The sequence below is a fragment of the Pinus tabuliformis genome, chromosome Q (genome assembly GCF_031772625.1).
Source record: "Pinus tabuliformis cultivar Carrire ecotype Pingquan chromosome Q, CPIR1, whole genome shotgun sequence".
Lineage (NCBI taxonomy): Eukaryota > Viridiplantae > Streptophyta > Pinopsida > Pinales > Pinaceae > Pinus > Pinus tabuliformis.
In genome coordinates this window covers 743,477,343-743,621,521 of record NC_142296.1, presented here as the reverse complement: position 1 = coordinate 743,621,521, position 144,179 = coordinate 743,477,343, and the positions used below count along the sequence as shown (strand labels likewise).

The 144,179-nt window shown below is 39.3% G+C and overlaps 1 protein-coding gene across 1 annotated transcript; it reads right to left on the bottom strand.

Annotated features, from left to right (window-relative positions):
• Positions 1-28,967: 28,967 nt before the first annotated feature.
• LOC149221680 (uncharacterized) lies at positions 28,968-141,931 on the bottom strand. Its single transcript, XM_089385185.1, has 5 exons — positions 141,662-141,931; positions 74,988-75,239; positions 30,483-30,626; positions 29,642-30,331; positions 28,968-29,461 (listed from the first exon to the last, which is right to left on the bottom strand). Exons 1-5 carry the CDS (start codon positions 141,764-141,766, stop codon positions 29,204-29,206), a joined length of 1,449 nt encoding a protein of 482 aa, XP_089241311.1. The 5' UTR covers positions 141,767-141,931; the 3' UTR covers positions 28,968-29,203.
• Positions 141,932-144,179: the final 2,248 nt, after the last annotated feature.

Genomic DNA, 144,179 nt, shown 5'->3' with positions numbered 1-144,179 from the left:
CACAGTAAAAAAACCACAGAAAAACTCAGCCTCCAAATTCAATCAAAAGATCTGTCAAACAGCAGCAAGAATACCCAAGTCAACATTGGTCAACAGAAGTCAAATATTCAAGTCAACACATAAGTCAAATTCTCCTTCTTTCTCCTCACACATGTGAACAAATCTTCTTATGTTGGTCGAATGAGTGAGATGGATGGATGCCAAATGAGGTCAATCAAATGTCAATATATATGTGAGTCAAGAGGTGGGTTTTGAGAATAGGGTTAAACCCCTTCAAGTGGTGGGTTTGACTTGTGCAAATGAGGCCGACTTGGAAAATTGGAAAATACATCATTTCTCCTTTGTTTTTGCTAATGAAAGTACCGACCGAAGCTAAAAAAAATTCAACACAAGGAACTTGGAAATTTCCTTTTTATTTAAAAATCAAGGATTCTTATTTGGTGGATAAGTGTTTCATCCCGAGCGAAGTTGAAACTCCAAATATTAGTATAGGTGGCCAAGTCACTTCTATAGAACAGGCTAAAATTTGGGAAGTCGAGTTGATGAGGAAACCAATAGAATCAGATTGAGGGTGAAAGGTAAGTGGCCAATCTTGCATTCTCAGGATGTTGAAATTGAATCTTCTACAGTATATATTTTTATGAAATTTATGTTTAGTAAAAGAAATAAAAATAATAATAATAATAATTTTAGTAATAATGAAATAAGGGGAAAAGGGTTGTTATTCTTGTATCACAATTGTTGTTCCTTACGTCACAGTTTTTGTTCCTTTGGTCACAGTTGTTGTTCCTTCACTGTTGTTCCCTTATTCACAATAGTCTGAGCCATGACTAAGGACCAAGAAAATACCAAGGAGGAAACAAGCTAAGTGTAGTAATTAAAGCCAAATTCCTTGCTAAAAGAGACTATATAAGGGGTAAAAAAGGTTACAATAGTAAATTGCATGCTATTTTATTGTAGCAATATTGGAAGGAAGATTGCAGTTATCCCCGTGGATGACAGATGGAAACAGGTCTTATAAGGAATCACAAATGCCACAAATAACTTGGTGACAAGGCAGCATCCGTTTAGCAGTACATCAATTGATTCTTTAGACGGCGATGTTCTTATGGAGAAAAGAACAATAAAAAATAGCAAACCCTTCTACAAAGGAGTCCATATTACTCTTCAGCACAAATGGTCGAGGAATTTACAAAAATAAAAGGAAGTGGGGAAATGGCTCTTTATACCTAGATCATATTTGAAGTTTATGAAGATAAGGGATGTCCTCTCTAAATTGGAGGAGTTAGACACATGCTTGTCCAAAGTAGCCCAATCTAATTGGTTGATATTAAGTTGGGAAATGAAGCCATTAATGCTTGCCTTGATCCAGCACGGGTTTATGGAACATACTTGTAAGGAGGTAAGACTTGCAATTTCTTCTTGTCTCTGTGAGATCATAAGGATAATTTCTCCTATCCCCCCTACAATGATGATATTCTAACTTGAAGAGAGTTACAGTTGATTATGGAAATTTTCCAAGGATTGTATGGCATTGAGGACCTTACCTTTGGTAAGAAACTCAATAATATTGTATATGGTCATCAAAACTAGAATGTGTTTCATTATGTTCAATCTATATTGTAGTGGTTTTATTTTTCAAATATCCTGTTGTTTCTTCATCAACGTCATAGAATATCATTCATGGATTGTAAAAACTAGCAGGAAAAATATTTTTTCTTTAATTTTTGGTGATGATGATGCAATTTGCAAGAAGCTGCAATCAAAGGTGTTGGCTATTTGGAGGAAAGGGTAGGTTGGTTCACCTATCACTCATGAATTCTCAGAAAGATTAGTTGAGCTTAACCTTAAATGGTTCAAAAGTCAGTTGATTGAAAGAGAATTAAATTCAATGGGGTTGCAAGGCACACAATATGCCAACAAAAGTAAGAACCAAAAAGGAAGGAAGCAAAATGGCTCATCACAGAAGAAAAGGAGGAAAATTGATCATTGGGGTGGAATTGGAAAAATAAAATATTTCTTGTAGTCAAATGGTGCTAAAAATAAAGGAGCGGGTGGAACCATCGAGCGTGGAGTCAATGCCATACCTCAAGAAGAAGATATGTCTTGTGATGAGGAACTAGTAGAAGAAGAAAGAGTTGGTGAAACACATTCTTCATCATCTACAACTGCCATGGCATAGGAGGATGACATTAGCATTGACACTCAAGATTTGACGGGTAAGTTGAATAGGAATGAAGAATCAATGTATTTGCAAGGGCTTGAGGAGTGATATAGTTTGCATCAGAAAGATCATTAATCATCTCTTCCGGAGAAATCCTTTTTGGAATTATAATTGCACTGAGAGGGGGGTGAATCGGTGTGATGGCCAATTTAATCAACTAAAATAATTTCATAATTCATCATAATTGAAAGCATAATAGTGCATCAATAAAATCAATCATCACATCAATACACATGAACATCAGATGTACATGGAAACCCTTGCAGGAGAAAACCACAAATATTTTTATCTTCTTCAATCTTTGATTACATCAATTTCCAGGCACCAACCCACAAAGGTATGGAGGCTCCATCTTATTGTAGAATTTAACCTAATTTAGGCTTCAACATGATGAGGCACCAACCTTTGTTATGTATTGAGAAGTGTAGCAAGAAAGGCTTAATTTGAGTTAGGCTTGGTGAAATTGAGTAAATTCAGAATTTCCACATTAGCAGACAACTTGGAGGTAGTTAACTTAGGTGACATGGCTCTTGTCACTCAGTTAGATCAATTTGAGTTAGAGGGATTAAATTTTAGATATGCATGTGTGATTGTTAATTTGTAGCAATCTAATTCAGTTATTTCCAGTTGTATTCAGTTAAACTAGTTCTAACTGTAGAACTAGTTGGAGGTCAGTTGTGTAGTGGGATATCAATCTAACTCAAAGATCATCTAGTTAACTAATCAATCAACCCAAAATATTTCATGCATGCAAGGAATTTGAATTTCCTAGTTGTGGTGGAGATTCTAAGGCAGTGTAACATCAGTTGTAGACTAGTTTTGAGTCAATTTGGAGGAAATTCCTAAAAATTGGGAGCCAATTTCCTCAGGATTTGTGTAAGGAAATAGGAGCTCGGGTGGAACAAGAAATTGACTAAGCCTGGGTCAGAGCTTTTCATTGAGTAGAGAGAATAGTTATTCACTTGCAAGTTGATCTTATAACGAGCAAGAAATTGTAATACATTATCTATTCATATTATTAATGCAAGCATGGTAAAAGGGATTTTTACCAGTTGGTTTCCCCTAGATAAATCTATGTACTTGTGTATGTGATTAATGCAATTTTGCAAATGTTGTTCTAAATTGTGAATTTATTTTTGCAGAGCAGTAGAGTAAAATTGTGTCTCTTGATTTAGATTAAATTTCTTGAGTAGTTGCAATTATATCACCATATTTCTACATGGTACCAGAGCAGTATTCACATTAGAACAAGAATTTCAAATTTGTTCCTCAGGAGGTTCAAATTTGTAGCTTTAGTGTAGCAGGATTTATTCAGAGTTGGGAGAGTGGCCTTCAATGGACTAATATTAGAGTATGCATTGGAAGGTAGCTCAAATTTCATTGCCTAGAAGGATCGCATGGAGGTAGTGCTTGATGACAATGGATTGTTGTAATATGTCAAGACAAACATTCCAAAAGTAGGATCAATTGATGCCCAGAACCTAGCCCAATGGAAGAAAGATGTAGCCAAGGCAAGGAGAATAATCCTGAAGGGAGTGAGAGGCCACATTGTCTCAAATATCCATGGAAAAGAAACTCCTTTCACAATTTGGAAGGCATTGACTGAGCTATTTGAGAATAACAATGATCATAGAAAACTAGCCCTCAAAGAAAAACTTTGAAACAGTAAGATGCAGAAGAATGATATTATTTCGTAGTATCTCACCAGATTTACACAAATTTGGGATGAGCTTGGAGGGGTTGGTGTGAATGTTGCAGAAGATGACCTGAAGAGCCTAGCTCTTCTACGCCTTCCCAAAAGTTGGCATAGCCACTAGGACTCGGTGACCAACAGGGATAAATTACCAAATTGGGAACGCTTATGGTTTGATTTGGTACAAAGGCGAAATAACAGAGATGGAATTTCATCAAAGGGAGAGGATGAAGAAAATTTTGCATTGATTGGAAAGGGAAAGAAGGGAGAAGGGAATAAATCTCAAAACAAACCAGAATCTAGCCAAGGGCTCAAGAAGAAAGACTTATCCAAAATAAAATGCTTCATTTGTCATGAATTCAAGCACTATGCTACAAAGTTTACACATAAAAATTCTAGCAAGAAGAACTCAAGAGGAGCAGTAGGTGAAGCATTGGCTTCACAGTTAAAGCTAGACTTCACCCTAATTGTATGCATGGCCAGCAATATGATGGGGAATCTATGGTACTTGGACTTAGGTGCCTCATTCCACATGACAGGGCATAGAGATTTTTTCAGTGACCTAGAGGAGAAATATCTCCATATGCATATTGATCTTGGGGATCACAGAAGATACAATGTTATCGCGATTGGTATAGTAACCTTTAAGAGGGAGTCAGGATCCCCTATTTGCCTCAAAGATGTCATGTTTGTACCAGGCCTGAAGAAGAACCTCATCTCTGTAGCAATTTTGGAAGATCATGGTTATGATGTGATCTCCAGTAAAGGGAAATCCTTTTTGAGACACATAGTTACTAGGAAGGTGAAGCAGATCGGGCTTCATGTGAAGAACATGTATAAACTTGATGTGGAGGATTGTGGTGCATTAAGCAGTAAGGTAGAGAAATTGCAAAGTCGCAATGTCTGTGAACTCTCGCATAGGATATTGGGCCATTTAAATCATGGTGCCTTAAAAAATATGCAGTAAATAACCATCGGCCTCCCTAAAGGATCACTTGAGCAGCAGGATGTCTGCAAGGGTTGTACCTTGCGGAAGTATGTAAAATCCACATTCCATGATTGAGATAGTAAATCAAATGAAGTCTTGGAGTGAGTCCACTCTGATGTTTGTGGACCCTTCTCAAAAGCCTCCACTGCCAGAGATAAGTACTATGTTATTTTTATTGATAATTTCTCAAGAAAGTGTTGGATCTTATTCATGTGGAAGAAGGATGAGACATTCTCAAAAATTGTAGAATTCAAGGCACTAGTTTTGAATTACTTCAAGGATTTCTATGCAAAAGAAGGCATTTGAAGAGAGTTGGCAGCACCCCATAACCCACCGCAAAATGGGGTAACTGAGAGAAAGACTTGGAGCATTATGGAAGTTGCGAGAGCTATGCTACATGAACAAGGTCTGCCTTTACATTTGTGGGAAGAGACACAATAGTCTACTTGCAGAACCAGATTCATCATCACATTCTTGGTATTATTACAGTCGAGGAGGATTTATCGAGGATAAATTCAGATGTGTCTCATTTCATAATTTTGGAGCCTCTGTTTACTTCCATATCTCCAAAGATTCGAGGAAGAAACTTGAGCCGACAAAAGAGTTGTGAGTTTTTGGGGGTTACATCGAAACTCCACACAACTACCGGGTGTACTTACCTTTCCTCAGAATGATAGTTGTGTGAAGGGATGTAAATTTTGATGAGGAAAAAGCAATGAGATTCTCTCTTGAGAGGGAGCTTCAAATCCCACCAGAAGAGGAACTTTTAGCTCTAAAGGAGGATCCTCAGCAAGATGTGGAGCAGCCACAAATGGAGAAGAGAGGAGGAAGAGTGGAGACATCCACTCAAACAAAACCATCTAGAGAAGGTAGAAAAAGAATCATGGATTCTGATAGATTGGTGCAGAATGTGAGGGAGAATTTGGGAGCTCCTTCAAATTTGCGTGGGAAAAGGAGGTCACCTGAGAGGTACACTAGCTGCATGGATCTAATGACTGAGCTTGTAGAGACTGAGCCATCCTCTTTTGAGGAAGCAGTTAAGAAACCAGTTTGGGTTGATGCAATTATGGAAGAATATGAATCCATCATGAAGAACAATGGTTGGGAAGTGGTCCCAATATAGGAAAAAAAATCAGTTGTGGGTTCGATATGGATCTTCAAGGTTAAGTATGCAGTAGACGGAAGCATAGAGAAGTATAAGGCTAGATTTGTGGCCAAATAATTCTCTAAATTTGAGGGAATTGACTATGAGGAAACCTTTACTCTCATAGCAAGGTATTCATCCATTAGATCAATTCTTGCACTAGCTACTCATATGGGGTGGAACATCCATTAGATGGATGTAAAAATAGCATTTCTCAATGGTGTTATTGAGGGGGAAGTGTACATAGAGAAACCAGAAGGTTTGATACATTTGATCAGGAGTCTCATGTGTGAAAAAACAGGCGAGCATTGTACAGTCCCAAACAGACACCCTGAGCTTGGTACACTCGGATTGATAGTTATCTCACTAGATTGGGCTACAACAAAAGTGAAGTGGAGGTGAACCTCTATCATATTTTGGTAGAAGGTAAATTGATTATCATTGTCTTATATATTGATGATTTAATATTGACAGATGATGAGCAGTTGATCACCTCTTGCAAAGAGGACCTTGCAAGTTAATTTGAGATGAAATACATGGGTATCATGCACTACTTCCTTGAGCTAGAAGTATGGTAAGGCGATGGGAATTGTTTATGTCTCAAGGAAATAATGCCACCAAGATACTACAAATATTTTGCATGGAGAGTTGCAAGGCCATGGAGACACCTCTAGCGACTAACTAGAGGAAGGAGAATGCCACTTCAGGTGAATAGGTTGATGCTAACTTTTACCGGTAACTAGTGGTTTCAATGATGTATCTTGTGAACACACGACCAGATATGTGTTATGTAGTCAACCAACTAAGCCAAGTTATGTTTAGGCCAACCAAATTGTATTGGAAGGAATCTAAGCATGTTTTACGACACCTTAGGGGCACTACCCATTATGGATTATGGTACATATGGACAGAGGGAGTGAAGTGTGTGGCTTCATAGATGTAGATTGTGTAGGGATTCCATCTAACTTAAAGAGTACATCAGGTGGAATTTTTAGTGTTGGGTCCACAAAAATTTCTTGGTACAAAAGGAAGCATATGTTTGTGGTGCTCAACTCGAGAAAAGCTAAATACATGGCTACAAGTCAAGCAGCATGTGAGGTGATCTAGATGAGAAAGATACATGTGGGACTGTTTGGTCAAGAGATGGATCCAACTATGATATATTGTGATAATCAGAGTTGCATTAAGCTCTCTGAGAATATAGTATTTCACAATCAATCCAATCATATAGATATCCGGTATCATCATTTATAGTACTGTGTGCAGAGGAGGATAATGTTGATACAGTACATTCAGACAGATGAACAAGATGCTGACATCTTGAAAAAATATTTGTCAAGAGGTAAGTTTGAATTCCATAGGTGCACGATAGGGGTGGTTGAAAATCCATTTCTTGCTAAGAGGGAGTGTTGAGAAGTATAGCAAGAAAGGCTCAATTTGACTTGGCCTTGGTCAAATTGAGTAAATTCAAAATTTCCACATTAGCAGACAACTTGGAGGCAATTAACTGAGGTGATATGGCTCTTGTCATTCAGTTAGCTCAACAAATTTGAGTTAGAGGGATTGGAGTTCTATTACGCATGTGTGATTGCTAATTTGTAGCAATTTAGTTCAATTATTTCCAGTTGTATTTAGTTAAGCTCATTCTAACTATTGATAGAACTAGTTGGAGGTCAGTTGTGCAATGGGATAGTATTCTAACTCAAATATCATCCAGTTAACTAATCCATCAACCAAAAATAGCTCATGCATGTAAGGAATTTGAATTGCTCAATTGTGGTGGATATTCCAAGGCAATGTAACATCATTTTTATTCTAGTTTTGAGTTTACATGTGTTGAATGCAATTGGTGATCAATTCTTGGGAATTGCACAATCAATTTGGAAGAAATTCCTAAAAAACAGGGGTCAATTTCCTCAGGATTTGCACAAGGAAATAGGAGCTCGGGTGGAGGCAGAAATTGTCTAAGTTTGGGTTAGAGATTTTCATTGAGTAGAGATAACATTCATTCACTTGCAGGTTGATCTCAGAGTGAGAAAGCAATTGTAATACATTCTATATTCATCTGATTAAAGCAAACAAGATTAAGGGGTTTTTACTAGTTGGTTTCCCCTAGAAAAAACTGTGTACTTTTGTATGTGATCGATGCATGTTTGTGAATGTTGTTCTAAATTGTGAATTACTTTCCGCAAAGCAGTAGAGTAGAATTGTTCCTCTTAATTTAGATTAAATTTCTTGAGCGGTTGTAATTCTATCACCATATTTCAATATTCTAGGCTCCAACCTGATGAGGCACCAACCTATATTGTAAGCTTCAACTTGATGAGACACCAACCTATGTCATAGGCTTCAACCTAATGAGGCACCAACCTCCTTCACCAAATCATAGTGTATCTCTTTTCACAATCTTCTAAATTGCATCCATAAGATAAAAACATAATAAATGCCCCTTACAAATCTGATCATATCAATGCAACCTCAACTTGTTCTTCAATCATCAATAATAGAATCTTCTTCATATCTCGTGAATCTAATCACCAAGACTAAACATGTTGATAAGCCCTGAATCATTCTACAACAACAAAAGAAATATAGCCTCTTGCCCTTAAAATTTATTCTTCATGACTTTTCATGTCCTCTTTCAAATCACAACAAAAGTATTTCCATCTGCCCCTTTTCAAAAATTAATTTGGGGCTCAAAATTACCCACAAAACATTATAAAAATTAACAGTTTGATAAAATGATCCTAATGGGTTGACAAACTATACATTTTTTTATCTGTGGTAAACAGAATGCACTTCTCAATGTGTCCTCAATAGAATGCACCCCACCAATTTGATAGAATTCATTTCTAGGTGTGATATTTCCACACCTCAAAAATTCTAGCTTTGGCGAGCCCAACAGGATTCAAACGCATGACCACTTGCAACACAGGTCAAACTAACACCAACTCAACTATCGTGTTCTTTGTTTATGCCTTGCATCTAAAAATTGTTTTAATATGAATCACACCATAGGACAAAACTAATTACCAAAGATAAGCCACAACTTGTGACTTCAAAGCTGAAAACCTTCACACTTAACCATTGTGCCACAATTTTCATAATGTCTCAGACAGAATGCATATTCTTTCCATTCCATTGCACCCACATATATGCTTGTGTGTGTGTGTGGATGTCACCCAACCATCATTGATTCAAATTGAGGTTGACGTTCAAACCTCCATATGATCGTTTTTAGCGCTTAGGTCGTGACCAAGGTAGCCGCTTAGGCTTTCTCTTTTCCTCCATATGATTGTTCCATGTGACTTGGTCCTTATGGATCCATACTCAACCATATGTTGGCATCAGTGTGATTTAATCGTGTCATGTGAAACCCTTTGATTGGTGCCATGTGTCACTCAAATTTTTCTAATTGGCCACCCAAAAATGTTGACTTGGCATGCCACATGGCACCCTGTCATAATACCATGTCATCCACCATACTAACACATCATCAGATGTCGCCTCCTATGCACCAATCCTATGTTGCCACCTGGAATATATCATCTATGTGGACACCAATCCTGCTACTATGTGTCAAGATGTGTATTGTGGAGTCTTGTCCTACCACATCAACAATCACCACATTAAGAGTGTATCAGACTCACCCCATCAAGCTTATAATATACCACATCGAACCCACCAATTTTTCCATGTGTATGGTGAACAATGTGGTATGGGGGGTCATGCCCCTCACAGTTCCAATGTGGAACCAAACATAAACCACACACAACTCTCATTTAAAGTTCATGCAACTTCAAACTCCCACCGTCTTTGATCACCCAAACTAGGCCTAAACCACCTAATCTGCCTACAAAGATGCAAACTCTTTAGTGAATTTGGGGTTTTACCCCTTTTTCTCCATTATTAACTTGCTTGACTTCTCACCAATGTTTCTCCTTATTCCTTCGGAGTTTGACCAAGTGTCATATATCGACGGACAACTCTCCGAGAGAACTATCTAACCAAACCATTTGCAAACATGTTTGATCAATACAACTTCAACAAATGCTCAATAATGTTCAGGGTACCATACCTCCTTTGACATCACTGATGTGTCAAAAAATTCTCAATGATCTCCAAGGCATCATACCTCCTTTGACATCAATGAAATGACAATATTTTTCATAAATGAAAACATGTCGTCCTACAATCTCCCCCTTTTTCATTGATGGCAATACCACCAAACATTGATGTTCATTGATGAAAATGGACGAAACTCCCTTATCATACTACTAAAAAATATATCATCATGATATTGTCAATGTATGTTATCTCTCCCCCTTTGGCATCAATATAAAAGGGACCTGTTTATCATGGTTACTCATCCAATGACCAATGATGCATAATCACACTTTTGAAGTTACAGCTTCTATTTATGGACTTTCTCTTGCTATGAATGGGCTCTCCCTATGGATGTTGTGGTCAAATGTTCTTGCATGTCCAATTTATTTATGCATTGTTTGTGAGGATGGCTCCCCCTATGCCTTGGATTCCTTTAATCGTGTTTTTATCTGCATATTTATTCAAATCCCAACTTCTTGTTTATGTTTTCCACACTATTTCCATTACCTATTTCAAAGTACTCAATACTACAAACCCCTGCTTCAAGTTTCATCTTGTATTAAACTTTCATATAATTGAAGAAACCTTCACCAACATATTACATTTGAGTCTTCAAATCTATATTTGTCTCTTCATGTTTCATTCTCCATACCTTAGTGATCTTCCTTATATCAATAGAGAACTCTTATTCCTTTGATTGTTTAGAAAAATGTCTCATGTCAATTCTGCAGTCACGAGTTATATGTCCAACATTGTGACATTTGTAGCATCATGTGTTGAACTTGAATAATGGAAAAAATGGTTCGTATTGTCTGTTGTTATAAATTCTGATTTGATTGCCCATATATTTTTTCCTGGAATTTTTTTATTAGCCTATATTTCTAATATAATCATTCATGGCATAGGTGTTGCAATCCCTTGATTTATGTCCAAATCTTGTACGTGAGAAACAATGACCAAAAATATATATTTTGATACCTAGCTTAGTGGAGTTATCTTGATAAAGCATTGCTTCTTAATTTTTTCCATTGTGAAAGAGATTCATCTCTTTTTCAATCCTTGACTCCTATTCCATTATTGCTTGTATATCCCTTGAGAAGATTACAATGGCTTCCTGAGGTAGTACCATTTTCAAACTCATCATGTTTTCTTTCTTTTCTCGGGCTGATTTTATGAGCATCTTGTTGATTATTTTTCTTCTTGATTGTCTCTTGTGTTGTTGAAATGAACATGTTTATGTTTATCCTTTTATTGATTGGTATATTCAATTGTATTGTTGTTGGATCCTATGAATGTATTGGCATAGCTCTTGAGTTATTCTCCATTTGGTGTCCTTGAGCATGATTAATATTTGGATGTCTCGCGATATTCCTTATAATTAAGGATTTTTTTAATGAGGGGATATCTCTGCTTACTGAAAATTGTGTCTATAATTTCAATTCCTTTAACTAACTTCAAATTCCAATTTTCTTCCTCTAATTGCTTCTTTGTGGAGAAAACTTCCTCTTCTAGTTTTCCATATTCCTGCAACTTTTCTTTAATTTGATTCACCAAAGCATCCTCAATTCTCTTATATTCTTCTAGTTGTGTTTTTATAATAGCAACATCACGATCCCTATTTTCAACCTATTCTAGGAGTGATTCCACGGTCTTCTTATCATTTTCCAATTTAATTTTTAGAATATTTGAAGATTCTTCAAACTCATGCTCTTTCTTTTCATACTCCATTAGCTTATTATTAGAGTTTTCTAACTCATATTTTAAAGAAATAATCTCAGCTTCTAGAGCCTCACAATGACCTTCTCTTTATTTTAGCTGGCTCTACCTCACTTCTTCCATCATTCTTGCTTCTTCTAGTTGGGCCTCAAGAGTATCATTTTGTTGGTCCTGATTTTCATATTTCTTCAAAATCTCCTTCTGTTTTTTGTCTTCTTTTGAAAGCTTCTTTATGAGTTCATATTTACCTTCATAATTTTGGAGCTATTCCTCCAATTGACTAACTCTTTTCCTTGAACTTTTAATTCCTCTAAGGCACTTATGATTTCTCCTTCAAAATCTACCTCTCCTTCTACTTTTTATCTTTAGTAGTTAAACTCAATCATATCGGGAACATCACCTTCATCATTGGTGGCTAGATATGGACATATCATAGTATAGTGACCTTCATTACCAAAATTGAAACAATGTAGACTACTTGATCCCTCTTTCTAGTCGTTTTATGCATCCATGACCATGAAGAAAATTTATTCTTTGACATCTATATTGCTTGCATAATCACAACCCTTTATATGATTTGCCTTCTTCTGTGATGACTTCTTCTTACTATTCCCTTTATTGGCCATAATTCCTTGGATCTACCTTCTAGCTATTAGACTACACCTGAAGGAACCTTGCTCTAATACCAAATGTTGGAATTATGATCACACTATGTGAGGGGGGTTGTAATAGTGTAATGACCAATTTAATCGATTTAAACAATTTCACAATTCAGCATAATTTAAAGCATAATAGTGCATCAATAAAATCAATCGTCACACCAATACACATGAACACCATATGTACATGGAAAAGCTTGCAGGAGAAAACCATAAATATTCATATCTTCTTTAATCTTTGATTAAATCAATTTGCTGGGAGGGACTTGCTAGAGGAACCAACCCCGAAATATATGAAAGCTCCAATTTTTTGTAGGCTCCTACCTTATTTAAGCTTCAACTTGATGAGGCGCCAACCAGTGTTGTAGGCTCCAATTTGATTAGGCTTCAATCTGATGAGGCACCAACATCTATTGTAGGATCAGACCTGATGAGGCACTAACGTAATCACACATCATATCCTATGCACCAATCATTGTGTCGCCCCTGGCATATATCATCCATGTGGGCACCAATCATGTGTCGCCATGTGTCAAGTGGTGTATTGTGGAGTGTTGTCATGCCTTGTCAACAATGGCCACATCATAAATATGTCATGCCAAGGGTGTATTGGACTTTCCACATCAATCTTATAATATGCCACATCGGACTCGCCATTTCTTCCATGTATATGGTGAACAATGTGGGATGGGGGCCCATGCCCCTCATGGTTCCAAAGTGGAACCAAACACAAACCACACACAACTCTTGTTTAATGTTTGTGCAACTTCAGACTTCCACTATCATTGATTACCAAAACTAGGCCCAAACCACCTGATCCACTAGCAAAGATGCACAATGTTTAATGAATTTGGGGTTTGACCCCTTTTTCTCTATTATGAACTTTCTTGAATTCAAATCAGTGTTTCTCCTTATTCCTTGTGAGTCTTACCAAGTGTCATATATCAACGGAAATATATCAGAGAGAATTATCCAACCAAATAATTTGCAAACTTGTGTGATCGACATAACTTCAACAAATTATCATGAATATTCAAGTTATCATACCGCCTTTGACATTATTAATGTGGCAACAAATGCTTAATGATCTCCAAGGCATCATACCTCCTTTGACATCAATGACATGATATTGGTTGTCATCAATGACAACACACTGTCCAACACTCGTCAAAGGCTCCTACGGAATAATTGTGCTAGATTTTTGGGCATTCACAATATGGACCATCCATCAACGAAATGCAAGAAGAAATAGTGTTTATAGGCCTTCCAGTTGATAGTCACCAAGATTGCATTCAAGGATATATTAATAATATTGTAGAAGACCTCTTGCTAATGAAGGAGAAACTCAATAGGCTAAAGGGCACAATATTAAAGTAGTGAGCTTGAAGAATGAAGGATCAGGAATGGAAGGACAGTTGTCAAGCTTAGTATTAAGGAGTTGTTAAAACTAATGATAAGGAAACAATAGAAACATGCTCTTGAGTTTATTTTAGCAAGAGGAAGAGGTGAGATGTAAAGTAGCCCTCTTCATAAATACATAGACAAGGCTTGCAGTAACTTGAGCCCACAATTGCATATGAGCAGGTACACAATTAATAAGAAACCTTGCACATTATTGTTCAGCCTTACACATAGAAAGAATGTTATGGAACTGTTGAAGCCCCGAAAATCGGGTCGACAACAAGGGGGATACCCACCCGGTCCAGACCTTGGTTGGCAGCTCCTTATCCGTTTGGTATAGCGGGTCCGGCTGGGGATAATGGGACCAGTTTCCCAATATAAGGGTGTGTGTGTGTGTGCAGAGTTGGATGTTGCTGATCTAAGAATACTTAAAGCTAATCTAATTCAAACTTTTAAACTAAATCTATGCTATTGTAATCTAATGAAAAACAACACATCTAATCTATGCTAACCCGGGGTGTATTTCTTCTATTATGCGATCTAAAAAGATTTCAGACAATAACTGGTAATAAAGATCATTCAGCTATCATAAGAATAGAAATCAATTAAGATGAACTACTTTACATAAAAAGTTAGGCAAAAAAGTTGTGAACAGCATATCGCATAATAAGTTATTCATATATCAAACATAAATAAATGACTCCACCGTACAAAAGTGCCAAATGGTAACTCAAACATTCATGCAACAACATATAAACAACTAAAATTGTATATCACTTTCAGAATATAAGTAGAAATGGCCAAGAGATAAAAGTACCATTTATGACTGATCCTACTCATAAGCTTCAAGCAAAAATGATTTATCTCTACTTGTTCTAACATCTACTAAGAGTACAAAAGTGCAATATCAGTAGCATACATCAAATGCAAACATTAATAAACCTCGATCCATCCATTCATCAAAACCTCCTCTGAGGGTGCAGAAGTGCATGTTCTGAGGACAAGTTTTTGACAAATTTCTGGACCCTTCTCCAAATGCAATGAGAAGGGTTAAAATACTACTTCCTAATTCTAATAATAGTTTGTTTTCAAAATTGAGGATGCAGTTTTCAAATGACCGTCCTTTTTCTAATCTAATTTTAAAGAAAAAAACAACATTCTAAATAAGGCTATTTCTGAATCTGATCTTTAAAGCTGCAAGTGTTCATCATGGGCTTGAGGAGAGTCGGCTGGCTGACTTCTGCTCTGAGCTGGGCTGCGAAAACGGAATCTATGAGAGCTGGCACTACTTTTTCGGCCGCGTTTATGATGCATTTCACAGTCATCCATTGACTATGCGGCTTGACCAAGTATGCCCAGTAACACTCCCAATTTAACCTGTTTAATGCTTGGATCGCTTTTCCCTTTTCCTGTGCCTTCTGCTTCCATTCTGCTTTATGTTGGGGACTATAGAATACATCCAGTGGGGGAATTTCTTCTACATTAAGTAGAAGCTCAGAAGGTGGAGCGATAGGAATGTGCTTCGTTTCTGTGATACTGCTGACTATGGTCGAAACCACTTCTTGTGCTACCTGTGTATTGCTCACAGGCGTTCTTGGGGCTTGCCCTTCAAGATTGATCAGCTTGTTGAAGGTTTCTCATTCTTTGTCTAATTTTGTCATGACAGGTGGCGTTTTAATGACGAGAGGGGGGACATCTCTTGGCGGGGAGGCAATAACCTGCTGTTGCGACATTTCACTTGACTGAGCCGTGTCTTTAGCTGCCTCTTCGTTCTTTCCTTAGTCGCTTCCAGACCCTTTAGAATGTTCAGGTACTCCTTGCGCAGTGTTATATTTAGATATGGACGTGCTTGAGTTCCCACTGAGGCTAACGCTTGGAGTTGGTTCTCTAGCAGGCAGTCGCAGCTTTTCTAAAGGAACACTGGCCAGTCTTCTTTCCCTATATACCATGAATTTTTGGAGGTCATCTGGAGACAATTTTGACTGAGCTTCCCGCAAAATTTCTTGGAGTGAGCATTTATTCTGAAATAAATCATCAAATAAATCCTTCTTTCCAACGAATACCTTTATTTTGACATTCGTTGTGAAATCTTGAGCAACTTCATTAGGGTCGAATAGCCTTGCCGGGAATTTAAATAATTGTAGACACATCACATTCTCCACTTCGGTGAACGCGTGACCTACATCGAACAATGAAAAGGCCCCACAAGCTACAGGAAACTGAGGCCATATGGCCTTCTTTTTGTCTTTTAGGTCTTTAGTTAGGCCGCCTTCTGAACAGGTTTAATAAGCAATTTCTCGAGCCAACAGTTTGTCAGGAATATACAAGGGTAGGACATGAGGAGGGACGGTGCTTCCAAATACTCTAATTTAGGTGAGCCATTCTTCCCCGAACCATCTTGCGATGGGGATGATATCTATCTGTGCCTTGGGTGAGCACCTCGGGGGGTCCTCATCATACATCATTCTATACAAGGGTAAGATAAGCCCGTGACAAATCTGGTAGAAATGTGGGATGAACTGAGAATCCCACAGTACCTTATGATAAACATGGATAGGTAATGGGTCCTGGGTAGTCCATTTCCAACCCATAATGGGAAATTTAGACACATAACAAATAGAATCCATAACATATGCGGATAGATAAAAAGGAGGATAGATCCTTTGAGACAAGGATCTTTTAGACCGGTAATTGATAATAGCCGTGTATAGATTATCAGAAAATATCTTGGCCCAATCCATAATATCGGCATTTGTGGCAGCATCTATTAATGGTAACCATTCAGACGAAAACTTATTGATATCTGGCATCCCAAATAATCTAAAAAGCATGGCCGCAGCAAAACAATACGGAGAGGTGAGGGAACCAGTGTTGTACATACCGTTTTTGTCTTTCTTGAGCGGTTCCTCTTTTCTGGACCAATCTTTGGTGGTCTCTGATAGGTCTGAATTCTCCGCCACAAATTTCTTAACGAATTGTGCATTGTAAGTCGCCTGTGGTTCAGGAAGATGATACATAAGCTTTAAATCTTGTGCAGTGAATGATCCGATGATCCCTTGTCCTTGAATCTTGAATTGTCTGTTGTCCATGTCTGCATTGTCAAGTATCCACTTGATCATATCCGTATATGGCAGAATTTTGGGCCTTGCTGCTATCCGATGAAGAAATGAGCATGCTAGCTCTTCTAAGGACACTTCGGAAGAGCGTTGTGAGCCCGCAACAGCAGTAACCTTCATTATTCTGGGATTCTCTTCTTCAAGCAGTCTGTACATGCTTTCCCACGTCGATATCCCTGCGTCTTTGTTACAGGCTGTGTCTGTATACAAAGGCGCCATTTCCTTCGTCTTTTCCTTCGCCTAAGAGCCCTGAGCTCTTTTTTTCTTTCCCATTTCTTCCTGCGTATGGCTGTGTATCGTCTTTCGCTCTCCGTTCCTACAGCTCACAAGTGAAATGGAAATGACTGATCAAGAAAGGTGATGGGAGAGTTTTAAATGCAGCAGATATATCAAATATGCCACCTTACGTGAAGTAATTCTTTACAAAAGCACGCGTCTATATTTCATTTAATAGCTGACAACTAATCCCTTTACTATCATTAAAAGCGCATGATCTTGAGTCAGATTATGGTAAGTGGCTTTTCTTGAATAGCGTGCCCGAAGGATTCGTGATGAAGTGATTTTATGATTTGCTTACGTAACATCGCAGATCGCGCCATCGCAAATCGCACCATCGCAGATCGCACAAACACACGAATATAACATCGTAGCGATCGCAACATCGCAGATCGCAGAAGTTTTATGCTTGCCAAATCTTGTCAGCTCATTTTCTGCGATATGCGATCTTGCAATCGGTGTTATCGCAGATCGGTAAATCTTGAATTTTTTCCATTATGAGTATTACTTTATTGTGATGCGATATATTGCTTAACATGAGGGTCTTGTTCATACCGGGATTATACTCAAATGGAAGCACTTCCTATCTTTTTTGCAACGCGGCTTTAAAGATTTTTTCCTTATCATAGACTTAGGTTTTAAAATATTCAAAAAACCTTCCTAAGCTTACGATGATAACCTTATTTTGAAGAAAGGAAACTCTTGCTTTTCCTAAATTTTAACTAAGGGTCCCCATTCATTTAGTATTTTGGGCAACACTTAAATGAAAAAGGGGGGGGTTGTTGCTGGCCACAACAGGAACATAAGTTTGGGATGGATGGATGGTGCAAGGAAATAGGAATCCAATCTTGCGGGTTTTTGGAGCAGGATAGCAAGTATATCGAGATTCAAAAACAAGAGTCATAGCTATGGAGTAGTATCATCTCAGTTATAATTAGAGTAGTGCAGCGTCAACATGGTGGCTTGTTTCAGGGATTGCTAATGATTGGTGGTAGAGACAATCTTTAGGAAGTCATGGACTCCAAAGGTGTTATGGTGACAGTTGACATATACTATGACAAAGTTCCCTAGTAGTTAGACTAGAGGGATATTATGATTCGATACCCTATCAAATGGGAAATTTATGGTAAATTACTTCTAGCCAAGGGTACAATGCAGTTGGAGTGTCAGGCATTGGGGATGATAGATTCCCTATTTGGAAATGGAATCGAGGTGGATTGTCCCCTCATATGGAAAGGCTTGACCAAGTAGGAGAGCACAGCTATAAGGTAAGAGGTACAAGAGTTGATAATATCTTATTGATGTAACAAGATTTTAGCGAAGCCTTCTTCATATTCATTTGGGATTTAGGTATTGGTCCTAGCATATGGATTATGGGTTCCATTTTAGTGATGCAACAAGGATTCTTCATATCCAATTGGGATCCTAGTATCGAGGATAAAATTTGTTGGGGTCAAGTAATTTCAGGAAGGGAGGATTGTAATGTCCATTTTTTCAAGCATTGGGAACAGAGACTAACTCAATAGCCTAGACATTCCCATAGGAAACAGATTAAAAAGCAATGATGTAATATCTGGGAATTAATTAATTAAAAAGTGACAAAGGAAAAATAATATTATAAGTCACTTTAACAAAAGAAGAAAAAGACCCATGGTATTCTAATAGTCCATGACTATTAACTGAAATGAGAGCTCACTCCTTAGGGATGCATATTTGGATTATTGTTTTGTTATTGAGTTGAGCTCTTGAAGCTTGCTTACGTGAGAGCTTGTATGAAAGAGGGTTAGTTTAGGTGGTAACTAATCCACCATAGTTGATCTAGTCAAGGGGGATTTGGTATTAATATCATATACCCTAGCCACTCAAAGAGGAGGGATCAATCAAATCCACTCATTGGAGCTTAACATGGATACCAGAAGGAGAGGTAAATTAGATCTCTCATGGGAGCATAATGTTTGGAGAGGAAGAATTTAGGAGGCTAAGTTCCAAGTTGTTGCATTCATATTTGAGGCCACAACATTAGTTAATTATCCAGCCAAGCATGCCATGTAGCAAGGGCAATTGATAGATCTATTCCAAAAACTTAAATCAAAGCATCAACATGTAATCCCATATTTAAATTTAGTAAAATAAGGCTAAATTTGTGTTGCTATTTCTCAAGTTTATTTTGAGTTCTAGCATCTCTCTCTATTTTTTGGGCTTTTTACGTTTGCAATTTTTATTTGTGTTGGTAATTCTATTGTGCGAAATTTTTCAATTTTATGACTTTGGAAAATAAATTTATGGTGTATTTTTCTTAAGCAAATTTCTATAAATTTTAGTCAACTCATTTTATAGGATATTATAGTTAGGGTTTTGAATATTTTAGATGAAGTTGGGATCTAGGAGCGTGTCAAGAAAAGATTTTTACACCTACCAATTTGATAACATGTTAAGGAGGCCAGGGAAAAGGGAATCATTCCTAATTTGGTGAAGGATAACCTCATACCTTACATTGAAAAAAAAAGTCAACTAGAAAGATCTATGAGACTTTAGTTTGTTTATTTTAGATTTCTTATGTCTCTAGATAGATAGTCTTGCAAAACAATTTTTGAAAAATCTACATGAGCGACAAATATATATTGGTGAGTTATTAATCCAAGATCACGGACTTGAGAGATCAATCGATTTCCATAAGGATAGTAGTCAAGGATAAAGAATTGGTTTCAATTATCTTAAATGGACTTACTCCATCTTTGAAGCCTTTTGGACAAGATGTGTGTGCTTGCAAGAAGTTACTTGATTCTGTGAGATTTTAGGATAACCTTACAGGGGAAGGGTTTAAGTTGAATCCTTCTTGAACGAAACAAGCAGTAGAATACTTGGTCCTCAATTAGCAAACAAGGAAGGGAAGAAAGAAAGGATTAAAGAAATGTAAGATGGAAGATTCAATTCCAACAAAGAAATTTTACAATTGGGGGCATTATGCTAGCTAGTGCCCAAAGTAGAAGAAGGGGAAGGCCAAGCAGTAGCAGGTTGAAAATAGTGCAAGAATTATAGAAGAAGTGGATGATCGATCATCCCTATTTGAGACTACCTTCTCTATGGTCTCTATTTTATCTTCTAACATTGTGTCAAATGTCAAATGGTATGTGGACAATGGGATATTAAGACATTACTTATGACAAGCACTCTTTTGCAGGTTTCAGGAACAAGAGGAAACTATGAGTGGATTTGCATGATGTTTCCTCTTATCACGTGAAAGGATTGGACTCCATTTCCTTCTTATGTAATCAAGTGATGTTCTTGACCTAAATGATGTTTTATTTGTTCCTAGTTTGAAGAAATATATTCTTCCAATTTCTTATATTTTAGAGCTTCAATATAGAGTTGTGTTTTAGGGACAGTTGTGCATTATTCATGATGGTAGTATAGCAAGTCTAAGGACTTTTTGTAGAGGTGGGTGAGATAGTGACTTTTTCTAGAGGTGGGTGAGATAGTGACTTGTATATTCCAATGGGAAGCCAGATGAACCTCCTAGAATTGAGAAGCCATATGTAGAGCATGTATGGTAGGATGTTGTGGAGATAGGTTCATAAACTATTTTGAAATCAATAATTGATTTCAAAAAAGTGTTGTAGAGTATAAGGATAAATTTGTTTGATTCTCTTTCTCTTATGGAAAGAGTTGGTCTTGGTGTTACTCTTTCCTCAGGGTTCTCTTAAACAAACAAAGGAAACTTTGTTGAGGTTGATGCTTCAATGGCTAGAGGTTTTGAGGTGTATAAGTGAGATGCCCGTAATTACAAATTATTAATAGTTTTGTCCCATGAATCTAACTTGTGGGGTGATGGAGTTAGCTATGGAGTTACGATCCAAGGTTATGTTCCTTCATATTCGCAAGTGATTAGTGTTCCTTAAATGTTTAGGATGTTATGATAGCATCTTGTGTTGTTGGATATAATAAGACTTCTATAATCTACAGGATCAATATCCAACATAATTGGAGATTGTGGTGAGTCAAGATGTGAAACTTGATAAGGATGTGTGATCCTCTAACTCACGGCTATCTCCTTCAGGAATTGAAGGGAGTGTGGGAGTAGTAGTTCCACATTCAAAGGTTAGAGATTAGTCAAATTTAGGGATGGGTGAAGTGAGATGGTTGGTTGAGATACCCTTATCATCTACTTTTATAGGAAAGAAGACCAGATTGCTTAACTAGACATTATAGGATGCAAAAGAGCATGTAGAAGCACCCAAATATTCGATGAGGGTGAGTATAGATCCTAGGAGATATACTAACCATATTGCATTGGATTCTTCTACTTGCCAAGCATTCCAGTTATTTTGAGGAGGTCAGGTGTGATGCAATGATGGAGGGGTGTGATGATGGGGTGACATTTCCTTTACAAGAGCTAGTGGTTGAATCCAAGATTACAAGAATTTCAAATTTTCATATGGTGGGTTTTGTTGAGTTGTAATGGAAGCACACTAGTGTTGGTGAAAACACTTCCCTTGTGAAGAGGAAGTTGTAACTTTTGGGGTTACTTTGAAATTGTTTATACCATGCTACAAGGCGCTTCATGTGATGCAAAGTGCATGGTGTATGGACGACCCTTGCTATACCACAATGGGCATAGACATTTGAGTTGCCTTGTTCATCAATTGTTAGGCCTTCTCTTGATGCTTCAAAGGCATTCTTCTTTGTAGCTTTGTAGATTTATGGAGCTTGGTGACTTCTTCATGTCACCAACATGTGGTGGACGGGTGATTTCTTAAGAGGACAACTTACCTTGAAGGTTTATTTGGCATCTTGCAGGAGGTATTTGAGCCATAGATAGAATAGGGACAATTGGTTGCTTGCATGGATGCTTGTGTGTCATATAGGTGGGAAGGACTCTAAAGTACGCAGGTCTTAGGAGGTGTGATGGACCTTTAGAGGCCTTTGGAGGAGCGTTGGAACTTGGTTGATGAGAATTTAAACTTAGAGCCTTACTTGTTGGATTTGCATGCCTCAAAGCTTGACTTATGTCACCTAGAGTCAAAGTATTCCACATGTGGACCTGTCTTGTGTAGAGTTAGGTTTCTTGTAGTGGACTAGGTCCACTTTGTCTTGTTGGCATCCCTCACTTATCTAAATAGAGGGAGGAGAGAGTCATTTGAACATACTTGTACTTGTTAACTCTTGTACTCACATGCTTGAATTAGACATATGAGACTAGGAAAAACTTGTCTTCTTGTATTCTTATTCAAGTGTATTTATTTGTCTCAAGTGTTAGGGATCCTTGGAGGAATTCTAAGGGAAGACTAGGGTTATGGTTTCACTCTAAGTAGCCAAAGAATATTAGGGCTTGTGATAAACTCTTGAGGAATAAAGGTAACATTTTATCTTGTAGCTCTTGCGAATGAAGAATACTAGAGTTGTTTTCCATTTGGAAACCTTGATCTACTTGTTATGCTAGTTGTAGAGGAGAAGAGAAGCAAACATCTTATACACTTGTGGGATGCAAGTGTATGTGCCAAGGAGGATTTTTGTATAATGATGCTAGCTTGTTGAGGAACTTTGCTGGAGTAAGCATTTTGGTTGGGAGTGCGACTTCTAGCTAAGGGATAGTGCCTAAGATTTTCTTATGGTTTCCCTAGCCAAAGTTTGGAGCTTGACGTGTACCAACCCTATGATAAAATTGTGGTATTTACTTCTACTTCATCTTAGGAAATTTAAATCTACATGTACACATTATTTGAAAAGATGGAAACTTTACATATATGACAGCTAGAAATTTAACTTTCAAATTGATGTTATCTATTCCAACTCCTTTTCATGTTGATTTGACATGAGATATCAATAAATTGATTTGTTGATTTAACACATCTTGAAGATAAAGGATCAAATCTACTATTATTACAATTTTAAAATAAAAAGTTGGATCTATTACATGCTTGAAAGAGTGCATACTAAGGATTGTAGGATTATGGTATTGAAGTAGACTCGTTAATATTTATCCTTTTGGGCTACAATGTGAGATTGTGTATTGAAGTAAACTTATAAAATATTTATTTTCTTGCATTGGGATGTGAGATTGGGTTTAAGTAAAGTGAAATATTACTTTTATAATTTAATATTTCATATCAACCTAAGGCTAAAATTCCACTTGGAATAGATCTACGAAACCTCAAGATTAAGGATAAATTTTTTGAAAGTGTTATTTCATGAAATTTTCACTAATCTCCCAAAAATTTCAAGGTACCGTCAAACCATCCCCAAAAATCCATCTCCTTGTGCCTATAACACTCCCTCCCACACCCCATGTATTATCTCAAGCTATGGGAGATGTTACTTTTCGTTTAACCCAACCTCCAAAGTCTATTCTAAAGGTGGGGTTACAAAATTCCCTTATTTTGAAGTCCTCAAATCTTAAAACAAATGTCACTTTTGCGTTCAGCTCATTGATATCTTTCCAGTGACATAAATTTTCTCTCTATCTGACTCCTAGATTGAATTTATGCCCATTCGAGGTTTAACCAATTACATTATGCCACATCAGCAAGGGACTTCCACATGTGATCCACGTGGCTCTTCCACATCACACCGAATAGTCCCACATTATTTGTGAACCATATGTGGCACCGCGTGGCCATTACTAGGCCTTTGTGTTGCTTGCCACCTCAACCCAAACTTGTAGGTCCCACTAGGCTCGAATTGTTTATGTTTTGCGACCATTTCTCGTTATATATGGTTCCAAGGAAATATGGTTTGTCAAACATTATCCATTGTTGACACACCCCGAGTCCCCTAAACCTATGGATTATTTAGTTATGTCATGGAAAATCTGGCTCCATGGACGTTTGGGGCTCCACAAGGGTGTGCACCACTTACCACCATGAATCATAAATTCTCTTAGTCATATGCAATTTCTATGGAAACTACAGTCTTGGTCCTATCTGATAATTTTCATATGTGTACAACTCAACCACCATCGAATACTCTGAATTCTAGATGCAACATCCACTTACGGAAAAATCTGGCCTCGCGCAAGTGTTCCACCCAAGCAGGGCCCACCTTGGATCTCTGATCATAAACTATGTTTCTCACATAAATCCAATCTGACTATACTCGGTTCATTTCAAATGTGCACATTCCCTAACTAGCCAAGTGGTTATATTACTAAATGCATCTACAAGTCAACTAGATATCTGCCCCCTCGAGTATCCAAATGGAAACCACTATTGGGAGATGAAAAAGGTATCTAGCCTGAATATAAATTCCACCAAGAGACCATCCGGTCTTGGATAAGATTTGGATTTCTACCAAAACTAGCAAGGAGGGAATTTCGAGGAATTTTATCAGAATTTCTTAAGGCAGGGCATTCGCCCAGAACACCAAATTCTAGGGATAAGAATCAAGTCCTGAAAATTGACCTTCAAAAGTATTATGCCATGACCATTGAATAGTTAATGATACCATTAGGCCTAACTTACATCAGATCCTGAGCAAAGGGAGAAATGGCTCCATAGGCCAAATTTCACGGGAAAACCACAGACCATGCTTACTCAATGAAGCTCAAAATAATACAACATTATATAGGTTTTCATAACCATACAATTCTCATATTGCTCTTAAACCAAGTAACCATTACCAATAGTTGGATCCTCGCTTATCTTACAGCACATAGTTACCTTCTTATCATTTGAGATAGGGTTCCTTCATTCATCAGTAGGAAGACATGCAAGTTTATATGATTACTTAAGAGGACTCCAGGCCATGTCTATAACAACATGATTCTCATGCCATTAAGCTAATTACAATTCTTAGTTACAACAATATATATAAGTATGCATAAACTCATAGAATTTATCACAACATTCATAAACTAAGTGACCATCAGCTCTAACCAGATATTCATCCAACACACAACACATAAATTGAACTCATAAGATAACCCACAATCATGGTTAATTCCCTGCCCAAACTCACAAACATATAAGATAACTGAGAAATTATGAGATAACTAGTTAGTCCTGAATGATTTTCAAGCCACTAGTCATAAGCATATCAAACAACATATAATTCACTAAGAAGGAAGTAACCACATGACTCAAGCAGCTCATTATCACCACAGATCCACAAGATTGTGGATCAATCATGATTTGATAATGAATCAAGCATTCTTGCATGGATGATATAGGATTAATCATTAATCATAAGCACAATACGAGATATCATAGCCTATAGTCTAACATGCACAACCAAGTATACTTATATGTGTGTTAATTTGACCAACAACTAAAGGAGAGACTTCCACTCTCCATCCAATCATAGGCCAACTACACTACAACCTTTCTCGCAGCTACCCAGCCTCGAGCTGAATCTAAAGTCTGAGGAAATGCTTGCACAGGGGAAGTTTACACCAATGGTTTGGTCATTCACTGCGCTTCATACAAACCACACGGGCTTAGTCAAGAAGCTCCATGGTCTCAAACACAGTGTCAAGGATTGACACTTACGGTCACGGAGCAACAGCGCTAAATTCCAAGCTCGATAATCAACCCAGCGCTACCCAATCAGCTATACCATGCCCCACAACTACACATCGCCCAAAATCAATCTTCAACCCCTTCTCATAGAAATAAAGCCAGTGTGAGCTAGCGAAATAGGGAGCCTGAGCAAGTGAGATAGACAACTAAATCTAGTCCCAAAAAAAAATCTCCCATTTTCTCCTCTGCTATGTCTGTATACATATCTTTCTTTGTATTTGTTCAGGCAACTGGGAGAGCCCAACTTGGCTCTTCAATGTGTTGTCTCCTTGATCTATGAGAGGGATAAGGGAATGGGAACGACCTGCCTTTCCACCGCCCCAATCCAATATCGTAAATGTCACATTAAATCAGTCAGACAATGGCTTCTCTCGATTGCAAGCAATTGTGGCATTTAATTCATCTGGTGTTGGTCATGGCTTTGAGCAAAACAGACGAACAAACAAGCTTCCCTCATACCAAGGATCTGTAAGCCTATCCCTTCCTCAATTTTGTTAATTAATTATTTAGTTTGAAATAATACTTATCAAGCGTATAATAAGAGGTTTAGCCAGTGGTAGTTTCTCCACGTCGGTATTGCATTCACAATTATTACTACAAAGAGCGGGGTTAGAACAGGGGGATGTTACAGTGCCCACTCCCCTACTTCTCTAAACTTAAGTGCAACAAAAGATATTCCTTTGGAGGTAACAATATGTTAAATGGCTAAAGATGCTCCTAAAAATGCACATTTATATATGTCATCACAAACACATGGATAACCTTCAATGGAGATGATCATGCTTTTAACAGAATCAGCACATCAACAAGGTCATTAGATACTTATGGTTTCTAACGAACTTTCTAATATGGTTCACCTTTTTCGAGACAAAGGGATAACAATGTGAGCCAAACTCAAAAGAATTTTAGGAAAAAGTAATGATACATTATGCATTTAATTGTTATTCAACTTTCATAAATCATTTTTTGGAAAACATTCTGAAAGAATATAAACATTATACCAACATGACATTTCACCCAAAATCATTAACCAAAGAAAGAGGGTGCGTTGATATTTTGAGAAGTTTGATAGTAGGCAATCCTCAGCGAGGGATTTTGTGTTGCCTCAAGTAGAGCTTGGTTAAGCTTTTTAAACTTTGTTCAATAGATCTCAAAGTACAATTTGGCCCTATGGAATTGCCCATGAATGCTTCTATATATGACAATGAAAAGGTTTATATAAGAAAAATTAATGGTGTTTCATTTAGAGGTACCAAGAGCAATGCATTCATTTAATCTAAAAGGTTAAAAAGCTCCCAAGTGAGTGACAACATGAGACAATGTTTATTGAAAGGCAAGTTTTCAATGTAAATATAGTGTTGTGACATGAGAAAATTACACATTATTTTATTATGTAAAAATGGAATAACAATCTATATGAATTTAATTTGTCAAACTGCTACTATGTTATTTAACATTGTTGACATGTGTGATTCACTTATAAAAAGAATAGCTGTTGAGAAAAGGTGATGGTTGATTGACATGATTACCAAAAATAGAGAAGTTGGATGAGAAGGTTATGACCATGGTCTACATGGCATGGTTGTGATAGTTGCAAGAATGTGTTTGTATAGATGAAAATTTTCAATTGTGGCACAATGACTTTGGAAGAAAAAATTTCATTAACAATACCTAAGTAGTTAAAACCCGAGTTCAAAGGCAAAAGTAACACTAAACATATGATGTTAATTTAAGATACAAGGTTTGAACATGGGCTTGTAATTTTCTTTCTTCTTCACGAAAGGATTCCAAAACAAAACTATTCACACAATTGTTAGAAAGGGAATAACAAGTTTAAAATTTAAAGGAAAATGTGTTTCCAACTGCAAATTCTACATATAAAGTGGAACTAAAGGATAGAATTCCATGTCTAACTTGGCAAATTTTACATTTCAGCTCCTTGATACCAGCATACCTTATACAATCCAAATTTCTCCAAAAGGAAACTTTTCGAAGTACTTTGCATCAAACATTGTGCATGGGAAGATATAGAATTCAGTATCGAATTTTTTCTAGCTGTATTTGTCCTTCATCAAGCTAATTCTGATATTTGCATTTTCCCGGGAGGAATAACTAACAACATCTAATTCTTTTGAGGATTTTTTCAATGTAGATTGTGATTGTGTAGTACCATTTATTGCAAGATGAAGTACTCTTTTGTTTCTAAAATAAAGGCCAATATAAATTTGTAGATAATGCTATACTAACATTAATAATTAAAAAAATGTTTCACTCATGCACAAAATCTAAATAGTAATGAGCCTAGAAATTGATAAACCTAAAAAATAGAAAGAGTATATTACCCCAACGCACAAAATCCAAACTTTAACAAGCTTAATTATCCAGTGAATTTAATAAGACTGGACCTCAAGAAACTGATAATTTGACAAGTTTTCCATTCACACACGAGCTCATCTACCAATCAAAATTACCATTTATATTTATTACCACTCAACCATGTAACCAAAATCTATTCAAACATCTTTAAGGTCGTAGCCAACTCTCCAACTATAAATCACTTTGGGCTACTAGCTAACTCTCCAATCATAAAAGCTCTCCAACTTTAAATGACTTCAAGCCACTGGCTAACTCTCCAACCATAAAAATTAAACAACTTTAGGCAACTAGCTAACTCTCCAATCATAAAAGCTCCCCAACTATAAATGACTTTAACCTACTAGCTAACTCTCCAACCATAAAAATCAAACAACTCAGAGAATATTACTACTTAAGTACATATATCACAACTCCTCAACCATGTGTGATACCTCTTCAACTCTTCAACCATATGTTATACCTCATTATCGACGGTTGATAAGCACTTACTATCAGCAACTTATAAAATTGAAACCAATTAATAAAAATGTCTGCCATACACGGGGAGTTGTGGCATCATCATATGTACAATAGATTTTAAACCCTGATACTAAGAAATACTATATAGTTTGGTTTAATCCTTGATATTGAGCGAATTCCTATGACTTGATTTCTTTTAATTACCCTTCCTAAAACACAATGCAAAGTTTTATATGAATCCATTTTGTATATTAATTTCTTGACATTCCATTTATTATACGGCACAAGCTTCAAATTTACATAAAATTTTCTCATATTTGATTTTTACATGATATAGATTGGATAGCATTTTGGTACTCTTAGTAAAATACTATCATTTATCAATCCTCTGTGTCATATTTTTGCACAAATTCACATTGCAAATATGTCACTTATGTCATCTTAAAAACTAACAGTAAACAATCAGAGGCTTCTGAATGAAAATTTACATTAGCTGATTACCAGATTTGCACCCATAAAAGTAAAGAGACTTCAACTTATGATACAATCTCGAGGGTTCATGTGATCACCATCATCAGATGAATCGTCACCATCTGTTGTGAAGTCCATTGCATAGCCATCCATATCATCGTCTTCATCGTCTTCACCTTCAAAATCTTCTCTTGAAATCCTTCTCTCTCCATCTCGGTCAGAGACTCGCCTCTGTAATCTTAATACATGCATAATCACATCAGGTGTGAAAGAGATATGTGCCTGCTGCTCTCTCTTACGCTTGTTGGATTCCATCAACTGCCAAGAATGAAAATGGTAAGAAAGTCTACAAGTAAATGTCCTTGTAGTAATGGTTTCTGAAATTATGCATTGAAACAAAATTAGTTACTGAAATCACTGGCCAACATCCCTGTACAAGCTGATCAATAAGTTTGAACAATACAACAAACTGCTAAAACAAAATATGCTAATATGTACCTCTTCAACGTTATCAGGAAGTGCAAACAGATCAGGTGCTGTAGGTGACCATACTTTGATGTTTTTTTCAATGCCACTAGTGGCAAGAATAGTTGCATAGGGATGTGGCTCCAGACAGTTAACCACACACTTGTCCCCTTTCATTAGACGCACTAGCTGCCCCCCTTTTTTCTTCCAAATAAATATTCGTCCACAATCAGATCCACTCACAACATACTCAGTGTTAGCACCAAAAAAATTCACACCCTTCACAGTCCGGGCATTTCGATGTCCTTCATAAACCTGAGGCGCTTCCAATTCCTCTGACATCTCAGATGAAGCGGAATTTGGGTTGGGACCCAAACCCATTTCCTTTTGAAACAAGTAAATGAGCTCATCATTATATGAAGCAAGTAATTCACTTTGGTTAGAATAAGCCAGACCTGTTATGTTAACCCGGTCATTGCCAATCAGGTGACGAGGCGAGAATGAATCTACTGGCCGATCTTCATTGGTTGATGCATCCCAGTGATAATTCCGAATGTCATAAACACGAGCATATTCATCAGAACCACCAATAGCAAAACAGTTTGGATTCCGAGGATCTATCACAATTGCATTAAGCCGCACAATAGCAGAATGGCTTGACTTGTTTGCACCAAAAGCATGGCAGGTAAATACTTTGGTTGGACTTTGGGTTCTCAAATCAAACTGAAGAAAATATGGCAGAATATCCATTATTAGAAGTTTGATTGAATGGATAAAACACATTTTCCTTTACTTTTACAATATAATATAACTATTCTTACATTATACATAACAGGAACGCTAAAATTCAGTGGCATCAAAAACAAGGACTCACGCGTAGGACAACTCCATCTTCACCACAGCTGAAGAATATGTGAGGACTTCCAGGCTCTATAGCAAGTTTATGAGCACGGTCCCGGTGCTTTCCTATCCTTCTTGTGTCAACGCGGCCTCCCTCCTGCAGTTGACTAAGCCTTACCTGCAACAGATTAAAAGGAATTGAAAAACATATTTTCACCAATATAGTTTTCTTTGAAAAAGTATGCTTTTGATCAACCAAAATGTTTCTGAATCAATTCTATTGGGAATCATGCCCCATCTGCTGCTGCTGCTAATTTTATGCATGTCTGAACAGCATTATAGCAAAGTGGCAACTGCAACTAATACGAGCTCCAAAACAAATCTAGACTTTTCAGTGCATCCTATTGGGCAAAAAGGTATTACTCACGCTTCCTTTGAGCAGTTAAATTACATGCTTTGTACAACTAACCATCTAATGCTGATATTGAAGTCATATATTTAGTATAAGCAACATCCCCTAGCTTGCAATTTTCTTATTTTAAACATTTGTGGAAAAGAAGAACCATGACATCGACAACCCATAGAAGGCAATTGCTTGTTAATTTCTAGACTCTAAAGATGTAGTCTCCACCAGCAAATAAAAAGCCAGCCTTTAGTTATACATGGCATGCTTTTCTAACTTATGACAATCGACATGTGCTAAAAATGGCTTGTATGACTTTGTTGATGGTGTCAGGCGAAGTTGGTTACTTCATCATATTTTATTTGGTAGTCGATTTGCCCTTTATGGCATGTAGTTGATGGAAGTCTTATTGTGAAAGTTCTATTATTATCCTTACGTGATGGTGTACTTTGTTACTTTATAATGTGGGTGATGAGTTATGCTGTGGCGTGATTCCAAAAGTTAAGGAGACTTAATTCATTGCGTGAATGGTTCAGCCTCAACAATTGATCATTTGTGTATAAAGAGACCCCCTTTTCTACATTTGAATTATCATCACAAACGGAGGAATTTATATTACATATTGTGTATCAAATCCATGTCGATTGTGTGCCAGTCTGTAAAGAAACTACAAGTTGATTAAAGAGCTTCACAATAATTTATTTACTCTATGAATGATAGTTGCGATCATGTCTTCCATTTATCTTACTTATTTTTGCACCCATTTCTTGATGGACTTTGTCTCAATATTTTGCACCATTGACACATTTGGGATTTGACAATGGGGAATCCAAATAGGTGCAATGACCATGTTTGTTGGTATGGGTTAGGACAATCTGTACATGGCAGTGGATCCTTTGTAATCAGCCCCTCTTTGTTGAGAAAGTTGTTATTGAAAAGGTTGCTGTAAATGGTAATGAAGAGCCAGATTCTGTAAAAGTTATTCTCCAAACTACAATTCAACACATGCATGAAAGAAGAGAGCACTGACTAGGTGATCTCACCCGAGGAGATTGGCAGAGGGGGAGCATATATCGAAAGGGATAAAGCTCAATTAGCAAGATCAAGTGGTGAGTACCCTTGGCCTAGAAGAGAAAGGGAGGAAAAAGTTTACCACTTTCAACAGTGTTGGTAGTGAAGACGTTACAAGGCATTGTAATTTGTAACATATATGTGACAATCTAGATTGTCAATATGCAAGAAGATAAGGCATACTGTGCAAAGGCTTTCTGTAATACTGAAAGACATCACACATAACAGGAACAAAGAATTTTCCCACAAACTACTTTGAGTTTTGCAAACATTAGGAAATGAATTTGAAGGAGAGTTCAGGTTGTTATTTGGTCACAAGTTGTGGATGAGATATACAACTTGACACAAGAAGAGGTACACAACATCCACTTGTATAGTTTGAAACTATAGGCTTTGATAAAAAGAAAATGGCCACAAAGGTTACACATTTTGCTGAGATGATTGTTTATGGAGGTATTATTGACCAAGCACAAAATTAAGAGGAAGGTTGTACCTCCAATGTTAATTTGGAATCTCAGGGATAAATTCCCTCCTTTGGACAGCCTTCTTCATTAAGAAAGACCCCTCCTAGCCCTTGGAAGAATTTAATTTGGTTAAAGAAAAATGTATTTGTAAAGTGAAAATCCACATGTGCACAAAAGTATAGGTTGGCTTTAAAGAAAAAAATTGAGCACCCCTTGGAAACATATAAATACAAAAAAAGTCAACCTCATTTGATCATCATCATCAAACATCTTCTTCTCTCTCTTCTTCGGACTGGTTCGTACAGGTATGAAATTGCAAGGTCCAAGCTCACACGTGCAAAGAGAAGAAATTAAGCTAGAGCCACAAGGTTTGATCGAAGAAATCTCGGCTACAGACACTACATTGATTTGGTGCTCCCTGCAGCTGGAGGGCTACAGCCGCACTGTCTGTCACTAGGTCCCAGTGGCTGTGACCTAAAATTCTGTTGACCGTTGACCACAGACTTTGATTGGTTTTGGAGACTTTGACTTTGATCAGATTTGTCTATTGGGCTCATCTCTTGGATATTGTTTGGTTGGTTTTGTTGGATAGTCAAAGGATTGACTTTGACTCTTGATTGGTGAATTGGAACATTGTACTCTCTCTACTGAACATTTTATGACAATCTAATAAGAAGAAGAATTTGAAAGGGTTTTCCCCCTTGTGGGGTTTTTCCCTGGTCTTTGACCAATCTTGGTGTCTCTTGTTATTGCTCTTGATTGTCTTCTATTGTATATTGCATTTATTGTTCTATCTATAATTGCCATTGATCATTGGAAGATTGAATTGATTGCCAATTGTAGTTAAGAATTGGGCTAAAATAATTGTTACAGCATAGAACAGTGGACAATTAACAGGGAATCAGAGCCAAGGTGAATATAACCCCAAGGAAACAAGAAAAAAGAGCAATTATCTTTGACATAAGTTGAAGGAGCCTACTTGACTTGGACGAGATGACTACCTCTTTCTTCAAGGATAATGAGAAGTTGGGTGACTCATCTAACTTTGCTGCTTGGAAGATCAAGTTGGAAGTTATACTGGATGACAACGATGTTTTGGAATATGTGCAAGGAAAGGTACCTGAGCCTCTGGCGAGTGCTTTTGCTGCTATCAAATACAAGAACCAAAGAGGTGAGAAAAGCCAAGAAAGTTCTCATTGATGGTTTGCAAGATCATTTGATTTTGATGTTGGTAGCTTGAAGAAGTCTAAGGATATTTATGACAAGTTGGTCGGGATGTATGAGGTCAACAACTTGAATCACATCCTCCCTAAAAAATCAACTCAAAGAAATGAAGATGAACATGGGGGAATCTGTGCAATCCTATATCATGAGAGTATCCCACACTGCCCAAAGAAGAGATGATCCAAGTTCCAATTACAACAACAATCGTGGCTTCAACAACAACAGGTTCAACAATAGAAGAAGAGGTGATGATCGAAGTGTTGAAAAATGTGTAACTAGGTTCGGTCTTCATATAGATGAAATGTACTTTCGATTCTTGTAAAGTGTAAAATGAAAGAAAAATTATGATTATTATTATTTTTGGAGCATGGGTTTCATGATCAAGGTCTTTTATTTTATAGGTCAAGCACCCATTGAGTGCTTCTAGGGTTTGTCCTAGGTCAAGAAGTCAAAAGAATCATTGTCATAAATTGAAGACCCCATCGGGCACATTGTAACTTGTAAAGAAAATCATTTGTCTTAAAAGGTGTCTAGATACCCTCCAAGACCAAGTCAGTCTGGCAGCTGGTAAGTTGGCCTAAAGAAAGAGCCACGTCCACCCTTGAAGAGCCTATAAATAGAAGAGAACTCATCCTACTTGAAGCACATTCACTCACCACTTATTCTAGCAAAGGAAGAGGAAGAAGGAAGCGAAGGAGGACAAAGGAGATTTGTGTTTGGGTTAATTTTCTCTCACATGTGTTAAGGAGGACTAGGGTTTTTGCAGCAAGACCTAGGGTTTCTATCTTCAAGTTCGATCTTGGAGAAAAGGAAACAAGTATGTCAAGCGAAGGTCACCAAGGGTAATCCTCATGCTCCTGAAGTGAGGGAAAGTCAAGTGAAGGTCAAAGGAGGCTCAGAAGGCAGATCAAAGCTCACACGTGTGGTAGCAGCTACAGTTGGGAGGCCGAAATTTCTGCAGCTGGAGGTCAAAGAAGTCCTACTGGAAGAGATTTGACTAGGTTTGACAAGATTAGGGTTAGCACATCATCCGAAGAGGTTGGTCTTGGCCTTGGAGGGTTCTGAAGTCAGTCTTAAGGTCTTGGAATTCGTCTTTTGAAGAATCTATAAGGAAGAGAAGAGATTTGTGGTTTTCCTCTCAAGTGGAGAGGTTTTGGCCCTGGCTTGCAACCTATATTATGTGTTCTTTTTCTTGTTTTGGTAGTTGTTTGATTATTCACACATAATAATAATCAAACATATAATAAGTAACAAAGCTAATAAGTAAAAGGACATCACAAGCAATTATCAAGTAAAGAGAAATCAATATAATCATTGCCCTTTTGATTTCTCAACATGGTATCAGAGCTAAGGTTGACTAAGGGCATTATGAAGATCTCCACTACATTGAAGAAGCTCATCAAAAAGTGTTCAAAGGTAGCAAGCTATATCAAGAAAATCTTCAAGGAAGCATGGAATCTCCTATTCAATACAAAGGAGGAAGCAATCAAGGCAAAATATGAAGGTCTCTTCTCGACACTCACTGGCACATTCCAAGACGAGAGCATTTGGGTAATTGATAGTGGTGCATCTAGGCACATGACTGGTCATCATAAACAATTGAAGACATTATCAAAGGGAAAATCTTCTTACTCAGTGGAACTTGGAGATAATAAGAGCTATCCCGTAAGAGGAATTGGATCAACCTCCATAGAGCTGGAAAATGGAAGCAACATTCACCTCAACAACATCCTATTTGTTCCAGGTTTGCATAAGAACTTACTTTCCATTTCAAGTCTAGAAGATAAGGGTGATAGAGTAGCTTTCATTGATGGAAAGGTTGTAGTATGGAGTAAAAACTCAAGCATAGAGAATGCTAGAGTAATTGGTATCCGAGAAGGAAGACTCTACAGGTTGATATCTCCTCTAGCACAAGCTTTGGTTCACATTGAAATCAACCCGTGTGAATTATGGCATAGAAGATTTGGTCATCTTCATTTCAAAATCCTTCCAACTCTAAGCTCCATAGTAGATGGAATCCCTGAATTGAAAGAAGATCACGAAGGAGTATGTAAGGGATGTGCATTGGGTAAGAATACCAAGAGACCATTTGGAAGTAGTGCTTCACGGTCAAAAGAAATCTTGGATCTCATTCACTCCGATGTATGTGGCCCTATGACTCCTAAATCACTTGGAGGTCATCTATATTATGTCACATTTATAGATGATCATTCAAGAAAGCCCTGGGTTTACTTAATGAAAACCAAGGACGAAGTATTTACAAAATTTCAAGAATCCAAAGCTAAAGTAGATAACCTTATAGAAAGAAGAATCAAGACACTAAGATTTGCTAATGGAGGAGAGTATATATCCAAGGAAATTATAGCCTTTTGTAAGGAATCTGGGATTAAGAGGGAGTTGATAGTCCCATATAATCCCGAACAAAATGGAGTTGCAGAATGAAAGAACCAATCCATTGAAGAAAATGTAAAGGCAATGTTACATGATCAAGATCTACCAAAATTCCTGTGAGGTGAAGCAGTATATATTCAAAATCGAAGTCCCCAGAGGTCACTGGACAATAGGACTCCCAAAGAAGTATTCACTAGGAAGAAACCAACTGTAGAACATCTTTGTATCTTTGGGTGTCCCGTATATATTCATATACCAAAGGACAAAAAGAAAGAAGCTAGATTCATCAGGAATGAGAGGAACATTTGTTGGCTACAGCAACTCCCCTACGGCTTATAGGATCTACATAAAGGAAAGACATCATATAGAAGTAAGTCGAGATGTCATATTTGACGAGAGTATTGCATTCAAGAAATCTAACGAACTTCCCATGGAGTCCAATGACGAAGAACTTCCAATATTTGAAAAAGAAGTTAACAAGGAAGAAGAAGAATCTCATCATGAAGATGAGGATCCCAGTGAACCCATTCAACCTGTGGTCCTCACCGAATCAAGAAAGAGACCTAACTGGTTGAAATCTACACTACTTGATGTAGAAGGTCATGGGGCAGCGAAAGGCTCATTTAGAGAAAGCAAGAAACCCAAGAGATATTCTGGGTATGTTGCATACATGAAAAAACTAATAGAAGCAGAGCCATCCACTTTTGAAGAGGTTGTCAATCATCAAGAATGGAAGGATGCCATGAATGAAGAATATCAATCTATAATGAAAAATGGAGTTTGGGAAATCGTACCTAGTCTCGAAGACAAATTTGTGGTAACTTCCAAGTGGATATATAAGATCAAACATGCGGCAAATGGAAGTATAGATAAGTATAAGGAAAGATTTGTGGCTAGGGGCTTCTCTCAACAAGAAGGCATCGACTACGAAGAGACATTTTCTCCAACAGCAAGATATACAACGATTCGTTCATTGGTCTCTCTGGCAACATCGATGGGATGGAACATCCACCAAATGGATGTCAAGACTACATTTCTGAATGGCACAATAGATGAGGAAGTCTATATAGAGCAACCCTTGGGATTTGAAGTTAAAGACAAGAAGGCATATGTTTGCATATTGAAGAAAGCATTATATGGCCTCAAGCAAGCACCAAGGGCATGGTATGCTAGAATGAATGCATACCTACAAAGAATAGGCTTCACAAAAAGTTTTGTTGATCTGAACCTTTATACCAAGGTTATAAATGGAGAACCTGTAATCAGTCTTCTATATGTAGATGATCTTCTCTTAACAGGTGTAGAAGGTCAAATTGAAGAATGTAAGAAGCAAATAGCAGCAGAATTTGACATGAAGGATCTAGGGTTGATGCATTACTATTTGGGACTAGAAGTTTGGCAAGGACCTGATGAAATTTATTTGGGTCAAGGAAAGTACATGATCAAGATGTTGAAGAGGTTTGACATGATGGACTGCAAACCTATGACCACTCTGATGATCACAAACTTGAAGAGACTAAGGAGTTCTGAATCGAGCCCTATGGATCCTTCCAAATATAGACAACTGATTGGCTCACTGATGTACTTGGTGAACACTCAACCAGACATATGTTTTGCAGTAAACATTCTCAGTCAATTCCAAGTGGAGCCAAAGCATGATCATTGGATAGCAGCAAAACATATACTAAGATATCTGCGAGGAATTATCCACTATTGCCTGAAATATGATAGGAGGAATGATGTCCACCTGATTGGATATACAGATTCTGACTGGGGAGGCAACGAGCAGGATGGAAGAAGCACTACGGGAGGATGTTTCAGTTTGGGATCCTCTATGATCTCATGGATGAGAAAAAAGCAAGACACCGTTGCTTTGAGTAGTGCTGAGGCTGAGGATGTTGCAGCATGTGATGTAAGCAAAGAAGCAGTCTAGTTAAGGAAGTGTTGATGGTGTTGGACCCACCAACATGTCAGGGGATCTCCCCGGTAAGAAGTCCCAACTAGACCTCAAACCGTTTGGAGTAGGAGTCCCAGCAATGGGTAGTACATTAGTGCCTTGACTGCGGTAGCACGCAAAGGTAAGTATGATAACTTTGTCGGAAGCAAGTGTGTGACCTTGCAACGAGTCAAGTGAGATGCATGGGGGTTCTAACACACAGAGGGGAAAAGGAAGTGTGTCCCTTAGAAGCCTGTAATAGTACGCAGCCTAAAAGGAACACACGAGTTGAATGACATCACAGGCTGGAAGCGGAATAGTCCACAATCCAAAGTGACAGGTTAACACAACAACACGTCTTCAACAAGATTCATACAATCACATACAAAATAGTTCATACACAAATGCGTAAGTTAAATAACATACATTGCTAAAGTAACCAGAATAGTCGAACTACAATAACAACATATGCATGAAAACGTGTTGGCTCAGTTATATTATAAAGTGAAAGTTTCATCCATACATACACCATTGACAGCCACTAGCCCCAATAGTGGAACATTACAGTCAACACTGCCTGCTCCTCCAAAGAGATGTACTCGCTCTACGTTGTGGAGAAGCCAAGGCTCGTCACAATACTCTCTAAGCCTTCTCTAAGCAATGCCTAGCCAAAAGCTTGGCTCCCAAAAGCATGTACTATGAGTTATGAGGTTCTATATATAGCAAAGGGTGGGGTGACCCTTGACATTCCCCTCCCCTCATGACTCTTCACATTACATAGTGATTGTTCACATTCCACTAGTGACACTTGGAATCTCACTTACAACATATTTACAATAATACAATTTCCAAATATACCCATGTGGGACAAAAATAGGCTTGAGTCAGCCTAACAAGAAAATAACATCACTCGGGTTCTTGGGGAAAGACCAACTTGGTAACCTCCTAATGGTGGTCTTCGATGACGAACTGATACCAAGCTTGGTACTACGCTATCGTGTCCCCGTACTGTTTGGTGATGTCTTTATCGAAGCGGACTCTTGCCTCCATGGCTTTCGGGTATATGGTTCTGAAACCTCTGTCCAGCTCATCCTGAAGCATGCGCAGCACTGTCCTGAGTGTGGCTAGACCATCGATGTACTTCTACGCATCAACTGCTCTATGTACCCATCAACCTCCAGCATGAATTGGTTCTTCCTCATGGCTTGAGTGAGGGTTCCAATGGAAGGGATCCTGTGTGTCCTCACTATGACATCTAGACTCTTGTACAACCGTGCATAGGAAGCCTCAATGCTGGTGATGAGCGGAGGGAGTTGCTCATAGTTCCGGATCAACATCTGAATTTGTGCTTTGTCTAGCTCTGCCTACAGCTTCATCATCTTGTGCAAGTAAAGCGGGCCCCCTTGTACCTCATTGTCCATTCTTGTACATGCGCAATAGCAGCATGGATGTCCTTGAGAGTTTGGGTTGTCTTCGCGCACTACTGTTGAAAACCATATAGATGGACAACTGCTTTGTGCATGGTGACAAATATTCTATACAACGTCCACATGGTGGTCTCCAAAGTTGATATCTCCGCAAGTATTGCTTTCTTCATTTCTGCCATAGCAGATCCTGCGAACTGCTCTGTTCTCTGCCTGGCCTCTTGCAAGTCCTTCGCCATCCGATCATTCTCTGCTATCAAGAACTTGACCATCGAACTCGTGGCTTCTGCATAAGCCTGAGAAGCCTCAGCCATGGCAGCTGGATGTCTTCTAACATCTGATACAATCACCCTTTCCTCTATGTGCACAAGTGATGTGTGATCATTCGGGAGCTGCTTTCTACGTGCCTGTACAATCCTGTGTTGTGACTTGTCGAATGACAAATTGTACACATCCATCTCTGGATCATCATTAAGGAGAACAACCTCTCCTTGCTTGCTCGGGACCGGTTGTGATTCTGGAGGTGGCAGAGACTATGGTGTGACCTCGAATACTCTCGGCATGAGATCGGTGTCTTGGTCTTGTGGCTCCTGTTCCGTCTCCATGTTCGTTGCCTCAACCATCTGCTCAACCTGCTGAGCGAGTTCCCGAACCTGCACCTGCTCACCCTCTTCTTCATCTGTTGGTTGCTCTACTGTCTCAACCTATATAGGCGCAGTTTGCTCTGTCAGTGTGCCTTGCCTTTCCTCCTGTTCCTGTTTCTTCTTTTCTTCCCTTTCTCTCCTCCTGAGCTCTTGCTCTGCTTTTAGCTTCTTTTTTGTTTCCTACAACTTCCTCTCTGCATCTTCCAACCTTTGCTTATCTCTCTTCCTCCATTCTACTCTCCTTTTGCATTGTCACCTCTTTGCCTCTATCTCCAAAGCTATTTTCTCAACAAGAGGATCTACTCTAAACTTGTAGCTTTTATCAGCCTCTGCACTCTTGGCAATCTTCCTCTTGCCTTTGTCTTGTGCCAGTTTGCTACTCAATGTTGTTGTTGGTGTTGTCGTTGTTGCTTCCTGTGGTGTTGTTGCCTGCAGTGTTGCTTTCCATTCTACAGCCATGTTGACCGGTTCATTGAGCCTAGAGGAGTTGTAGCAATACCTCCAAGGATCTTCCTCTAGCCAATGACATGCCCCGTGGATCCATGGGTAATACACCTTTGCACAGTGGTTCTTACATATGCACTGGGGATCGTATGGATTGAAACTCTTGGTGTCGAACCCAAACTTCTTCAAGTCCTCGGCCTCGGCATCCGCATCCTTCAAGGTACAGATCTTGTACAACCCAATCCACAAAGGAAGAGTAGGCCATGGTGCCTTCTTCCTCCTGTGTAGTCTTGCTGATAACCCTGTGGAGATGTGGTATGCAACCTCTTGCATGACCAGCTTGTCCGTGGCAAACCTCGATAGCTCATGCGGAGGCTTCTCCATGCCAAACATCCTAATGAAGGTGCCACCGAGTGAGGCATACCAATCTGCAATGTTAAGCAATGCCTGCATCGCTTCCTGGGACATGCAAGGTGGATCCTGTTCAAATATCATCCTGTACAGCGGGGTGATGAAGTGGTCAGACAACCTCGCCATGACTCCTCGGTAGCTGCACTCAGAGAGCAACTTGCAATAGATGTTCACAACATCCTCTGATGGTGTCCATGTCCAACCCATGCTAGGGAACTGTTGTTGGGCACAGATTGCATCAAGCAGGTACGCAAACATAAAGAATATTGCTTGCTCATCCTTAGGTGGACTCTGGGCATTAGACACATGCACTTTTAGCTGAAGAGCCAACATGTCAGACTAGTTGAATGGCCTTCCTTCATTTGCCAACTGCTCCAACATAACCACCCAACTCTACGGGAAGGTCTTCGTGCTCTCTTGGCCATACAAGCGACATGCAAAGATGACCAAGAGTTGGTAAGCCTTCCTGAGTGACTTCGTCTTGTAGACCTGGTTGGGTGTCGCTCTGAACTTTGATGGCTCTTTTACCCAATGCTTCATGATGTCTCTAGTGTTCACATTGTTGTTGGGAGTGTAGAATAGTGCATCCATGTAGTTCACTGGTTGCGGCAAGTGATACATCTAATGGTAGTTTTCTGTCTTGAAGGTGGCAAGTTGTGTTCCACTGGTACTGCTCAGTGTCATCGTCTTGGGATGAATATGTGAGACAATCCAGTGAATGATATCTATGCACGGGAAGGCAGGGTACCTGCATGCAACCCTATACAAGCCTGACTTGTGGATGTTGACATAGATTTGTCGATCTTCTAGATCTTCCTTGAAGTTGCCTGCAAATATGTCCTTTATTTCTTGCCATGTAATCTTCATGTCCTTCTCTACAAAAAGTTGTGTGTCTGCATAGATAGGAAAGTTCATTGGCACTTGTTCAACCACATCTCCAGTGCTGCTCTCTACAATATCCTTTGATCTAGCTCTCTTGGAAACCATGATGCCTGTACTACTGAGAAGCTGCTCAACAACTGATGTACCTGGAGACAGAGCGGACACTCACGGCAAGCAAATGTCAGCTTAAAAACACAAAGCACTTCAAGGATCGATCATGCAACAAACTGGGCAACTGCTAGGCAAGATTGCGCAATTGTGACTCTCAGAGGTGAGGGATTGTCAGCTGGATTTGCGCATTGCACAATCCCAGCTGCCAGTGAGAGGTACTGATGACTGGAACTGCACAGAGCGCAGTCCAGTGTGGCTTGTTGTGGACTGGAACTGCGCAATGCACAGTCTGGCTGGATATTGGCTAGGACTGCGCATTGCACAATCCCAGTGGACAAGACTAGGGACTGTCTCTTGGAACTACGCAGAGCGCAACAGGAGCCAGTCACTCGCAGCCTCTGCGGAATACCTGGAGCAAAGGCAGAGCCTTGAGTTCCAGAAATGCGCAATGCATGCCGGGAGAAGTTGGATCTGAGCCAACGCAGCCCAAATCTGCCCAAGGGCAACTTGAAAATGAGTAGATTTAAATGCATAAGAAAAGGGTGGTGCAGATCTGAGTGAATAGTCATGCATGCAATCAAAGCAAGTGCATAAATCAGTCAAACAAACGAACGATGACGTTGGTGGGGAGAGTCACCACAACAGCGACCGTTAGTGCAAAAAAGGAGTTATGCATGCGACGCTTAAGAAAGGCAATGCAAAACTTGAAACAACACTTCTACAAGTTAAAACAAACTAAAACGCCAGTGGTCGTTCAATAAAACATGCAAAACATCACTCACACAAGCCAAGGAAACAAAAGTGACAAAAAAAGCAGCAAAAGACTTGAAAAGCAAAACGTTCCCGGAAAAATTATGTCGATCATGCCGAAGGTTCCTAGATGCCTCGGAAATGCCAGACCTCCAAGATTGAATGTGCAAATGAGCTCTGGCGACGTTCATTAAATAGATTTGATCGATTTAGGTTTTATGACGTGCATGCCAAAAATCTAGGAAAAAGTGACAAGTGGCAGCAATTTCTAAAATTGGCTCAAGCGTAATTCCCATTGCTAAAAATAGATCCCTATTTTTAGGGATGATTTTGCTTTTTGCTTTTTTGCTTTTTTGGGAAAGGCTGCCATGCATGCATGGAGAAAAAGCGTAGCTCCAGGGGGAACCGGGCAACCTGCCGGCACATGCGTTGGACAACAGTTGAGGGAATGCTTCTACGCAATTCCTGGGCTGAGTGGCTCTGGCTGCCTCTCATGCTTTGCGCAATTCCCCAGCTGAAGGCAAGCTGTCAACTGGGTCAGTGCATTTTTGGAGCTGAAGCTCGCCGTCGAGCTGATCTGCGCAATTCTTGAGAGCAAGGCTCACTGTTGGGCTGCTCTGCGCAATTCCTGAGAGCAAGGTTGGCTTCCCTCTAGGACTGCATAGTTTTCCAAGGCAATGCAAGAACTGGATCAACCAAGTCACGGGGGTCAACTTGTGGTTAGACAGCGAAGCAAGTAAGCGAACACACGCTGTAAAGCGAAAGACGAATTATAAAGAAAGCACAAGAACCTGAGCAGTGCAAGACAAGCTGCTAAGATTTAAGGAGGGAGGCTCCAAAACGAAACGAAGGCAAAATTTTGGAGGGTGGTTGTAGCCGCTACAACAGGAAATTGCTATCCGACCTATTCGAAGGACAAATGGACCCTACATTGATACATTGTGACAACACAAGTTGTATACGATTGTTTGAAGACCCAAAATTTCATGGAAAGATAGAGCATATAAACAACAAATATCGCTATATACGGGAGCTAGTACAAAATGGTGTGTTGCAACTACAGTGTATCTCCACCAATGAGCAGGTAGCTGACATATTAACAAAATATCCTCCTAACAAGAAGCTTGTATACTTGAGAGACAAGCTTGACTTGGTTGATATATCCTCCCTAGTTGAGAGGGAGAGATAGGCACATAATTCTTGTCTTCACTTGGGAAGACAGAATGGAGGATTGGGTAAACATCTAGCATTCGATACTCTTTGAGGATGAGGTAGGGCATCCAAGATAAGCGCAGTCGTGGACCGATATTCTTTGAGGACTAGCTATCGAAGCCAAGAATAGTCCAAAGAAGGTCATACTCGTTGAACACCTAGGTGGAGTATGCACCTTGAGTGGCAATGATAATGATGTCTATAAATCATTGGTCTCGCCAACGTTGTGCTCTGATCTTGTGGAGAGATAGAGTTGTTAGACAAGGCCTTGTTGTTGATAGGTGGTTGTCATTGATGTCAACCCAAGCAGCACCAGGAGCTACCCCGATCTTCCATGGCAAATTTGACATGGCAATTCATGGAATCTTGTGTCAAGATCCTTCTAGATAGATTCTCCTCGACGAGATGTTTCCGTTGATATATGGTACGCCTTGTGGTTCCTTCTAGTTTGAGAGAAAATTGAGGTTGAAGTTGAAGACCCAATTTTGTGGGCTAAAACCCCAGGGGTAGAGACATGACACCTTATTCACCAACAGTTGTCAATATATGACAGGGATTTTCACCATAATCTCACCACGTATAAGTTGAATAACTTGAAAATCCAAAGATAGTAAACCAATCATTGACTTCACACTCGGGTAGGATCATATGCACTAAGCCAATCATTGGTTTGCTTGCAATTAACATCAAATTTATTACAAATTATTAAAGGTAATTAATTAAGTTTACTAAAAGCATCATCTTAAGAAGCATAGTAAATTAGTTTTGTCTCATAAAAAGTATCCCTCCTACCTTAACAACTACTATCTCCTCTCCATAAGACCAACGGCATCCTTACTTAAGGTTTGATGTATCAATTTAATAGTGTTTTATTAGGTAATTGTGTTCCAATTTTTAAGGTCTCCAACGTTTATTATTGGAGCCCCTTCTATGTTCTTCAACGGTCATCCTAGGTCTATAAAAAGGGGACCCTACCTCACCTATTTTGGTATGTATTTCAACGAATGATTAAGTAAAAAAAAGCTCTGAATTTTCGTCCACACCTGAGGAGCTGTAACGCAAGTATCAACAGAGGTGTAAGGTGTGCTTTTGGTCTCTTGGGGGTTCAGTCTAATTGCAGGGTGCCTTGCAAAAGGAGAGCAAAGAACTTCTTGATAATATTTTCTGAAATTTCACAGGATTAACAAGAAGGATAAAGTTTGTCTTAAGCTTGCTCTTGATGATTATTGGGACTGTTCAGAGTACAGGACTCGTGCTCCAGGAGAACGAGGCACTGGATAGGATAGTTGTTTTGTCTTGTGGTTCGGTTAGATTGCAGATCCATTGGAGCAAAGCTACAGCTACACTATTACAATTCAGATCTGTGGTTTAGGCTTGAAATCCTCCCTCAGAACATCAACAATCATTAACTAGTAAAGGAGAGTAAGTTCAGGCTAGCGTCTGAAGACGTCACTTGAAATTATTTTAAAAACCATCCTGTTGCAGATCACTGTGTAGAGAAAAAAATGAAGGTCTGATTGTAATTAAACAAGACTCTTATTTCGTTGAGACACTGTAAAATTCTGTCAAGGCTAGTTCTTTGTTGTCGGACTGTAGCTAGGGCACACATGCTGCTACAGGTACGCAAAACTATCAAGACCAGTCCTAGTCAAGTCTCGGTCTTACCTTGAAGTAGCATATTTAATCATCCTGCATCAATATTTGAATCAAGTTATTTCTTTTAACTTAGGACTGAATAAAGGTGTCTAACCATGTTTGTTTCTAGGAGCATGTCTTGTAGTCTTTTAGAGCAAAAGTATTAGTCTAAGGTCATCACGTTGTAGAGGTAGCAAAGACTTCAGGATTGTTTAAGTCTATTGAAATCTGTGATAAGTTCTGAAGCTCTCGGTGGCATCTAGCAAGGTCCAGGTGGAAGACCAGGTTAAGTATCTCAGGTATGTTCATGTTTGTTGTTGCAATATTATTATTATTACAATCATTCTAGAATTGTTGCACTAACTCTCAATTGCAGGCCTAAGGTAAGTGCTTTGGTTAAGGGATTAAATGTTTTATTCTCCTTTGGGTATTGGGTTTCGCTTGGCACTATCTTTCCTTGCAGGTACAAATTAGCTCAAGACCCCCAAAGTTAAAAGCAGATCCTTAGCGGGGGCAGCATAAGAAACATCACACAAGATACAAGCATATGCATTATGGCAAAAGAACAAATTGAAGGCAGAAGCAGTGACAGCAATACAAGAACAAACCAGAGCAGCAACAAGATTCTCCATCAGCTCAGTTGGTAAAACAGTCTTGTATACAAATTGTAAAGAGTTTGTCCAAGAGTCCCATTTATCAATTGAAGTCAAGCATTGCACATTTTGTAATTGGGCCATTGTCCCAGATTTGGGAACCCAGACTTTGTAAAGAGTTTGTGTCATTGCCTCGAGTTGAAGAAGGCAAGTTTGTTTTGGGAAAAGGACCTTGGTTGTTGGGACAAGGGTTTAGGTTCTAGTATCTCAGTTAGTCAAAAAAAAATTATTGTAATATCATTGTAACATGGATCATTGTCCTTGGTACGGGAGTCCACACTTTTATTTTATTTTTCTCTATAGGGTAGTAGGGTGGTGCTAGGCGAGTGAATGAAGTCACCCACAGGTTGGGACCTGTAAACACTTCAAGGTGGTAGGGTGGTGCTAGGGCGAGTTCTGGCTCGCTAGGGTGTTGAGGCATCCATTCAGTTGATAGCTGATGAAACCAGGGCGTTGGGGCATCCTTCTAGTGGGAGCTAGAGAAGGATGCTTTTCTAGAGTTCTAGGAAGTCGTAGCTTTCTTTTCGATTGGCACTAAAGATTAAAGAACTTATTAGAAAAGCGCTCGGTGGTTTTTGACCCGGAGGGGGTTTTCGACATAAAATCTTGTGCCTATTGTCTCTATTTTTGCATGGTTGTTTACTTCTTTTACTGAACCATAATAATAATAGTTGAAGATTAACTAATGCTCTGAAAAGATTAATAAAGTGCTAATTGCTAAGAAATACTGATTCACCCCCCCCCCCAGTTTTTCCAACACTTGCTATGTGACAATGTTGGTTGATAAGATGCTATACAAATGGGTTACCAATCTGACTCTTCTTATGAGATCTCTTCAAATTGAGAATGTCCATGTACCATGAATGAATACCTCCCTAGTTAACAGGGAGCATTGAAAAATGTGTAACTAGGTTTGATCTTCATATAGATGAAATGTACTTTTGATTCTTGTAAAGTGTAAAACGAAAGAAAAATTATTATTATTATTTTTGGAGCATGGATTTCATGCTCAAGGTCTTTTATTTTATAGGTCAAGCACCCTTTGAGTGCTTCTAGGGTTTGTCCTAGGTCAAGAAGTCAAAAGAGTCATTGTCATAAATTGAAGACCCCATCAGGCACATTGTAACTTGTAAAGAAAATTATTTTTGTCTTAAAAGGTGTCCAGATACCCTCCAAGACCAAATTGGCCTGGCAGCTGGCAAGTCGGCCTAAAGGAAGAGCCACATCCACCCTTAAAGAGCCTATAAATAGAAGAGGACTCGTCCTACTTGAAGCACATTCACTCGCCATTCATTCTAGCAAAGGAAGAGGAAGGAGGCAGCGAAGAAGGAAGAAAAAGGAGATATGTGTTTGGGCTAATTTTCTCTCACACGTGCTAAGGAGAACTAGGGTTTCTACAGCAAGACCTAGGGTTTCTATATTCAAGTTTGATCTTGGAGAAAAGGGGACAAGTAGGTCAAGCGAAGGTCAGCAAGGGTAATCCTCATGCACCTGAAGTGAGGGAAAGTCAAGCAAAGGTCAAAGGAGGGCTCAAAAGGTAGATTGAAGCTCACACATATGGCAGCAGCAACTATTGGGGGGGAAGAAATTTCAGATCTGCGGTGGAGGCCGAAATTTCTGCAGCTGGAGTCGAAGAAGTGCTACTGGAAGAGATTTGACTGGGTTTGACGGGATCAGGGTTAGCACATCATCCAGAGAGGTTGGTCTTGATCTTGGAGGGTTATGAAATCAGTCTTAAGGTCTTGGAATTCGTCAATTGAAGAATCTATAAGGAAGAGAAGAGATTTGCAGGTTTTCCTCTCAAGTGGAGAGATTTTGGCCCTAGCTTGCAGCTTATATTCTGTGTTCCTGTTCTTCTTGTTTTGGTAGTTGTTTGATGATTCACACATATAATAATAAGTAACAAAGCTGATAAGTAAAAGGACATCACAAGCAGTTATCAAGTAAAGAGAAATCTATATAATCATTGCCCCTTTGATTTCTCAACAAGAAGAAGAGGAGATTATAGAAGAAGAAGGGATGATAGAAGAAGAGATACTCCAGATCACAAAGAAGGCTATCATCCTCAAAAGAGGTCAAGGAACTCTAGGTATGAAAATAATGCAGTTGCTAGTCAATTTGAATATATCCTTATTTCCGCTCTCTCTAGTTCTTCCCCTCCGGATTCATATCATAGTTGGTTGGTAGATAGTAGGGCTTCTAGACACTTCTCTAGATATCGGGAAGTCCTCTCTAACATGGTTGAGAGGGAGACAAATTTGAAAATCATCCTTGGAGACAACACTACTCATCTTGTGAAGGGTTTTGGTTTCGTCAAATTTCAATTGGACTTTGGTGAATCCGTTTTTCTTCATGATGTGATGTACGTTCCGATATTAAAGAAGAACTTGGTATCTATTTCTTCCTTGGAAGACAAGGGTATGAGAGTAGCTTTCATAAGAGGAAAAGTCCTCACCTAACCTATGGAATCTCGCATGAGGGATGCTTTTACCTCGAGATATAGAATTGAAGGACTCTATAGAACCAATGGAAGACCTCTGCTAGCAATGGTCCACGACACTAATCATCAAAGTGAGCTATGGCACCGAAGGTGGCACATCTACATTATGAAGCCCTACCAAAATTGAAAAATTTAGTCTCTGGGATGCCTGATGTTCAAGCTAGTCATGATGGAGTATGTTTAAGATGTGCTAGTGGAAAGAAGACAAGCATACCATTCCCTTCCAGCAAGAACAAGACCAATGATATTCTTCAACCCATTCATTCTGACTTATGCAGACCCATGCCTGTGCACTCTATTGGTCGACATCTCTACTACATAATCTTCATTGATCATTTCTCCAAGAAGACATGGATATACTACTTGAAGCATAAGGATGAGGCTTTTGATATGTTCAAGTTCGTCAAGGTGCTAATAGAAAATCAAACAAGGAAGAAAATCAAGGACTTCAAGTCTGACAATGGAGGAGAATATACATCAAATGAGTTCGTTGATTTTTGCAAGCAGGTTGGAATCAAGAAGGAAACTATTGTACCTTATAATCCCAAGAAGAATGGTGTGGATGAAAGAAACAGCAGATTCATTGTGGAAGCTACCCGAGCTATGCTACATCATCAAAAGTTGTCAAATTTCCTTTAGGGAGAAGAAACAAATACAGCGGTTTATGTTCAAAACAAGGTTCCTCATCAAGCCTTGGACAACAAGACTTCTGAGCAAGTTTTCACAAGAGTAAAGCCCGACATTGGACATCTCAGGATATTTGGTTGCCCCGTATATTTCCATGTGCCGAAGGACAAAAGGAACAAGTTGGAAGCCACAAGAAAGAAAGGTACATTTGTTGGATATTGTGAACTAAAGAATTTAGAATATATATATATTTGATCAAAGGAAAATAGAGTTTAGCAAGGATGTAACCTTCGATGAAGATGCTACCCTTGGAAAAGCAAGGGACCTTCCTCTTCCTGAGAAGAAAGACGATGACATGGACTTACTAGAAGGTCCTTTTGTGTCGAAATCTAAGGACATAGTTGATGATTCCATGGAGCCTATGGACCCCTTGGACCCTCCTCCAAGTGAACCCCCTGCCAAGAAAAGACTATTGTGGCTTCGAGATACATTACAGGATGTTGAGAGACATGTTCTTGCCAAAGGGACCTGAATGAAAGAAGCCATGTCGGTATCAAGGATACGTTGTAGCCATGAGCACTATCATTCAGGCAAAGCCTCCCACCTTTGAAGTTGTGAAAGAACAAGTTTGGAAGGTTTCCATGACCGAAGAATATGAATCAATTATGAAGAATGATGTATGGGATGTCGTTCCGAGACCAAAAGGAAACTTGTTGTGACTTTGAAATGAATATAAAAAATCAAGCATGGAGTTGATGATAGCAGTGAGAAGTATAAACCAAGGTTCGTGGCCTAAAGTTTCTCCCAAAAAGAGGGAGAAGACTATGATGATATATTTTCTCCCGTCACCCACTACACTACCATTAGATCGATTGTTGCCTTGTTGCTAGTTAAGGATGGACTCTTCACCAGATGGATGTAAAGACAACATTTCTTCATGGCATACTACAAGAAGAAGTATATGTTGAGCAACTTCGGGGATTTGAAGTGAAGGACAAGAAGACTCACGTTTGCATGTAAAAGAAAGCACTATATGGTTTAAAGCAAGCCCATAGAGCCTGGTATGACTGCATTGACAGTTACCTGGTGAAGCTTGGATTCACGAGAAGCAGTGCTAACCCAAACATCTACTTCAAAGTGGTTCAAGATATGCCTTTGATTTTGGTTTTATATGTTGACGATGTATTCTTGACAGATAGTGAGCCTCTTATGCTTGAGTGTAAGAAGGAGTTGGCCTCCAAGTTCGAGATGAAGGATCTTGGTATGATGCATTACTTCCTGGGATTAGAGGTTTGGCAGAGACCCAGAGAGATTTTCCTTTCTCAAGGAAAATATGTCGTGAAGCTATTAGAAAGATTTGGTATAACTAAATGCAAGTCCCTGACCACACCAATGGAGATGAACTTCAAGACGTTATGCGGAGGCACTGCTGGACCTGACTTGGCAAACCCCTCTGAGTACCAACAATTGATTGGGGCATCGATGTTCCTTGTCAACACCTCTTATGGATATATGCTTTGCAATGAATGCTTTGAGTCAATTCATGATAGCCCCTTCACGCACATTGGGCTACTGCTAAACACATACTGAGATATTTGCATGGGACGATTAACCTCGATCTGAGATATACTAAAGGAGACATACGTCTTCATGGTTACATTGATGTTGATTGGGCTGGAAATGTTAATGACAAGAAGAGCACATCAGAGAGTTGCTTTAGCTTGGAGTCTGCTATGAAATCTTGGATGAAAAGGAAACAAAGTTTGTAGTTTTAAGCACGGCTAAGGTAGAGTACATTGCTACTAGCACGGTGAGTTGTGAGGCACTCTGGTTGAGGAACCTCTTTAGAGAGCTATTTGAGCAGGTTCTGGATATGACAGTCATATATTGCGATAGCAAGAGTGGGATCTGATTGGTAGAGAATCTTGTATTTAATAAGAAGTCCAAGCATATTAAGATCATGTATTACTACATTTGAGAAATGGTGCAGAGAGAAGCCATGAGACTCCATCACATTTCGACCAACGAGCATATAGCGGATATACTCACTAAGGCTTTGCCGAAAGGAAGTTCTTGGTCTTCAGAGAGACACTTGGACTAATGGATGTGACCCTCCCAAGTAAGGGTCCCAATTGATCAAGAATACTGAGTTATGCTCTTCCCCCTGTCTGAGATCCCAAAGTGAGGAACTGAGCCTTAGAGCTCATGGGGTTGAGGGAACTCTGTAGAATAGGATACTTTGTGATCCTTACCTCTTGGTAAGTCATATCCTGCATATTGTCGAGAAATAGGATAGTTTGTGATCCTTACCTCTCGGTAAGTCGTATCTTGCCTATTGTCTCTCTTTGGTGTTGACGGAGTTACCCCGGTTGGCATCCTACCCACAAGTTACGCTTCTTGGGATTGTTTTCCCACCCATCTAGCTAATGGGTGTTGGCTACTTGAGTTAGGCGTAATCCTTACCATTTATGGTAAGTAGTACCTTGCTCAAGTTATCAGATGCAGGTGTTCTACCACTGACTCTTGAGGGTCAAGTTGGGAAGATCAATAGACAATAGGATAGTTTGTGATCCTTACTTCACGGTAAGTAGTATCCTAAGTATTGTCACAGGTCAATAGGAAAGAGTGCGATCCTTACCTCACGGTAAGTAGTATCCTACCTATTGTCCTTGGATAGAGGGTGGTAGCTTGAGCTCCCCTATGATGTCAAATTCTTCTTCTTTTAGATTCGAGAGTGTTCAGTAGATAAGCAGAGATGAGCAGTGACGACATTTGACTTGATGATGACGAGATATTTGAGATGGGACATATGTTGCAGTTGGTAATTTCTCCCTAGCTGAGAGGGAGTGTTAATTTGGCAGCTCAGGAGCAAATTCCCTCCTTTGGAAAGCCTTCTTCATTAAGAAAGACCCCTCCTAGCCCTTGGAAGAATTTAATTTGGTTAAAGAAAAATGTATTTTCACAATGAAAACCCACATGTGCACAAAAGTATAGATCAACTTTAAAGAAAAAAATGAGCACCCCTTGGAAGCATATAAATACAAGTCAACCTCATTTGATCATCATTATCAAGCATCTACTTCTCTCTCTTCTTCTGATTGATTCGTACAAGTCTGAAATTGCAAGGTCCGAGCTCACATGTGCGAAGAGAAGAAATTAAGCTAGAGCCACAGGGTTTGATCGAAGAAATCTCGGCTGCAGTTGCTACATTGATAGGGTGTTCCCTGCAGCTGAAGGCTACAACTGCATTGTCTGTCACTAGGTCCCAGTGATCGTGACCTAAAATTTTGTTGACATTTCACTGCAGACTTTGACCAGTTTTGGCGACTTTGACTTTGATCATATTTGTCTGTTGGGCTCATCTCTTGGATATTGTTTGGTTGGTTTTGTTGGATAGTCAAAGGATTGACTTTGACTCTTGATTGGTGAATTGGAACACTGTACTCTCTTTACTAAATATTTTATCACAATCTAATAAGAAGAAGAATTTGAAAGGGTTTTCCCCGTTGTGGGGTTTTTCCCTAGTCTTTGACCAATCCTATTGTCTCTTTTTATTACTCTTGATTGTCTTCTACTGTATATTGCATTTATTATTCTATCTACAATTGTTATAGATCATTGGAAGATTGAATTGATTGCTAATTGAAGTTAAGAATTGGGCTAAAGTAATTGTTACAGCATAGAACAGTGAAAAATTAACATGCAATATCATACAGACATTGAGAGAAGAAGAACAAAGCATTGAACCTAGAAAACAAAGATCCAAATAGATTCAATGTTCCACCAAGCTTTCGGGACATGGGGAAGAAAGAATAAGGAGACGCGCAGGGGGAACATGTGGGAGCACCCCCAAATTTTAGGCAAATTCAAAGGGTAAGGTGAGGCGCGAGGGTTTATATACTTTAGTATTATGTTGTATGAATCAATGTATTTATATATAAACATGATTCAAATTCAAATTCAATAACGAAATACATTGATTCATACATCATATATGATTCAATATTCGATACTAAAGTCTAAAGACTGGAATGGTAAATTGAAATTACTCAAACTCAAAAAAAGTAAAAAGTGACGAGTCCTCAATCTAAAGTCATCAATGTCTGAAGTCAACACTCAAAAGTTAAAACTAAAAATGAACAATGGGCAATAAACCAATGTTGTGGACCCAAAACTGGAAACCGGAGAAAAACTAGACCAAAACGTATATAAATATTCAAATTTTGAAAAAAAAAAATGTGAATATTCATGTGCATCTATATGAAATCAAACCATTATACACAAATATGTAAAGTTTCTAATGTATATAGCAAGGGTGCGTATAACCAAACTAACACTAAGTTTGATCCTCTTTGACCCAAAAATACATCAGTAAAGAGGCTCTAAATGGCCTCTATAGTCCAAAAAAATCGTGCTACAACAAATACCTACATATCATCAAAATAATTTCCTATATTAGGATCCTAACCATCAACACCCCCTTAGCATTAAAATAAGATAGAAAAAGCTTAACATGTCAAATCAAGACTTCGTTTCAATGATATGTACAATTTTACTACCATCATGAGAGAGGAAGTTCAAGAATCAATGCCACCTCTTGGACACCTAATCCTTAAGGGTTGGTGTGGAGGAATTCCAACAGCCACGAAAGTGCAAGAGACCTCTTGGAATATGAAGCCAAGGGTCAGGGAAATGTATTAATATGTACATCTTTTGAATAGAAATGAATTGCATGAGTTATCCTAATTTTTCCTATTAATTTTGTGTTTGTTTAACATGGTATCAGAGCAAGTTGGTCGAACTTGCCCCTTTGCCACTCAAATCTACCATTTTGAACCTTTGTCCGCCAAATTTGCGCTAGGTTCTCTATGTTGATTTCTGGTAGCATCAGATGTGCTCTAAGCCTCAAAATTTGCAGGGAGGCTTGGACACATGTATTCCACAATACCCATAAATCGTTTTGGGAAATTCCACAGGTAGACAGTTTTATTAAAATAATTAATTATTTTTAATGGGTGCCTAAGTCTAAACATAGGAAATTAAAATAACATATAAACAATAACAAATGAATCTATAAAAGGGTGCAGTGCATCATTCATTAATCTCATAAATGTAGTTGGTGCATTACATAGGCCAAATGGAGTGACTAACCACTCATACAAACCTTGCCTAGTTTTGAAGGTGGTCTTCCAGGCATCTTCTTCTTTGACCCAAACCTAGAGATATCCAAACTTCAAGTCTAGTTTGGTGAAGTACTTTTATTGATGCAACTGATCCAACAGATCATCTATCCTAGGTAGGGGGTATCTGTTCTTGAGCATCATTTTTCTCAACGCCCTGTAATCTATACACACCCGTCAAGTCCCATCCTTCTTTGGAACAATGATGATGGGTGACCTACATGGTGATGTACTCGGTCGAATCACACCCTGTTCCAGCAGCTGTTGCAACTATTTCTTCACCTCACTTGCTTCTATAACAAACTACCTGTACAGCCCAATATTTGGAAATGGGGAGTCCGGCAATAGCTGGATCTCGTGCTCCACTTCTCTCTTAGGTGCTCTTGGAACACATCCTTGTATGCCTGTAACAACTCCTCCAATTGTTGTTTTTGTTTCTTACTACACCCCTCCAGGGATGCCTTGCCTCTTATTGACTCCTCTACAGATTGACTCTCTTAAAAACAATAAAACATACTTCTTGCTCAAACTAATCAATTTCTTGGCTTGTTTGGCACTTACCAATGAAATTTTTGACTTGCCTTTGTGCGTGTTGATGATGAATGATTTTCCATCCTTGACAAGTCAGTACTAGTTGGCTCTCCTCATGAATATTGCATCACGAATGTACATGTATGGACTCCCGGACACAACTACACATACATCAAGGGGAACCACATCTAGATCTACTTCATCAATAAAATCAGCACTGATAGCAAATCTAATTTTACATTGTTTTGTTACCTTCATCTATGCATCCTTATTTACCCATCCCAGTGGATATGGGTTTGGATGATCACAAATTTCCAGCCCCAACTTCTTGACCATCTCTGCTACAATGAGATTCGCCTATGAACCTGAGTCAAACAGAGCATCAATCTTTGTTTTCTTGACCTATATCTTTATATGGAAGAGTTTGGTCATTTCTTTCTCTCCCTGTGTTGAAGGCTACTCAGATTCACCTCCTTCTATGCTGACGTACATACGATCTTCTCATCCACATCTGAGTTGCTTTCAACTTGGTTGCTCGAATCCGCGGACATGACATTCTTCTTCTTGTTATCTTTCTTCTTGTTCTTCGGGTTTAGCTCTAGATGCAACTTCTAGCACTTCTCCTCTGTATGGCCATCAATGTTGCAGTGGTTGCAGTTGTTGCTCGAATCTTTACACTAGTGCGCAGTCGCTGTCGTTTTTTTATCGTTTCCCCCTTTTTGTTTCTTCTTCCCCTCTCTAGAAGCATCTTGTTGCTCCTCCTGCTTCGGTCCACTTTATTGCGCTCTCTTCAGCCCTATGTTCTCCAGGTATTGTGCCTGTACACAAGCCTCATCCACTGATTTTGGCTTGAATAGCATCACTTGCTCATGTAGATGACGGTGCAGACCCCCCAAATACTTGAATACATTTGGGTTCTTTGGAGAGATACCCAACATTGTAGCCATCTTCCTTAATTTCATAGTGTACTCCTGCACGCTTTGTCGCGGCTTTTGCCTGAAGTAATGCCACCGGATCCACTAGTCCTCCACTTACCCAATGGGATAAAACTGTGACTTAATGAGGGTTTTGAAATCTTCCACTTAGTCAATGGAGGTTCTCCCTCCAACCTTAGGGTTTTCGTGTCGCTTTCCCACCAAGTCAGTGCATGGCCCTCTACTTTCAGCTGCGAATGAGAACTTTTGTCCTTCCTCAATCTGATAGACGCTGAAATAAACTTCCAATTGTTGCAACTAGTGATTCAGCTTCAAAGCGTCGATCTTGTCGTGGTACGGCTTGATATCGACTTTTACTTCCATTTTAAACAGAGATCGATTCACGGCACTCGAACTGGGTTGATGTTTTTCGGGTTCTTTCTTCAACTGGTTCTTTTCTTCTCCCCGGTCTTCTTATCCCCATTCTGATTTGTCTTCTGCATTCGAACCCCCATCTTCTCCAAATATCCCCATCTTATTATTCAAGGCCGCCATGAGGAGGTTTACATTGCAGTTGATATCTGTGACTTATTCCAACTGCGTAAACCTCACCTCTACAAGATCACGAGGCTCATTTACAAATTTGTCAGCCATGATTAGGGTTTTATGATTTTTGACCCTACCAATATAGATCCCTCCAATCTCCACAAAATACCCAAAGAAACCTGCTCTGATACGAAATGATCCGTAAACTGTTGTGGATATTCCACTGGACAGTTCGTCACAACAAATCTGACAATAATATATTAAAATTATGAATTACTACACTTACAGTTTTATTAAAACTCTAGATCTATAAATTTAACTGTAATTAGTGCATGCATGCGAATGGAAATTATACATAAAAGTAGAGAGCGACAAAATAAGCTCACACACGCACACATAAGACACAAGATATGCTCTAGGAAACCATTTCGGAAGAAAACCCAACTAGAAGGTGAGGTCGCTTCGCTCTCTTTCTTTGTCTAGAAAATAAGGTTGCAAGTACAACGAAGTAATGTATGAGGCCCATAGGCTGCTACAGTGCAAAAATCCTCTCTGTGTGCTCTACCTCCTATCTCTCCAAGCTATCTTTGCTCAACTATGAAAAAAAATGCTCTCGAAAGAATGGAATGTATCTTCCTCCTAGTGGCTCGGTTATAACACAACCTGATAGCCTAATAGTAGTTAAGTTTGACTACATCAACACTTAACTAGAGTTACAATATAGACTCTTCTAGAGTCTTACATCACAAACATGTGGCTAGCCCCTTTTCAATGAATAATGGGGGTTGTCGCAGCATCTTCTCAAACCATGGTGGTGAAATCCGGAAGGTCAACTTCTAAGTGGCATAACTTTTGCATATGGACTTCAATTGACGCGCTTCTTGCATCGTTGGAAAGATCTTTAGGTGTAGAACAGCATGAAAAGACGCAACGCTAAAGCGACAAAATTTTACCCGCAAAAAAATTCGTTTGATGCCTCAAAACGCTCCCTGTTTTGCCAAACTAGGTCTCACCCATAAAAACATTCCCATGAGTTGATTCATCCACTTTTTCCACTTTGAATGCATCGAGATGGATGACAAACAATATAATGGTACAATCCAGATCATCCCTCCCAAATGGGAGCGAATAGGGAGTGCGCTCCCAGTGTCGATCCCCTAGCGCTTCCGAGACTAGCACACTTCAGGAGTGAATTCAAGGAGGGGGGTCGCTCCCCTGCAACCCTAGTCCACATGAGCACCTTTGATGAGGGAGGGCTTATGCATTGAATTATCCCCTTCTCAGCATTGTTTCTTACTGCCCCTTTACTGGTCTTTTTATTGTTTTTTCTATGTTCTCTTTTTCTAATTTCATTTAATTGGGTCCCATTTTTTATGCATATGCATTTCATCCCAAGGGACTTTACGAAATTTCATTTAGTCCTCTTTTTAGGTATGCATTTCATTACATAGAGGTAGGGGTAACAACCTCATAGTGAAGGGGCATTGCTCAAGCTTTGCTTTAGCTTTTGACATTTCCTTTATATATCTTTTTTTTGTTTCGTATTTTGACCTTTACATCTTGCTCTTTGCTTCTTTTTTAACTCAACAACTTTAAACTCTAGCTTATAGCCCTTCTTTCTCATGGGACTATGAAGCATGAACCTTTTTGTGACATATGACAACCAATCATGAGCAAGACAATGGAAATTAGGAAAGATGGAAAGCATTACATATGGATTGGGATATGGATATGTTACACCTTTGAAATCCCCCCAGTAGTGAAACAAAGAAAAAGGCTCAAATTTAGAGCATTGTGATCTATTATATTGACTCAACCAATGATCACCACTTTTATGAAAAAGTAAAACAAGCATTAACGCTCAATATGAAGCAAGGATATAATATAACTCAAGTATGTCAACCACCATAATCGTCAATATTAGCAAGATGAGCAAGAGGGGGGAAGCATCATTAGTCAATTGTATATAGAGAACCATGGATCTCATTTGTAGAACTATTGCATGTGACAAAAATCACAAGAGAAAAATCTCCTCCTATTACCCCTAGATGTCAAGGGGTAACAAGCCCTATTAATAACTTGGCCTTGTGATCAGAAGAATCGAGGGCACATCTTGGGTACCATCCTTGAAATGAGAGGGAGTTCCTCAAGATATGTTACCTGGAAAAAAAATGTTACCTCAAATATAACACGGTGCATCCATTAGGCCACCTCAATTAAAATTCACACTGGAGTAGATTAAGTGCATGAACTCATGTGACCTACTCACCTAGGGATCTATGTGCTCTAAAGATAACAAAGCCCCACATGCATTATGCCATCCTACATCGAGATGTGCCTGCATGCACCCTATATCACTAGATGCATATGAAGTTTGAACTAATGTTGTGTTGAAAAATGTGTAACTAGGTTCGGTCTTCATAAGTATGAAATGTATTCTTGTAAATATAAAATGGAAAAGAAATTATTATTATTATTGGAGCATGGGTTTCATGCTCAAGTTCTTTTATTTTATAGGTCAAGCACCCATTGAGTGCTTCTAGGGTTTGTCCTAGGTATAAGAGTCATTGTCATATATTGAAGACCCTATGGGCACATTGTAAATTGTAAAGAAAAAATTATTTTGTCTTTAAAGTGTCAAAATACCTCCAAGATCAAGTCGGCCTACATGAAGAGCCACGTCCACCCTTGAAGAAGCCTATATATAAGAGGAACTCGTCCTCCATTTGGATCACTCACTCTCTCATCTCTTATGCGAAGAAGTAGAAGAAGGAGAAGTCGAAGAAGGAAGTGTGAAGAAGAAGTCGAAGAAGTCGAAGTGTTTCTGGGCCTTATCTATTCTTTTGGGAAGATCGAAGTTAGGGTTTCTACGCTAGATCTTCTGGGGTTTGATTTTGGAAGCAGAAGAGAAGGGAAGGCAAATGAAGGTCTCTTAGGGCATCTTATTATCCCTAGAACTCAAGTCAAGGCAAGCAAAGTCAAGAAAAAGGCTATTAGAGGGAGATCGAAGTCTCCTAGATAAGCAGCAGCAGTTGCTAGGGAGCAGAATTTCGGATCTACTGGAAGGTTGAAGATTTTTAGGAAGTCGTGGCATACTTGATCTTGGAGGGTATTTGTTTGAGTCTAGGTCATGGTATTCGTCAATTGAAAGATTTGAAAGATAAAGAAGAGATTTATGGGTTTTCCCCTCAAGAGGAGGGGTTTCGGCCTTGGCTTGTAGCCTATATATTGTCATTGTTCTTACTGTTTTGGTGGTTGTTTGATGTATTGCACATTGGAATAATAAAGAACAAAGCTAATAAGTAAAAGGTAACACAAACAGTTATCAAGTTAAGAGAATTAACATATTTATTTCCCTGTTGAATTCTCAACATGGTATTAGAGCTTTGGTTCTCTAAGGGCATCATGAAGATCTCCTCAACAATGAAGAAGTTCATTAAGAAAATTGCAAGTCATCTCAAGAAAGGTATCAAGGAAGCATGGAGTTTCTTATTCTCTTCAAAGAAGGCATCAATCAATGAAAGGGATGAAGGTCTCTTCTCGGCTCTCTCTGGTACATTCCAAGACGAAGACATCTGGGTAATTGATAGTGGTGCATCAAGGCACATGACTGGTCACTCCAACCAATTGAAGACCTTATCAAAAGGAAAATTTGCTTACTCTGTGGAACTTGGAGACAACAAAAGCTATCTGGTGAAGGGCATTGGATCAACTTCCATAAAACTCAAGGATGGAAGCAACATCCACCTCAACAACATTTTATTTGTTCCAGGTTTGCACAAAAATTTACTTTCTATTTCAAGTTTAGAAGACAAAGGAGATAGAGTAGCCTTCATTTATGGAAAAGTAGTTGTTTGGGGAAAAGACTCAAGCATAGATCAAGCTAAAGTTATTGGTATCCGAGAAGGAAGGCTTTACATTTCAAAATACTTCCGACTTTAAGTTCCATAGTAGATGGAATACCAAATTTGAAGGAGGATCATGAAGGTTTCTGCAAGGGATGTGCAATAGGAAAAAATACCAAGAGACCATTTGGAAGCAGTGCTTCGTGGTTGAAAGAAATCTTGGATCTCATTCACTCTGATGTGTGTGGCCCTATGACTCCAAAATCACTTGGAGGCCATCTATACTATATCACATTCATAGATGATCATTCAAGAAAGACCTGGGTTTACTTAATGAAAACCAAGGATGAAGTATTTACAAAATTTCAAGAATTCAACGTTGAAGTGGAGAACCTTACAGAAAGAAGAATCAAGATACTGAGATCTGATAATGGAGGAGAATATACATCCAAAGAGATTATAGCATTCTGTAAGGAGTCTGGGATTAAGAGGGAGCTGATAGTCCCATACAATCCCGAACAAAATGGAGTCACAAAAAGAAAGAACATATCCATTGAAGAAAGTGTAAAAGCAATGTTACACGATCAAGATCTACCTAAATTTTTGTGGGGAGAGGCAACAAAGACAACAATCTACATTCAAAATCAATGTCCTCACAGATCTCTAGATAACAAGACTCCGAAAGAAGTGTTCACTGGGAAGAAGCCATCTGTAGATCATCTTTGAATCTTTGGGTGTCCTGTGTATATTCATATACCAAAGGACAAAAGAAAGAAGTTGGATCCTTCCGATATGAAGGGAATATTTGTTGGGTATAGTAACTCATCAAAGGCCTATAGAATCTATATGAAAGATGGACATCACATTGAAGTTAGTCGTGATGTCATATTTGATGAGAGTATAGCATTCAAGAAGTCAAAATAACTTTCCATAGATTCTGATGACAAAGAACTTCTGATATTTGAGGAGGAAGTTGACAAGGAAGGAGAAGGATCACACCATGAAGAAGAAGGGCCAAGTGAACCTGTTCAACCCGTGGTCATTCCAGAAACAAGGAAAAGACCTAATTGGTTGAAATCCACACTACTTGATGTAGAAGGTCGTGGGACAGCGCAAGGATCATTTAGAGAAAGTAATAGACCCAAGAAATATTCTGGGTATGCTACATACATAACAAAATTAATAGAAGCAGAACCATCCACCTTTGAAGAGGTTGTAGAACATCGAGAATGGAAGGATGCCATGAATGAAGAATATCAATCTATAATGAAGAATGGAGTCTGGGAGATCGTACCTAGGCCTGAAGACAAATTTGTGGTTACTTCCAAGTGGATCTATAAGATCAAGCATGTAGTTGATGGAAGTATAGATAAGTATAAAGCAAGATTTGTGGCTAGAGGGTTCTCTCAACTTGAAGGCATCGACTATGAAGAAGCATTTGCTCCAAATGGATGTCAATACTGTGTTTCTGAATGGAACTATAAATGAAGAAGTCTATATAGAACAACGTTGGGATTTGAAGTCAAAGATAGGAAGACATATGTTTGCAGATTGAAGAAAGCATTATATGGCCTCAAGCAAGGACCAAGGGCATGGTATGCTAGAATGGATGCATACCTATAGAGAATAGGCTTCACAAAAAGTTATGCTGACTTGAACCTTTATATTAAGGTTGTAAAAAATGAACCTGTTATTATTCTTCTGTATGTAGATGATCTTCTCTTGACAGGGGTAGAAGGTCGAATTGAAGAATGTAAGAAGCAATTGGCAACAAAATTTGACATGAAGGATCATAGGCTGATGCATTACTATTTGGGACTAGAAGTCCGACAAAGACCGAATGAAATCTATTTGGGTCAAGGAAAGTATGAGATCAAGATTCTAAAGAAGTTTGACATGATGGACTGTAAACCTATGACCACTCCGATGATCACAAACTTGAAGAGACTGAGGAGTTCTGAATCAAGCCCTGTAGATCCTTCCAGGTGCAGACAACTTGTTGGCTCATTGATGTACTTGGTGAATACTCGACCAAACATATGTTCTGCAGTAAATGTACTCAGTCAATTCTAACTGGAGCCGAAGCATGATCATTGGATAGCAGCAAAGCATATTCTGAGATATCTGCGAAGAACCATCAACTTCTGTCTGAAATGTGATAAAAGGAATAATGTCCAATTGATTAGATATACAGATTCTGACTGAAGAGGCAGTGAACAAGATGGAAGAAGCACTATGGGAGGATATTTCAGTTTAGGATCCTCCATGGTCTCATGGATGAGAAAAAAGCAAGACACTGTAAGCAGAGGTTGAATATGTTGCACCATGTGAAGTAAGCAGAGAAGCAGTGTGGTTAAGGAAGCTGATATCCGACCTGTTTGAAGAACTGATGAACCCTACAGTGATACTTTGTGATAACACCAATTGCATTCGTTTGTCCGAGGATCCAGTGTTTCATGGAAAGACAAAGCACATAAACAACAAGTATCACTATATTCGAGAGCTAGTACAAAATGGTTTGTTGCAGCGACGGTATATCTCCAATGATGATCGGTAGTTGACATATTGATGAAATCACTTCCGAACAAGAAGCTTGTATACTTAAGGGACAAGCTTGGATTGGTCGATTTGTCCTCCCTAATTGAGAGGGAGAGATAGACACTACATTCTTGTCTTCACTTGGGAAGAAAGAATAAAGGATTGGCTAACCATCTAGCATTCGATACTCCTTGAGAATGTAGTAGGGAATTCAAGACAAGAGTAGTCGTGGACCGATATTCTTTGATGATTAGCTACCCAAGATAAGAATAGTCCAATGGGAGGTCATCCTCTGTGAACACCCAGGTGGGTATGTACTAGTGATGCGAAAATCGTGATTTTATCGCGATATTATCGGATTATTGCGATTTTTATAATTCAACGATATTATCGCCCGATTTTTAAAGGCATTTTTTTTCACAATTTTTTTCAGAAAAATCGCGATAATTTAAAAAAATTGATGGCGTTGTTATCGCTGGGTCAACGGACAGTGGGTTTATAGCACCAAAAAACGAAAAAATAAAAATAAATAAATTATTCATTTGGACAGACAGCGGCAGTGGTGGATTGGGAGTGACCTAGGAGAAAAACCTTGGTCGATTGGGAGCTGATTGGAGGAGAAAAATGACTCAAAAACCCTGGTGGATTGAGAGCTGAGGAGGAGAGGATCAATTTTCTCTGGCAAACCAGTATGGGCACCAAATTTATGTGTTTTGTTTTGGTTTTTTTTTTGTTTTTGGTTGGGTTTGGATAACCCATTGTTTATCAAATATTTTTGAGTTGATTTGATGGGGTTTTTGTTTGTTAAATTGTCAAAAATTCAATGTGTTTTGTCATGTTACTCATGTATGTAATTTTTTTTAAATTTTTGTAACTTGCAATCTTTATTTTGCCATAGGTTCACCATTCAACTTCAAAGTTCAAAGTTCAAACTTCATCTTACAAATTTAAAACTCAAGAGTCAAGAGTTCAACCAAGTTACAAACATGCCAAGGAAATTGGACCCTCTGTGGGAATTTGGTGAACCTGATGGAGGGTTTGATAGAATAAACTTGAGTTGCAAGTTGTGTGGGCATCATATGTCAAGGGGGGCTTATAGATTGAAGTATCACCTTGCACAAATCCCTGGATTTGATGTAGGGCTTTGCACAAATACAAATCCGGAAATCATCCGAAAAGCCATGAGATCATTGGAAGAATTAAAGCACGAGAGAGAGGCCAAAGCAGAAATGAAGAAGCAACTAGCAAAGAGGGTGTTAGGCTCAGGTGAACAAGGAAGTGGCATTGGTTCTACTTCAGCATCAATATCTACAACCAACCCGGTCGCTGCCTCATCATTTTTTGTTCCTAAAACCACGCCTGGATCACAACCATCTATCACTTCAATGCTTAAAAAACTGAAAAAGAACAAGCTCACAAGTTATTGGCCAAATTTCTCCTTTGGAGTGATATTCATTTCAGCGTTGCAAGGAATAATCCATTTTTCCAGCGTATTGTTGATGCTATTGCAACTGTTGGCCCAGGGTACAAAATCCCTTCTTATGATGACTTTAGAGGCCGGATTCTTCAAAATGAAAAGGTTGACTGCACCAAAAGATTGGAGGAGTTTAGGGCATCATGGGCACAAACAGGATGCACTGTGATGTCAGATGGTTGGACCGACCAAAAGGGGAGAACCCTTATAAACTTCTTGGTTAGTTGTCCCAAGGGGACAATGTTTATGAAATCTATTGGTGCGTCTTCACATATCAAAGATGAAAAAACTTTATGTGATTTGTTGGATGTGTTTATTTTGGAGGTGGGTGCAGAACATGTTGTCCAAGTCATAATGAACAATGTTGCAAATTATGTTGTTGCTGGCAGGATGCTTATGGAGAGGCATCCTACTTTATTTTGGACACCTTGTGCTGCACATTGTATTGATTTGATGTTGGAGGACATAGGAAAATTTTCCTTTGTCAAAGATATTGTTGACTAACACTGTATAGTGATGCATCTATGCTATTCATTCTCTCAGATCGATTGATTTCTCACCTTGTCCTGAGGATGAACCACATTAGTTGGTTCGAAAAATCGACCCAATCCTTGCGATGTGATTAATCCAAAAGACTATTCTCTATATTGTTGACTCATCAAAAAGTATTACAAAATTTATATATAATCATACATTTGTGCTTAGCTTGATGAGAAAATTCACCAACAACAAGGAGTTGGTGTGCCCCGCCATTACACAGTTTGCCACCAGTTTCATATCTCTTCAATCCCTCTTGAATTCTATGTGGGATGTGAAGAGAATGTTTCTTTCAGAAGAGTGACATGCTTTGACAATGAGCCGCAAACCAGAGGAAGAGGCCATATGCAGATTAGTTTCATACCAGGAAGACTTCTGGGCAGGAGTGCAGGAGGTGTGCACCGTTATTGAACCTTTGGTAAAGGTTCTTCCATTAGTTGATGGTGAAAAGCCCGCAATGGGCTATTTGTAGGAGGCCATGGACAGGGCCAAAGAATCCATTCAGGGCTACTATGATGATAAGGGAAATGAGGGGTTTCGGAAACAACTCCTCCTATGGGAAGTGACTGATGAACAATAAAACAACACACTCCATGGTCCCATTCATGCTGCAGGGATCTACCTGAACCCTGCATTTTCTTACCCATGTGGGTTCGTATTTGATGCTGAGATCATGGATGGATTCTTAACCTATGTTCAGAGGATGGTGCGATCTCCAGCAGAACGTACAGAAATCTCCAAAGAAATTGAGACATACAGGATGGCACGTGGCACATTTGGCTTTGAGATGGTTGGGACTAATAGGACGACTAAAATGCCAGGTATTTTTTAGTTTGTTTCAAATTTAATTGTCTCTTCAAGTTCATAACTTCATACTTTGCTTCAACTTTCAAATTTTATTTTTTTCTTATGTTTATTTAAAATTTTATTTGTAACTTTGTTGTAGATGCATGGTGGAGAATGTATGGAGCAAGGGTACCCCTTCTGCAAAAGCTTGCCATTCGAATCCTCAGCCAAACATGTAGCTCCTCGAGATGCGAGCGCAACTGAAGTGTATTTGAAAAAATACACAACAAGAAGCGCAATAGGTTAAACTTAAAACTTAAAATATTGCAAATTTCCAAATAATTTTTTGAATTGATTAAACAATATTTTTTTTTATAATTATTATTTCATGATCTTTGTACAGGTTGGAGTCTCAGCGACTTAATGACATGGTCTTTTTCTACTACAATCTTCGATTGTGGGTGAGGCAACTTGAGAGGATACCTGATATGGAGGCCATCTCATTGGATGGGATTGACACCATTGTTGCATGGAGGGTTGAGGCCGAGAGGCCTCTCATGGAGTATACCAATGATTGGTTAGAGCAGGAGGTAGTGGAAGGCATAGAGGGGGAGAGGGAGGAGGAGAAGGATGAGAAGCAACAGGAGGAGGAGGTGACACCACCTACCCGAGCTACCCCTGCCACCAGTAGAGGACATGGTCTACCTCCTATAGCTCCTAGTTCTTCAGCTTCTAGAGCACAGCAGAGTCCATTGCCAACTCTACCGGCGTCTACATCTAGAGGGAAAGGGAAAGCTATTGCATTTGCTCGCAAGAGGGGCAGAGGAAATCAGTAGTATTAGTTTATTAGACTTTAGTTATTTGGTTCATTTCATTGTATATGACATTATGACTCATGATATGAGATACATTATTATATTTTTTGTTGATATTTTGAAGCTGTGTTGGGACTCAAGAGGCAGGGCTCACTATTCAGGACATGATTCACTGTTATGTGTGATGTAGCACTAGAAATGATATTACACATCTTATATATTAGTTCTTTTATCAATTTTATGTGTCAATGTATTTATTTTATGTTGTAGATGCTTTAGATATTAAAAAAATTGAAAAAAAATGAATATTTTTGTATTTTACGATTTTTTCCCGATTTTTACGATTTTTTCCCTTGCTGATAATATCCCGATAACGATAACTACAACATTGGTATGTACCTTGGGAAACAATGATGATGGTGTCTATACATCATTGGTCTCGTCAGCATTATGCTCTGATCTTATGGAGAGATAGAGTTGTTAGTCAAGGCCTTGCTATGTAATAATGTTGGTTAATATGATGCTAGACAGATGGGTTACCAATCCAACTCTTCTTATGAGATCTCTTCAGATTGAGAATGACCATATACCTCTTATGAATACCTTCCTAGTTAAGAGGGAGTGTTGAAAAATGTGTAACTAGGTTCAGCCTTCATAAGTATGAAATGTATTCTTGTAAGTATAAAATGAAAAGAAATTATTATTATTATTGAAGCATGGGTTTCATGCTCAAGTTCTTTTATTCTATAGGTCAAGCACCCATTGAGTGCTTCTAGGGTTTGTCCTAGGTATGAGAGTCATTGTCATATATTGAAGACCCTATGGGCACATTGTAAATTGTAAAGAAAAAATTATTTTGTCTTTAAGGTGTCAAAATACCTCCAAGATCAAGTCAGCTTAATGAATTGTCAAGTCGGCCTACATGAAGAGCCACGTCCACCTTTGAAGAAGCCTATATATAAGAGGAACTCGTCCTCCATTTGGATCACTCACTCTCTCATCTCTTATGCGAAGAAGTAGGAGATGGAGAAGTCGAAGAAGGAAGTGTGAAGAAGAAGAAGTCAGAAAAGTCAAAGTGTTTTTGGGCCTTATCTATTCTTCTGGGAAGATCGAAGTTAGGGTTTATGCACTGGATCTTCTAGGGTTTGATTTTGGAAGCAGAAGAGAAGGGAAGGCAAGCGAAAGTCTCTTAGGGCATCTTACTAGCCCTAGGACTCAAATCAAGGCAAGCGAAGTCAAGAAGAAGGCTATAGAGGGAGATCAAAATCTCCTAAAGAAGAAGCAGCAGTTGTAGTAGTTGCTGGGGAGTAGAATTTCAGATCTACGGGGAGGTCGAAGATATTGTAGCAGGAAGTCATGGTAGACTTGATCTTGGAGGTTATTTATCTAAGTCTAGGTCATGGTACTCGTCAATTGAAAGATCTGAAAGATAAGGATGAGATTTACGAGTTTTCCCCTCAAGAGGAGGTGTTTTGGCCCTGGCTTGCAGCCTATATACTATGTCATTATTCTTACTATTTTGGTAGTTGTTTGATGTATTGCACATTGGAATAATAAAAAACAAAGCTAATAAGTAAAAGGTAACACAAACATTTATCAAGTTAAGAGATTTAACATATTTATTGCCCTATTGAATTCTCAACATGTTGCACCCATGTAAGCTTGCAGCTCCAAGCAACAATGAGATAGAAAATGCAAAGCTCAAATGAAATTGTAACAAACTTTAACTTGAAAATGAAACGTGATAGTGAGGTTGTGTTAATTCCCAGTTAAAGCATGCATGTAAGTGAATGAAGTGTGAAAGTTTCCTCCAAATGCCCAGGCTTAGAGAGGAAAATGGGCAGCCGTCTAGTGAACTCGACTTTGGCCAAAATAAACCTCAAAAGGGCTCATGGCATCCTTGGAAATCAAACCCCCAATACTTGGCAAAGGTCCTGCAAACACTTGTTAGATGTTGCTGGAGGTTGCTCTTCAAAATTTGCCACACGAGTTAGCAAACAATCCAAACAATGGCTGCAAAATAAGTTAAGTATTAATGGAAAAATCGGAAAGATAAAATGTATATGTACAATTATAATTCACAAAAGGCTAACCTAAAGAGTGAGAGTAAACTCTCGTCTTTGCTTAGCCATCTTCAAGCTCTTAGATAGCAAATGAAAGAAATGAATTACAATGTTTTTTAAAAGAGATTTAAATTTAGAAATACTTGGCTTGTGGACAAGATATGTTCCAAAAACCCCTGCAAAACCACTTTGTAAGATAAGACTATGAAGGCTCAAAGAACAAATGAGAGCTCCTTTAAGAATGTATCAAGAGTGGGTTGGTCTCTCCAAAGACTTCCCCTCACGCTTGATTTTGTGATCCCAACAAGATGTTCCCTCTACAAAACTTCAATTAATAATTAGTTCCATATAGATTTAGCAGTAAACAATGATAAGAAACTCTAGAGATTTATTTAAACCCAACTAGAGCATTCTATACCTATAGCATACTTCTAAATCAAATGTCAATGCAAGATAAATCTACATTAACAAATATACAAGAGCATATGAAAACAAATTAGATCAAAGCATGAGTAAAAGGAATTATACCAATGATCAACAATTCATCACACTCGAAAAGGAGGAACACCTCATGAATGAAACCCCAAAGTCTTTATTGATATTTCTGAAAGTGTACAAGGCAGCAGCGTTTCCGCAAGCACAATAGCTAGTAACAATATGATACAAATGAGAACTCAAGGCTCTATTATATAGAACTATGGGAGCCAATCCCAATGTAGAAGTGATTAAACAAGTGGCATGAGGTGACAATCCCAAAGAGAAATTCGAATTTGTTGAATGGAGCTCCAATGTCAATTGTAAAAATTGAATTCTGGCAAGTGGACATCATTTTCTTCTTCCCTTATGTGCCAAATTCGAATTTTATGATGGTATGACAAGTGTATATGTGTGGTAACCCATGTGAGGACAATTTCCCACAAAAATCTCCACCAAATATTCTCCCAAATCCTCTCCAATGTGCATTAACTTCACAAATTCGAATTTCCAAGTAAGCAGTTTTCTCATTTAATGCCAGAAATTCGATTTTATTTGAGCACGTTTCTTTCCTTGATTTTAGGAGTCCACATCACCTTGGGACTTCACTTTAACTCCCCCATAATGTTCCACCTCATTTCCATAAGATTTAGCATGTGTGGATATTTATTTTTCTCCATTTATTTAATTTTTGGCTTAATTAATTGCCAAATTTCCCACTAAACTTAGGAAAAGTGGGTTTTGAGGGTTAAAACACATTTTTAACCCCTCAAAGTGTGTCATAGTAGAAATTTGAAGGTGAGAGGTGCAAATTCCATTACTCATACCCCATACAACTTCTCTAGACATCACTTATTACATTACAAGTACAATTTTTATTGCAATTTTCGCAGTGCAAAAAATTTAAAAATTTTAAAAATGACTACCTAGACCTAACCAAATTCCACGAATTTTTTTGTGTGATCTAGTATGGTAATATATATCGACTCTAGACACTAAGATGTGTTAGGGGCTTTACCTTCAAACCGTCACCTCGGCTTTGGGGTAAAAGATGAGTGAAAAAACCCAGAAAATTATCTGCCTTTGAAAAAGAAGGGATAATTAGCTAGATAAAAAAAACACTCCAAGGTGTACTTGTTTGCTAATCGAATCCCAACATCCTAGGTCTATTACAGACTCAAAAATCATCATTACTAGTATCACTTATTACAATTCCCCACAGGGTGTGCAATCTGGGTACAAGAAAGATGATGAAAAAATAGTAGAGTTTAAAAGCTCTGTTGACTGATGATATCTGATGGTACAAGTGTCCATTTGTACATCCTTCGGCATGGAGTCTTCATATAATCATCAAGTGCCACTCCAGTGGTCAACAAAGTGCCTGCAACCATGAACAGAAAGCGAGATGGAAAACAAAACTTACCAAGGCACCCCTAGAAAAACATTCCTTCAATAAAGAGTTAGATTTTCAATACCAAATAATTTTAATCAAGAGCCATCCATATGTTGAAAAATGTGTAACTAGGTTCGGTTTTCATAAATATGAAATGTACTTTTGATTCTTGTAATTTGTAAAATAAAAGAAAAATTATCAGTGTTATTTTTGGAGCATGGGTTTCATGCTCAAGGTCTTTTATTTTAGAGGTAAAGCACCCACTGAGTGCTTCTAGGGTTTGTCCTAGGTCAAGAAGTTAAAAGAGTCATTGTCATAGGTTGAAGACCCCATCGAGCACATTGTAACTTGTAGAGAAAATTATTTTTGTATTTAAAAGAGTCAAAATACCCTTCAAGACCAAGTCGGCCTGACAATTGAGTAGTCGGCCTAATTTTAGGAGCCACGTCCACCTTGAGAAGCCTATATGAAGGAGGGAACTCGACCTCCTTTGGACATATTCACTTCTCATCTCATTCAAGCAAAGGAGAAGCACAAGAAGGCTAGCGAAGGAGGAGGACGAAGAAAAGAAGTTTCTAGGCTAATTCTCTCCCACATGTGCAAAGAAGGAAAATCATCCTAACTATTGCCCTATAGATTACTCAACACCATATCCCAACAAACTCAAAGGTTATATGTCAGGTGAACCGCTCCCAAAAAGTGACCGCTGGTAGCTCATAAGAACACTCCCAAATTATAGCTGAAAATCCTAAAGAATTTTGCACTACACTTTTGGATTACAAGACTCTTTAAGCAGGAACTGGTCATGCTTGTAAAAGTCAAACTTAGTATCTTCTATAGAGATATTGAATCTCTTCCTATTAGGGAGCAAGGAATTTTTAGCCATTTTGGGTCAGGAATTTCCTGTTTCTCTTGTTCATTTGAGGTGACTCTTTGTTCTATGGTGTAATTATTTGTTTTGCATAGTAATATATGAAGCACAGCCCAATGGGCTAGCTCTCAGCGTCATGCAGTAGGTATCAGGATCAATTCCCCAAACTGACTACCTCTGCTGGGTGCCTCACTCAATGTCCCTGTCAGGTAAAGCATCGCAATCAGCACCAACGGTGTTTGCACTTGGTACTATCCACGAATGCGGGGATGTGCCCAAGAGTTTTCCCATGAGGTTTTCCTTGGGAAAATAAATGAAACAATTTTCAAAATGAAAAAGGATAAAATCACATTCACTCTTAAACTAGGGAATCTGTTATGTAAAAAATTAGTTAATTTTAGGTTTATTATTTAATTTTAGGTTTAATTAGACGAAAGGGCACGATCATAAGATCATGCCCTTTCCCAAAGGGTGCCCATGGCGGTATATAATACAGGAACCCCATTGTAAACAATCATCATCTGTCAATTCATTTATTAATAAAATATATATATATATATATATATATATATATCTTCTGTATATCGAGAAGTTTTTCGCTTCATTAAAAATAAAAAATAAACAAAAAAAAAAAAAAACTTATGTCATGTAATTAAATTAATTAATTTAATTTAATTATTTATTAAAATATATATATATATATATATATATATATATATATATTTAAGCTGGCAGATAAATACATGCCCCCGCAAACCCGCTCAATGTCGACAATGACAATGGCGGATTTCCAAAAAAAATTGTTGGACTCGGAGCATAAGATAAATAACAACCACGACGAGGTCAGTAAAATATTAAATGAATTCCAGATCAAGCTTGAGGAGCAGGCTGACAATATCAAAAAACAGGCGGACCAAATAAAAAATCTTCAGGATACGACAAATCGAATAGAAATAAAAATGGAAAATCAACATGTCCAAACAGAAGCAGACATTAGAGAGGTCTTAACAATGCTGAAAATTCTATGTAAAAAGGCGAATTGTACACCCAAACAACTACTAAAAGAAAATGAAGAGAATCAAGAACACAACTCATCAGATTCAACAAAGTCAACAAACTCTCATGAAAAAGTTGAATCCCCAAGAAAATCAGTGACACCCCACCAAGAAGTGAGTAACGCAACCCTTACAAACAAGCAACTCTAGGATACCTTTACTAATCAACACCCCTTTTTCGCTCAACCATTAGCAACATACCAGCGAAGGGCAAAAGTCGAAATGCCTAAATTCGATGGAAACGAAAAAGACAATGTTGCATGGATAAATAAAGCAGAAAAATACTTTGAAATATATGACATCAATGATGATGACAAAAAGCTTAGGCACGCATCCATGAAAATGGAAGGGGAAGCATATAATTGGTATATGTGGTGGAAAAAGACAACACACGTCATTAGCTGGAGAAAATTTAAGGATGCATTCTTTAAAAGATTCCAAGGTGTAAAGGAAGAAGATTTCTTTTCAAAACTCATCAAATTACGACAAAAAGGAAGTGTGGACGAATACACTCAAGAATGGGAGACCTTAGTAACACGAGTACCTGGGTTATCAAAATCTTGTCTAATTCAATCATACGTCTCGGGACTCAAAACCCATTTACAAGCAGAACTTGAGATGCATGACATTACATCAATAGAAGTAGCAAGACGAAAAGCAAAAACAGCCGAAAAGAAATTCGAACCAATATTTTGGTCAAAAGCGGAAAAAACATATGCAAGACGAAGGATACCCCAATATGTGGACTCAAATAATACAAGATATGTTCCACCACATCGTCGTGAAGATGAAAAATCTAATGTGGAAATGCAAAGGATAAAAGAGGGTAAATGTAAACGCTGTGGTGAGAAGTGGGACCCCAAACATAGATGTGCTAAAGGAAAAGAACCAAAGAACCTATATAATTGTGAAGCAACCAATGATTCAAACAGTGAAGATTATGACATAGAAGAAATAGAAGATGCCCCAAAATTCTCACCATAATTAGATGATGGAAGTATTATGCAAGTGTCATTATCAGCTATGACAGGTATATCACAACCTCAGACCTTAAAGTTAAAAGGACACATAAAGAAGAACAAAGTAATGGTTCTCATCGACTCTGGTAGCACACACAATTTTTTAGATGCAACCGTGGCAAAGAGACTCAATATTTTTTCATTTCCCTTACCAAACATGAAAGTGATGGTAGTTAACAGTAAGAAGATTGAAAAGGTGGGGAAATGCCATAAGGTCAATTTGCAGATTCAAAACTTTAATCTAGAGTCTTCGTTCTTCACGGTACCGTTAGGAAGAGTAGATGTAGTCTTAGGTATCCAATGGCTACGAACTTTAGGTACTTATACCACCAACCATCAAGTACAATTTATAAAATTCAAATGGGGAGGTCAGAAGTACAAACTACACGGATTCCAAGCACCAGAAAATCAAGTTGTATCATCATCTCAGATGATGAAGCTAAGTCGAAAAGGAGCACCTGCTTATGTAGTACAACGTCACCAATTAGAAATGTTATCTGCAAATATAACCAGTGAAGAGTCACCAGAGATACAAGATTTAATTCAGAAGCATGAAAAAGTATTTCAAGACCTACCTATGGAGATGCCACCTAATAGGGAAATTAAGCATACAATAGAAGTCAAGGCAAGGTCAGACCCTGTCAACATCAAGCCATACCGATATCCACATCACCAAAAAACGGAACTTGAGAGATTAATCCAAGACCTTTTAAAGTGTGAGACCTTGATCATCTTGGAATATCTGATCAAGTGGAAGGACTTACCCGAAGAAGACGCTTTCTGGGAGAATGAATCATTCTTCAACAACATCCGTCATTACTTATGCTTTGAGGACAAAGCATTCTTTCAAGAAAAAGGCAATGTTATGTAAAAAAATTAGTTAATTTTAAGTTTATTATTTAATTTTAGGTTTAATTAGACGAAAGGGCACGATCATAAAATCATGCCCTTTCCCAAAGGGTGCCCATGGCGGTATATAAGCCAGGAACCCCATTGTAAACAATCATCATCTGTCAATTCATTTATTAATAAAATATATATATATATATCTTCTGTATATCGAGAAGTTTTTCGCTTCAGAATCCTAAAACTATAAGTGGAGTTACTACAGCTTTCCAAATGTCTCTCAATGTTATGGCAGTATATTTTATAATTATGAGCATAGTCGTATACATCAGAAGGTCAGAGAAAGCAAGATTCATACAGATTAGTACTTCTGCAGTTGAAGTACATTACATTAAGATCATAAAATAAGCAAACTTGTGCCAATTCTTTTAGCATCAACTGAAAACCATGCAAATAGTCTTCATGTACAATTTTCTGTTATATTTAATGAAGCTCCATGCATAGGAAGAATGACTTTGATACACTTATATTATATGAATTCAGGATTTTTTATTTACCCTCCTTGTACATTTTTCTTTCAGTTCTGCTCTCCATTCTTAGGGTCCAGACTACAGCATTTTTAGTTAAGATCAGTGCTTTACATTCTGCATATTTTATTATATAAGAGCCATTTGCTTCCACATTGTATTGGCATTATTGTACTCAGCAGTCCCACTGACGTACTTTTGTGGTCATTTGTTGGATAATTGATCAAATTATCTAATCTAAATTTTATCTTCATTTTCTGCCTAAAAAATGAAATAACTGCTGATGCAGTATTTGTACTTTAACATTACAGACTAATTTTTAAACTTGAGTGTTAGAATGTACCTGTCCATCTGCAGCACAGCTTACAATAGAACAATCATCTGTGAAAGGCATAATTCTGGCCTGAAAAACATTGTTTGTATGACCAGAATGAAAAGATAGTTTCTTAATATTAGCAGCCCAATCCCAAATTATAATTTCCTTGTCATCAGAACCTGACACAAGCAGGTCACCAGTCGGATTAAAATGCACAGTATTTACACATCCCTTGTGTTTTCCCAGCTTGACAGAGAGCTCAAGCCGCTGAATAAGATCCTGCAGAAAACAGAAAAATCAAAAGAGCAAAAACCAGTTGTCATCAAGCACCTGAACTTTAAATCCGTATAATATTCAAAAAGCAACAGGGTGTGTAATATAAGAACTCTTCTGTAGCATCATATGTCCTTCATCACAAAGTAATACTCAAAAAATTGACAAGAAGAAAAGAACTCCTGGAATTCCCCACGGTATTCCAAAAATAAGTTTCATACAACAAGTTATATGATGTATAATTCCCAACCATGCTTAAATGCTCCTTGACAAGTATATTGCTACAGCTATATGGTATATTGTTTCAGTCTGAAAACTGAGAAGGTGATTTATAAGACTGCAAACAAAGAAAGTGATTTTGTTCCTAGACTTTTGTAAGCCTACATAAACAGCTAAACTGAAAGTCTGTACATAAAATTGTTTTTTATGCAATTCTTTAATTGACTTAATGGTGAAACTTCAAACATCTTGACCTTTTTAATAAATTATGAAAGTGGTGCTTTTATCTCAATCTAGAGCCACCTCACAGATGGGATAGACATTTTGGGCTGCCCTAATCTTCGTTTTCATCTTATTTTAACCCAGATATGTAGAACATCTAGAAGTTGACTAGTAGACCCCACATGCCATGGCTTTCAGGAGCACACTTCTGAAGCAAACTCCTCTTGCTGTAATGATATATTTTAGCCAGCTCCTCTCTCTCCTCTATTCTCTCGTATTGCTTGCTTTATGGCTATACTTGGATATAAGATACATCCAGCACTTTCTCACTGAGATTAGCAATTTGAAGTAGCTAGAACATGTAGTTTTCAATTACATTCAAAGCTGATAAAATTCTTGTCAGTCAAAAGTTCTTGAAAAATGGAGCTTGTCCCTAGCTAAAATATGTAACTTTTCATACATTGGTTACCTTCAAGGGGGATAGAAATCTTGTTTGTCGGCAGTTTTTAAATCATGGAATTGGTCCCCATGCCTGTCTTACTGCTAAGCCTTAATGATGTCATATGTTCAATCTTTGGTCCATCTTGGACTTTTCACATCATCTGTCCAGTTTACAATCAGGCAATGCAAAACACCTAGGAAATTATAGATTCATAGAAACATCATGATAGTCACAACGTTTTAAAAACCAGAACTGGACATGAAACCGGATGAGGGTGCAACCAGACTGGGAGAAGAAACCGGATGAGAGTCCATCCTTGCTATTGGAGAAATGAAGAGGAAAACCATCGATAGTCAAAGCACAGATGCCTTATCTGTAGGAACATATTCCTTAGATAGAAACTAAAATATAAGTCCTAAAGTGGGAGATCCAAATCTAGAGGTAGATCTAACTCTTCAATAAAATCCTTACGAAAATGCCAAAAATGTGGTAAAGTTGGGCATTACAAGAAGAGTTGTAAATTTAAAAGTGTGATAAAAAGGGGTCGACAATGTTCCTTCCACATAAGAGAAGACCTCTTCAAAAGGAGAGGATAAGCACTTGGATTATTCAAGCACACATGCAAATCATGATGAAAAATTGATCGACTCAAGTGCTCCTTTTTATATGACTCCCCAAAAGGAGTGGTTTGAGTATATGAAAGGTATGATGGAAGTGACGTTTTCCTAGGAGATAACATGACAACCACAATTACAGGACAAGGAGGTATCAAGTTGTTGCTCAGGAATGGAAGAATTATATCACTCCTTGGAGTTCCACACATTCCAAAGCTAGCTAGAAACTTCATATTTGTAGGTAAGATGAGTGATGCAGGTGTACATACTATATTTGAAAGAAAAACACACAAAATAGTTTGAGGGGAAATGATGTTGATGGAAGGAGTTGAAAATGGAACTCTGTACAAGATGTTATGAAGCACTATCACTAATGGGTCTATGGAGAAAGGACAATGTTGTGGAACCAGAGGCTGGGACATGTCAGAGAGAAGGGCCTTCGAGTATTACATGGTAAAGGTATGGTTGAAAGAATGTCTAACTGCACACTTGAATTCGATCTCTATGGACATTGCACATATGATAAACAGAATCAAGTAAGATTTCCATCTAGCACTACAAGAGCAAAGGGAATCTTAGAGTTAGTAACTTAGTACACAATGATGTGTTTGGGCCTACCTATGTCTTTGGTAAAGTTAAAGAGTTTAAAGCTCTTGTGGAGAACCAAACAAAGAAGAAAATAAAGGTGTTGCGTATAAATAATGTTGGAGAGTTTTGCAAGAATGAATAAAGAATTATGTAAGAAGTGCAGTATAGAAAATCCGAAGACTAATCCATATACACCTCAAAAAAATGGGGTTGCAAAAAAGGATAAATAGGACGTTGATGGAAAAATCAAGAAGCATGCTCAGTGGTGTTGGTTTAAGGTGGGAATCCTGGGCAAAGGCAATGGGCATTCCTTGTTACTCGATAAATCGATCACCCTCAATAGCGTTGGTTGACAAAACTTGCCATAAGGAATGTGTTGATTTTTCGAAGTATCTTCTAAATTGATAATTACTTCTTATGATTTCTTCTTAAGTTAATTCTCTCATGCATTCTCAAACACCATAAAGAAATTAAATAAAGGATATCAACAGTGGAACAAAAATACCAGTAGGATCATAAAGAGATAGCCTGTTGAATTCTGATGTTCTACATTGTAACAATTACTTATTACAAAACTTCTTTCTGTTGCAATATCATTTAAGCAATTGTAAATAAAACATAAACCAAATGCACAATAGAAGACAACCAAGAACAAAATGAGACAGAGAATTTGGATCAAATGACCAGGGAAAAAACCCACAAGGGGAAAACCCAACCAGATTCTTCTTCTATAAGATATGAATCGTTCAGCAGAGATGCAAAGTACAATGAGAGATCATGAGAATGAGTAAGTTCACCCAAATTTGAACAAGTTGGAGCATAAAGATCACTAGTAGCAGCAGCAAATGCAAACATAGAACCAACCTTCCCTTCAACTGAATCAACACTGAAACACTGAATCAACCTTGGCTCGTCGAGTCCTACTCTTACTCTCCAAGTCTCTCTCTCTCACAATCTTCTTCAAGTCCCTCCAACTTTCTCTCTCAAGTTCGAATTCTTCTTTCACAAAGCACAAGTAGTAAGGAGAGATGTTATGAGACACATATATATAGGAGGTGCAACAAATTCATGCCATAAAGGACATACAACTCTCATGCCATGAGGTAGGTGCAACGCATACCTTTTTGCGAAGAGTAACTTATGCCATTATGGAGAGGCAATGAATGCCTTAGAGTAATGTAACTTATGCCATATTAAAGAGAGTCATCATTTTAGGAGAGAAATGTATGACTTAAATCAAGAGAGTGTAACATATGCATTAATGAGAGTGTAAGAGGAATCTTGCATGACATGCCTTTAATGAGTGTGTAAGAGAGAGTGTAACGTAGTGCTATGTGAGTCATCAAGGAGAGAGGTGTAAAGTGATTGAGTGTCATGAAGGAAAGGGGACTTGAAGTTCCTTTTGATAATATCATAGTATCATAAAGAATAATACTAATAATAATAATATTGATGATTAAGTCGAAATTGAACTATTAGGATTGATTAATGACAAGCGATTTTCCATCAAATATACTTGATTACCAATTGATTAAAGGTGATTTACTATTTTTGGAAAGTCATACTTGAGATGCTAGACATGAGTTTCTAATTTTAGAAAGTCACTCTAGAATTGTCAAAAATGAGTTTTTATTTAAGGAAATTCACCCCTGAGCTGCCATCTTTCAACACTCCCTCTTAGCTAGGGAGGAATCTCTTTCTACAACAAAGATCTCTACTTTCTCTACTCATCTTCGTTCATCTCTGCTTTGGAACAATGATGTCTCGATCTAATGAAGAAGAATCATCATAAGGGAGATTCATTTATCACCCTATATTCACAGATCTTTCCACCTTGACATAGACTTGGGGGGATTATCACTTGTCAACACATGACAAGGATCGCACACAACCAAGTCTCACCTCAAGAGTCAAGTGATAGAACACCTGCATCCATAGCCTTTGTCAACACATGACAATAACCAAGTCTCATCTCTACTTGGTCGAATTACCACTTGTCAATGGATGACAAGGATGGCGCACAACCAAGCTTCACCATACCCATTGGCCAGATGGGTGGCAATCCCAACAAGCCCAGCATGTGGGTAGGATGGATACTGGGGTATACTCTTGGCAAATCCCATACTTGATGGTAGGGGGATTACCACTTGTCAACACATGACAAGGATCGCACACAACCTACAGTCAAGAGTTCCCTCAACCCCAGGAGTTCTCCTGGCTCCATTCCCAACCTGTGAGCTCAAAAAAAGGGAAGGGCATAGCTCGGTGCTCTTGATCATCCATGACCGCCCCTCCAGGAAGGGTCAGTCCAAGTTGCTCTCTAAATACCAACAACTTTCCTTTCGGCAAAGGCTTGGTAAGTATGTCAACTATCCAATCATCAGTTGCAATATGATGGAGTCTCATTGCTCCTCTCTGCACCATATCCCAGATATAGTGATATCTAATCTCAATGTGTTTGGACTTGTCATAGAACACGAGATTTTCTGCAAGTTGAATCCCATTCTTATTGTCAAAGTATATTATTGTCGTATCTGGTACATGCCCAAATAGCTCTCCAAAGAGCTTCCTCAGCCATACTGCCTCGCAACTAGCCATGCTAGCGGCAATGTACTCATCTTCAGGCATGGTAAGGGCTACAGACTTATGTTTTCTACTCATCTAAGATATCATGGCAGATCCCAAACTAAAGCAACATCCAGATGTGCTCTTTCTGTCAGCAGAGTTACCAACCAAATCAGCATCAGAGTATCCATGTAGTCTCACATCTCCAGCAGTATATCTCAATCAAAGATTGATGGTCCCATGCAGGTATCTCAACACATGCTTTGCACCAATCCAGTGTGCATGTGATGGCTCAATCACATATTGGCTTAGAGTATTGACCGAAAAACATAAGTCCAGACGAGTGTTCACTAAGAACACCAATGCCCCAATCAGTTGTCAATACTTAGAAGGATTTTCCAAAGCAGGGCCCGCAGCTTCACCACATAACTTCTTGAAGTTCATTTCCACTGGTGTATTCATGGACTTACATTATGTCATATCAATTTTTTCTAGTAGCTTGACAACATATTTCCTTGAAAAGGGAAAATCTCACCGAGTCTTTGCCATACCTCTAGGCCCAGAAAGTAGTGCATCAAATGAAGAGCCTTCATTTCAAACTCAAAAGCTAACTTCCTCTTATAATGGAGGATAAGAGGTTCTCCATCTGTCAAGAGTAAGTCATCAACATATAATACCAAAATCAAACACATACCTTGACCGTTTTGAAGTAGAGATTTGGATCAACATTATTGCTGGTAAAACCAAGCTTCATCAAAAAGCTACCAATGCGAGCATACCAAGCTCTTAGGGCTTGCTTCAATCCATATAGAGCTTTCTTCAATCTACACACATGAGTTTTCATGTCATGTTCTTCAAAGCCTTATGGTTGCTCCACAAATACTTCTTCCTTGAGGAAGCCAGGTAGAAAAACCGTTTTCGCATCGATTTGATGAAGTGTCCATCCCTGGCTAGCGGCTAGAGCTACAATAAATCGGATGGTAGTATATCGGGCGATAGGTGCCAAAATCTCATCATAGTCTATTCCCTCTTTCTGAGAGAAACCTCTAGCCACAAATGTAGCTTTATATTTTTCAATACTTCCATTTGTACCATGTTTAATTTTGTACAACCATTTAGAAGTCACAATAGACTTCCCTTTGGGTCTTGGAACTACTTCCCATACATCATTATGTATGATGGACTCATATTCTTCGGCCATAGCATCTTTCGATAATTGATCTTTCACTACTTCTTCATAAGTGCATGGTTCAGCCTGTATAATGTTGCTCATGGCTACAACGTATCCCTAGAACCGGCATGGTTTCTTGCTTTCTCTGAAGGTTCCTCCGGGGCAGCATGTCTCTCAGCATCCTGTAAAGTGTCACAAAGCCATAATGGTTTTTTTCTAGTATGAGGATCACATGGAGGAGGATCCAAGGGGTCCATGGGATTCATGGGTTCATCAACAAGATCAAGCTAAGGCTCAAGATCTTCTTTTGTATCCAAGGCATCATCTTGTCTCTCAACATTAGCAGGAGTGGGAATGTCTCTAGCTTTTCCGAGAGTTGCATCTTCATCAAATGTTACATCCCTGCTAAACTCTATAGTTCTTTGATTAGGTACGTATATTTTGTAACCTTTAGAATTTTCATAATAACCAACAAACGTACCTTTCTTACCTAAAGCTTCCAGCTTGGTCCTCTTTTCCTTTGGCACATGAAAGTAGACAAGGCAGCCAAAGATCCTTAAGTGCCCAACCTCAGGCTTTTCACCAGTGAAGACTTCTTCAGGAGTCTTGTTGTTTAAGGCTCGATGTGGAGATCTATTTTGGACATAGACAGTAGTGTTAGCAACTTCTCCCCATAGAAACTTTGGTAGCTTTTGATCATGCAACATAGCTTTGACTGCTTCCATGATAGTTTTGTTCTTTCTTTCAGCCACACCATTTTCTTCTGAGTTATATGGTACGGTGGTCTCTATCTTGATTCCGGCTTCTTTGCAGAAGTCATTGAAATCATTTGAAGTGAACTCTTCTCCATTGTCAGATTTGAAGATTTGATTTGCTTTCCAGTTTGCTTTGAAGTCTTTGAACATGCCAAAATGCTTGACCTTTGTTTTTCAAAAAGAAAATCAATGTCTTGCAAGAAAAATCATCCACAAGGATTATATAATACAAATAGCCACCAAGAGAAGTTACAGGCATAGGTCCACATAAATCAGAGTGTATAAAGTGAAGTACCTGACTAGTTTTGCTTTTGCTTGAAGGGAATAGTCCCTTTACATGCTTTCCACTTGCACACCCTTGGCAAACTCCATCATGATCCACTCTAATCTCAGGCATTCTGGAAACCATCTTCTCACATTAGGCAAAGCTTTATAGTGTAGATGAGCGAACCTTCAGTGCCACAATTCACATTGATGATTATTATCATGAATCAACTCATGGATTGGTTTTCCATTGATTTTATAAAGACCTTCAAATCTCGATCCCAGAGTGAAGGCATCTCTCATGCTAGATTGTATTGGCCAAGTGAGAACTTTTCCACATATGAAAGCAACTTTCATTCCTTTGTCTTCTAAGGCAAATATAGATACAATATTCTTTTTCAAACCAAGTACATACAAAACTTCTTGAAGAGATATAGTTTTACCTTGATCCAAATGAAAAGAAACAAAACTAGATCCCTTTATAGGATGTGTAGAATTATCTCCAAGCTAAGTCACCTGACACGGGGATTCGGGACACGTAGGATTCGGGATTCGTGGTGTCGGATTCGGGACACGCTGACCCCCGGAACAGGACACGTTAGGACACGTTATATATTATTTTATTAAAAATATATATATATATATATATATATATATTTTAAAAAAAAATTATATATATAATATATATATATATATATATATATATATATATTAAAAATTAGTTATTAGCATATTTCTTACACAAATTTTAATTAATGATACAAATTTATTGATTTCAAACATAGATCTTCATCTATAGCTATTAGCATGCACAGTACATACAAAATTCAAATAAATGTCAGTGGTACTGGTCACATAAATGATAAATCTATTAAAAATTTAAATCATGATTCATAATTCATAACTGAAAGACAACTTACAACAACAAGATAGTAAGATAAACACACTGACAACTCTAGTTTTCTCATTAAGTCATCAAATCAAAATCTGTTACATAGGTAGTGTTGGTGCAATGCCAATGGCAAATAGAAATAGAAAATATAAAACAACTATAGGTATACAAGCCTCAAGGCATCAATCAGCATCAGAATCAGCATCACTGTCCCCATCATCATGGTCCCCACTGCTCTCCTCTGCATCCTCCTCCTCCCCTGTATCCATAGTCGCCTCTGCATCTGCTGGTATGGAGGTTGACCCCTCTAAGTCATCAAAACTAATAGGGTCTAGCACTGGATCACCGAGATCCATGTTGGCCAATGCCAACTCAACAGGGGTGTCCAGACCCATATCTTCAGGAAAGACATCCCACATCTTTGTCTTTCCCCTCAACCACTCTTCCCTCTGCCTGTAAATAAGACGAAGGTTGGTGTGCACATACACCATTGTCTCTACCCTGGACTGCTCAAGCCTGTTCTTCTTCACAGTATGCAAATTCCCATATGTGCTCCAATTCCTCTCGCAACAAGAGGATGAAGTCACCTGAGAGAGGAGCCTCATGGCTAACTGCTGAAGAGGAGGGCTTGTTGCCCCATGATTTGCCCACCAAGAGTAGGGCTTCTTAAGCCCCCTGTCTCTAATCACATCATAACCTCCAAATCGACCAGTGCCAGTGGAAAACTCTACAAAGGCATCCTCCACCTCAGCAAGCAATGCACTATCCTGATAAATCCGCTTCAATGCCTCTTTCCTCCCCTGTGAGATTTCACCATCCATGTGAGGAGGGAATCTGCGGGAAGGTCCACCATTCAGCCACTCATGGCTGTAGTATTTGGGGTTCAATGAGTGAGCCAAACAATGTAAAGGTGTACAATTCTTGTCCCATCTGCGGACAAGAATATCATGTATGGTATCGCAGAAGGCCTCTGGTGATGTCTCATATTGGGGGCACTCACTCTGTAGAATAATGCTCCTCACAGACTCAATCATGGAATCCCATCCCTCATAAACCTCTCCTAGGATGGGTTTGTCTGTATCTGCAACTCGAAGCAAAGAGATGATAGGGTCCATGATCCGAATAATTAGATCTACCCTCTCCCACCAAGCATCATCTAGTACCGTGTCCTTCACTCTTTTAGAGGCTGCCTGATCTGTCTTTCTCCAAAAAGACCAAAACTCAGAAATAACCATGGACCCAAGAGCAGTCTTGACCTCCCTCAACCTCTTCAACATCATGAATGAAGATGCAAACCGTGTATCAGCAATCTTCAACAATGATAGATTGCTGTACTCCTTGTAGATAGTGAGGGCATTTGTACGATTTTGCACAAAGTTACGGATATGTCTTGCATCCTCAATAATGCTTCCAATCCAAAGCACATCAGAAGCAATGGATTTCAGTGCTAAGTTCAATGAATGGACAATGCAAGGTGTCCAAAACACTTGTGGATATTTAGCTTCCACAATCATGCCAGTCGCCTTGCAAACAGGTGCATTATCTGTAATGATTTGCACACAAGAATCAACACCTACCTCTTCAACAACTCTAATAAATAACTCACCCATAAATTGTGCATCCTTGTATTCGCCAAGTGTATCCACTGCTTTCAGGAAAACTGGACCATTCAAGGAAGACACCATGAAGTTGATGATTGGGTGTCGTGCTGGATCTGTCCATCCATCAGAAACAATGCTAACCCCAGATGTTGGCCATGATGCCTTAATAGGCTCGAGCATTTTTTGCCTTCGTCAACAATGTGGTTCTCAGCTTCTCTGACCCAGGAGGCACATACCCTGCTGGAGCCCCTTGAGTTAGAGCTCGGCACATCTCAACAAATAAAGGTGAACGTGCAACATTAAATGATATGAAGTTTTGATAGAAGAAGAAGGAAATGGTGAGATCAAGCTCTTCCCGTCTCTCTTTTTGGAAAATCCTGTCCATTGGACCAAGTGATCTTCTTTTTAATGCTTGTCCCCCAGTAGAAGTAGAACTCTCAAATGGAAATTTGGTGGTGGCTTTCCTCAAAAATGGAAGGGGGTCTTCATTCTTGCCCTTGGGTGCTTTTGATTTTGAAGCCAGTGCCACATGTTCCATACCAACATTGGCCTCCTTTTCCAATTCTTTTCTCTCTTGTGAAGTAATAACTTTACAAGATCCAATCCCACAACCAGGTATAGCCAACAAATGTGACTTCACACGGTAATATGTGCTTTTGAAAGAAATGTTACAAAAGTTGCATTTCCATTGCACATTGCCTCCTCCCTTTCCCTTGTTGTTTGGCCCATCCTCTCTTGTGACATATTTCCACAATGGATATTTTTCATTGTCTTTAAGTCCTCTTCCCTCAACATTACTTGCAGCAGACTCTGATGATATTGGGGGAGGAAGAGCATCTCTACCCATGACATTCTTGCCCTTCCTTGCTGCCTTTGATTGAGCCATGTTACCTCAACCTGTAAAAAAAATGAACAAACAGTCAAACTGCTGTAAAAATTTAAAAATGCAAACAGCAAAAGAAATGAACAAGAATCAAGTTCATTTTATAGTATATATCAGTGGCTCACTGGCTGTATTCTATGTTGCTGTATAAAAATCAGATTATCCATCCACCGTTGTAGAGATTCATGATTCAGTTGATGTGGCTGATGATTCAGTTGAAGTTCTTGAGTGTCATCAGAACGAGGAGGATGCAGCAGAAGTTGAAACACAAGTTTTTATTAGGGACTGTACAGGTGAGAAGGGACATTACAGGTGGGACTGAAATGATAAAATAATTGAGGAATGGAAGCAATCCAGTTGTATTGCAAACGCTTGGATATTATAGACTTCTTGTTAAAGAAAGTAATAGAAGATTCAACAGACAAAACCGTATAAAAGTAAGATTTTAACTCAGTGATATTGATCACATATACTGTTTATCTATACTTCTCTGCAAAAATTGACAATTTATCAACCCAGAAATTAATCTCTCCAGTCCACAGTGATAAGCTCGGGCTAAAACGAATCCCGCAAAGCAGAGAAAAGTGGCTCAATGAGGCAGATCTGGGCTGGAAGGAAAGGAAGGTTGCAGCAAAGGCTTTAACAGTGAAGATTTGTCTGTGAGCTGCCAAAAACCTATCAACCGAAATCTAACCAGCCCTCGTTACAAACTAAAAAATGAGCTTCTTAAACAAAAAAATAACTACTTTATTACTCTCGGCACCTGCACTCTAGACCGGCAATAACAATTTTTTTGTTCTCAACGCAAGACAGACCTGGCGGTAGCCCTGTTTTTCTTAATTGAATACAGAAATCAATATAACATTGACACTGAGCTGCTATTATATAGATTGCCAACTCAATGCTTATGCGATATCTTCTGCACAGGTTTGTTCTCTCAAAAGTTAAGGGTCCCTTCTTCTACCTTTAGATATCGGATTGGAGGACTAATTGGATAGAATATGAATATAGAATCAGTCCCTTCTACCTTTAGATATTGGAGTTACTGCAGGACTTATGGGATTCAATATTAATATAGAATGGCAGATTGTAAGTTTAAAGGATAGCGTTAGGCAAATAGGTGAGGGTCGTGAGGCCATAAGGAGGGTGCTGCGTTAAGCCTCAAGGGCTGCTACAGGCAGCAAGAGCCAGCCAAACAATGGCTGCATTAAGCCTTAAACTGTTAAACAGCAGCGTGAGGGTAAAGAGGAGGATGTCCGCGGCAGCGTGAAAGGAGAACAACGAAGACAAGTCACTGCCAAAACTAACCTGCAAGATTGCTGAACAGTGAATCGCTGATTGAATGCGAATATAAACCTAAATGCGGTCCGCTCCTCGCTGCAACTGGTGAATGAATCCTTTGCGGCTTTGCCAAATCGCTGTTTTACGACCCGACTCCTTTGCAATTGCCGTCAAATGGGAGAGACAGCGCATTTAAACCTAGCAGCAGACCCGAAAAACGAATCCGAAACCAGGACTCGATCTGAAAATCGTGACACGTTTTCCATTTTTTGAACACGCCCCTGGACACGACGTGCCACAAGAGGACACGACGAGTCCTTCCAGAATGACACGTGTCAGGACAGAATCGTGTCCGATTCGTCCGATTCGGGATTCGTCCAGGGTTTTGGACGAATCCAGTTTCATAGTCTCCAAGTATAATTTTTAGATCCGTCTCCCTCTCAACCAAATTTAAGAGAACTTTATAACCAATAAAGTGTCTTGAAGCACCACTATCAACCAACCAACTATCACAAGAATCTGTAGGAGAGGAACTAGAAAAAGCAGAAACGAGAAATACTATGATTGTGTTTCAGCTGCATTATTATCATATCTTGAGTTCCTTGAAATCCTGTAAGAACGGTAGCTTTCTTTATGAACAGCAAGAGCTTCTGAAGTTGTTGCTATGACTGTTGTGGTTGGATCTTGGTGCACTTCTATTTTCTGGACAATCACAGGCATAGTGGCCATGCTTATGGCAATTGTAGCATTGAACTTTTGATAAGTCCTTGTTCCATTTATAGGAACTATTGGATCTAGGAGCAGGCTTTCTTGAAAAGTGATGACCTCTTTTTCCTTTCTGCTTCTTGTCTTGGACAGCAAAGGCAGTAGGTTCTCCCTCTTCATGTTTGGGAATTCTTCCTCTGGCAATCATTCTGGCCTCTTCTTGATTGCACTTTCCCAAGAGCTCATCAAATGTGGGACACTTATCATTGTTGTTGATGGTAGTAATAAAATTTTCCCAAGTTGGAGAAAGACCTCCAAGCGTAATCAGCACTAGCTCTTTATCAGATACAATTTCACCAATAGTTGATAGTTAATCCTTTATTTTAGATATCCTCATGAAGTATGCTCGAATGGTCTCTCCTTTGTTCATCTTAATGTCCTTGAGTTGATTCTTCAAATCAAGGATTTGACTCAAGTTGTTTACTTGATACATTCCAAGAATCCAATCATCTTGTCATACATTTCCTTAGATTTCTTCAACTTGGAGACGTAGGTGATGAGATGGTCTCCATGAGAATCAAAGATAATCTTCTTAGCCTTCACTTCTCCCTTGTTGTATCTGGACTTGACAGCAACATTTGAATTTTTTGGTGGTTCTGGTACCTCACCTTCCACATATTCTAGTACATCATGTTTTTCAAGAGTAATGTCCAATCTTGCCTTCCATGGACCAAAATTCGAAGCATCATTCAACTTCTCTTCATTCTTGAAGTAAAAAGAAGACATCTTGATCAAGTCAAATAAATCTCAGTAGCAAGTAAGATCTCTTCAAAGGAGTGACAGCTCTTATCGTCTTGGGCCTGTCTTCACCAAAGCTTTGATACCATATTGAAACTTTGATGTTCTATGCTATAACAATTACTTACTACAAAACTTCGTTTTAGTGCAATATCATTTAAGAAATTGTAGATAGAACATAAACCAAATGCACAATAGAAGACAGCCAAGAACAAAATGAGACACAGAGAATTTAGATCCAATGATCAAGGCAAAACCCCACAAGGGGAAAACCCAACCAGATTCTTCTGCTATTAGATATCAATTGTTCAGCAGAGATAAAGAGTACAAAGAGAGATCAAGGGAATGAGTAAGTTCATCCAAATCTGAACAAGCTGAAGCATAAAGATCACTGGTAGCAGCAGCAGATGCAAACACTAAATCAGCATTCCCTTCAATTGAATCAACCTTGGCTCATCAAGTCTGCTCTTACTCTCCAAGTCTCTCTCTCGCACAATCTTCTTCAAGTCTCTCCAACTCTCTCTCAAGTTCGAATTCTTCTTTCACAACGCACAAGTAGTAAGGAGAGATGATATGAGACACACATATATAGGAGGTGCAACGAATTCATGCCATAAAGGAGGTACAACTCACATGCCATGAGGTAGGTGCAACGCATGCCTTTTTGGGAAGAGTAACTTATGCCATTATGGAGAGGCAACGCATGCCTTAGAGAAGTGTAACTTATGCCATTAAGGAGAGTCATCATTTTAGGAGAGAAACATATGACTTAAATGAGGAGAGTGTAACATATGCATTAATGAGAGTGTAAGAGGAATCTTTCATGACATGCCTTTAATGAGTGTGTAAGAGAGAGTTTAACATAGTGCTATGTGAGTCATCAAGGAAAGAGATTCTATGGGATTGAGTGTCATTAAAGAAAGGGGACTTGAAATTCCTTGTGATAATTATTAATATCATAGTATCATAAAAGATAATACTAATAATATTTAATAATATTGATGATTAAGTTGAAATTGAACCATTAGGATTGATTAATGATAAGTTAAGTGATTTTCCATCAACTATACTTGATTACCAATTGATACAAGGTTATTTACTATTTTTGGAAAGTCATACTTGAGATGCTAAACATGACTTTCTAATTTTAGAAAGTCACTTTAGAATTGTCATAAATGAGTTTTTATTTAAAGAAATTCATCCATGAGCTGCCAATTTCCAACACAGTGACACAAGAACACAAATATTACCCTGGGCAAACCCACATGGGGGAAAAGCCTCGCATCCTTTTTCTTAGAGAAATTATTCAAGTCAACAGAGAACATCATAAAGTCAAACTAACAGCTCTAGCCACATCCGGTCAAACTGCCCACAAGACAAGTCAAACTATTGTTCATCAAATTCAGTCTCGTCTGCTCTGAACTTCGACCTTCTTCTTCATGAAAAGACTCGATTCTACTCCTTAGAAATTTGCTTGTCTTCGATTCTACTCCTCACAATTTCGCTTGTCTCAGATAGACTTTTTGCTAGCCTTAGAGAGATCTCCTCACTGACCTCAAATAGACCTCTTCGCCAGCTTTAAACAGAGCTTCTTACTGGCCTCAGATTCGTCCTCTATACTAGCCTCAGACTTGGCCTCTTTTGTTGCCTCACACTCGATCTCTTTTCTTGCCTCAGACTCCTTCACTAACTTTATAGATACATCGAATTGCTTGCCATGGAGGACAAAATGGTGTCTATATAGGCTGAATAGGTGCCTCTAGAAGCGAGGCCAACATGTAAGAGGGCCTGCAAGGTCAATTTTGGAGCCAAAGAAATCAAATTTAAATTTCACAATTTTTCTCCTTTAGAAACAACATGAAAGACATGTCATAAATTTTATCTTTTGACAATAGCATGAAGAACATGCTTTATATTTCTCACTACCAATACATCAAGAAAAAAATATAAATTATGAAGACCGACCAGAGCTACAAAATTCAACAACATGGACTAGTTAAAAAACCCTCTCTTAAACATCTCAAAGATTTTGGTTGTGATGTTATATAGAGTTCCAATGGAGCATAGAAGTAAGCTGGATAATAAAATTGAAAAGTGTATCTTTATTGGCTATAAAGATGGTATAAAAGGTTATAAACTTTTGTTAATTTTAGATAACAATGGTATGTTTTATGCTTAAGCACAATTTACTTCAATGCTTCTTATCAACCCAATGATAACTTCCAATTATATCCAGTAGCAATCACATTAACTTAAACCCATTGATAGTGAATGCAGATAGAACATAAAAACATGTGCAGAAGACAAGCCAAGGCAAGAGGACACAGGATCTGGCGGATGCCAGGGAAAAACCCCAATATGGGGAAACCCTTTAATCGAATCTTCTTATTATTCTTCAATAGTTCAGCAAAGAGAGAGAGTACAAATATCAAATTAACTTGCCCAAAACAGTGTTGTTAAATCAGCAACCAACAGCAATCAGGTGCAGCGCTAACCAAAAAGTCAGCGGTGGTCAAAGTAGCTCCAAAATGTCCTCCAAGCAGCTCGGTCAATAGCAGATAAATTTGACCTTCCAAGAGGGTCAAAGTCAACCCAAAACAGATCGGTCAAACCAGTCAAAGGAGAGAGAAAACGCTGCTGTAAATTTTGAAATCGAATATGAAGTCAACACTGAAGTCAACTTAGTCAACCTATCCCAATCACCTCAAAAACTGTGCCAATCAATGCGGCCTCCAAAAATTGAAATTATGCCCACTAGAACAAAGTCAACGCTAGTCAAAAACACCCAAGTAAATGCTAGTCAATGTTGTCATGTTTTCTGAAATTTTTCGGCCAGCACACTAACCCAAAAATTCATCCTCCTTTCACACGTGCAAAGTAGAGAAGGCTGCCTCCAACTTGTACAAGCCAATCAAGAGAGGAGAGAGATATGTGGTATATCCAGCAACTGGTGCAAATATCTCATCATAGTCTACTCCTTCCTTTTGGGAGAAGCCTCGAGCCACAAATCTAGCCTTGAACTGCTCAGCACTCCCATCAGCTCCATGTTTGATCTTGTAGAGCCATTTTGAAGTGACCACTGACTTATCCTTGGCTTTAGGAACCACATCCCAGACATCATTCTTCATGATCAACTCATACTCCTCGTTGATCACATCTTTCCAAAGTTGGTGTTTCGCGGTTTCTTCGAATGTGCAAGGCTCATATTGTACAATGGTACTCATGGCAGCTAAGTACCCTTGGTACCTATTCGGCTTATTACTTTCACGAAATGTCCCCCTCAGTGCAATATGTTTCTCAGCATCTTCAAGAGTATCTTTGAGCCACAAAGGTCTTTTTCTTGAAGTAGTGGGCTCACTAGGAGGTGGATTAATGGGATCCATCGGACCTTCAACATCGGGCATTGGTTCATCAGATGGAGGTTCATCCTGCTTTTCTGTATCAGCGTCATCATTGTTTAGATAGATGTCTTTTGGATTAATCACATAATCATCATTGTCCTTCCTAGGGATAGGAAGATCTCAGATCTTTCTAAGAGCAGAATCTTCATTGAAAGTGACATCATGACTTAATTCCACTTCCCTTTAACCAGGCACCTAGATTCGATATGCCTTTGAAGTTTCACTGTAGCCAACAAACGTTCCTTTCTTCCCAGACGCATCTAGTTTGTTTATTTTCTCTTTCGACACATGAAAATATATGGGACAACCAAAAATTCTAATGAGAAACATCAGGTTTCTTACCAATGAAAACTTCTTCGGGTGTCTTGAAGTCCAAAGCTTGATGTGGGCATTTGTTTTGGACATACACAGCGATGTTGACAGCTTCTCCCCATAAGAACTTCAGAAGACCTTGATCATGAAGCATAGCACGGGTGGCTTCTATGATAGTACGATTCTTCCTTTCGGCAACACCATTTTGTTCAAGAGTATATACAGTAGTGGTCTCCCTCTTAATGCGAGCTTCTCTACAATAGTCTTTGAATTGAATTGACTCATATTCGGTCCCATTATCGGTCCTCAATAATTGATCTTCTTCCCTGTTTGATTCTCGACCAAGGCTTTGAAAGAGTGGAACCATTTGAATACTTCATCCTTCTTCTTTAAGAAATAGATCCATGTTTTGCGAGAGAAGTCATCCACAAAAATAGCATAGTACAAATATCCACCCAAAGATGTCACAGGCAACATACCTGATAGATCAGAATGGACCAATTGAAGAATATCAATGGTTTGAGTTTCACTTGAGGGGAATGGTCCCCTTGTATGTTTTCCAGCTTCACATCCTTGACAAACACCTTCATGATTTAAGTTGAATTCGAGCATACCTGTGACCATCTTCCTTACATCAGGTAAGGCTTTGAAATGAAGGTGAGCAAATCTCCAGTGCCATAATTCGGATTGAAGAGAAGTATCACAAGTCATTGCTCCCAACAGACTTCCTCCAACCTGATAGAGACCTTCAACCCTGAATCCAAGAGTGAATGCATCTCTTGGGTTCCATTGTCAAACACGAACCTTCCCATCAATGAATGACACTTTGAAACCTTTATCTTCCATCGCAAAAATAGAGACCAAGTTCTTTTTCAAATCAAGTACATATAGTACTTCTTGTAAATGAAGAGTTTGACCTTGATTTAAGTGGAGAGTAATAGTCCCAATTCCTTTTATGGGAAAAGTAGCAATATCCCCAAGTATAATCTCCATATTCGTCTTCTTTTCAATCAAGTTAGAGAGAGCTTCTTTGTACCCAGTGAAGTGCCTTGAGGCACCACTATCAATCAACCAATGATCCAATGTATTCGAAGGAGAGGCAGTGGTGAGGGAAGAAATAAGATAAAATTATTTTTGCTTTACAACATTAACTTCTTCATACCTGGAGTTTCTCAACTTCTTGGGAGGATGACCATTTCCACTTCAGGCAGCAGGAGCATTCCTCTTTCCTTTGTTGTTGAACCTATTGTTCCTTTGATTGCCATTGCCCATGAAGTTGTTGTTATGGTTGTCATCATCTCTTGGAGTATCCTTCTTGTGAAGACACTCTCTAGCAATGTGGCCAAACCTGTTACAATTGAAGCATCTTCCCTTTCTTCCTTCTTTGAATCTCGGCTTGAACCCTTGTCCTTGATTCCTTGGACCATCATTGTTCCTCCTTTTAGAATGAGCAGAGAAGGCGGTAGAATTGTTTCCATTTGAAGGCTTGTCCCTTTCCATCATCCTTATTTCTTCTTGAGTGCATCTAGCCAATAATTCATCAAATCCTAGAATCCTATCATTTTTTAGGATGGTAGTGTTGAACACATCCCATTCTCTTGTAAGGCCTCCAAGTGCGATAAGAGTAAGCTCCCTGTCACCAATGACTTCTCCAATAGATAGGAGATCATTCTTGATCTCAGTAATCCTCATGAAGTAGGATTGGATGGATTCTCTTTTATCCATCTTGATGTCTTTCAGCTTGTTCTTGAGAAAGAGAACTTGATTCGCATTATTTACTTTGAACATCCCAACCAACTTGCCATACATCTCCTTAGATGTTTCCAAATCAGAAATATAGGCAACCAAAGGTTTGTGAATAGAATCAACAATAATTTTCTTAGCTTTAACCTCACCTTTCTTGTATTTTGTTTGTGCAGCTGCGGATGCATTTGAAGGAGGCTTCACTATTCTTCCTTTGACATAGTCCATGGCATGATTTTCTTCCAATGTCAAATCTATAGTCGTTTTCCATGCATGATAGTCAGATTTTTCCTTAAGCTTGTCCTCAGATTTGAAGAAAGATGTAGTCGTCATTAGGACTAGTTCCAACTCCTTGTCCAACTGCGTCCCTTAGTGATTGTTTTTCCTCAATCTTGCTTGGGCTTTGTCTTCACCTGAGCTTTGAAACGATGTTAATTTTAGATAACAATGGTATGTTCTATGCTTAAGCACAATTTACTTCAATGTTTCTTATCAACCCAATGACAATTTCCAATTATATCCAATAGCAATCACATTAACTTAAACACATTGCTAGTAAATGTAGAGAGAACATAAAAACATGTGCAAAAGACAAGCCAAGACAAGAGGACACAAGATGTGGCAGATGCCAGGAAAAAACCCTAATGTGGGGAAACCCTTTGATCAAATCTTCTTATTATTCTTCAATAGGTTAGCACAGAGAGAGAATACAAATATCAAATTAACTTGCCCAAAACAATCCTGTCAAATCAGCAGTCAACAACAGCGCAAACCAAAAAGTCAACGGTAGTCAAAGCAACTCCAAAATGTCCTCCAAGCAACGCGGTCAATAGAAAATAAATTCAGCCTTCTAAGAGGGTCAAAGTCAACCCAAAACCCTGCTGTAAATTCTGCAGTCAACACTGAAGTCAACTCAATCAACCTGTCCCAATCACCTCGAAAACTATGCCAATCAATGTGGCCTCCAAAAATCGAAATTCGGCCCACTAGAACGAAGTCAACACCGGTCAACATTGTCATGTTTTCTGAAATTTTTCGGCCAACAAACTAACCCAGAAATTCGTCCTCCTTTCACATGTGCGAAGTAGAGAAGGCTGCGTCCAAGCTATACGAACCAATCAAGAGAGTAGAGAGAGAGATATGTGATGAGATGAGTGATGTCCAAATGAGGAGAGAGGTCACTCCTATTTATACACTTCGTTGAGGGTAAGGAGACACATCTATTGGGCTTATGAACCTACATTTGACTGAGGCCGACCTTGAAAATTTGTGAATGGGAGAGAATAAATTCAAAATTCCATTTCCGCTTGTCAGAATGAGATGATCTTTATATCAAAATTGGACCTTTCAAAAAGAGGAATCCAATGCAATAATCATCTTCATCATATGAGTTGTCCTAAGGTGGAATTTGGCCCTAGTTGCCAATTTTAACAACTTTGGAACCCAATAAGTAAAACATCATTTACAGTGAGGACGGTGTCTTTAGAGAGATTACAAATGTTCTCAAACAGGAAGTCCTACCAAAGGAAAACGGACCAAAGTTAATAGATTTGACTTGGCGAACGAATATTATGAATCAATATAAGAACATGACTCAAAAGGAGAAGAACCTCATAGATCAGTTCGGGAATGAAGGCAAACAGAAAGGTATACTCCACATGTTTTTTGTTCTAGTTTTGCTTTATCTAATACTAATGATGATCCTAGAATTATTAGGGAGGCACTAAATTCAAAAGATCTGTAAGAATGCCATGATTGAAGAAATGGCGACCTTGGATAAGAATGAGGCTTGGAATCTAGTTAAGTTGTCATCTAGAAGACAAGTTTGTTTGTAGCAAGTGGGTGTTTAAGAAGAAGTTGAATGCAAAAGGTAAAGTGGAGAAGAATTAAGCTCACCTTGTAGTAAAGAAATATTCTCAGGTAGAGGGAATTGATTTTGGTGACATTTTCTCTTGTTACTAAAATTAACTTCTATTAGATTTCTTTTTCCTGATGCTACTGCTTTTGATCTTGAAGTACAGCAGATGAATGTAAAGACAACATTCCTACATGGGGATCTTGAAAAAGAAAGCTACATGACACAACCAAAAGGTTTTGCGGTGAAAGGAAAGAAGGAGAGCTGGTTTGCAAGCTAAAAAAGCCCGTATATGGGATTAACAATCTACAAAGATGTGGTATCAATAGTTCGATACTTATATATGGGGACTTGGTTTATCAAGGGGCAAAGTTAATCACTATGTGCATTTTAAATTAGTCTGTGATCATTTTATTTATGTGGTCTTGTACGTTGACGATATATTGTTAATTGCAAACAAGAAGGAAATCATCAAAGATGTTGAAACTCAATTGTCCTCTAAATTTGACATAAAAGATCTTGGTACCACAAAATTTATTTTGGTCATGAAAATTAAAGGAGATTAAGAAAATAGGAAACTTTGGTTGAATCAAAGGACATACGTTGAGACAGTATTGCCAAGGTTTAATAAGCAAAATTGTAAATCAATCAAGGTCCCTAATTGTTGAAAATGTAGCAATGGAAGGTCTTTTGGCTTGTGCCTTAGCCAGTGAAGACCTCAAAATAGTCTTTCTCTAGCATTGTTGGGTTGTGTTATATTCTTTCCACGTAGTTAACAGGGGGTTTGAGGTGTACCCGTAACCCCACTTTATGGGATCCGGGGCAGCGCCCCGGAAAATTTTGGTTTTGGACCCTATGTTAAGTTGGGCGGACCCACCTATGGTTTTGTGCATGATTTTCGCACATGTTTTTGGACGCGATGGTTTTCGGTCCATGGTTTTGGACACGATGGTTTTCGGTCCATGGTATTGGATGCTTCGACGTGTATAAATCAATGTTACCAGACACGGAATCGGCAATAAATCGGCGAGGCAAAAGAGCGAAAGTTTTAATCGGATCGGGAAAAAATCGGGAAAAATTTGGCAAATTCATTAAATAAACATTATTACACAATTTTTTTCTTGAGAACTTTCTATTAAACAATGATAAATACATTATAAGATAAACATACTATCTTAAACACACAATCACTTATTTGAGAAAGAAAATATGTTAGCATCCAATAATTTATCAAATAATTAGTTGAAAAAAATCTCACAATTCGGTAAGTCTAAACCACCTTTTACAATCTAACTCTATCTAATAATAACAAATAATCCTAAGAATCAAATATATAATCACATGAAATATAATTACATAAGATATAATTAGGGAGAAGAAAATTACAACCGAGGGAAAAAATTTCAATAACGCTACCCGCGAAAATAAAATTACATTTTATTACAATATCAACTATATTTCATCCTCAATAAAGTCACGGCATTCGATTTAATTTTAACAGGTGAGAGACGAAGCATCCACACAACAAGATCACATCTAGGTACACCGTTGTTGAAAGAATTCGAAAGAAGTAGCGCATAACAGATATAAAGATGCAGATAACTTCTGAAGAAGAAACGCAATCTACGGCCCATGACTGTATCAGGTCGGACCACATCTCCTGTATTAGTCAAAGAGAATGACTCATCCTGGTCTCTCCGTAAGAATCGGAGATGGAATGAGAATGTCCGGAAAATACGTCCATCAATCCATATACACAAGTCAATATTTCTTATTACGAAAGATTTTTGTTCAGCAGCCACGCATAATGCGGGGGAAGTACTACGACTCTGGGATGTCATCATTTTAACATTTGTCGTAGCTTAATTTCATAATTCGATTCGATATTGGAAAGGCGAAAACGTGAGCTCTCTCGGCGTTCATATTATTCGGTTGGCGTGGAATATTGATTAAATCAAATATGAAGCTCTGAAAACTGAGTAACCATCAAAGTATTTGTGGTCCTCTAGCATTTGAATATGTTATAGCAGCGCGAGTTTCCTCAATGCCCACTGACAGTTGAGTCAATTTTTATGGCCACAGTGCGTTTTGAAAAAATCGGCGGGACTCGTTAAAATCGGCAGAAATCGCATAAATCGCGAGTCAAACTCGCGTTGACCACGAGTTAAACTCGGTCAACGCGAGTTGACTCGCCCAGATTCGAAACGGAACTTTTTGCCACCGATCCGACTTGCACTCGCGATTAATCGCCGGAATCGGCGATTCCTGTTTCATTGGTATAAATATGTATTGTAACACTCAAAAGAACATAATGAAAAATCAAGCTGGTAGTCCCAGTTTTGGGGTCCAGGGGAAAATCTCTGTGTATATGTGTTTTATGTGTTATGCTCTCGCATTGTTTATTTTATGTGTTTTAGAATTCATATGCAGGTAATTTCTATACGGGGTTAAAACCTACATTTGGTATCAGAGCAGTTTTGGCTTCAAGGGGACGCCTTTGTTGCTGAGGGGTTTCGCTCGGGCCTGTGGTAGACCCTATTTAGTGGGAGATCTACGAGATCGATTCTGGTGGTGAAAGAAGATGGCGAGCAGTGGAAAGATAGAGATCGAGAAATTTAATGGTCAGAGTTTTGAGTTGTGGAAACTCAAGATGGAGGATCTGTTGGTGGATAAAGATCAGTGGATCGCAGTAGATCCAGGTACTAAACCAACGGGAGTGTCCGATGAAGAATGGAAGAAGTTGGATCGGAAGGCAAAGAGCACAATACGATTGTGTGTCTCAGATTCAGTATTGCTGAATGTATCCGGGGAAGCTGCGGCGAAGGCTTTGTGGGACAAGTTAGGGACTTTATACCAATCTAAGTCTCTGGTGAATAAACTGTTCCTGCGAAAAAAGCTGTATAACCTGAGGATGAAAGATGGAGGCTCGATGACAGAGCATCTGAACGCATTTAATATTGTGGTAAGTCAGTTAGCGTCTGTTGATATTAAAATTTCAGATGAAGATAAGTGCATCAGTTTGTTGTGTTCTCTACCAGATTCGTGGGATAGTCTAATTATTGTAATAGCAATGCAACTGCCTTGCAGTTTGATGAAATAGTCTCAGCCTTGCTGACAGAGGAGATAAGACGGAAAAATATGGAGAGCCAAAATGGTGATGCCTTGTCTGTACGAGGACAGTCCCAAAACAGAAACAAAAATGAGTCATCGAGTGGGAGATCTAAATCTAGAGGGAGATCTAAATCTCCAGGAAAACCTGTAAAGGTGGTGTGCTAGAAATGCAGAAAGGAAGGGCACTTCAAAAGGGACTGTAAATCTAAAGCCCCTGACAAAGGAATAGGATTTGATGATGCTCCTTCTGCAGAGGCGAAAACCACCTCAGATGAAGGTGGGGATGTGTACTTGGCTTCTTCAAGTACACATGTAGATCATGAGGCATGGTTGATTGACTCAGGTGCATCCTTTCACTTCACTCCCCACAGAGAGTGGTTCTGCGAGTATGAGAAATACGATGGTGGTGATGTCTTCTTAGGGGATGATAGGAAGGCTAGAATCGTTGGTCGTGGAAAAGTAAAGTTGAAATTGCAAGGTGGAAGAGTTAGAACACTTCCAGGTGTTCTACATATTCCTGCATTGGCCAGAAATCTGATTTCTGTAAACAAGTTGGATGATGCAGGTGTAAAAACATTGTTCGAGAAGGATACCTGCAAGTTGGTTCGGGGAGCACTGGTATTGATGCGGGGAGTTCGGATTGGAACTTTGTACAAGCTGCAAGATAGCACTGTTATTGATGGATGCAATAGTTTTGTGGTTCCTGAAAGTGGAGCAGAAGATCTAATGGTCTCTGGAAAGAAGACCATGCTGTGGCATCAAAGGCTTAGACATATTGGAGAGAAGGGCCTTCGAATACTTCATGGTAAAGGTATGGTAGAAGGTATGAGTAATAGCTCTCTGGATTTTGATTTTTGTGAAAATTGTGTATATGGGAAGCAGAATCGATTGAGTTTCCCCTCTGGTAGTAAGAGTGTGAAACAAACATTAGAACTTCTGCACAGTGATGTGTTTGGACTTGTAAAGGTTCCATCGCTAGCTAAGTCTGTGTACTATGTATCATTTATAGATGACTTCTCAAGGAATACATGGATATATTTCCTTAAGAAGAAATTTGAAGCCTTTGACAGGTTTAAAGAATTTAAGGCTCTCGTGGAAAATCAGACAGAGAAGAAGATAAAGGTGTTGAGGACAGATAATGGTGGAGAATTTTGCAGCAAGGAATTTGAAGAATTCTGTAAAAAGTGTGGTATAGCACGACAGAAGACTACTCCATATACAACTCAGCAAAATGGAGTTGCAGAAAGAATGAATAAGACGTTGATGGAAAGGGCAAAAAGTATGCTCAGTGGTGCCGGGTTAGGACAGGAATTCTGGGCAGAGGCGATGGATACTGCATGTTACCTGGTCAACAGGTCACCTTCATCAGCGTTGGAGGATAAAACTCCACAAGAGGTATGGACTGGTAAGAAACCCTCTCTTTCACATCTGAGGGTATTTGGATGTGATGCATATGTACATGTTCCAAAGGAAAAATGAACCAAGTTGGATAGTAAATCTGAAAAGTGCATCTTTATTAGGTATAAGGATGGTTTAAAAGGTTATAAGCTTTGGAACCCAGTCACACGGAAGGTTGTGTACAGTCGAGATGTGGTGTTCAGAGAGGTAAAAGATGTTATTAAACATGAAGTCCAACCAAAGGAACCTGAGAAGATAGAGTTTGAGCTAAAGGAGGAAGAATCGGACTCTACAGCAGAGGAGGCATCAGAGGATGAAGAGCCACAAACTCCGGCTGTGAGAAGATCAGTTCAAGAAAGAAGGCAGCCAGAAAGGTATAGTCCATCTGCTTTCTGTTCAAATTTTGCTTTGTCTGTTACTGATGATGATCCCAGAACTGTGAAGGAAGCAGTGGATTCAGAGGATGGAAAACTCTGGAAAGAGGCCATGGTTGATGAAATGGCATCTTTGCACAAAAATGAGGCTTGGGATCTGGTGGAGTTGCCAGCTGGAGGAAACCCATTGGCAACAAATGGGTGTTCAAGAAGAAGACAAATGCAGAAGGAAAGGTGAAGAAATACAAAACTCAGTTGGTAGCAAAAGGTTATTCCCAGGTGCTGGGAATTGATTTTGGTGATATTTTTTCTCCTATTGCCAAGGTAACTTCTATTAGATTACTTTTATCTGTTGCTGCTGCTTTTGATTTTGAGGTAGAACAGATGGATGTGAAGACAACGTTTCTTCACGGGGATTTGGAAGAGGAAATATACATGAAGCAACCTGAAGGCTTTGTGGTGAAGGGTAAGAAAGAACTAGTATGCAAGTTAAAGAAGTCTTTGTATGGATTAAAACAGTGACCAAGGATGTGGTATCAGAAATTTGATACATTTATACAGGGACTTGGCTTCACCAGAAGCAAAGCAGATCACTGTGTGTATTTTAAATTAATTGGTGACCATGTTATTTATCTGGTCTTGTATGTGGATGATATGTTGCTGGTTGGAAATGACAAAGAAATTATCCAGGATTTGAAGACCCAATTGTCCTCCAAATTCGACATGAAAGATCTTGGTGCTGCAAACTATATTTTGGGCATAGAAATTAAAAGAGATCGGGCAAAGAGGAAGCTCTGGTTAAACCAGAGGAAGTATGTCGAGACAATACTGCAGAGGTTTAATATGCAAGATAGTAAACCGGTGAAGGTTCCTATTCCTGTAGGTGTGAGGTTATCTGTTGGACAGTGTCCCAAGACACAAGAAGAGGAAGAGGACATGTCCCGTGTTCCATATACAAGTGCAGTCAGTAGCCTGATGTATGCAATGGTCTGTACTAGACCAGACATTGCACATGCAGTGGGAGTATTGAGCAGGTTTATGTCAAAACCAGGAAAGGAGCATTCGACAACAGTGAAGCGGGTTTTCAGGTATTTGCGTGGCACTAGTGATTATGGTTTGTGCTACCAAGGAAGACCAGGATTGGATAGAGTGTTGGATATTCGTGGCTTTGTTGATGCAAACTGGGCTGGAGATCTGGATCAGAGAAGATCTACAAGTGGGTATGTGTTTAACCTATTTGGAGGTGCAGTCAGTTGGATGAGTAAGAAACAATCTATAGTGGCACTATCAACTACAGAGGCAGAATACATGGTAGCCATTCATGCAAGCAAGGAAGCAGTTTGGTTGTAGAGATTGTGTTCAAGTATGGGATTAGTACAGGAAGCTATAAGGATAGACTGTGACAGCCAAAGTGCAATTTTCTTGGCAAAGAACCCTCCATATCATTCAAAGACAAAGCACATTGATGTTCAGTATCACTTTGTGAGGGATATGATAGAAGACAAAAAGGTGTTGCTGGTAAAGGTGGACTCTGAAGAATACTGCAGATGCATTGACAAAATCTGTGAGCTCTGAGAAGTTCTCTTCATGTAGAGAGACAATGGGCGTTTCAGGGCTGGAAAAATGACTAAGCTCTCTTGTGGCCTCCTGTGGAAAGAAAACAACAAGTGGGAGAATGTTGGGTTGTGTTATATTCTTTCCACGTAGTTAACCGGGGTTTGAGGTGTATCCGTAACCCCACTTTATGGGGTCCGGGGCAGCGCCACGGAAAATTTTGATTTTGGACCCTATGTTAGGTTGGGCGGACCCACCTATGGTTTTGTGCATGATTTTCGCACATGTTTTTAGACGCGATGGTTTTCGGTCCATGGTATTGGATGCTTCGGCATGTATAAATATGTATTGTAACATTGAAAGGAACATAATGAAAAATCAAGTTGGTAGTCCCGGTTTTGGGATCCAGGGGAAAATCTCTGTGTATATGTGTTTTATGTGTTATGCTCTCGCATTGTTTATTTTATGTGTTTTAGAATTCGAATGCAGGTAATTTCTGTACGGGGTTAAAACCTACAAGCATGAATGTGAGTTCATGAGATAGACTTAGTTATGTTGAGTTGATTTGCAATTTACTAGAATGGTCATCAAAATTGCATGTGTAGTGTTGGAGCTTCAGTTCATTGGAGTCTTCTTTAGTTAGACTACAGGGTGAGGTGGCAGTGACAAGTTCAATTAGGCCATGTTAAGACTTAAGAGATAAGTGAAGAGAGGACAAGTTGAGTCCTCTGTTAACTTGAATCACAACTAGATAAGATCAAGCAAAGGAACCCTGTGACACTAGCGTGAACTGGCATTTGACTTGGCCTCCTTGCATGCATCGATTTCTATTGTGAAAGAGAAGGATGAAGACACAAATAATTGATCATTCTTTGTGTGGAGTGCACATAGATTGAGGAGCAAGAGTGTGCATTGGTTGTGGAACAAGGATCAGGATACGCATAGAAATTCGAGACTATCTTCAACAGAGAACAATTGTGTGCAGGGTTGAGATCAACAGCGAGGCCAAGAGCATCTTCTCAAAGGCCAAGAGCAATGATCAAGAACAGGCTGAGAACAATTGTGGAGCTTAGAATAGTAAGGAGAATCCTAACACTTTCTCAGTGACAGATTGTTGGTTGTAATAGTTGCGTGAATTGTAATAGATCCATTTGCTCAAAGAACAATCAATAAAAGACCACAACAAAGAAAGTAGGTTTTCCCATTTGAGTTTTTTGGGTAAAACAAGAGTGTCAATTTTTTATGCATGTGTTTTTATCTCAATTGTTTCCCACCACATGTTGAATATTAAGAAACTTTGTATCTTGTTGAAAGTTAAACTTGGTTTCAGTTTTCAGTTGCCTTGATTTTTCAGTAAATTCATCTAAGTTGTTTCAGAGTTTCAAGAAATTTAACATGGTATCAAAGCCACGCTATGTATAAAAACCAACACCAAAATTGTTCAATTAGTGAAGAGTGCAGATTAGTCAGTAGGCTTGCACTAGAGTTTTGAAGAGCAGTATAATTTGGATAGCAATATCTCATTCCAAGGAATAAGGGAAGATCATTGTTTAGAGGGAGCCTCTAACTTTTGTTCATGGAGGGAGTAGATCTCAGTAGTGTTGGAAGATAATGGGGTGCTAGATTTTGCAGAGAACCCACAAACTGCACCCACAGATGTCCAACAGTTTATATAGCATAACAAGAATGACACCAAAGTGCCTTCAGTGCCTTGAGAAAAGCGATAAGAGGAATATCCAAATCAATTTTAGTGGCTTGGATATCATGCATTATAGACTTTACTTCAGATGCAAGAGCAAGAGGATCATTATTTTGCAGTTCAAGAGTGAAGAGTTTAATCATGAGTTGAACAACTTCAAGTGCAGAATGTGAGTCATAGAGTTCTTTCAGCTTTTGTAAGGCTTCGAAAGCAGTTGAAAATGGCGTAATATGGCGACTCACCTCTTCACTTATAGATGCTGCGATTAATGCATAGGCTTTGTTGTTCTTGTTTTCCCAAATGGCGAGCTCTTTGTCTGATGTAGGCTATTCTGGTTGTTTGTCTCCATCTCCAATGCACACTCCTTTCCACAACTCATTGAAAATGAGGGTGTGTTTTATCATCCGAGACCACTCAGGATAGTTCTCCTTGCCAGTGAGAACTATTCCCACAATGGATATGATTGAATGCATAATGTAACAAAAAAACTTCTGCTGCAAAACTTTTATTCTTAATGGGAAAAAAATATAATTCTGATATGTCTGGACAGCGAATTCAACTCGACAGCAAATGTCAATACCCAAGGCTGTAAATACACAAATTTGTATAGCGCATTCAACACTTCATGCCACAGTGCTTTGACCCACGACCTAGTTTTAAAAAAAAAAACTGTGTTCTACACATGGCATTCAACACATTTTATATGCCAAAAACTTCAACTGTAGGACCAGCGTTACAATATCATAGGAATTGGCATTCAACACATTTTATATGCCAAAAAACTTCAACGCATACAATGATAGCAGCATTATATAATGTAATGAGACCAGCATGAATACTCTGTAATGAGACCAGCGTGAATACAATGTAATGAGACCAACGTGAATAAAATTTAATGAGACCAGCGTGAATACAATGTCATGAGAAGCGTGAATACAATGTAATGAGACCAGCGTGAATAAAATGTAATGAGACAAGCGTGAATACAATGTAATGAGACCAGCGTGAATACAATGTCATGAGACCAGCGTTACACTGAAATCACCATATTGGCAGCGTAAATACACTGAAATCACCATGTTGGCAGCGTAAATACAATGAAACCAGCATTACAATGAGATTAACCTGTTGCCCAGCATCATCGGTTATGGGGATGCGAACCAGGATTGTGCGCGCTGCCTTGTCTGCTGGTAGTTACTCAAACCATCAACGCAGCAGTGTTTCACTGCTCCTCCGCATAGCTACTCAGACCATCAATGCAGCAGTGTTTCACTGCTCCTCCGCATAGCTACTTGGACCATAAATGCAGCAATTCAGAAGGGTTTTCAGCGCTGAGGCATGGCAGAAGTGGCACAGAATTAATTATGGCAGACAGAGGGCAGAATGGCGCAGAATCAATTATGGCAGACAGACTCCACAGAGGGACAGACTACAAGACAATCATAGCAGGGAGTTACAACTAATTTCAGAAGCTGGCTCTGATACCATGTCAGGCCAGGCAGTAACTCCTCAACACAAATCAATTCATATTATTCCTTCAGGTTGGTCTTTATTATATACATGAGGGATATTGTTCACTTCATCTCCCGATCACTATTCATGTCTCTTATTATTTATTTACATTGATTTTATTTATTCACCCAACCCTGATGATTAGGTGTCAACAAGAGGTAAGGCCTAACTCAAGCACTTCGAATCTGAAGCCATGAAGCAAATTAGTGTGAGGGCGAAGAACCTTTACAAGCAACAGATTGAGACAAACACAGCCTTGGGCAGCAAGGCAGGGCATGAGCATGGCGAAGACGTGGGGGGGCTTTCGCACAGATGCATGGGGCATTTTCATCATGGGGTGCTAAAGATCCTTCAGCAAATAGCCATAGGGCTACCATTGTGCAATATTGACCAACATGGAGTGTGCAAGGGTTGCACATTTAGCAAATATGCTAAGTCATCTTTTCAGGGCCGAGACAGTAGAGCCAAAGGGATTTTGGAGATGGTACATTCAGACGTATGTGGGCCATCTTCTTCTCCATCCCTCACGAGACACAGGTATTGTCACTTTCATAGAAGACTATTATCGAAAAACATGGATCTTCTTTATGAAGAAGGGGGAGGTCTTCTCCAAGTTCATGGAATTTAAGGTCCTGATAGAAAACTAGACCGGGAAGAAGATTAAATCATTGAGGAGTGACAATGGCATGGAATATGTCTCTAATGCCCTCTAAGGACGTGTGTGCCAAGGAGGGCATTAGGAGAGAGCTTGCAGCACCCCATAACCCTCAATAGAATGGGGTGGCTGAGAGGAAGAACTACAACATAGTTGGAGAGGCCAAGGACATGTTGCATGACCACGGGTTGCCCATGTTCTTGTGGGCAAAGGCATGCGACACTACATTATTTCTATAGAACAAGAGTCCACACAGAGTGCTTGGACAAGCTACACCAGAGGAGGCTTTCATAGGAAAGAAGCCTGATGTTTCTCACTTCTGCATTTTTAGGACAAGGGTTTACTGCCATGTGCCCACAGACAACAACAAGAAGATGGAGCCTACCGCTGAAAAGGGAATTTTCGTTGGTTATTGTGAGACACCTAAGGCATACAAGGTGTAGATACCATCACTCAAGAAGACAGTTATCAAGCGAGACATGAAGTTTGCGAAGGATAAAGCTCTGAGGGAGTCCTTAGAGTCAGAGCAAGTAAGAGTACCTAAGGAGAAGTTGCTCGTTCCCAAGCAAGAACCTTAGTGAGTACCACAGTCTAAGTCCCAACCAGGTGGCAAGCAGGTCATACAACAAGATGACAAGGAGCCATTGCAGGATGAGGAGGAGAGACCAAGACGAGTGGAGGCAGCCACTCAATTAGTGACTCCCAACACATGGAGTAAGAGAGTCAAGTGAGCCAAGAGGTTGATTCGGGAGGCCCAGGAGCGAGTTGATGCTCCCAGCTCTATGTTCATACCGAGCAAGCAGCCACAGAGAGGTGGACCAAGTACATGGCATTGATAATTGAGTTGTTAGACTCAGAGTCTTCTTATTATGAGGAGGCAGCCTCTCAGCAGGTTTAGCGAAATGCCATGGTGGAGGAATATTCCTCCATCATGAAGAATGATGTTTGGGAGATTGTGCCACGCCCAAAGGGAAAATCAATGGTAGGCTCATGTTGGGTGTACAAGGTGAAGCATGGAGTAGATGGAAGTGTGGAGAAGTACAAGGCCAGGTTTGTGGCCAAGGGATTATCGCAGGTTAAGGGCATTGATTATGAGAAGTTCCCTCCAATGGCTCGTTATTCATCCATCAGGACAATTCTGGGACTTGCAGCTTAGATGAGGTGGAATATCCACCAGATGGACATGAAGACAGCATTCCTCAACGGGGTGGTTGAGGAAGAGATTTATATGGAGCAGCTAGAGGGGTTTGAGACTTTCAACAGAGACACTCATGTTTGTTTGCTGAAGAGAGCTCTTTACGGGCTCAAACAGGCACCGAGAGCATGGCACACTTGCATTGTTGGCTACCTTCAGGGATTGGACTTCACTAAGGGTGAGGCGGATGCCACCCTATACTACATCACGGTTGGAGGGCTTTCGCTCATTCTAGTACTCTATGTTGACGATCTTATCTTGACTAGAGCATACAGCTTGATTCAAGATTGTAAGGCACATATCGCAATAGAGATTGAGATGAAGAAAATAAGGCTTATGCACTATTTCCTTGGGTTGGAGGTATGGCAAGGTGATAGGGAAATCTTGTTGGGGCAAGGGAAGTACACTACAGAGATCCTCATGAGGTTTCATATGCAAGATTGCAGGCCCATGACCACGCCTCTAGTCACAAACTAGAGGAAGGTGGACGCTAGCAAAGTAGAGCAAGTAGATGCAACATTATATGGACAACTCATCGAGTCATTGAGGTACTTAGTCAACACATGACCTGACATATGTTTTGCAGTGAACCAGTTGAGCCAGTTCATGATGGATCCTACTAGAGTTCACTGGGTTGTTACAAAGCATGTTTTGACTCTTGAGGTATCTCAGAGGCACAACAGATTATGGATTATGGTACAAGAAGGTTGATGGAGAGAGGCTTGAGGGCTTCATAGATGCAGATTGGGCAGGGAGATCCATAGATCGAAAGAGTACTTCAGGTTGTGTCTTCAGCGTTAGGTTAGCAATTGTTTCATGGTTCAGTAGGAAGTAGAGATCAGTTGCACTCAATTCAGCAGAGGTTGAATACATGGTTGCCAACTTGGTAGCATATGAAGCTATCTGGATGAGGAAGTTGCTTGTACCTCTCTTTAGGTAGGGACGAAGCCCATTGTGATACACTATGACAATTAGAGTTGCATTAAGCTCTTTGAGAATACAATGTCTCATGATTGCTCCAGGCACATCGAGATCGAGTACCATTATCTCATGGACTATGTGCAGAAAGGGATAGTAAAGCTACCATACATTCCAATAGATGAGCAGGTTGCAGATATCTTGATGAAGGCCTTAATCGAAGGCAAGTTCGTGTTTTTTAGAGATAAGTTGGGAGTTGTACAGAATCCCTTCCTCACTAAGAGGGAGTGTTGAAAATGTAGCGATGGAAGGTCTTCTGGCTTGTGCCTTCGCCAGTCAAGATCTCGAATTAGTCTTCCTCTAGCAGGAATGTGAGTTCGTGAGATAGAGTTCAATTACAATGAGTTCATTTCCAGTTTACTAGAATGGTCATCAAGTTTGCATGTGTAGTGTTGGAGCTTCAGTTCGTTGGAGTCTTCTCCAGGTAGACTACAAGATGAGGTGGCAATGACAAGTTCAGTTAAGCTAAGTTTAAGACTTAAAAGATAAATGAAGAGAGGCCAAGTTGAGTCCTTAGTTAACTCTAATCACAACTAGAGGAGATCAAGCGAAGGAAACTCATGACACTAGAGTGAACTAGTCGACTAGGCCTCCTTGCATGCGTCGATTTCTATTGTGAAAGAGAAGGACAAAGACACAATTAATTGATCATTCTTTGTGAGGAGTGAGCATAGATTACGGAGAAAGAGTGTTCATTGATTGTGGAGCAAGGATCAGGATTCACATAGCAATTCGAGACTATCTTCAGCAGAGAACAATTGTGTGCAGGGTTGAGATCAAGAGCAAGTTCGATAGCATCTTCTCAAGGGGCGAGAGCAGTGATCAAGAGCAGGTCAAGAACAATTGTAGAGCTGAGAATAGTGAGGAGAAGCCTAGCGTTTTCTCAGTAACAAATTGTTGGTTGCAGTAGCAGCGTGAATTGTAATAGATCCATTTGCTCAAAGAACAATTAATAAAAGACCACAACAAAGAAAGCAGGTTTTCCCATTTGGGTTTCCTAGGTAAAACAAGTGCGTCAATTTTGAGTGTGTGTGTTTTTATCTCGATTACTTTTCGTTGCATGTTGAATGTTAAATAACTTTGTATCTTGGTGAAAGTTAAACTTGGTTTTAGTTTTTAGATGCCTTGATTTTTCAGTAATTTCATCCAGTAGTTGCAGAATTTCAAGAAATATAACGCTAATCTTGTAGGTGGAAAGTTATTTGTAGGTTAGTGTCCCGAGAGACAAGAAGAGAAAGAGGACACATCTTGTGTTCCCTATGCTAGTGCTATCAGCAATTTCATCCTTTGATGTATGCCATGGTTTATACTAATCAAACATTGCACACGCAATGGGAGTTTTGAGCAAGTATATGTCAAAACTAGGGAAGGATCATTGGACAATTGTAAATAGGGTTTTTAGGTATTTGCATGCCACTACAAATTATGGAATTTGCTACCAAGGATGATCTAAAGCAAACAAAGTGTTGGATATACATGGCTTTGTTAATGCCGACTAGGCTAATGATATGAATGGCAAAAGATCTACATGTGGTTATGTGTTTAACCTATTTGGATGAGCAAGAGAGTTTGTGGTTGTACTCTCAACTACAAAGGTTGAATACATGGTAGCCAATCATGCAAGTAAAGAATTTGTATGGTTACAAAGATTGTGTTCAAGTATTGGGTTTGTCCACCAAGTTGTAAGGTCAAATTATGATAGTCAGAGTGCATTCTTTCTAGCAAAGAACCTTGCTTATCATTCTAAGACAAAGCATATTGTTGCTCAATATCACTTTGTAAGAGACATGGTTGAAGACAAGAAAGTGCTACTAATGAAGCTAGACAATTTGAAGAGTGTTGTAGATTTATTGACAAAGTCTGTTAGCACTAAGAAGTCTTCTTGGTGTAGAGAAACAATGGCCATTGCTACCTTGAACTATTGATCATGTAATCATTGGGTCACCTATATGCAAAGAAAACAACAAGAGGGAAAATGATGGGTATGTGCTATATTCTTTGCATGATTAGCCCCATGTGTTATATGTTGTGCCAGGCACATCAAAGGGTCACAAGGGACCCAATAACCCCCTAATCTGAGGGTTCAATGTTGAAAAGTAGTAAGTAAATGTCTTTTTGACTCGTGCCTTAGTCAAGATAGACCTTGCTCAAGTCTTCCTTAGCATGCATGAGTTTTAGAAATTAGAACGAGTCATGAAGCAGTTAACTTATGCGCTGAATTTGGAGGCTCAGTTTTGTGTGTCTCCAAGTGCTAGTTTATTTTTGGAAAGGGGCGAGCGAGACTCTGAATGTCTCATTGAGGCTAGGACGAGTTACAAGAGTCAATTTGACTCAGTTAACTAATCAATCACAAGTCCGACTTCTAAAATTAACTTGCTAGATTTAGCTAAGTCGAATTGCATAAAAGGAGGTCGAAAGGCACAATTGTAACATTATTGTTGAGAACAAGTTTTGTGTCTAAACTTGTTGTGCAAAGAGCGTACCTAGGAGCAGCCTATACGCAGATCCTTGGCAGAGAATTTCCTTATAGAAGTGTGCTAGGATTTAGGAGGAATTCCTAAATAATAGGGGTTGTTCATCACTAGGAAATAGAAGCCAGACAATGCAAGGAAATAGGGGGCAAAGGTCGAGTCTTGCAAGGAGGTTTCTAGCTTAGTCCAAGCAGTGAGATAAGTTGTATTCTCTTTGGAAACAATTGGCTTGTAAAGAGATCAGATTGCTCTATTTTCTGTCAATAAAATTCTACAACTCCCAGAGGGTTTTCCCAGTGGGGTTCCCTAGAAGATATTTTGTTATTGTATTGTTTTTCCGTTGTAAATTTTTAGTAGAGAAATTTTGGGTCTTGCTTAATCGAACCCAATTTTAGTTGGTTCATCAAGCAGCTTTAAAATTTCAAGGAAATTCTACATGGTATCAGGGCAAGGAACAACATAAAGACTAGCACACAGTGATCAGGTTTTGGAGAACAGAGATCCGATTTGTGAAGAGCAGTTCCTTGGACAGGGAGGATGGCGTACCAAGGACTGAGAGCTGACCACTATTTAGAGGGAGCCTCTAACTTTGTCTCTTGGAAAGGGAGGATCATGATAGTATTGGAGGATAATGGAGTAGGAGAGTTTGTCAAGAACATTATACCTCCACCTCAAGATCCCCAACACTTGGCCAGGAGGATTATTCTAGAAGGGGTGAAAGATCATATAGTTCCTCATATCCATGAGAAGAAGTCAGCTTTTGAGATGTTCAAAGCTATTTTAGATCTATATCAGAGTTCCAATGATACCAGGAAGCTTGCTCTTAAGGAGAAGCTAAGGAGTATCCGAATGAGACCAGGAGAGCCCATTGTCACATATCTTACGAAGTTCACTCAGGTTCGAGATGAGCTAGGTGGTGTGGGTGTCACTGTACCTGAGCATGACCTTGTCAGTTTTTCCTTACTAGGACTTCACAAGTCTTGGTATGGCTTCCAGGATGCTGTCAGTGGCAGAGAGAACTTTCCCAGTTGGGAAAGGTTATGGACTCGTTGTGTTCAGAAGGAGATCCAAAGAAGAACCTAAGATGGTAGATTAGCAAAATTGAAGACGAGAAGAATTTTTCTCTTGCAGGTAAGGCCAAGGGAAAGAAAGGAAAAGGGAAGGTCGAGTCTAGTCAGAGGGCAAGAAGAAGAAGAAGGATCTGAGTAAGATTAAGTGCTTCCATAGCCATGAGTTTGGGCACTATGCTTCTAAGTGTCCAAATCGGAATAAGAGGTCCAATAAGAATCATGCGACTGCATCAACTGAGGTAGATGGGTTTGCTTCTCAGTTTGAGAAAGACTTCTCATTCATAGTTTGCATGGCGAGCTCAGTAGGGAGTAGCACGTGGTATATTGATTCCGGAGCCGCTTTCCACGTGACTGGGAACAAGGAGCATTTCAGCCAATTGAAGAAGCAAGACATGCAGTTCCAAATCGAGTTAGGAGATGATGGCAAGTACGCATCTAAGGGAGTTGGTATTGTCAGCTTTGAGAGGGAGTCTAGGAGCCCTCTCCATCTCAAAGATGTCCTCTATGTTCCAAGACTGAAGAAGAACCTTGTTTCAGTAGCTACCCTTGAGGACAAGGGATATGATGTCATATTCAACAAAGATAAGGCAAACCTCAAGCACTTAGTCTGTGGGTGAAGAACCTTTACAAATTGCAAGTTGACACATGCGCAGCCTTTAGCAACAAGGCAGGTGGTAAGTAGAGTAGAGATGTTGGAGAACTTTGGCACAGGCGCATGGGACACCTGCATCATGGGGCGCTGAAGATTCTTCAGCAGATCGCCACAAGATATGCAGTTTTGATCAGCATAATGAGTGCAAGGGGTGCACACTTGGAAAGTATGTCAAGCCTTCTTTTCAGGGCCTAGACTACAGAGCCAAAGGGATTTTGGAGTTGGCACATTCAGATGTATGTGGTCCCTTCTTGTAAAGTTTTGTAGATGTTCTATGCTAAGAGCAATTTCACTTTTCTCACAACAATCATACAAGTAGATAAGCAAAATGCAGATAGAACATATAAGCAGATCTTACAGAAGACAAATCAGAAACAAGAAAAATGAATGTGTTCGTTTCGGCGGTCAACAGGATGCTTCAACCAGCAAAGTCTCCTTTGGTCAGCCAGCCCAACATGTGTCACAACAACCCTCCTGGTAGCTCGTACTTTTAGGATGAGAGAGGAAGATGTGAGTTGTGATGTGTTCAAATTCTCTCCAACTTTTCCTGTATATATATATCCATCAATGAGGGTGTGTGACACATCTGTTGGGCATGTGAGCCTACATTACAAAACTGGCTGACCTTGCACATATAATTTATTAAGAATAATAAATTCAAAATATAAGTTCTGCTCATCGGATTAAGACTATTTTTATATGGATTTTACACCTCTCAGAAAGAGGAATCCAACAAAAATATTAGCCTCTTAATCTGAGCATCAGAACATGGAGTTTGGACCTAGTTGTCCAATTTTAACACTCCCTCTCAACTAGGGAGAACTCCATCTATTAGTGCAATTAACATCGTGAGTCATCCCGCCGAAACTTGCTTTGCTGGCTTCTTTATTTCAGAACAGAAGTGGGTCAGTCACAAAGACATCATTCCCCGACTGACATAATCAGTCCAGAGGTCCCAGACCTCACAAATCTTGATCCCAGATCAAGTGGTTGGACCATGCCATCCTAGATAGAGAGTACGGCAATCTCTGATGCGTCCATCAGTCTTTGCTAATAGTCTCTAGCTTTTCCACACCTCATTGGCCAAATGAGAGGTACTTCCCATGAGCCCTGAACTCAATGGGTAGGATGCATACGGGGCACAGATTAAATGAGTGGCGAACCAGCTCAATAATCACAAGGGTGGGGCAGAAGCATTATGAGTGCTTATAGCTCCGAGAAGCTATCCCCAAAGCCCCCCAGAGCTCCCAGAGCTCATCGTCCAACAGGACCCACATCATAGGGTCTTTCCACGACACCAAGACTCTCACGGAAGGTTAGGAACTTGACCTTCCCCAGGGGCTTAGTGAGAATATCCACGACCTGCTCATCAGTTCCTATATGATCGAGCCTTACGGCGCCTCGCTGTACCATATCCCGGATAAAGTGGTACCTGATATCAATATGCTTGGATCGGTCGTGGAACACAGGATTCTCAGTCATACGAATCCCACTCTGATTATCACAGAGTATTACAGTGGTATCTAGCACATGTTGGAACAGCTCACTAAAGAGCTTCCTCAACCAAACTGCTTCACAACAGGCCATACTAGCAGCAATGTATTCGGCCTCCGCGGTGCTCAAAGCCACCGACTTCTGCTTCCTGCTCATCCATGAGATCGAAGCAGAACCAAGATAGAAACAGCATCCAGATGTGCTCTTACGATCCACCACACTGCCAGCCCAATCAGCATCAGTATATCCCCGGAGTATCACACTCCCGGCAATGTATTTCAGCCCATGGTTTATCGTGCCCCGAAGATATCTCAAAAGATTCTTGGCACCAACCCAGTGAAAATGATGAGGCTCAACCATCTGTTGACTCAAAGTATTCACTGCAAAACATATGTCCGGACGGGTGTTCACTAAGAACATCAAAGCTCCTATGAGTTGACGATACTCAGTAGGATTGGCCAAGATAGGCCCTGCAGCGCTGCCACTCAACTTCTTAAAGTTGAGTTCCATTGGTGTCGACACGGACTTACAGTCCACCATCCCAAATCTTTCCAGAAGCTTCACAATATACTTTCCTTGAGAAAGGAAAATCTCTCCAGGTCTCTGCCAGACCTCCAGGCCTAGGAAATAGTGCATCAGTCCTAGGTCTTTCATCTCGAACTCAGCAGCAAGCTCCCTCTTACATTGATGAATGAGAGGGTCATCACCTGTCAGGAAGAGGTCGTCCACATACAGCACTAGAATGAGAGGCTTTCCTTTGTCAACCTTAAAGTAAAGGTTTGGATCAGCATTGCTTCGAGTGAAGCCCAGCTTCATCAAGTAACTATCCATCCTCTCATACCAAGCTCTGGGTGCTTGCTTTAACCCATAGAGGGCTTTCTTCAACCTGCAGACATAAGTGTCTTGATCTTGAACTTCAAATCTCAGAGGTTGTTCTGCATACACCTCTTCCTTTATTGCACCATGCAGAAAAGCGGTCTTGACATCCATCTGATGAAGACTCCATCCTTGCGTAGCAGCAAGGGCTATGATGGATCGGATGGTGGTATATCGAGCCACAGGTGCAAATATATCGTCATAGTCAATTCCTTCCTTTTGAGAGAAGGGGAAGGATCAATAGGGTCCATTGGCCCTTCAACATCAGGCATAGTCTCATCCTGGGGTTCTTCCAGATTTCCAAGTCTTTCTTCATGGTTTTCTTCAGATCTAGGAAGATCTACTACTTTCTTCAGGGAAGCATCTTCGTCAAAAGTGACATCATGGCTTATCTCTACTTCCCTTTGACCAGGTACATAGACTCTATATGCCTTAGAAGTCTCACTGTAGCCCACAAACATTCCTTTCTTCCCAGTAGCATCCAGCTTACTTCTCTTTTCTTTCGGCACATGAAAATAGACAGGACATCCAAAAATTCTAAAATGTGAGACATCAGGTTTCTTACCAGAGAAAACCTCTTCGGGAGTTTTGGAGTCCAAAGCGGAATGAGGGCATCGGTTTTGAATGTACACAGCAGTATTTGCAGCTTCTCCCCACAGAAACTTTGGAAGACCCTGGTCACATAGCATGGCACGGGCAGCTTCCACAATAGTCCTATTCTTGCGTTCAGCAACACCATTCTGCTCAGGAGTATATGCAGTGGTAGTCTCCCTCTTAATGCCAGCTTCTCTGCAAAAGTCTTTGAGCTCATTTGACTCATATTCAGTGCCATTGTCAGTCCTCAAAATCTTGATCTTCTTTCCGGTCATATTTTCCACCAAGGCTTTGAAGGTACAGAACCACATGAAAGACTCATCCTTCTTCTTCAAGAAGTATATCCAGGTTTTGCGAGAGAAGTCATCAGTAAATGTCATATAGTAAGAACATCCCCCCAGGGATGTTACAGGCAACATACCGGAAAGATCAGAATGGACCAGTTGCAATATCTCAGATGTCTTTGTGACACTTGAGGGGAAAGGTCCCCTTGTATGTTTTCCTTCAGCACAGCCCTTACATACACCTTTATGATTATTTCAAAATCACGTTGCTCATGTCCATGATCTTATCCATCATCATGCTGCCCTTCATGTCCATGATCATCATGTACATCATCATCATGTTGCTGCCATGACAGATGGCATTCTATCACTGTTGTTCATTGTGATAGGGCTGCTATAGGTAAGCCATTTTATCACTGTAGATTATGCTTAGAGTGCAGTAAACACAGTCATCACTTAAATACTCTCCAACATGATCACATCAATGCTAAGACTGAGATAGCAACTACAGGATTACTATGATCTCAATTAGACCCAGACAGTGAGGATAGTAAGGGCACAAAAACACTTATGTATATGCCGACAGTAATAGCACAGACTTCATGCTAATGTTGTAACCTTATCCGCAGTCCTTTCTCCTTCATCCATCCATGATCTACAAAGTATGAGATCTGAGATTCATCTTTAATGCTGCGTCCTTATCAAATTAGATCATGTACCTGAGATTTTGCCATGACTGCACCTAATGCCCAACCGAGGTGCAGTCAAGCCCTAATGTGAATCTTCTTCTGTTTGCGGATATGAGAAGTCTGTCTCTCCTTAACTGCGTATACCTGTAACTGCTCTTCAAAACATCAAAATTATTTGAGTTCGTATGACTGTCTCCATGACTGCACATAGGGTCTTACTGTGGCTACATTAACTGTGTATAAAAGTTTCCATGGACAACGTAATGCTGTGCGTATTGCCTTCATTATAGTGTATGGACAGCGTAATGTTGTGCGTATATATTGCCTCCATTACAACTGCGGTTAACTACGTTTCCATATATAACTGCGGCTCACTGCGGCTTCATGTTATGCATGCGATTCTACCTGCAGTTCTTCCGTGCTTGTTATCACTGCGGCTACATGCTAATATGTTAGCAGCTTCTGCAATGGGGACCGAGAAAAATTTGGCGACCTCGTCGAACGTAAGAGACTCATCCCAACTGATTTGCTGGGGATCCGTCCCAAGCTTTGCCATGTGACGATTCGTAACCGACTCCTGAGGCATATATCTTCTTTAATTCAAGTCGATTGCCCTCCAAATGTTTAGATACCTGCTAACCCCACCTCCTTCACTGCCCGCAACAGATTTCGCAGATTCCTTTCTTACTGAATGCGTTGAGTTAAACCCTGAACCCAGATTCCAAATGCAATTATTGGACGCATAGAACATGAAGAATTTGAGGGGAGAGTGAAGCCTGCGTGTGCCTTGCAATCACGCGAATCCGTTTAACTCCGAATTCGTTGAACACGTAATGCATGGTTTTATGCGAACAAAATCCGGAAAACTGGAGACGTCCGTCGCGGTTGTATAACGAAAACAGACGATCAACTGTTTTGTGCATTAAATTTCGATGTGTTTCGACCAGGTAGATCGTACGCTCAGAGTGATTAGGCTATTTTGTATGGTGATATTATATATAACTGCGTTCCAATATATATATATATATATATATATGACAGCATGGCATATACATAATTTCCTGCATGATGTATCATGAAGTGCATATATACTTCCTGCGTGACTGTATGCTGTGCATAATTAAGGTGTCATATATATCGTGAATGTTGTGCTTCCTTTATGACTGTATCATACGTAATGACCTCTTCATAATTGCAGCTTGATCACTGTGGCACCCAAGACTGCGTATGAGTCTTCATGACCAGCGTATAGGGTTTCATATTGCTGTAATTTAGGGCATCATCTGCCTGAGAGCTAGGGCATCATCTAGGCCAGCGTATTCTATGATCTCTCCTTCTCCAAAAACCCAAGACGTGGAGAGGAGGAGATCACTCAAGAATCCATTTTCTTCGATGATGATTGCTATAGATAGAGTTTGTCTTCACCTCAGCTCTGATACCATGTAAAGTTTTGTAGATGTTCTATGCTAAGAGCAATTTCACTTTTCTCACAACAATCATACAAGTAGATAAGCAAAATGCAGATAGAACATATAAGCAGATCTTACAGAAGACAAATCAGAAACAAGAAAAATGAATGTGTTCGTTTCGGCGGTCAACAGGATGCTTCAACCAGCAAAGTCTCCTTTGGTCAGCCAGCCCAGCATGTGTCACAACAACCCTCCTGGTAGCTCGTACTTTTAGGATGAGAGAGGAAGATGTGAGTTGTGATGTGTTCAAATTCTCTCCAACTTTTCCTGTATATATATATCCATCAATGAGGGTGTGTGACACATCTGTTGGGCATGTGAGCCTACATTACAAAACTGGCTGACCTTGCACATATAATTTATTAAGAATAATAAATTCAAAATATAAGTTCTGCTCATCGGATTAAGACTATTTTTATATGGATTTTACACCTCTCAGAAAGAGGAATCCAACAAAAATATTAGCCTCTTAATCTGAGCATCAGAACATGGAGTTTGGACCTAGTTGTCCAATTTTAACACTTCTCTTCTTCGTCTCTTATGAGACACGGGTATTATGTTACTTCCATTGATGACTTTTCTCGAAAAACTTGGATATTCTTCATGAAGAAGAAAGATGAGGTCTTAACCAAGTTCATGGAGTTTAAGGCCTTGGTAGAAAACCATATCGTGAAGAATATCAACGCAGTGAGGAGTGACAATGGTGGAGAATATGTCTCCAATGCCTTCAAGGAGTTGTGCGCGAAGGACGGCATTAGGAGAGAGTTGGTAACACCCCATAACCCTCAACAGAATGGGGTGGCTGAGAGGAAGAACCGCAGTATTGTTGGAGCGGCTAAGGCCATGTTGCATGATCAAGGACTGCCTATGTTCTTGTGGGTAGAGGCATGCAACACTACAGTATTTCTACATGAGTCCACATAGGGTTCTTAGACAACTTACACCGCACAAGGCTTTCACAGGTAAGAAGCCTGATGTTTCACACTTCTGTATCTTTGGAACAAAAGTTTATTGCCATGAGTTCAAAGATAGTAGGAAAGTTGGAGCCCATAGCTGAGAAGGGTATTTTCATGGGATATAGTGAGACACCACAAGCATACAGGGTGTATCTACCAGGACTCAAGAAGACAATTCTCAGGCGGGTTGTGAGGTTTGAGGAGTCTAGAGCTCTAAGGGAGTAATTAGAGCGAGAACAGGTTGGAGTACCTAAGATGGAGGAGCTACTCGCTCCCAAGGAGGAGCCTCAACCAAGATTACAAATTGAGTCTCAGCCAGGTGGCAAGAGGCCCGCACATTAGGATCCACAGTAGGATGCAGAGCAAGATGATGAGGAGAAGAGGCCAGGACAAGAGCACGCAGCTACTCAGTTAGAGACTCCTAACAAGGAGGATGAAAGCCAAGTGGGTTGAGAAGTTGATTCAGGAGGCCCAGGGACAATTTGAAGCTCCTAGCACCATGTTTAGGCAAAGAAAGAAACAACAAAGGTACATAGGATATATGGCACTAAAGACAAAGGTGGTGGACACTAAGCCTTTTAGTTATAAGGAGGCAACTTCTCAACAGATTTGGTCGAGATAGCCATGGTGGAGGAATATTCCTCCACCATGAAGAACGATGTGTGGGAGATTGTGCCACAACCTAAGGGAAAACTAGTAGTAGGCTCACGTTGGGAGTACAAGGTGAAGCATGGAGCAGAGATTTGCGGCCAAGGGCTTCTCACAGATTGAGGACATAGACTATGATAAGAACTTTGCCCTACTAACACGGTATTCATCCATAGGGACTGTTCTGGCACATGCAACACAAATGGGGTGGAAGACCCACCAAATGGATGTGAAGACAACATTTCTCAACAAAGTGGTTGAGGAGGAGATTTATATGGAGCAACCACAGGATTTGAGCAGTTCAGCAGAGACACGCGTGTGCAGGTTGAAGAGAGCTCTTTATGGGCTCAAGCAGGCTCCAAGAGATTGGTACACTCATATTGAAAGCTACCTTTGAGGATTGGGCTTCTCTAATGGTTGGAGGGCTTCTGCTCATTCTAGTGCTCTATGTTGATAACCTTATATTGACTGGAGCAGATAACTTGATCCAGGATTGCAAGGAGGACCTTGCAAGGGAGTTTGAGATGAAGGATATGGGGCTTATGCACTATTTCATTAACTTGGAGGTTTGGCAGGGCGATGGTGAGATCTTCATGGGACAAGGGAAGTACACTACAAAGGTGTTGGAAAAAGTAACTATGTTTGGTCTTCAATAATGTACTTGAGTCATTATGTAAATGTACTTGTCAAAAGAATAAAGAAGAGAATTTTTATTATTGTAACAATGATTTATTAAAGCATGGGTTTCATGCTTGGGTCATCATTATATTAGTCAAAGTCCCCATTGTGGATTCCTAGGATTAACACTGACTTTATAGAGTCATTGTACATTCGAAGAGATCCTTCTTGGGCTTTCGAATCATGTAAAAAGGTTTTGTATCAAGTCAAATATGAATTATGTGTCCTCCACATCATGTCGGCCTAAGGAAGATCAAGTCGGCCTAAAGAACCCCATTCAACCCACAAGAAGCCTATATATTGAAGGAGGTCAAAGTCATTTGAAGCACTCACTCTCTCAAGCAATTCGATATCTCTAGAAGAGCTGGGAAGTGTGAAGTCTACTGCCGAAAGGAGAAAAGGAGTGTGAGTTTGGGGGAGTCTCTAGAGAAGAAGAAAATCGAACTTTTGGTGTCTCTCTCTCTGTTTCGTGGTCTGGTTTGGGAGATCGAAGTCTCCTAGGGTTTTGTTGCTACTGGAAGCTACATGTTGCTGGAAACTGCTGCCTAGTCGAAGTTGCTGGAAGGGGTCGAAGATCTTGGAGGCTAACATGGTGTGGAGGGAAAGTCTGGTCTTGGTCTAGGGTGAAGAGTCTCAAAGAATACTATTGAAAGGAAGAATTATCTTGACTGGGTTTCCCCTCGAGGGGGGTTTTGCCCTGGCATGTGCCTATATCTTGTGTCTCTTGTTTTGTGATCTTCATGTATGTATAATTGCTTGATGAAAGATAAGATAATAAAGAAGTAAAAGAAGCCAACACACTCACAAGTAATTATCAAGAAAGGAGAATCAAACCCTAATATAATATCTTTGATTTTCCAACAAGAGGTTGTCTGGAGATTTCATATGCAGGATTGCAGGCCCATGGCCATGCCTCTAGTCACAAACTAGAGAAAGGTGGATGCTCGTAGAGCAGAGTGAGTAGATGTTACAGTATACAAGCAACTCATTCTTGTACTTGGTCAACACACAACCTGATATTTGTTTTGCAGTCAACCAGCTGAGTCAGTTCATGATGGAACCAACTAGAGTTCACTGGGTTGCTACGAGGCATGCTTTGAGGTATCTTAGAGGCACAACAGATTATGGATTGTGGTATAAACAGGTTGATGGATTGATGCTAGAGGGCTTCACAGATGTAGATTGGGCAAGGAGCTCCACAAATCATAAGAGTACTTCAAGTGGCGTCTTTAGCATTGGGTCAACAATTGTTTCTTAGTACGCAAGAAGCAGAGATCAGTTGCACTCAGTTCAGCAAAGGCCGAGTACATGGTTGCTAATCTAGCAGCATGTGAGGCTATTTGGACGAGGAAGTTGCTTGTGGGACTTTTTAGACAGAGGATGGAGACTACTATGATACACTGTGATAATCAGAATTGCATCAAGCTCTCTGAGAACTCAGCGTTTCATAAGTCAAAGCATATCAAGATCAGGTATCATCATCTCAGAGATTGTGTGCAAAAAGGGATAGTGAAGCTACCGTACATTCCAACAAAGGAGCAAACAGCAGATATCTTGACCAAGGCATTGGCAAGAAGCAGTTTTGTTCATTTCAGAGATAAGTTGGGAGTTGTATAGAATCCCTTCCTCGCTAAGAGGGAGTGTTGAAAAGTAGCAAGTAAAGGTCTTCTTGACTCGTGCCTTAGCCAAGATAGATCTTGCTCAAGTCTTCCTTAGCATGCACGAGTTCCTAGAAATTATAACAAGTCATGAACCAGTTAACTTATGCACCGAATTTGGAGGCTCAGTTTTGTGTGTCTCCAAGTGCTAGTTTCTTTGTGGAAAGGGACAAGTGAGAGTTTCAATGTCTAATTGAGGCTAGGAAGAGTTACAAGAGTCAGTTTGACTCAGTTAACTAACCAATCACAAGTCCGCCTTATAAAATTAACTTGCCAGATTTAGCTGAGTCGAATTGTATAAAAGGAGGTCGAAAGGCACAACTTTAACATTATTGTTGAGCACAAGTTTTGTGTGTGAGCTAGTTGTGAGGAATGCAGATCCTTGGCAGAGAATTTCCTTGCAGAAGTGCACTAGGATTTAGGAGGAATTCCTAAATATTAGGGGCTGTCCAGCGCTAGGAAATAGGAACCAGACAGCACAAGGAAATAGGGAGCAGAGTTGAGTCTTGCAGGGAGGTCTTTAGCTTAGTCCAAGAAGTGAGATAAGTTATATTCTCTGTTAAAACAATTGCCTTGTAAAGAGATCAGATTGCTCTATTTTCTGTCAATAAAATTCTACGGCTAGCAGAGGGTTTTCCCAGTTGGGTTCCCTATAAGATATTGTGTTAATGTATTGTGTGACTGTGTTTTCAATTCTGTGTTTATTCCACTGCAAATTTTTAGTAGAGAAATTCTGGGTCTTGCTGAATCGAACCCAGTTTCAGTTGGTTCATCAAGTAGCTTCAGAATTTCAACGAAATTCTACATCGAGAGGTGAAGCCCCTAACAAAATTTGGGCTATTTTTTATCCATTTTTGGCAGTTTTTGACACAAAGATTTCTAATTTTGGTTATGGAATTAAGGTTGTCATTTACTCTAGGTTAACAGATTAGGGTTTTGGATGCTATGGAATCCTATATAGTATATATCGTATTGTAAATGGTGAAGCTAACACAATGAGATTTAGAGTTGCAGCTCTAAACATTTTGCTGATTTTCCCAATTAAGGTTTCCAGGGTAAATTTATGAGTATTCTATGTGAATCTTATTGTTTACTATTCTATTTTATAAGGAAACTCTGTGGACATTGCTTCATTGTAAAGGTTTAAAAGTTACAAGTTACACTATATGCATGTGCATGTGCAGTGCACCATTCTTGAGACTATTCTTAACCTGTTTTGTCACCTCCCCTTACTCATTTTATATAAAGGAGAGGAGGATGTGCTAGTTAGATAGAGCAAAACAGAGAAGTCAGTGTGATTTACAACAAGTATTAGAGCAGACTGAGTTACATCAGCTGTTGTTGTAATTCATTCAAATTTAGTAGAGGGACTCTGCTAGAGAGTGAGCTAGGGTAGTGGAGTGATTATGTTAGTGTGCAATAGTAAGGTTTTTTGAGTAAAAAGCTTGTGTGAAATACCAAGTTGTGTAATTTCTCTTTTTCATAGATAATGGAAAGACATGTGATTACTGCTATAGATTTCTAGTATGCTGTTCTAAATTTCCAGATTATTGTTTATGTAGAACTAACCTTTAGTTTTTCACCATTTTTATCTAACATCATGATGTACAGTGTTTACACTCTTGAGTTTTCCTTACAGTGCTTTGCTTAAGCAGATCCATTGCCTAGATAGGTGTTTCAAAATCTTCAATTGTTGGCTATAAGAGTTGATTCTACATTAGAGTTTGGCTAGTTGCTACTAAAGTCTTCCTTAAAGAAGGGAATTACTCCTTGAAAATTACGTAGAGATTTTAGAGTACAAAAGGGAGCAATGGTCCTGGTTTACATTCCTGTATGATTACACTTAGCACTTTCATTTCCTTATGTTTAAGTAGAGTAGGTAGGAGAAATAAGCTCTTAAGAGGACTAGGAGAGGAAAATAGACTCAACATATGAGCATTAGTTGTTAATTTCATGTTGTCGTTGGCATTGTTGGCTTACATTCTTTCCTTGTAAAACCAATTTTGAGTGATTTTCGATGTAATGAACTATGTGAATATTGTATGTGGTGTTTAGGGTTGTAGATATGTATCCATCTCGCCACATGGTTTGCTCTTGCTTTTTTGCTAAGTTTTCTCAAACAGGTATAACCAGAGATTCTAAGGTTCTTATGCACTCTTCTTTAAGAACACATCCCCATGTTGGAGACAATTATTACCCCTCATATTGCAAGAGACTTGCATTTGTGATTTTCATCACAACACTTATGATTTTGTGTCACGGGGATTGAGCTTGCAAGATCACAATGCTAGATGTTTTGATGGACAGGGAATGCATTCATGTTTTAACCTAGAGATGATGCTACCTTGGGTTGGATTCAGTGCTATGTTGGTTGCTATAAGTGTGGAATGAGATGTTCTTACGTGCTAGTGGTGGTCTAATCGATGATTTAGCATGTGCTTCATGGTTAAAACTCTTGATGGTATGTTGCGCCCTCATGCATTGGTAGAGTTGGCATGTTTAGGTATTTTGGCTTAGCAAATATTTAAAACGTAGTACATTTCATGGAGTGAGAACCAATCAACTTAGGGTCTCCCTAAGTTTCAAGTGTTGATAATTGCTCCTTCATAGGATGGTAAGATTAAAGAGTGATTTTACTATTGTCATAACTATCCTTTTTCACATGGGTCTAGACATTTTAGTGGTTAATGTAATGTGATTGGAGGTGTGGGTTGTGTTCACACTTGGATGGTGCATTATGGTGTCATGAATGTTAACCCCTAGATGCAGTGCTCATCCTGATGCACAGTTTACTTGAGTAAAGGGGCCATCCCATTGGTATTGGAATTCATTGGGTTGATTTGGTCAAACTTAACAAGATGGAGTGGAGAATATTTATATTCATTGGATCTATCCACTTATGCAAGTTTTCATGAGTTTTAACCACATTGGATCATATTTTACTATTATTTGGAGAAGTTTATTTTTTCAAACTTAATGGGATGATTACACATTATTTTGGGGAAATTGTTAAAGATCCCTAGACCTTTGACCTGTCATGCATGTGTAGCACTCCACCTACTTGGCACTTTGCATGCTTCTCTAGGTCACACTCCTCTTGTGCACATTGTTTAGGAAAATCAACACATGATTTTGCAAATCAATTAATGGTTTTAGCTCATGGTTAATGGATCTAACTGTCTTGGCACTCTTATATGGGGTGCACTCTTCTTGGAAGTTATTATATTATTTTTTGAAAAAAGATTTAACAACATTGCACACCACCAACTCAAAGATTATTATATTATTGGTTTGGTCATGGTTGTTACTCATGCACATGCTTCAAGGTTTAAGTATTCTTAACTCATCATTCCTCGATTCAACTGAGGGTGGTTGTTCACTTGGTAAAGAATGCTATGTTGTGAAGCAGGGGTACACAAACCTAGGGGCGGAGTTCGCATACCCGTACTCGATTCACGCACCCAGGCACCAGAAACGGGTTCGGGTTCAAACGCACCCTTCCAAATCCGGTTCGAGTATGGAGAACCAAGTTCTTCTTAAACACACCCTTGCAAACCCGGTTCGAGTATGTAGAATCAGGTTCTTCTCAAACGCACCCTTCCAAACCCGGTTCGAGTATGCAGAACCTGATACTCTGAAATTTAAAAATGGGTTCTTTCTTGGTGATGGGTACTTGGTACCCCGTAAAAGGATGCGTGGTTCCCTGAAAACAGGTACGTGGAGGCTACACCTACTTAGTCAGTCATGGATGATGGATGAGCGGGACCCTCCAGATGAGAGTGCCTACCTAGAGAGATTGTTGACTGATGAGCCTAGTGATGTTGATCATGATGACATGGATGTTGATGAGTGATGACTTGGCTTGAGGAAGCCAAATTAATTATCTTGAGACATGTTCATTGTTCAATTTCACTTTGTTTTGGAAAAAAAATCATGTGTGGAAATTCCTTAAGACAAATTTTGAATGTATGACAATGGAGTCCTAGACATATAATATATATCTATTATCATGATTCATATCTCTCTGCTTGATATTAAATTTGAACTTTCAATGTGAATGTTCAAGGTTTTATTGTAAATTGGAAGATTTTAAAATTGAAAATTCATAATTTGAATTTCATATATATATATATATACCCTCGATGAACCCATGCACCCTGTTCCAAAAAGTGAAATACCCATCCCCATACTCATACCAGTACCCGAACCCGCATTTCCTAGCAACTTAGATGCTATGAAGGTGGTTATGAGGAGTTGGTTATAATCAGACATGCCTCAAGAAAATTGGTTAGAAGTTGGTTAGAGCCACACGTACGGATTCTCTTTCTTCAAGGGTACATTTATGGATAATTAATTTATCATTTTTCTAAATTTATCTCTTGGTCAACCACTAAACCACCTAGAGGATGCATCTGACATTCTTGGCCATTTTTGGAGGTGCTTCCAAAATAACTCATTATTTTATTATTGTTGAAATTTCTCATGGGGTTAGTCAAATGAGAACATTATAATATTATTTTCCTTGGAAATATATATGTACATTATACTATTTCTTACAGGAGAAGAAAGTGGATCTCAACAACTCACTTCTACTTTTACTAAGGAGTTTGTTGAAGAGCATAATAATGTACTACTTTATTGTATTCCTTGGAGAACTAATGGATCTAGAAAATCAATTAATTGTTTATTAAAAAAAGAGTTTATCTCATACCTATGTAAGGATTCCTCTCTCCATTTGAGAGCATGATTGGATTTGGGGGGCTCTTCGTCTTGAACTTTTGTTGAAAATCTTGAATGCAATGGAATGTTAGGAGGTTTTACCTTTGTGGCATATGTTCTTGTGGTTGATGTTGATTTGAATACCAATGTTGGAGGTCACTTGCATCAAGGATGCTTGAATGGTTGAAAATTTAAAATGATGGGGTAACTTCCATTCCTGATTAAGAAGACTTTAATTGTGGCTCCTTCCCCTATTATTTATCTGTGTCTATGGTGGGTAATATAATGTGGCATCCTTTATCTTAATTCAAATTTGTTGCTATGTTTATGTGGTCAATTTGCAGACATTCATTCGTCCATGCATTGTTGGTTTTCTTCATCAAGAATTCGTACAAGTAATTTTCTTAATTTGTGGGCAGCAATATAAATAGTTTATAGATCCTTTATTAGGGTTATGTTCACTTTCAATCCCATAGCTATTGCCCTTGGTCGATTCTTGTCGCCACTTTCCCAATGGACTTGACACTAGTCTTGATCCTCCCTGGCATTTCTTTTTAAAACTATACTACAACACTTGTTTTGATAAAGCTACTTTTCGTTTCACCTTAAGCCCTTATTGCCTATGCTTTAGCAATCCTACCTTAGAAAACCCCACCTAAAGTGTGAACAGGGATGACATTGGAGTTGACTTTTGGTAGCATCGGATGTGCTCTAGCCTTAAAATTTGGTGGAGAGGCTAAGGCACATGAGATCTCCAAGACCCAGAAATCATTTGGAGAAATTCCATCAGATGAGGAGTTATTGAAACAATTAATATTTTTAATGGGTTCCCAAGTCTAAACTTAGGAAAGTAAAAATATTAATGGGTATTAATAAAGATAAGGGTGAGAAGCTTCTAAGAGACGAGGATCAAGTCTGTTTTAATCTTAACCGTTGATTAGAGACTTAATCTCGATCGTTGATTCATCAACAGGAAAAGTATAAGAGAAGACTTGAGGATCATTTGGATATACACCGGCAGATACTCAGTATCTCAAGGAAAATTGATTCTCAAGAGAAGGAGATCGATTTCAGAGGGAGAGTTACAGGGTGGAGGAAGAGGAGGGTATCAACAGCAGTCAATGACTGAGGAGGAGGTGACGCAGGGACATTGAGAGACAGCGCAGAGGGAGACGCAGTCAGGGGAGACGTAGCCCTCATGCAGGCTGACGCAGAGGGACGCAGAGCCACTCAGAACCACGCTGAGCCACGCATAGTGACGCAGAAGTGGGAGATGGGTCTCTAAAGTGTCAGAAAGTTTCCAGGGGAAAGTCTCAGGTGTTTTCTCTCAAGTTCTCTATAAAATCACTCCTTGTAAAAGAGATTGTTGTTGAAAATTAATAAAACCCTCATCTACTGCACTGGTTTTCCCACATTGGGTTTTTCCGGGGACAATTGTCCAAAAACAACTGTGTTGATGTGATTGCTTCCTGTGTGTGTATTTTCTCTGTGTATTTATGTCATAATTGTAGTAGAATTTATTTTAATAGTTGTTGAAGGGATTTCGTAAATAACTTATTGTGAAGAATAAGTAGGTGAAATAAATCAGTTGCTGCAGTAGAATTTCTGATTAGAAATTTTCACAATTGGCCTCCCTCTTAACTGCCCATAGGCTAGTACCAATCTTTTGGGCTTTAAGCTAAAAGGTCCTAGTTTGAGATAACATAAGGTAACTAACAAAATCTAGCAAATAATTGCTATAATGACTTTTCATACCTACGTGAAACCCATATAGACATACCTGCATCGAAAGAACTTAAAGCATTTTCGATCATGAAGCTCATGGGATGAATTTGAATTTTGTTCTCTGCTTTATGTGAAATGAAGTTTACGCCCAATATATTTGTTGAAGTTAATGATTACATTTTTCTACTTTTTATATAGTGTAGATTTATAATCATCATTACTTAAATTGCTTTTATACAACTAACATTGTTTTGGTTTTGAATCTTGAACGCATGGATGCCTTTTTTAACATACTATAAGAATAGCCAGATATGCAATCAACATACATGTAACATCACAAAATCCAATCACAATGGAATATTATATCATCACTATAATGAAGAAATGGTCTATGGTTTTAGGGCCAACAGTCAATACTTATCAACTTATACAGATGTGGGAGCCTCTGCCCACAAAACTAACTGAAGAAACTCGTAATTTATAAAAATTATAAATTTCTTCTTCTCCATCATTCATTATCATAATCATTATAACCACTAACTCTTGATTAGTCGTCTGCAAGTCTATAGATTCTGTAGGAATTGTATTTTGTAGGATCATGCTTTCTTGTTGTGATTATAATGCTATTTTGGACATAGTTTATAAGAACAAATGGCATGGATGCTATTGTTGATCTCTTCAACATAATAAAACATTATTCACTTTAATTATCTCCTAATTAATAGTCACTAGAGCTATAGTTCTGCAAAAGTTAAACCTATCTTCACTTGAATTGGATTAAATGTTTGGGGTACTAGATGCAGTTTTGAACCTGATGACCACTTAGATACTGATTATGATAGGAAGATCATGTATATCAGCATTTCAAGCCCATAAATAGGGTAGGCAAGTCACTGAAGGAAGAGATTATGGGTGATTATGAGATAATGAATTGCCAGCCACAACAATCTGCTCACCCTGAACAGGAACTAAATTTAAAACAATGTTGGTACATTTTTATTAAACGAAACAAAATGCCTACACAGTGGTACAAGCAAGTAAATTATTACCCAGATGTCAACATCGATGGTAAATCATACAAATTGTCATAAACAGATCAACTTTGTCAAGCTATAGTTTTGTCATCTATTCTTCTATATATAAATCCAGGTTATAATTGATAAGTTATTAGCCATCATTCTAGATACATGGGTATAATCAAGTCAGTTTCACACCTTGCAATTTGAGGGTTCTTGGACAAACCAAGGTTAGCAAAGCACACAGTGGAGCGGGAGTATCAAGAGCGCCATTTTCCAAAAATCCTCGGAAGTGGAGCATCCCAGTATCATCTATTATATGTTATATTGCATTTATATTTAATAAAGAAAACATGCAAAGTGCCAAATTAGTTGAAGAATTTATGAAAACATGCATATTTGTACATCAATGAAGATAGAAATGGCATCCATAGTACATTAATGATTAATCATTTGAGAAGTAGCCATCTAGAATCTATATTCTATCAATTACAAACATACACATTTTTAAGCCATATAATAGAAAGTAGAGTCTAGACCATTAACTTATGGATGAAATAGGTTATCTACCACCTGTCAACAATAACATGACTAAATAGTTATGTTTACAAAATAGGCCATTTGCACACCAAAATATGAAGAGCGAAAGGTCCAAAACAATAAACTAAGCTAGCTGCTAAACAACTCTCTACAAAAGAAATGTTCAACAATTGTGAAAGCACCCATGTTGCCAAATGTTGTAGCTATGGGGTAGCACCACCATGCATGTTCCAACACTGCTTGACAAGCAATGTTCCACCATCAGTTATATCAAGATCCTCGTCATTAGTATCATCCTTCATTCTTTGCCTCTTGTCTAGCCTTCACCTCTACCTCGATCCTCTAGGGACATCAGTTTACACCACCCAATTTTGACGAAACTATTTAATCCAAGTCTTAAAGTATGGTAGGAAAAGCTTGACAAGTGTAATCAATGATTCTCATTTGAGTGAATGGTACATTTTTGCTAAAGCCGTGACAAGGAGTTCAACAAGCAACACCACCAACATAAGGATACATATGGGGCTTGGTGCTCCTGATTAACTGCCAATCACATACCCTAACCCAATGAAAATGTCGTGATCCCATCAATCCTAAAATTCTGAAATCCTGAAAACTATTAAGTCTACTGACTTTGAACGAGATATGAAGAAATTCTACTTTCTTTATATGAAGTATGATGAGGTTTGACTTTGAATGGGATATGTAGAAATTCTACTTTCTCCACATATGAACTATGATGAGGTTGAAACTACTTACAAACATCATGAAACAATTAATGGTAATGTTAAAAATTTAAATGCAAGGATCCAAAAGAAAGATAAAGGAGTGTCCACAAAGCACAGAAGGAACACAGTTCCAAGCTTTGAGAGCACCACGCTTCCAAATTGGCAGGGATCATACACAAAAGGTTTGAAGTGCATTCCCATGGGCACTCCCTGAGTGCACCCACTGGGAGAGTAGTTTTGGGGTTGGAGTATGAGGGGGATGCTTATGGAAACTATAGGAGAAACAATAAAAATAAGAGAGGAGCTAAATTACCTAACATGTGTCAGACATGAGTTTGACTCAAACTATGAACAAGTCACGAGTCAAGCTCATGTATGACACGTCCAAGATTGTGTCATGATTTTCAAACATGTCCATAGAAAAGCGCCCCCACACAGTTTAAAACTAGGTTTTGCCCCAATTTTTCACTCATTTAGTCAAGCCTTTGAAGTTGTGGGAGGATTTGGAGTGTGACTAAGGGAGAGTAACCAATTTTAGAGGAGATTCAAAGTGTTGCTAAGTGGATTTGCCATCCATACTTTTTTTTATTTTTGCTACAACAATTTCTTTTTCTTACAGCAATCTATTTTTTCTTCATATCAGAACAACTATGGCTCAATCAAGGGTAGTTGGAAAAGGGCAAATGAAGGGGAGGAATGACCCCATTGACAATGTCCCCCCTCCTTCAATTTCATCAGGACCAGCGAGCAAGTTAAAGGGAGGACGCAATGTTCTTTTAACGTGAAATTTTTGCAACCATCAATTCAAGAGCACCTACTTCTGAGTGAAAGGTATTTGTTGGGCACATCTTGTGGACTTGGAGTATGTCCAATAGTGAATGCATCCAAATGAAAAGAACTAGAAAAAGAGGCCAATGTTGGCATAGCAATGGCATTCAGATCATCTAAGGAAACCAAGAATAAGGATCCTCTGCTATTCTTGAGGAAAACCAATTATCCATTTAGAGAAGTTCTAAAGGGAGTGCAGCTCAAGCAACAAAAAAGAGGCAACTCAATCCAATGGATAAGATATTTCAGCAAGAGAAGCAAGAAGAGATTGATCTTACCATTGGGATTTTTTTAATCACAACATCATCTCATTTAATGTTGCACGATCACCTTTTATTTATTGAGATGTAGTGATCTCTAGCTCAGGGGGCTCCAACAAGGAATGTGCCTCCTCATTCAAAGAAGCTTAGAATCACATTGTTGGTTGCCGCAAAAAAGGAGGTGAATAAAATGCTAAAGCCTATTAAATCAACATGGCCATCATTCGAGGTTAGCATTGTTTCTAATGGATGGACAGACGCAGCACATCATCCACTCATCAACAAATCCATGGTGTCTTCCTTGAATGGACCAGTCTTCTTAAAAGCGGTAGATGCTCTTGGAAAATACAAGGATGCACAATATATGGGTGAGTTGTTCATTAAAGTTATTGAAGATGTAGGTGTTGATTCTTGTGTGCAAATCATTATAGATAACGCACATGTTTGCGAGGCTACTGGCATGATTGTAGAAGCTAAATATCCACAAATATTTTGGACACCTTGCATTGTCCATTCTTTGAATTTGGCACTTAAATCTATTGCTTCCAGTGTCGCATGGATCAGAAATCTTATTGAGGATGCAAGCCACATCTACAATTTTGTAAAAAATCATATCAATGCCCTCACAATCTACAAAATAGTACACACATCTATCATTATTGAAGATTGCAAATACTCGATTTTCCTCCTCATTCATCATGCTTGAGAGGTTGAGAGAGGTCAATACCACTCCTAGGGCTAAGTTTATTCATATTTTTGGTCTTTTTGGAGAGAGACAGATCAAGCAACTTCAAAAAAGGTCAAGGATACAGTGTCAAATGATTATTGGTGGGAGAGGGTAGATCTTACTGTAAAGATCATGGACCTTATCATTGCTTTGTTGTGATCTGCAGACACAGACCAACCCATCCTAGGAAAGGTTTATGATGGGTGGGATTCTATGATTGAGTCTGTGAAGACCATTATCTTTCGGAATGAGAGCCTCAAGTATGAGACAACAACAGAGGCCTTTTTCACCACCATATGGGATATTCTTGTCAACAAATGGGACAAGAATTGCATACCTTTGCATTTCTTGGCTCACTCATTGAATACCAAATACTACAGCAATGAGTGGCTCAATGGTGGGCCTTCATGCAAATTCCCTTCTCACATGGATGATGAGATTTCATAAGGGAGAAAGGATGGATTTAGACATATATATTAGGATAAAGCATCTCTTAATGAGGTGGAGGATGCTTTCGCAAATATTTCTACTGGCACAAGGGATTTGGAGGCTATGATGTGATTAGAGACAAAGGAGCTAAGAAGCCCTATGCCTTATGGACAACTCATGGGACAAGAAGTCCTCCTCTATAGCAATTAACCGTGAGGCTCCTCTCTCAGGTTATTTCATCCTCTTGTTGCAAGAGGAGCTAGAGCACATATGGGAATCTGTATAGTTTGAAGAAGAGTAGGATTGAGCAATCCAAGGCAGAGACAACAGTGTATGTCCACGCCAATCTTCGTCTTATTTTCAGGCAGAAGGAGTGATTGAAGGGAAAGACAAAGATGTGGGATGTGTTTCCTAATGATATGGGTTTCAACAACAGTGTTGAGTTGGCATTGGCCAACTTGGATCATAAATAACCAGTGCTAGAGCCAATCTCTTTGAATGATGGTGATCCTCTTAAAGGGTCATCCTCCACACCAGCAGATGCATAGATTAGATTGGATACAGAGGAGAAGGATGGAGGAGAGAGTAGTGATGGCAGTGATGTTGATTTTGATGTTGATGACATGGGGGACTACTGACAATCATTAGCTGTGAGATTCTTCCATCTTGATCTATGATTCTAGACTCTAGTATTTACCCTATTCTGTATTTCTCATTGACATTCCCACCTATAGTAGTAGTTACTTAGTGAAACAAACATAATAAATTTTGATTTTGATGAATTAATGAGAAAACTACAGTTTATGGTTTTAATTGTCGAAAATCCACGAAATTCTACAACTGTTAATATGAACAATCTGAAAACTACTTTCTTTTCATATAGACATAGAATTTCTCTACTAAATTTTGCAACGAAATGGGAACAAAAATATACACAATCACACAATAAAAAACACAAGTTTTCTGGGAACCCAACTGGGAAAACCCTCTATTTGTTTGAGAATTTTATTGAAGAAGAATGAGCAATAAATCTCTTACAGAACAACTTTGTTTCAATATAGAATACAATTTGATTCCCTCTGCTTGTACTAAGTTGAAACGCTCCTTGCAAGACCTCTAATCTGCTCCTCGATTTCCTCCTAATTCCTTGCGCATAGGCTGCTCCTAAATTCTTGTGCAATTCCCAAGGAAATTCCTCTCTCCAATAATGCGCACAAGCTACTCTTGGCACACCTTTCTCTCACAAGCTCTACACAAACCTGTGCAACCTTCTCACAAACCCGTGACCTCTGTTGTCTTGTCTCACCAACTCATGCTCACAAAAATAATGATCAAATTGTGCCTTTGTTCCTCCTTTTAAAGAAATTCGAATGGCTAAAGTTAGCAAGTTCTATTTCTGGAATGATTTTGTGATTGATTGAGTTAACTAAGTGAAAACACACATGCAACTCATCTTGTCTTAATTCTAGAACTTAAGACACAATCACTCATCCTTTTCCTCATGTAACTCGCACTAGAAGACAAGTAACTCGTCCTTCCACTTGAGCGCATTAGTTAACTACTTCTAAACTCGTCCTGATTTTTAGGCATGCTTCCTAAATTTTAGGAAATCATCCTAACTTATAGGGAACTCAAGTATGCTAAGAAGAAACTCGTTGAGGCTCCTTGAATTGAGGCACAAATCAAGGAACCCTTTCTCGCTATTATTTTCAACACTCCCTCTTAGCGAGGAAGGTGATCCTGGAAGAACCTCGTCCACCTGGATCCGTCTCCAACATTACCAAGTTATCCGCTGCTGCAACTGCTCCCTCTGACTAGAAGACTTTCCCGCTTTCTTCTATGGAACCTGCTTTGAAGACCTGTTCTTTCCCACCATGCTCTACAAGTCCACCACTTTAGTCATAAGTGCCATGTACCCTGTGTACCTCTGTGTCTGTTGCTTGATGCTGGGAGACTCGACTCTCTTCTAATCTCCCTTAACCAAATCCTCTACCCACTTAGCTCAAACTCTCCCTATACTGGAAGTCTCTGACTGAGTGTCTGACTCCACTTGCCCTAGGCAATGGTCATCATCATCTTGCTAGCCAACTCAACTGCCAACTAAATTAGACTGAAACTGAGATACTGGTCGAGGTTCCATCTTGAGATCTCTATCCTACTCTCACTCAACTACCACTTCTCCACTCTGAGAACTCCTTGCCTTGTTGCTCAAGGCTGCACCTATCTCTACCTGCAACTTGTAAAGATTCTTCACCCTCACACCTATCCACTTCTTACATCAAAAGCTAAGTGTTGGAGGTATGCCTTACCTCTGTTGAAGATGATATCATATCACTTGTCCTCATGGGTAGCTACCGAAATAAGATCCTGCCTCAATCCTGGAGCATAGAGAACATCTCTAAGATGAAGAGAATTACTTGACTCCCTATTAAAACTGACAGTACTAACTCCTCTAGCTGCATACCGACCATCATCTCCTAGCTCAATCTGAAACTGCATGTCCTTCTCCTTCAAGTGGTTGAAACTCTTCTTGTTCCCAACCATGTGAAAGGATGTTCCTGAATCAATATACCATATGTTGCTATCCGTTGAGCTTGCCAGGTAAGCAATCAATGAGAAATCTTTCTCGAATTGGGCGAAAAAAGCATTTACCTCCGCTAATGCAACTACATGATCCTTACTGGACTCCTTACGATTAGGACACTTAGAAGCATAGTGCCCAAACTCATGTCAATGGAAGCACTTGATCTTGCTTAGATCCTTCTTCTTTCCCTTTTTATTGGACTCGGCCTCTCCTTGGCCCATCTTACCCTTAGCCTTGCCTGTTGGGGCAAGGTTCTTCTCCACTGTCATAACTGATCTCCCTTCTATGGTTCCTCTTCGAATCTCTTCTTGTATGCAATCAATCCAAAACCTTTCCCAATTTGGAAAGTTCTCTCTCCCACTAACAGCGTCCTGAAACCCTTTCCAAGACTTGTGAAGTCCAAGTAAGGCAAAACTCACAAGATCACGATCAGATACAAACACGCCCACACCACTTAGTTCATCTCGTATCTGAGTGAACCTTGACAAATATGTGACGATGGGCTCATCCTTGCTCATCTGAATACTCCTCAACTTCTCCTTAAGAGCAAGCTTCTTGGTATCACCAATACTCTAATATAGTTTTAAGATGGTATCGTACATTTCAAAAGTTGTCTTCTTCTCATGGATATGAGGCACTATATGATCTCTAGCCCCTTTTAGAATAATCCTCCTTGCGTTGATATCATTCTTATTGTGTTGGGCCAATTGTTGGGGATCTTGAGGTGGAACTATCACCTGCTTGATGAATTCTCCCACCCCATTATCTTCCAACACTATCGCGATCCTCCCTTTCCATGGAACGAAGTTCGATGCTCCCTCTAAACAGTGATCTGCTCTCAATCCTTGGTACGCCATCCTGCTTACCCTAGAGAGCTCTCCAACACTTGCCCACTAAAAGCCTTGTAGTCCTTCAAAGTCTGCAAATTCCTGGGCTTCAATATATCTACCACTGTTAGCACTCTTGTTGTTCTTCACAAGACTTGCTCTTTGGCCATAATTAGGCACCTATTAACAGTCCTCCACCTATACTTAAGACACCACCTACTCCGTCCCAAACTTGGACAATCAATCTTACATCAACACAAAACTTGGAAGAGCACAAACATACCTTTGGTCTGGATGATCACTTTTGTCCCGAAATCAACCCAGCCTATGCACTTATATCTTAAGTTTTGGCACTCTAGTTAGGGCTTGTTGACTATCCACGTTAGCCCTTAAAAATTGGTCCAAAACTACCATAGAACCTGTGTTATTTCCCTTCCTTTAGGCCAGGACTCCTGTGTTATATGTCTAGCAACTCAACCTTCCCTTGTCTGCTATTCAATAACCAGAAATCAACTCCTAGTAGGTCTCGGCCTTCCCCGCAATAGGAATAGAAAATACAGCAACCTGTTCACAAAGAAAAACTTCCAACAAAAACATGCACAGTTCTACCCAGATTGCTCCTCCAATACTCGGCCAGCCTTCCTGCCCAACTCGACCTAATCCTTGTCACAAGAAAAGACTCCTAAATTGATCTCTCCTTCACTTTATATAGTCCTCTTGAGCCTGCAGCCAAATCAGAGATGTCCTCTCCTAAGATGCTCACTCTTGTGATGTGTTAATCTTAATTTTATTCCAAGAGCTTTGATACCATGTGTGAAAATACACCAACAGGGAATCCTATTGCAGCAACTGATATTATTTCTCTTAACTGATAAATTAATTATTCAGTTTATTGCTACAGCAACATCAAAATAAACACACTGCAACCTTCACAAATAAAACTGCGGAAAATAAATAGCGTTGGAACTAAGAAAATACTGGCACACACACATAAAATATAAGACAATTATTTTTGGACAAATGTCCCGGAAAAACCCAACTTGGGAAAACCGGTGCAACAATGAGGGTTTTTATTATTATGCAGCAGTGAAAATCTGAGTACAGTCTGGATGCTTGAAACTAGCAATCCACAGCAAGAAAAATCTGGGCAAAATTATTGAAGGGAATTACCCTTCCTCCACAAGCAATCCCATCTCAACTTGCCTACAGAAAACTCGACCTCCTGAAGCCTCTGCGTCAACCTCTGCGCAGTCACAATGACGTTTTGCCTTCAACCAATCTCTGATGAAGTCGTTTTGCCTTCTGCTACTGAGGAAATCGTCTCTCTGGCCCTCTAGAACCTCTACCTGGCCTCTAGAACTGAGAACAAATTTCTCTCCAGCAAATCGAACTACCTTCTCTGAAGCAACTGCGCAGTCCTCTGTGTTGCCTCTCTGGGAATAACTCAGCCCTCTTGCTTCTACCTCTCCGAATCTAGAAGACTTCCTCTGGATCACTGTCGCTACCCCTCACTTACTGATTCAATCTCTGGCTCTCTCCGGCAACTGACTGTTGCTACTTTGGAAATCGATCTACCAAGGAAATCAAACTGCTCAAGTTTTTCTCCAAGTGCCCATCGACTTCCTCTTCTAATCCACTGTTGGAGCTCCAACGACCAAGATTAAAACTTAATCGATGGCTAGGATCATCTTGGAATCGACCTGTGTGAGTTTCTAGATGATTCTCACCTTGACTTAATTAATATTGATTAATTAACCAGTGTTCCTAAGTTTAGACTTAAGAAACATTAAAAAGAATGGTTAATAATCTAATTAAGTCACTTATAGGTGGAATTTCCAAAAACGATTTTTGGGTCTTGGAGATCTCATGTATTCTTGCCTCTCCACCAAATTTCATGGCTAGAACACATCCGATGCTACAAAAACTAGCACTCCCTCTTAGGGAGGAATGTGTTCCAATGTTGCACCTTGTCACAACACCATGTCTCTGTATCATCTCCTGTCACGTTGTTGATGCATGGCTACTGCTACCCACCAACCACTACGCAATTGTGATGTTGCATCTGTGTTGTTGCTGACACTGTTGTATTGTTGCCAACTTTGCATCTGCACTGCAACTCCTCCTCGTTGTTGTTGCAATTGCAACATCTGCAACTGAAAAGCATCCAAAATACTGAATCAATTGTGTTCAGTATGATGCATCTCTCTCCCGAGTCTCTGACTGCTACTAGCATCTACATTGTCGTTGAAGAATCTGTGTTGCTGCCAACTCTGCACTGAGCCACCTTCTTTGTTGTTAACACTACACTGCGCTCCTCAACATCTTACTGCTACTAGCCTACAATTGTCACTCTGTATAGACTGCATCAACTGCTATTGAATATTATGGGTCCCCGTAGCCAGGTAATGATCCATGAGATGGACTCCTCGAGGACCCTACCCAATATCTGTAGTTCTTTGGGACTATAGTACCAAATCTCCCTACCTCACTCTTGGAGGTATATCTGCAAACATCGCAAAGTCTTCCTCCAACCTGGAGGACAAACTGTCGATCTCTACTAAAGTTGTTTGTTGGTCCTGCTTCTCTTCCTTGTCCTTCTTCCTCAGAGGACACTGGGTATTGTAATGTCCAAGCTCACCATACCTGAAACATTTGACCTTGGACAAGTCCTTCTTTCTCTGCTCCCCCTGTCCCTGACTAGGACCCTTTGATGCGAGGGCCACATTCTCCTCCTCCTTCACCACCTTCGGTCCGTTGCTACTGCTGCCATTGATGGAGATCTTTAGCAAAGCTCGCCTCAACTCTTCCTGCTGAAAATCGACCCACATTTTGTCCCACTCTGGTAGCTTGTCTCTGCCCAATATGCTTTGGCAAATACTTGCCACTTCTCAGAGACACTATTTAGTGCCAACCTCACTAGCTCTATTGGTTGAGGCGCTGCCCCAATGGCTGACAGCTAATCTTGAACCTCCTGAATCCTAGTGAGGAAGGGATTTATGCCTTCCCCCTTTTGCATCCTGATACATCTCAGCTTCTCCTACAAGAACATCTTCCTTGCTCGGAAGTGCCCTGATATAGCGTGGCAAGAAAATCCCACATCTCTTTAGCAGTATCCTTGCCAGTAATATGTGAGACTATATGGTCTCAGACTCCATCCAAGATCAACCGCTTTGCACACGTCATCTCCTTCTTGTATTCCTTCAGCTAATCTGCATCCTAGGGAACTGCCACAATGCTGTCTACGTAGAGCTTCGGGCCATATTCATCCAACCAGAAGGGCATCTTGGCCTTCCAAATGACATAGCTATAGGAGTCATCCAACCTATCCTCATCTCTAAGCCCTGTTGTGGCCATCTCTGATAATGTTGAAAACTCCCTCTTTCCCTGTGCTCGACCGCTGCTCTGCTATTCGCACTCCCTTCTGGAATGTGTGGCTCTGCTAGCTGCTACTTCCAATCTGCAACTAGAAATTCGAACTTCTGAGACTCGAAGTTCCATGACAAAAATTTTCCATCTGTTGTGTGTGCTTTTCCCTTCCACCAACATTGGTTTTGCTCTAGCGAACTGCTGCAAAAACCCTTTGCGTCCAACCAGAAATCTACCCAATGAAAAATCTAAGCTGCTCCCTTTGCCTCTGGAATCACTCGATCTAGAAAATCGAATTTTTCTGCCTTTCTGCTCTAAAAAATAGAATTCCCTCAAGTAACTCAGCCTTCCTGGCAATGGTCTCCGCTACCCCTGGGAATTTCGACCTGCTGCTCTTATTGAACAGCGAAATTCCTTCTTTCACTTCTAAGCTCCCTGGCTGATCAATCACGCTCTGATACCATGTGAAAATTCCAATACAGAATCATATTGCAGCAACTTGTATTATTTCTCCTAATTGATAAATTGATTATTCAATTTATTGCTACGGCAACATCAAAATAAACACACTGCAACCTTCACAAATAAAATTGCGGAAAATAAATAGCGATGGAACTGAGAAAATACTAGCACACACATAAAATATGAGACAATTATTTTTGGACAAATGTCGCCGAAAAAAACCAACTTGGGAAAACCGGTGCAGCAGTGAGGGTTTTTATTATTATGCAGCAGTGAAAATCATAGTACAATCTGGATGCTTGAAACTGGCAATCCACGGAAGGAAAAATCTGGGCAAAATTATTGAAGGGAATTACCCTTCCTCCACAAGCAATCCCAACGCAACCTACCTACAAAAACTCGGCCCCCTGAAGCCTCTGTGTTGCTCTACGCAGTCACTATGACGTCAAGCCTCCAACCAACCTCTGATGAAGTCGTTCTACCTTCTGCTACTGAGGAAATCATCTCTACGCCCTCTGGAACCTTTGCTCGACCTCTGGAACTAAGAACAAATTTCTCTCCAACAAATCAAACTGCCTTCTATGAAGCAACTGCGTAGTCCTTTGCACTACCTCTCTGGGAATAACTCAACCCTCTTGCTACTGCCTCTCCAGATCTGGAAAACTTCCTTTAAATCACTGTCTCTGCCCCTCACTTACTACTTTGATCTCTGGCTCTCTCCAACAACTGCCTATTGCTACTCTGGAAATCGATCTGCCAAGGAAATCGAACTGCTCAATTGTTTTCTCCAAGTTCACATCGAATTCCTATTATAATCCACAGTTGGAGCTCCAACGGCCAAGATTAAAACTTAATCGATGGCTAGGATCATCTTGGAATTGATCCTTGTGAGTTTCTAGATGATTCTCACCTTGGCTTAATTAATATTGACTACTTAACCAATTTTTCTAAGTCACGAGAGATGACCAAGGTCGGTCAAAGCAGGGATTCGTTATTCCCTCCACATGGGTTTGGATTCTCAAAAAAAGTGACATGTTTGCCTCTCAAAGGGCAGCACAGCCCACAAAGGGACTGTTGATTAGCAGAAGCAATCATGACCCCATAAAAAATGTATGGACTCGTCTGCCTCTCAATAGGTCCTTAATGCTTGGCACTTAGTTAAACGAAGCTTACTCATGTTTCCATTGTAAGATAGGAAAGCCCTTTCCGACCATTGGCACCTACAAAAAGGACAATGATCAGAAAGAGAGTCATTATGTGAATACAGCATAAACACCCACAAAAGATCAACTTCCTGGAAAGGGTCAAACTTTTGGTTAAGATGCCATAATAAGCGTAATTACTAATTATTTTATCCAAGTCATCCAAGACTTGCATCTGGCTCAACCATGCCACGGAGATTGACGTACCTCACTTGCATTGCAATCCTTGTGGATCAATCATCCTTCCATTGAACCAACATCCCATCACTACCCAGGCCTCTGCTCAATGGGCAAATCCTCTCACTGAAACGTGGATGATGTTTATAATTCATTGGATGAAACAAACTAAGGCCAAGTTAGAATCGATGGCCCAAAACCAAAAATGATACAAAGTGACCAGAATCTGGAAAGACAACCCAAACTCACCCCCCAAATTCACGCAGAGAATGCAAATAAGATAAAAGAATGGGCGACCCGCATCGGATTATAAATGCAAATAAGGTAAAACGATTGGGAACCCATATCAGATTAAAAATGCAAGTACAGAACTAGCCATAATTCAGACTGATAATCCATATTGCAGGAAAACAATCCACTAAATCCACAGGACCAAACACTAGCCCAGTTAACATTAGTTTGTGTATTGATTATAAACAGACGAAATTCAGAGCATTAAACACAAAACACACCTGGCAACCACCCATGCGGTGAGCGAAGGTTCTCGGATATGTTTCACCGGTCTGGCGTTTCCACAGATCTCCGACACCACAGCGGTAGGCCTCGATTTTACTCATTTTTATCAATGGTATTCGATCACCGAATTCCCTCTATAAAGAAAACAGCAATAAAATCGCAGATCCTCCTTAATTCCAGCTTCAAGGTCAGGTACGCACTGGAGTTGCCATGCTGGTATATCAGGTAGAACGCAGAGAGACGGTAATTACACCATATATATACAAAAAACAATCACTTTCAAGACTTCCGAAACCTCTCGGAAAACCTCCTTTAATTTCGATAATGATAACAAAAGCCGATTATATTAATGTAATTAATAATAATTAGTGTGCATGACGTGAAGTTTAATTTAATTTAAATTAAAAATTCTATTATTAAAAAAAAAAAAATTAAGGGCTTGGTTTAAGTGATTTACAGCATGACGTGAAGTTTTTTGATACTGTTGTAAGTTGTTGTTAGTTATGGGTTTGATTCTCTTCAATTCTTTTGGGGCGAGGTCTTGTAATCAAGGTCGATGGTTTACTAGATTTACCATCCACAAAATGGGGAGAAATACTTAAGAGTTTCCCATGCTTTCATTCCAAGTAATAATAATACCTAAATATATAATAATAAAATAAATTAATTTGATTTTTTAAGATTTATTTTAGTTAATTTTCTTGTTTGGTAGATTTAAAAGGGCCCATGGGGAGTATCGATTGTCAATGGTAATGCATATGTCAGAAGCCAAGCCAAGGCTTCTAGTCTCTCCCCCTCTCAATTTGTCAACCCATTGACACAAGCAATTAACATAGCCTTGGTCGAGCCACCACCCTCCTCACATGATGACCTCCATTAACCCCACTCCCACTAGTGCCTCCAGAGTCTTCGGCAAGGTTGTTATATCCAAGCTAGTCGCTATGTTTCCCATTCTCACTTTGGTTATCTCTTCCCGATTGTTTCTTCCTCTAGCCATGACTCTCAGTGGTAATTCCTTATTCTCTAGTTGTTTGTCGAATAGTTTCTCCCTAGCTTTTCTCCTACCATCGTTGACATTAATGGATGATGAAGGACATGCAAAAGGTGATTACAGATTCTACCTTTGTTCTCTACTTCGACATGAACTTCACTCACCCCACGACTTTCAATATCCTCAGTCATACTAGGTTTTTTTCTTCCCCTAACAGCCATGACAGTCAACATGCCTACAGCCGAAGGGTTGGTGGACGTTGTGGGGATGTTGATGACACTCAATCTTGATTACGCGTTGAGTTCTCTGCTCTTAGCTATCAAATTCATACTCCTTCAGAAATCTAGGGGTAAATCAACACGGCTAAAGAAGAAGTGTGCCATGAACGCTAAGGTATATTGGACTCTAAGGTGGTGTATGACATTACGACTTGGATCCTGAATATTGGGAATACGAGATGTCATTAAAACCACTATTTACACATTGTTAATCTTTATTGGCATGTTAAATATTGTTGGGAAAGGTTTTTGTCAATCAAAAGGATGCTCGAGACAACATCATACACAAGTTGGAAGAGTTGAAGCTACTATTAATGGATGTGGAAGGACAGTTGGTGTGCTTTGAAATGGGCTTGTCTCCTAGCTCGACAGTGACTCCAGACTACAAGGATTCAAACCACCCCATCGACCTTGACACCTCTCTATCTGCATGATTCATAGATTCTTCCAATGGTTACTTTGTTCACTCTAACCAAAATTTTTAATTTTATGATTGGGGTTCTATATGTTATCATTCCCACCCGTAGGACAACATTTTTCTTTCTTATACTAATGTTGGTAGTTCTTAGCATACATTTTCAAACTCTTGATTATGCTTTTGGTTTTCTTTGGGTTGGTTTTTCATTCAAAGGGACAATTAATCTTTATGTTTGCTAGGTGCTCCTTTTTGCAACCCATTTTAGGACTCTAAATGACCAACAAGTATTATGTCTTTGGTATAATTTCCCATGTGGCAAACCAGAGATGAACAACAAAGCATGACAATTGTAATTTTTTGAATTAGCAATAGAAACTTTATCTCATATATATATATATATATATGAAAGGGATAAGGGGTGTTAGGCGTTGAAGGATGTAACTAATGTCGATCTTCATAATTGTACATGAGTCATAATGAAATGTATTTATCAAAAGAAAGAAAAAGAAATTTATTATTAAATAAATTGACTTATTAAAACATGGGTTTCATGTTTGGGTCAATTATTTTTAGGTCAAAGACTCCATTGAAGGCTTCTAGGGTTTATGTCAAGTGTCCTTGTCAAGAACCCTTCTTGGGATTTATTTGTCAAATAAGAAATTTATTTTATTGTAAGATGGGTCAATTAGGCCTCCTCCATGAAGTTGGCCTCAACAAGGGAATTTGACCTCACAAAATCACTATATATTGGAGCAACTCGACTCATTTGGAAGCACATCTCACATAAGTTTGAATTGCAATAGTTGGGAGAAAAAAAAGTGTGAAGT

What these genes read in the sequence shown, in the direction of transcription:
- LOC149221680 (XM_089385185.1), bottom strand. Translation starts at nt 141,766, where the DNA reads ATGAGTAAAATCGAGGCCTACCGCTGTGGTGTCGGAGATCTGTGGAAA. An exon ending in ACCGCATGGGTGGTTGCCAG is followed by an intron (nt 75,240 to 141,661) that starts GTGTGTTTTGTG and finishes TGTTTTCTGCAG; the next exon opens with GATCTTATTCAGCGGCTTGA. An exon ending in GCTGTGCTGCAGATGGACAG is followed by an intron (nt 30,627 to 74,987) that starts GTACATTCTAAC and finishes AATCTGTTGCAG; the next exon opens with GTAAGGCTTAGTCAACTGCA.